Source organism: Trachurus trachurus (assembly GCF_905171665.1).
Source record: "Trachurus trachurus genome assembly, chromosome: 6".
Taxonomy (NCBI): Eukaryota; Metazoa; Chordata; class Actinopteri; order Carangiformes; family Carangidae; genus Trachurus; species Trachurus trachurus.
Genome location: NC_139897.1, coordinates 27,644,967 through 27,757,454, shown reverse-complemented (window position 1 = coordinate 27,757,454; position 112,488 = coordinate 27,644,967). Strand labels below are relative to the sequence as shown.

Genomic DNA, 112,488 nt, shown 5'->3' with positions numbered 1-112,488 from the left:
ATCTCAAGGACACCTGCGTAATTCTAGCTACCTCCCTAATTTTGTATCATGTTGCTCAGGCCTGGTCTGCTCATGAATCTGCTCCTAAAGAATGTCTCTGCTCACTAACAGAATGTCTCTCTTAATTCAAAACAGTTTAACTAATCATAAGTAAACTATAGGCATAACATGTAAACTAATCATAACAAGTAAATTAAGTTAAAAACAAATGTATAACTCTAGTTTGAATAAACTTGTTTTCTACATAACACAACTATAAAAACACTTGATTGAACTTGATCTCTTCATAATGTAAAAAGTATAAAACACTCAAAGTGTCCTGCGCTGTATTAATCCATTGTAACACGGGACCAATGCTCGACTCCATCTCATCATTCAACAGGACACTTCAACTCAGTTATCACATTGTTTAAAGGGTATAGCTTAATCAATGAAAGAGAACTTTATTCAGTAAACATTAGTGTCCAGTACAAATCAGTAATCACCAGTGTAGACATAAGTGTTCAGTGTTAAAGGAAATTCAACCTAACATTCCTCACCTGTGAGTCGTGTGAGCTGACCTGCAAATTCACCTTTTCTGCAGCAGCATTTCCTTGCAGTTACAAAAAAAAAAAGAAAGAAAGAAAAAGTGTGATATAGTCAACATTAGCATTAACTGATTAGCTTAGCTTAGCTCACCAGTCTGGAAGGAACATTATGTTTTTAACATCAAACTTCTTTCCTTAACTCACCAAGAACTGTATCTATGGTTGGAAAGCAACCACCAATCACTTTCCAAAAGTGACCCACAGTAGTCCGCCCTGCAGACGTTGCACTGCTCAGAGCATGTGTTATAAGCCAAACCTCTTGTATTGTGAAGACAGGCTATGCGATTAATGCATGATGTGTATAATGCTCGTGATTCTTGGAGGCCATCAACCATGATGAAGTGAAGCTAAATTAATCAGATAAAAAAAAAAGATGAGCGAAGGCAATAATGGCAGATATTCATGTAAGCTCACAATAGAAATATTAGCTGCATAAGAGGGTTAATAATAAAGTTAATCAGCATACAATAATCCAAACTGTAATTTCTGCACCACCTCCTCCTGGCCTTAACCTGTACTCCACTATGAAAGCTGTCTGGCTGCAACACTGCATGTCAAGATTCCCAAACGTGCCGTGACCATAGGAATGAATTGATTTCTCATTCCCTTGGCAAGAAAATGGGCTCCCATTGGTCATGCGGGACAGTGATATTAAACATAGTATTCACATACTGTATCCAGAACGTGTCAAATTCCTGATTAGGCATGGTCATAAGAGCAGGGAGCTCACATCCATGACTACAGGTCAGATGAGGTTTTGATACTTTGGCAAATTTCAAAGGCTGTAAAAAACTGACACGGAAGTTTTAGAAAGATTTAACAAGCCTTTCAACATGATTGGGTAGTTGTAATGTAGAGTGAGCAGAGGACGTGCTCCAGACCTTGTCGCATTTTACGGACATTAACACTAATAATGAGGCCCAGCAATGTTGCCTGCAAATCTGCTTTTATATTTGTCATGTTGAATTTAGTAAGTTGAATCCCTAAAGGGAGAGAGTACATGATATTTAAGGTTTTTGTTTTTTGTTATTGGTGCAATTTAAAACAGTGGGATTATGTAATCTGTAAAGACAAATTTGATTCACATCTCATATTTTCGGTTTTGTGAAATATTTGAGTTATGTAACATTTTTTCTCAATGAGCAAGTCAAGCATACTTTCATTGATACTAGTATTAAGAAAACCTAATGATAGTCAGACCTGTCTCTTAGAGAGGGACTGATTTAAAGTGAAATAAACCATCTGATGTGTAGTGGTAAGTTTTCTGTCTGAACTTTACACTTACTTTAACCATTTTCCCAGAAAATCTGAAAAATAAAATGTGATGTAATGCATGTTTGGGAGATTATGGGATGTTCAGCCTGGCAGAGGACGGCACTAATAATAATCTCACGAGAAAAATTGTAGTTACTGTTTCCATTTGTGTGTGTGTATGTGCACGCATGTGTGTATTTGTGTGACAAAAGTGCGTGTGAGGACACAGGGAAAGACAGTCACAAGTCATAAAAGGTGGACCATTGACAGAAAGCCAGAGTGGGACGGGTCACTCCAGGTCCAAGAGTTGGATAGATGTAAGAGCACTTCATATTTCATTTTGGATGGATTATAGACTTTATCAGTGACGTAAAAGCGTCAAAAGTGTTGACGTGACCCGACACGTGCATACCACGAAGGCTTAGTCCTGACTGCAGAGGCCATGGGTTTGAATCCAACCTGTGGCCTTTTGCTGTGTGTCATCACCTCCTTGACCCAAAAGATAACTTAAAACCCAATGCAAATAGAAGTAAACAGATAGCTCTGACTCTTTCACTGTTTTTGGACACACGTATCCACTGACGTATCCACTGACCAAGGATACAATGTGATCATTCTTGCCAGCTGGTAGCTGTCATACAACTACTGTAACATGGTAAAAATGGTTGTTTCAGTATTTGAGGTAAGTTGCCTTTATCTTATTTTGTCCAGTCAGACCAAAGACACCCACTCACCATACAGACAGATGTCATTTGTTATGTTTTGATTTAAGAGGTTAAAGCAGAAGTAAGCGATCCAGTCGTTTTGGCTAACTTCCTGTCAGCCGATGGAGTTAGCAGTCCCCGCCCTCGTCCCTACGTCACCACATTCACGCGCATCCCTTGGCTGCACACACAGAGAGGACCGCCCCTTTATGCCGTTCTCTCTCCTCATTGGATAAAGGTTGTAGGATACAAGGAAAGTTTTCTCCTCGGCTTACAGCAGAGCAGAGTGACTGACAGACCCGTGTTTCAGACCAAACACTTGTGATTGCCGTTGGAAGATAGAACTATTTAAGACTTATATTAACACAAACATTCCACTTACTTCTGCTTTAACTGTGCAAAACAAAGAGGACCAGGAGAACGTAAGATGGTGCAAACCCAATTGTGCTTTATTACAAACTAGTTGTGCACGGTCAAAAGTTCACAGAACGAGGAGGCTTTCATCCTTGCCTTTCAACTGGAAAGATCAGAAAGTACAAGAGCGATAATTGTTACCACTGAGGGTCAATGGATGAACTGGACAAACTGCAACAAGTTAAGGTGGTCCAGGATCAGGTGATCCAGATACAAGAGGCAAAGGGATACAGCAGGATTTTGTTGCATAATTGAACTCTGTCCATGACTGAGTGACTGAGAGTCATCAGTTCCTGAAACTCACTGACTGTCATTGATTAACATTTGATTGACTTTAAGCTGCTATGTTGTGTTTTGTTGCAGCATGCATCACTAAAGCGTTCTGAATTTGTTACAGCTGACATAGACTTCTTGTTCCTATTTGGACAGATCAAACCTCATTCACAACACACATGCACACGATACAAAACAACATAAGTGTTTCCAAGTGACACTAAGACTTGTGAACCTGGATGGGCCTTGTTGTTCGGTGGCCAAATGTGACTTTTGTGGTAAAAAGCAATGACAAGTTCCAGCATGTTCATTACTTTTTTCTTCTTTTTCTGCCTCTTTGCTTTAATTCAGACCAAGATAGAGAGAGAGAGGAGAGAATCCCCGCCCCCTTTTGCCCCATGTTTATCTCATGTCGCAGTCAACTGAGCTCTCAGGGCCACAAGACAAAAGCTGTACCATGATGCTACTGATACTTCTACTAGTATTAACACTGTCCAAGGAGCCGGTATTCAATAATTATTAATAAACTTCACTACCCTTTAATTTATCATTTACTTGTTTATAGCAAGTAAATGTAACTTTTTACTTGTGTTAAATGTTATAAATGTTGCAAAGTCATAAATACAAGTTCAGAAGTCTTTATTTCTGGAGTAATGGTAATTGTTAGGGCCTTGTGCAATACTATCTAGCACTTATATTCTTATAGGGCATCGTGCAATACTGCACTTTAGCACTTGTCACTTTAACCCAGAACTTATGCACTTTATCTCCGAGAACAAAACTCTTACTGTATGGTCTCCCTACCTGTGGAATGTGTTTGTCAATATGTTTTTCATTGTCATAGTTGCCTTTTTGTCTTTTTGTTGTCTACATTGTCATTGAATTGTTTTTATGTTTATGGGACCGGATCCGGATGGAAATTAGCACTTTGCTATAATACGGCACATTTGCATGTTTTTATGTCCATTAATGTGCACTGTCCCAAACAAATAAAGTAAAGTAAAGTAAAAAATGTCACAAATAAAGGTCCAATGTTTCTTACCTGTCAATTTAAAAAGAAAAAAAGAAAGAAATGTTACCTGCAATTTATTTTAATAAATCATCAATTAAGGTCTCATAAGGCCACTAAGCCCTCTCCCAGGGGGTCAATGAGGGTCTTCCATAAGATAAGATAAAGAAAGGGAAGAAAAATACCTTATGTAAATATATTTAGGTTTGGGTAAAAGCATAGTCGTATAACTATAAATTCTGGCAGTTAGGAAAGATAAACACATAAAATAAAATAAAGTGGTTAAAGGGACAACGAGGAGTTTTGGAAAAGCGAAGTGTTTTCACACTACATTTATGAGCCTCCGCACACACCGTAAAATTATTTTACCGGCGCAAAACGGACTCATGTTTTCATTCATCAATAATTAAAGTCAGAGGTTCAAAGAGGTTCACTATCTTGAATTTCCCTGCTAGGGATGAATAAAGTATTCTCTACATACCGTCGTAGTTCCGACCATAAACGGCGATTCGCAGCGAAACCTAAAGTAAGGAAACGCTGGTCGGCTCGCCCAGCATTTCCACCACCACTAATAATAACAAAATAACGATAGAGACAAAACGATATATTTATCGAAAATGGGCCCATTAACAAGTGTGGGTAGCGGAGATTCATCCACATTAACGTGAGACTTTTTTATAACCAAATTGAAACTCCTCGTTGTCCCTTTAAAATTCAGGGATGCACATCCTCTGCAGGCTTTAGTCCCCGAGCGAGGAATCGTTAATGTGAGTTCACGTGAGCGGCAGGAACACAGTGGTCTTAAACATAGACTGTTGTTAATGACATTGTCCTCCCCTCTAAATGCCAGCATCATACTGTGACATCTGATAAAAAAGTGTGTGTCGCTGAAACACAGGTGAACTGCAGCATCTTAAAGAAACGGTGAACGAGCGGTAAATCGACTCAGACGTCCCGGACAAAACCGCTGGATCACTTCACTACGTGACCTTTTCCTAAAATATCGCGGCTGTCTTTAAGTCCAGACTTTTGAAGAGAGACACAATCTTAATGTGTGACAAAGTAAAGCCCCATGTGACAAACGTGCTTTTCTACTCACATAGGATCCAATCGTCACACAACAGCAGACACATGACTGTAAGTCAGGGTCGTTAAGGCGACATACAGTTAGCAGCAGACCAGAAACATTTGCAGAACCAGGGAGGAGATTACAAAATAACTTAGCCACTCTCTTTTTGACCGTGATACTCAGTTTCCCCCCTGGTGACGTGAGGCGGGCACTCATATCGTCCTCTTAGGGTCTGTGGTTAGTCAGAGTTTTACTCCCACCGTGTGCACTGTGTGTTTGTGTACAGTCCGCATTTAGAGGTCCTCAGGAGCAGCCACACACAACACCTTGCTTCGAACATCAGCATGCAACTCACTACGGAGGAGAAAATAGAGCTGGGACTGAAGGAACAGGGATCATTGAATCCTTCATTTGAGGTAAGAGATTGTCGTCTTAATTTTTTCAGTTTGGTTCGGTGAAACCAACAAAATCAAAGTTTAAAAGTAAAACACAGGATGAAGTTGTGCTGGAAGTATACAGTTGACATGAAAGTTGATTTTTCTTTCATGCATTTGTGTCTTAATCTTTTACTTTCACTGCGAGACTGCTAGAGAAACATGACGTTCACTACTGTTTTCTGACCCTACAACAGTAAGAGTTAAACGTAAGCCACTGTGGAATGTGAAATTACCATTGTGTGAATGTGCTCCACAAAAACACGGGATATTTCAGTGGGATCCGCTGCACGGTTTCAAAGTCTGTGGCAAAGATCAATCTCAAGTTTTGAATTTGAGATGGATTGAAAGAGTTCCAAAGTAAAACGGGAAACTTTATCTCTGATAAAACGTCAATCAAAAGATGGGAAACTGAATAATGGATATTGAAGTCTGGGGATAGGGACGGTCGGGGGGACCTGTGGATGTGGAAAATAAAGATGGTTTAGGCTGCATGGGGTTTACATGTGTACACAGCTGAGTGTGAGGTTGATGCCCCCTCCCACACACACACATACACTCGAAACAACACAAGAATTTAGAAAATTGGTAACTCATAACAAACAGCACAGCTTCAACTGCAGGTGTGTGAACATGTCAGGATGTCAACACTTGCAAAGGGAAAAGGCTTTGTTTATTTATTCAGTTATTACTGTCATCCCTCGACATCTCAAATCCCATGAGACATCGAACTAAATTCAAAGATGTTGTAGGCCCTATTAAAGTTTACATAGCCTATGTAATAAATAAGTGAAGTCTCCAGACTTTGGAACTGCTATATAATTACTCATTAAATCCTCAATTGTGATTGTTTCATGTCATAAATACTAGTAATATGTTAATGAGATTATTATGAGGTACAAGTGACATTAAAGCAGCTAATATCAGTTTTCTCCTCCTACATAGCCAATGCCAACATTAACAGGTGTATCTCCAAAAGTTTAAACCAAATGTTATTATAACAAAATGCAAAAAGAAAAGAGAATAAAGACTGATATTAATCTCCACAGCTGGAAACAAAGTTTCTACTATGCCGTTGGATACAGTAAACGGCCAACGTCAATGCTAACGTTAGCTATGCAATAGCAAAACTTATATTTAGTTGCATTTAAAAGATATTAAAGTGAAAATGTGTGACTGGCAGATATCTCATCATATGGCAGATTTAACTCCAGCAGCTGAAAACCATGTGTTAAAGATTTTCTGCCGCGTTTAATGCTAAAAAGCGTAGGCTAATTAGCAAGCGAGAAATCTCAACAGTCAGTTCCTCAGGCTAATAAAAAACCAACTGACTCAGGCTGTGATAGCTATAATGGATGTGGAAGCAATGAGATGAAAATGATTGTTTTTTTTGTTTTTTTTCCTAATTTTATTCTATAATGTTATATCTGGAGTGTTTTTATAAATGGTCACAGGAACTTTTCCTATGTGGTACAGCTGATACAGTAGTAGGCTGATGTCTTCGCCATAATTATCATGCTTTGAGCTCAGCAGTGCAAATCAAACAAATGGGGAAAGCAAATATGTGAGTCTGTGGGTGTGTGTGTTTCATTTTTGTTGTATCTTAGACAAGAGAGCCTCTGTTTCTCAGAGGAAGTCCGGTCATTTTGGGCCCTTTTAAGGTTTCAGGTGTCAACAGGACAGAGATTGAAGTCCAAAGCACAGATAGTTTTGGTTACTGGAAGTTTGTCATGGTTCAGTAACTCTGAACCCTGGGCAGTGATGGTGAGGTCTGAAGCTTGTTTTAGTTATTTTATTAATTGTGGGGGTGACTAATAAGTGGTGTATTGTAAAAGACTGAAATTATGCTTTACATTGTTTTATTAGAAACCAAATAAATTATAGAAAGTGCTGTTTTCATGGCTGTGGGAGGATGCAAAATGAAAAAGCGAATGAGAAAGGGAAGCAAGTTGTGCAGAACAGACATTTTGCTAAGACATACAGTTTGATAGTAGATGGTGGTTTTAAATATAGAAAGTATTGTATGTTTGTGTGTGCATGAGTGTGTGAGCTCAAGCTCAGTCGTTTCGAATGACAAGACCACTTTATTAATCCCCAAAGGGAAATTCATTTGGCTAGCAGCTCATCCACCATTTGCAGAATAATTGCAGTAAAAAACCTGATGGCTGAAGGTAAGTTAGTTGCAAAATACTCAAATTTCAAGATTTGAAAGGAAAAACAGTGAATGTCCAGTTTTAAATCAGCTTGATGATTATTTCTTGAATTAAAGTTATGATTTGACAGTATAATGGGTGAACGAGGTATGCTGATAAAAGATATAAGTAAGCTGACATTTTTAAAAATATTTTATTCAAAGATACTGTATTTCTTTGGATCTTGGGACAGTTACAGCAGTGTTAGAAATATCAGCACAGTTGGATGGTCAGAAAATCTTGACCTCTGTGACCTCTGTCTCAGGTGGAGCGTTGAGTGTTCAGGTGTGAACAAAAAGATTTCAAGAGGGAAAACCAAACTTCATACAGTATCTGACAGGCTGCCAGGAACAGGACACAGGATTTAACTGATCAGCTACTTTGCTATTTAAATATTAACTTTGAAAAGTAGATCATAAAGTGAGAAAAACAGTCTTCAACGTAACATAAAGTTCAGCATCCAAAGCATTTTGCCTCATCACAGCATCACTGACCAAGTCGTTCAGTTCACTGCAGTGAGTTTTACAGTCACCAAACACAGGAGGCTCTTGAAGCTCGTCCATGCAGCCAACTCACTCACTCACTCACTCACTGTTCTTCCCACACCCAGCGTATCTGTCCGTATCATCTCAGCTGTGAGCTGCAGGACACATGACGCTGCACGCCCAGCGATCACACTGAATACCTTCAGTCACAATTAACCACACTCTCAGCGCCAGCTGTTCACAGCTACTGTATCTCTGACTGACTCACTTCAGCACAGGAGAAATACTGCAGCCTGATCTTTACTCCACTGGTTTTGCAGGTTAGGAATTAATAATAATAATAAAATAATGTTTATATTCACTTTTGGACATGACTGCAGGAAGATTTTTAACATTTATATTTCCATATTTTCCTGCCAATACCTTCTGCACTATTTACAGTAAACAAGTTCTCTTAAATCACACACATGCAGCGATACTATGACACAGATGTTCTTACCTAATCTAATTTTACGCGTCCATGCAAATAGTTTGAATTGATTTTGGTATATTTTTGGTAGGGTATGGGTATGGGATGTGACAGGACGTGAAGGGAATGAAAGAGAGATTTATTGTGGTTTACATTTTGACTTCCTTCATTGAATTTTTTTCTACTCTTTTAGATCTTTATTTATGTTCAACAGTGAAGAAAGTACAGTAGGAATAGAGTGCCTAAGTGGAAGCAGGAAGTAACGTCGCCATGGGACCTCAATTCGGAAAAAATCTCATATCATGTAAGTGGATGGGAGTCAAAATTTTATTTTGTGATCCGATTGAATTGTGCCATGAGAAAAAAATATGACCTTAACCTACTTAAAACATAACATTTCATGCCAAAAAATCAGCAGTTTATCGTAAAACGGCAACAGAAGAATGTATTTTGTGTGAGGACGCTCTACGGACTACAGATATGGTGTCCCACAATAAATACGTCACCAACTGACACGGGAAAGGGCGGCATTTGGTGTGTGACATCACCTACGCGACCTGTAGTCCTTCTTCTGAATTTTATTTTACAATAGTTTTACAACAAGCTGCTGATTTCTCGGCATGAAACGCAATGTTTTGAACAGGTAGAGGTCATATTTTTTTCTCATGGCACAATTCAATTGGATCACAAAATAAAATTTGCCTCCCGTTCACTTACATGGAGACTTTTTCCGAATTGAGGTCCCATGGCGACTGTTACTTCCTGCTTCCGCTTAGGCACTGACTCTACATACAAACAATGAGACATTTCATGTGCACCACTCACAGGGATGTTAGCTGTTGCCATGGAAAGGAGAGAGTTGGTAAACAGAGATCTGTTGTACAAACTTCTTCCCAAAAATAACGTCTTATAAATGCAACACACAGAGTTGTCTTCCACTGCCACTTCTAGATGTATCCGCTGCTGCTGAGCTCAGTTGAAAGAGGGAAACTGAACTCCCAAGTTGGTGAGTTGTGTTGTTGTTGTTGTTAGCATGCTGCTATCACCTCGGTTCGCTCTGATGAAAGTGTTTAGCCTCCTCTTGTTTCTCAGGTTGCCGCCCTGCTGGTTTGTGTGATATGAGCCCTCATGGTTATATGTGTTGTGAAATGTCAAAGGTTTATCTGACTTTGGCGCTGCAGATAGCTGCTACCTTAGCGGCAAGTTCTTACGGGGAGCATACTGTACATCAGTCCGACTGGCCACAAGTCCGACGGCTCATTTCTCCGACTACCCATTCTACAGTGTTAAGGTTAGGTTTAGGTAGGGCTGGGCGATATGAGAAAAAATCCTATCACGATAATTTTTTTCATATCAGTCGATATCGATATATATCACGATAGGACTCAAGTCACTGTTTTTGTCAAGCCTAAATGTTCCATCATACTCACAAGTGAGATTTGAAGATATCAGAAGGTTATTTCTGATTTAAATATTTATTTTTCGTCAAATATTGAACATTTCAGATGTAATGATTAACATATAAAAGCAATGAGTAGCCTAATAACAGTTTCAGATAAATAAAACTGGTATTATATACAGTTAGTTTCAACCAAATAATTTGATTGGACAAGAGACATACATGAGTGCTGATATACAGTACAACAGCACTGGGTCTTTTTACAGACATTATCACTCCGCTGTTCAGGCGTTCTTTAACATTACATCAGACAGGAGTTAGGTCAGAGCCACACTCTCCATACAGGAGCTACTCCATCTCTCTGCTGCTGCTACAGTTATAAACGGACGTGAAAATTAAAACCCGGACCTGACGTGGCCCGTCTAATTAGCGATAGCCTAAACCCGGCTGGAAAAGAAAAAGGAAGAGAAATCGCCGCGGTTAGCGCTTGCTTCGCAAGTGGCCAGTGTTTAGGTCGGCACATCTGAACAGTGTCGCTCTGGTATGAGGAGCAGCAGCAGCAGCAGCAGCGGCCACGCCGTGACTGCGCTCCCTTTGATGTGTGACGGCGAGCCGCTCCGACTGCCTGCTGTCTCCGTGGTTAAAGTTTAGTGTTGTTTACAGACTAGTATTGTATCTCGGGGTTAATGTAAACATGATGTACCACGTCTTTTCGCGGTCACTCGTCCTAGTTCTCCTCCATTTTCTTTCGAGGCAACACTCATTCTCTCTCTCTCTTTTTACTGGCGATGCCCCGCTGCTGACGCCAGGCTGCAGCAGCCCAAACATTACCACGTGTTGTTGTGCTGTGTACAGTCTTCCTGTGCTGTGTCAATCTAACCTGGTTGGCTCAGCCATTGGTTCAGCGCGGCACAACTCTCGTTTTCATTGGCTGTTTCAAAACATGAATGAATGAAACCTATCGACTTTCTATCGACCACATTTCATATTGCTATTGAGTAAAGTTATATCGCGATATATATCGTTATCGTTTTATCGCCCAGCCCTAGGTTTAGGGTAAGGTTAAGGGTTAGGGCTACTTAAGTCGGAGAAATGGGAGGGCGGACTAATGGACGCAAAAATAAAGAAATGTATGGTCGGAGAAATGGGTAGTCGGACAGACGTCATGCGCCCAGTTCTTACTTGTTAGCTTAGTGGCTAACGCTATCAGAGATGTTCCACAGATTTACTGTACAACAAACAAACACAACACAGGATGGTTACATGTGCTGTACTTACAGTGAGGTGTGTGCGCATAGCAGGATTATTCATAAGAGTCAGTGGCATAGGCCTAATATAGATGATAATAGCCTAATATAGCCTATAGCCTATTGTCAATACGAATTCTGCTGTAAGTATGTTAAACATTCAATGTAGCCTACATAGGCTATAATTCATAGGTACTACATACTCATATTCATACACATATTTATCCAGTAATTATTATTTATATCATGGCACAACCTCATTATCTATTTGCACTACTTGCTATTGTACAGCACACCATTTTATTGAACTATTTTTGTATTATTTAACATATTGTTCAGTTGTTGTTACCCTTGTTTTCTATCTATCTATCTATCTATCTATCTATCTATCTATCTATCTATCTATCTATCTATCTATCTATCTATCTATCTATCTATCTATCTATCTATCTATCTATCTATCTATCTACAGGCCTACAGTATATAGTAAAGTATCAAAGGAACAAATCTGAGAAGCAATATCTAAAAAACAAAAACACCACACAGTGACATTCCAATATGTAATAGTTTGGGTTATTTTAACCAGCCCTTATATTAAAGCAGAAGTGAGTGATATATTTGTGTTAATATAAGTCTTAAATAGTTATATCTTCCGACAGCAATCACTTACATAGAGTGTTTGGACTGAAACACGGGTCTGTCAGTCCCTCTGCTCTGCTCTGAGCCGAAGAGAAAACATTTATCGTATCCTACAGTTTTTATCCAATGAGGAGAGAGAACGGCATGCAGGGCTGTGTGTGCAGCCAAGGGACGCCGTGAATGTGGTGACGTAGCGACGAGGACTGTTATGGTGCGTTCAAGGAAACTCGTATTTTTCCGACCGTGAAGTGGTACCAGTTCGATCTGGTACGAGTTCACCGGTCGGAAGTTACGAGTGGCCGTTATAGTGACTTTCACCGGTAAAACAGGTCGGAAAAACACGAGTGGGTTGCCTGGAACGCTACAAAGTCGTAAGTTGTGACTTGAAGCTGTAATTTACGATTTCAAAAGCCTGCCTGGAACGCAGCATTAGCGAAAATGACCGGATCACTCACTTCTGCTTTAATAATTATGATTATTTAGCCTATACCAGGGACTCATAGTCCTCCCACCACTGCCTCCTTTCCTGTGGTCACTGAAGTGCCGATCAGCCGCCACTAGATGGAGGCAAACAGTCACATAACAGCTAGAAGCAGTCGTCTCTGTGTGTGTGTTTGTGTGTTTGTGTGTGTGTGTTACCTGCTGTGAGCTTAGTAACGTGAGAGTGAGTCAAAGACAGGGGAGGAAATGTGGTTCAGATGGACTCACGTCTACATGGCCTGTCTCTGTCATGTGACTCTCGTGTGAGACGGACGCCACGGTGGGACGGTGGACGAGGTGTTTTCTTTTGTTTGAAGCGCTGACCGAGTGGCCGGCTCGCCCTCTGAGGCTCAGCAGGGTTCAGAGTGAGAGCTTACACCATGTGGCCTTTTCCCCCCGGTCATGGGACCTGGATGTGAAATATTCTAATATTCCCTGCAGTTCCCTGGATGTTCTGTGCGTAATGTGTCAGGCAGAGGCTGAAGGGGACGGTTCAATAGTCCAGACACTGTTACTGATATGGTACAGTACAGTGGTTCTCAACTGGTGGGTCGCGGACCCGTTCTGGATGGGTCGCGGACAGCTGGTCAAAAAAAAATAAAAAATGTAATGCACATCTGATGTTGGACATGTCTTTTATATTGAAAGGCACACGTCACGTGAACACATGCAGTTGTAATGGTCCTCCTCAGTTTCTTATTATTGGCTCTGAATGCAAAAATATCAGTTTCTTATTAATGTGGCCTGAATGCAGTGAATCTTGTTTTGTTTTGTGGGTCTTTATTTTGTGCAGTTTGATATTTATTCACTTTTGTGAACATGCTCTGAATGCAGAGATGCATTAGAAGTCAAATATATTGTTTTGTTGGTCTCCATTTTGTGCAGTTTGATATTTTTTTATTCACTTCCGTACATGCAGTTGTCATGGTCCTCGTCCTCCTCAGTTTCATTCATGTGCTCTGAAATGCACTTTGCTCAATAAAGAGCAAAATGAGTTTTTAAAGGCATTTAAAAAAAAAAAAAATGTTTGAATTCTATAAAAGTGGGTCACGACTTAATGACCATGGGAAAATGTGGGTCCCAGAGTGAGACTAGTTGAGAACCCCTGGTACAGTACACTGAGTTACATTTAAATAGTTGACTAAAGTTTTAAACTCGGTGCTGAACGTCCTTTCACAGTTCTATTTTATGTCCAACTGTCTCTTCACTTACAAACAGGGTCACAGAAGAGGCCTCCAGATGTTTAATGTAATGAAACATAAAGAGCATGTTAAAGTAAAAACTTGATTAGTGGTTTCTGATGTTAGAATCAGTGTAAAGATTATTTGAGGTAAAGCAGCTGAGAGTGGTTTACAGAGGGATTGAAGTATATTAGAAAAACATTATAAAAACAAAATTGAATAGCAGAAATAGAAATATATATTTCTATAACTGACATGTAAATGCACACCAAGATGTTAGTAGTGTGTGTGTTATTGATAAACTGCAGCAGACTTAAAAGCTGCTTCACTGTGATTCCTTTCATTCTTGTTATGCTTTTGATTTCGGAGGCTTTGCTGCAGCAATGAGAGAAAATGCAATTACTTTCATCCATGGGTTTAAAAGAAAATGTGTCAATAACATGTAAATTTGATCAAGAAGTTAATTTGCCCTCCAGCTTGAAACGTATGGAACAAATCTAACCAGTGTCTTTATCTAATTTTACCCAGGGTTCACATCGAGGGTTAGGGTTAGGCTGTGATTATTGGTGTTTGATCCTGATAATTCTAATCCAGTTTTACTACCAAAAACAGTTTTTGTCATCTTAAACACCACTGATGTTAGGCTACATGACACAGGGCTATTTCTGTAAATGAACACAACTGAATGTATTGCAAAACAAGTAAAGTTTATTCATTGTTTTTCAAATTTGGTCAAATTTAACACAAGCTCATCAAGAAGTGAATCAAAATATGAAAAAAAGCTTTAACTGAACAGAAACTGAGGTAATATAGTAATACTAAACTCCACTTTTGAAATAAAAAAATAAAGTTTTGGCTCATATCTAAACCCAAGCACAAATCAAACTGCATAAAAAAAAACTAAATAGTGCCCAGTATTAGCAATAAGTTGCTTCCCTTATGAATTAAAATGAAACATTTAACCCAGGCAACACCTTAAAGTGCACAAAGAGCAAAATGTCACAGTCTGTACCACTGTAGACTCACTAAATGTGTTTGTCCCGAGTTTCTCTGCTTTTCTTGTGGGACCACGGACCGGGCCACCCGGAGGTTGCTTCTGGGCCTGCATGAGAGTCTTATTTAATAAAGGGGTATTTATCTCCATATCCTCTTACTAAGTGCTCTGTAATGTCTGTAGTGTAGCTTAGAGCTCCTACCTCTGAATGAAATGATGTTTCCTTTTTATGACACATCATCATTATCTGAATTCTTACTTAGCTCAAATAATAATTTTTAAATGTGAACACCCTTTTTTTCCATCAGACTCTGCTACACCTTGCAATGTCGTCTCATATGTCACCATCTAACCCCCTCCACCTCTTAGACCCATCAAACACCGCCCCCCACTTGCCTCCTCTTGAATACCTCTGTCACAGTTCAAACACTGGTGTCATCTACTGACTTACACTTCAAACGACACGTCCTCAAGAGAGTTTGTACAAACGCTTTGGAATCTGAGCTGCCCCATGTGGACTGTGTTAGGAGGGAGCTGACCTCTTTGCATTTGAAGACGATCTAATGGGTCACGTGGGACCTGCCATAATGTACTGTACACGCACAAACATGACAGGAAATATGCAATCCAGAAAACTGAAGTCAGACACTTTATGGTTTTGATACATACTGACCAGATGTCTTACTCACATACAAACACACACACACACACACTGCTGGCCACGGATTTTAGAACTTCTTGCCACTTGATACATTTTTTTTTTAAAATAAGTTTCAGCAGTTCAAGTCTAATGAATAATCTTCAGTGGTGCAAAGGTAAGTGTACCTAAGGTTTAGCTCACCAGAAACAGGCCTTCAGGGGTTAACAACCATTTATCCTACCGCTGGAAAGTCGATGCAAGCAATTTCTCTCTGGAAGTTTTTCAGACGTAGTACGAACTCTCGGTCTGTATAAAAGGCAGTGTTACAAACTGAGTTACTACGCCATTAGGACTGTACTCTGCTGCAGGAAGCAGGAGTGCATGTTGCTGTCAGAATGGTGAGAAAAAGACAAGTAACAAAAGAAGGAAGACGGACTGGTCGGCCCGGGGGTCATCCTACAGCGAGATAACGAGCCAAAACCTCAGTAGAGAAGAACCAGATGGAGGCGTCATGTGACGGGACGGAGGAGGAGCAGTAATGGAGCCGGTTTTAGGATGAAGTGAAGTGGACAGAGGGCAAATAGATATTTTACTGTCACCACTGCCAACAGTGAGATTGAGCTGCATCCTCTGCAGCGTAGAAGGATAAAAGCAGTTATACAGACTGTTGAAATAGCTACAATTTTCCAGGCAATGGTGATTACCGTCTGGAGCCCCTGAAAGAAAACCACAGATGAATTCAGCTGTTAGATGAGTTAAAAAAAATCTGATTAAAGCTTGCATAACTCCTTTTTCCAGTTGTATTCTTCAACTCAACCACATGCACAATGTGTATAGATACTGAAAACAAATTTAGCAATTGGATTATTACTAATCATAAGGCCTTGGTTCTCAACACGGGATCCTGGTTCTTGGGGAAGTCGCCATCTGAAAGAAAAATGACTCATTCTGTTCTGATTATGGATGGATTATAGTAGCGATGACAGGATTCAAAACATCTAAAAGCACAAGCCTTATTAGATGAAGGCATGTGTGGTCCGTTTAATCGTCCTTGATGTGAAAAACATTGCAACCCACTGATGTAACTCGCCCTTTGGAGAGGAATGTGGAAAAGTGGATGTATGGAAAGTTTTTTCCTCATAAGACTGAGGGATGGTATTTTTATCTGAGTCGCTGGTAAAATAAAAAGAAATAACAGCAGCTATGAGCCTCTTGACAAGAGTCTAAAGAGCTTCAAGAACTGACTGATTGATGCTGCAAACTTTGAAGAAGGTCCACAGTAAAAAGGTTTTGGTGGTGAAATAGTGAAGCCGAGGGTTAAAGGTCAGGGTTAGGCAAATAACTTTGTAAAGCGTGTGTTACAACAGTCAAATGGAGCAGCTGATGGATGGTCCTACAGATTTACCACATGCAGTCCAACGATATGATGTGGTGCCGTAATCGAATATTTGCCGAGGCTTTTGCACTGGACTCTTAGATCATCCAGATGACGCTGTGCACACTCTGTTTCAATCAGCCACCTGGGAATTTACAGATCGTTCCAATGTGGTCGAATCCTCCGCTCATGTTTTTCCCGGTTTAAAAGAGAGAAGTCTTAAATCTTCCAATGAAACGTGCCACCCTCCATGTTAATGAGTGTTAACAGACTCTAAATTGGTTGTTGCTGACACCTGTCTGGGTTTCACTTGGATGTTTTGTTCCTTTTCAACGGTGCAAAACATTGAGTGTTTGGCAGTGATTACTTTTTAAAAGGTTTTCTAAGCTTCACTCCAAACAGATCAGTATCAGCCTTAAACAATATCCTTTGAACCGCCCGATTAAACGTCTAAATAAAACTATTTACCAGTTTGATATCAAAGAACAAGATGAGAAGTCGGATCTAGAGGATTTGGGGCGATCTTTTTTCGATTCCAGATGAAGTTAATGTGTTTTTCATCCCTGTTTTCCTGCTTGTCGTGATACTGCTATGTGGGAAACGGATGCAGTTTGTTTTCAAGTAAAAACACTGAGGTGACAGGAGGTGCACCAGGTTCAAAAAGAAAAATGGAAAAGCTGGAGGGAGCTGTAAAAGTAATAGGATCCAACTGGGAGAAAAAAGAAAAAGACAACTCCTGTGAGAGGAAACTTCTCTTCTCCCTCCATAAGCATCTTTCTGAACATTTTTTTTCCATACTCAACATCCTTTTATTTCTCCACACAGGTGTAGTATCACACAGCAAGCTCCAAAGCAAATATTGGCCTAAAAACAAAGCAACGGATCCATTAATGAATAACGTAGAAGAAATGTCTTAGATCACAGCAGATAACTTCCCATAAGGGCATATGACTGTGGCTTTAACCTTTTTTTTAATGTCCTCCAAAATATGTGTGCGTCTGAATGTTATAATTATCGCAGCGGTCTTTCGACAGGAAAGGAATAAATTCTACAAATGTTCTCACAAATGGTACTTTACTCAAAAAACATGTGTTCATGAGTCCAATCTCTAAGACAACCCATAAAATACTCAAGACTGGTTTGCGTGACATGCAGGACCCCTGTTTTGGATATTGCACTTGGTCGTATTGTGATTTTGATTATACTTTGCGTTTCCTCTGGGATTCTTTATTTTGCTGCATGATTCAAGTGAAGTCAAACTCATGATCATCTCTTATCTTCCCTTGTCCCCTTTCTTGGACAAGTGTCACCTATCTCCACACTTGAGCTCGTCCAGAGGGTCTGCAGTCTTCTTCTTACCAAGACCCTTCTCCCCTTGATATCTCAGTTTGACCAGGCTGCAGCTCCTCTTTACTTCAAACATCCTCCATTTTTAAATGGATGGTGCTCATGGGAACCTTCAGTGCTTTCCGTCTTCCCAGATCTGTGCCTCATTACACTCCTGTCTCTGAGCTCTGCAGGCAGCTCTGTCCTCCTGTGTGGCTCCATTTTTTTAAGCCCTGATTTGCATTGTCAACTGTGAGACCTTATAACAAACAGGTGTCCAAAAATTGACTAAATTCCCCACAAAACTTCAGGAACACCTCAAAGACATGGAGAAATCAAAGCCATCTGAGCTAAAGTTAATGTAATTTTTCTGTTTTACCCTTATGTTAATATTAATGAGGGAGAAAATTATCTTTTTTTAAATACATAATTTGTCAAAATAGGGTCTGAAATTTATGAATGCACTGTGGATCAGGTTTTACAACTGTTTCTAAGGTGTGGCGATCAATCTGCTGCGGTGAGGGCCAGGAGTCTCTAACAGTGAGGATTTTATCATGTAAGAGGCAAGAATTTGTTACTACAGAGAGCTGCTGAAAGAAAACCATGCTGTGGCTGCTTTTATTTTCATCTGTTAATGATGAGTAATAGGGTGGCTATGGAGTTACGGGGGATGGTGTTGGTGTTGGTGGTGGGGAGGCTTCCTGTACTGTATGTAACCACCAAAGACAAAGATAGGCTACTTACACTTCAAACAGGCACATCCTCAAAAGAGTTTATACAAGCCCACAGGAAACTGATCTGTCCCGCGAGGCCTGTTTAAACAGGGAGTTGACCTCTTTGCAGCCCCCGGGTCTCATATGTCAGGTGGCCCTTAAGGTATCGCCTTAATAGTTATTAAAACAAGTCATACACACTTTCGCCAACATCAGCTATCGCTTTTTCCCAAAGGATCACAAACAAAAACTCCCATGAAAAAAATCAATGTCCTTGTCCAAGTCACCTCACGGACATGAACATATTTGATCTACCACAATTTATTTAAGTCATTATCTGGGACTATTTCAAGTGGGCCCTCTGTATATTTGTAAATTGTTGTTAATTACTCTCCACACCGAACCACCTGATCTATTTTATCTGAAGAGAGAAGAAAGCAGGAGCCTTTTGTGTTGTTACATACCAGACGACCACACTTGATATTTATTTTTCTCTCATTTCTATGACTTACCTTGTTTGATGTCACCGTAATAACTTAAAATGGCAAAGATGGAAGGAAGGAATACAAATAAGATCTCTGGTTTCAAGGTTCTTTTGGTGTTTGTAAATTGTTGAGAGTCTTGCAGGGGTTAATGACTGCCTCTGACAGCTTGAACAGTAACTCCTGTTATTTGGTGGAAACTTTGATGTAAAATGCCCGTGCACAGTTTTGTCACCCCAATGGGAACAGAACCGTTGTCTGGCGCTGTTGGTGTCATGTTCCAGACATTTGAACAGTAGTTGGTGCAAAACATAAGGTGCCTAAAGGTCCAGACCTCAGTAAATTTCCCCTGCTAGTTAAACCTGAATATGGCCGAGTGCGTATACACACACACACATCCTTTTGACAAAGGGCAGAAGTTGGCTCCCTGCACTGACCACCAGGTTAACAAAAACACAAGGGGAGCAGCCAGTCCTTTTCCCAGTAACGTTACAATCCCATTAATCAAACAGAGACAACACCAAATGGACTTGGACAGCAAACACACGTGCACTTGTGGTTTTGACTAAAGGCATGCTTTATAGCAGGGTGTCCGTGATTCTTAAAAACAAGGTTTATATTAAGATAGCGATCGCAGGAGGCACGTGGGCTGATACTCCTTTGCTTATTTCTGTCTGATTTACACGTCAAAAGTTCAAATCCATGACAAATACAAGGTAAATCACTGGTTAGTATAACGAGAACCGTCAAGGAAAGTTGACCTCCAAACATGTTTCACTTCAGTCCTACGTTATTTACATTCTCTGATGGGTTAAGTGCCAGTGCTTCCAGTTTAAAATTCAGTTTTCCTCTCAGTGCTTCAGGGCTGATAACCAGTACCTCTGCTTTGTCCTGGTTGAGCTGTAAAAAACGTTCTGCCATCCATGACTTAATGTTTAAAATACACTTGAAAAGGGCATCAATTGACCCTGTGTCATCAGGAGACACGGCAATGTAAAGATGTGTATCATCCGCATAACTGTGGAAATTTATGCACTGTCTCCACATTGCCAAGTGGCAGCATGTAAAGGTTAAAAAGGAGCAGACCTAAAATTGACCCTTGAGGGACACCGCAATTCAATTTATAGCTCCTAGATGGACATTCATTAAAAGTTACAAAAAATTCTCTGTTGCTAAGATAGAATTTAAGTTAAAAACAGCACCAGATACGTGAATCAAGCTGTAAAGACGATTTGAAAATATTCAATGGTCAACAGTGTTGAAAGCTGCACAGCTTTCTCATGTCCAGGTTACATCCAAGGTCATTTACAACTAGTGCAGTCTCAGTACTATGGTTAGCTCTAAAACCAGACTGGAGTTTCTCATGGATACCTTTAATAAAAAACATTCAACTGATTAAAAACAAGTTTCTCTAAAATCTTACTTAAAAATGGCAGATTGGATACGGGTTGTAATTATTAGGGTCAAAAGCATCTAACCATTCTTCTTCAGAAGGGGCTTAACCAGCGCAGTCTGAGGGAATAATAGTCAATAAATCCTCATCCAAAAAGCCATGCACTGATTTTAAAAAGGAGGTGGGAGTAGGATCTAAAAAGCAGGTTGCAGGTTTTGATTGTGAAACAACTTTACCAAGGATTTCAGCATCAACGAGGACAAAACTTTCTAGTGTTTCCCCACATGCAGACAAGCTCGAAGTCCAAGTTCTTGGCTATGTTTTCTGACTGTTGTTGAACTAGAGCTGATCTAATATTGTCAATTTTGTCTCTGAAATGGACTGCAAATTCCTCACACCTCTTTCTCGATGATACATTATTTATAAGACGGCCAATGGTTGAGAATAGTATCTTGGGGTTGCTTCAGTTGTCGTTCATCATCTGTCATCTGTTGCTGCTTTCTTGGCCAGGCCATGCTCGTAAAAGAGATTTTTTTATCTCAAGCAATTTGCCTGGTAAAATAAAGGTTAAATAAATAAAAAATAAATCATATTTGAAAAGTAGTGATTAGCTGTTCATGGGAAATTTGGTAATGATTGGTTAAGTTACTTTTTGTCCATTTCTGTTCTGCTATACAGCATTTTCTCTTTAGCTGTTTGATAGTTTCATCTTTCCAGGAGGGGTTTGGTTTCTATTTGATTTTTTTTAATTTTAGTGGGGCAACTTTTTCAAGTGTTGACTTAAAGCAGATATCAGCTTCACGGCCGTTTCGGCTAATGCTGCGTTCAAGGCAGGCTTTTGAAACCGTAAGTTACAGCTTCAAGTCACAACTACGACTTGGTAGCGTTCCAGGTAACCCGTAGCTCGTGTTTTTACCATCCTGTTGTCTGTGAAAGTTCCCTATAACGGCCACTCGTAACTTCCGACCCGTGAACTCGTACCAGATCGAACTGGTATGACTTCACAGGAAGGAAAAACACAAAGTACGAGTTTCTTTGAACGCACCATGAGTTAGCAGCCCCCGCCCTTGTCAGGCATCAATTGGTCCTCGTGCTACGTCACCACATTCACGCGCATCCCTTGGCTGCACACACAGCCCTTCATGCCGTTCTCTCTCCTCATTGGATAACACTTGTATCCCACAAGGAAAATTTTCTCCTCGGGTTACAGCAGAGCAGAGTGACGGAGAGCAGGCCAGCTGACAGTCTTGGCTGGGCCCGGGACAAGATAATGTTAGATGGGCCCCCCCCCCCTCTCCATCTCGCCTCCTTTCCTCCGGCTCCTTTCCTTCGTTCGTCAGTTAGGTTACGTTACCAGGTTGGCCGCACTACTTACCTTGCTCTATTTTACTTGTCCCAGCTTCACCGTCACTACATTTTTTTAAATATTTGTTTAGAGCATTTCTCAACCCTTTGTTTTCCTCTTCTCTTTTTCTCTTTTCTTTTCTTTTCTGGGCACCGGACTTGTGCTGACCAGACATTTTGAGTGTAGGCCTTCTGAACTAATAATAACGTCAATAACAAATTCGATCACGGGCCAAACCATTTTTGTGTTTGGGATGGGGGGTGGGGGTTCTTGACCACCACTATTTTAAAGGAAAATTAGGAAGAAAACAAATAAGAAAGACTTAAATGTATTAAACATATCTTTTTCCACATAGGACTAATTTGACAATAATAATAATAAAAAAAAGTCCACAAAAAAAAAGTCCACAATTTAATGAGGGCCCAGTTGTGGGCCCCCCCTCTTTCCTGGGCCCGGGACAGCAGACCCGTTTGTCCCCCCCTATCGGCGGGCCTGACGGAGAGACTCGTGTTTAGGCTGAAATACTTCATGTAAGTGATTGCTGACGGAAAATAGGACTATTTAGGACTTATATTAACAAAAACATTCCACTGATATCTGCTTTAATCTTGCTGTTAAAATGGTCAACATTAAATTGATCTGCATGGTGACCTTTGTGACAAAGAATTTTATTGCAGTAATGCCAGGATCAGATTACATGATATTTTTGTCTGCTTTGAGACGACTTAATGTTGGCCTCCACATCGTAAAGTTTTCGGAAGTGGACTGCCAGTGATTCTGAGCCATGAGGTTGGAAATAACTGTAAACCACTGAGTTAATCAATTGAAAATTCCCAACTTTGGTGCCATCCAGTCACCGTATTAAAAAAACTTGCCAGAATACCTGGCAGCTCCAGATGAATTTGTTGAGAGCCGGCTTTGCCAGATTTTCACTGGCAGAGCAGTTTAATATTGAAAATATTGATTTTACCCCCCTTTTTTTTCTTACAGCAGCTGTCACTTTCAGTTTTAACCACTTGATCTTGATCTTGCCCTGGCACATGGCATTCAACTGGAACATTCAATAGTTCTTCCACTTTTTATTGGACCATTATTATTTCATAATATCTGAATTCCTATGACTGGACTTCACGCCATCAGTCATAAATTCCCACACTCTAAAAATCTCTATCCAATAGTTTTATACTGTATCTGAATTTAAGAAACCAATTCCCTCGGTATTTACCATAATCATACCATAAGTACATACCAATAAGATCAACCAATGCAATGCAATGGAGCTATATTTCATATTTATAAGTGCATATGCTGTCCAAACCTCCTCTCTGCGTTTTTATATACTGTACAGCTTTGGCTACGGATCCAACCTTGGTGAGTTGGATCTCAACCCAGAAAACTCACTCAGTGTCTCCTTCAAGGAGTGTCAATTACAAGGACTGTAATGATATCTGAAAGTCACAGAGCAGACAGAACATTTCATACATCAACTTAAATCACAAACCATGCCTGTGGTTTTTCTTCCTCAAAAAATTTAATGTAAAGGATGTTAAATCAAGGCTAAGTAGACTTTGATGAAGATGAATTATCTCCTGTCTAAGAGTCTTGGCTCAAATTGACTGACGGGAAACTCTGGAAAATTTTTTGGATGACCATGATTTGGATGATTGAGAATCTTTTCAAAATGAGTTGAGTGGGAGAAACAATAGAGCAGTTCAGTTTCTAGCAGCTTGACATGGGAGAGGCATTTTGCCCCTCCATTATCACCCACATACTGTAGTTGTGGCTTACAGTATAATGCCATAACTCACAGCACTTTGCACACATTGAGCGTAGCGTTAGTTCTGGCAGGCCACGACGTCAAGCTCTAACTGCATAGCTGTCATCACCGGCGCAGATCAGCTGATGGCTCAGCTGACTCTGCGTGCCCGCTTCCTATTGGGAAATTGCATTAAGAGCGGGGTATTTAAACTGCTCTCGCCCGACCCTCCTTCCTGCTTCCTCTGCTGCTGGCACTTTCGCAACCCACCTCCACCCCAGCTCCTCCTGTATTCATGTTGGTTGCTCTGCTCTGTCTGGGTTTTCTTTTGCTGCTGCGCTCCCTGCTTATGCCGTTCATGATGGCTCGTGAAGGGCAGGAAGGTGCTCTTCCTGCCTCAGGCTTTCCACGCAAGCGCGTGGAAGAGCAGGGGGCCCCAGAACAGTATCATACCGCCAAATAAAACTGTGCAAGTAAATAAAGATTATTTTGACAAAAGTGGTCCTGACTGAATTAGTATTAATGTCTGTCAGCAGAACTAAACTAACAGCTCTAGATCACAATGGTGATAGGATCTCCTGAACAACCCTCTGTTTCAAAGACCAAGAAAACTGTTAAGAAACCTCTGGTAGGCTATAGGTGTGATAATGCTCAGATAATTTATTCCTGGGAGTCAGTGTCCAAACAGTCTGGGTTGAATAAAAGTGAGAAAAAAATGTTGTTTTGATGTAACTTAGACAAATGACAATGGTGAATGACTTAACGACTTTGTTTGTCTTCGCTGTGCTTTCTTTCCAAGGGATTAGACAGTGATGAACAGCCACAGCTGACAGTAGATATTGGGGAGCCTCACACAGAGGTGCTGGAGGAGCCCGACAAAGGGGGAGATTTGGTTTACTCCCTCAACGACCGGCCACCATGGTACCTCTGCATCCTGCTCGGCTTCCAGGTAATGTGACGTCGTTATTATTGGAAAAAAGTCAACATTTCTATGAAACTGTTTTTTTTGTTTGTTTTTTTTGTTTTTGCCTCTGAATAATGTAAAAGCTGTTAAAGGGATAGTTCAACATTTTGGCAAATTGCCATAATCCCTATAGTCATAGCAGTAGGTTCGTTACCTTTAATTGTCGGTGCAAGCTATTTTTAGAATGGCGGAGCAGAGCGGCGAGCTGCTCAGAGCTACACTATGGAGGCTAATGGGATTTCTTGGTTTCCCTCATCAAACTCAACAAATACACAATCCAACAACTCCAAAACGCTCTCACAGACAAGTTGCGACCAGCACATTCACCACGCTATGAGATAATAACGCATATCAGCTGTTTTGCATGAACTTACCTCGACCTGATGAATGTTATTCCAACAATTACACACCTTTTTTCTCTGTTTTGAACCAAACAGTAAATGTACTGTAAAACCAAAACAAAATTAACTCGCTAAAACAGGCTGAAAAGCTGCACTAATTGTCACCATGTCACAATTACACAGCCACGTGTTTATAGTCACATGGTTTTACACACGCAAGTAACAGTAACCCCTTTCATTTACAGGCTGCTAATTACGTGATAATGTCAAGAAATAGCCTACAAAAAAACTAGTAATTGGGTAATGTCTAGAAATAGCCTAGAAATAACTAGTAATTGGGTAATGTCTAGAAATAGCCTAGAAATAACGGTCAATTTCATAGTAATGTTGAGAAATATAGCCATGAAACAAAGATTGATTGGATTGATTGATTGGAGAAAAATTCTGGCCTTTCCCAAAAAATTCAAAGCATGAAAAGCATTACCATGAAATTGACCGTTACTTGTACGCTATTTCTTGACATTATCACGTAGTTATTACGCAATTAGCGGCCTGTAAATTAAAGGGTTACCCAAGCAACACACAGGAAAGAGATCTTTTGTGTATTCATCCACTATCTGTCAAAAACTGGTTAATCTAATCGCAAACTGTTGTGGCAGACTGGCAGTGCAATATTATTGAATCAACTTCGGCTACTTTGGGGTAAAGGGCTCTTCACTGCGATTTATATTCAATATTGCATTTTAAACAACAGTCTGTTATTGTCAGGTGAGTTAATACCTTTCCTAATCACTAAGAAAACACTAGACTGGGAACCGAGCCAGTGGCATTTCTGAAACATCAAACCTACTTCATCATTTGAGCTGGAGCTGCTGCTCAACATAAACAAAGGTGTTTGTTCTTTTGATGGACAAATATTTTTTGTACTTTTTAAGGAATTTAAAAGTAAAAGTATTTTTTTGTTTTGTTCATTCCAGAAGAAAAGCACCCTCCTCCCTGAATGTAATTTAAGATTACCATCAATATTTAACTCACACTAAAGAGCACATCATGGGCGTGCTGGGGTGCTGTAACTTATTAACAGGTGCAGCACTTTTTCACAATTTTAAAGCACTGTTTTATTGGATCCTATACCAACTTTCATTATCTCAGTGATGGTGCCGCAGACTTACTGTAAATTACACTAGTCCCAGTTAAAAAAAGTAAAGACATAAAAAAGGAGATTAGCTCAATGGTTTCAGACCCACACCCACACATTTAAGACGGCAACAAGAAAACTTTGATCGGTCTTAAAACACAAAACTGCTATTGTGGTAATGGTGCTTCAGAGGGTGTAGTAACAGAGCTTGTGCTGGAGCTGCCCAGAGAGCTGTAAATTTAACATTTTCAATCCCTATTTTCTGTGATATGTACGTGAGTAGATCAACTTTTTTCAAGAGCTCTTTGGCAGAGGGGTAAAAAAACAAGCATGTGGCTTTGGCTGCACAGCTGATCCTTGCTTGAGGAATCAATCCTTTGCAGCCTTTGGGGCTTGTCGTGGTATTTGTTCATTTCCCTTAAAGACCCTCTTTAAAAAAGATCCGTCTTTCACTGTCTGTCATTTTTCTTTTCTGAGTTATTCACTAAACCTGCTGTTGCTTCAATACAAAAGAACAGCAGTAAATCGATTTATTTATTGCAGTTTCGCGGTTGGGCTGGGAAAAAAATTCAGCCATCGACTGAACACCTGGGGGGTGGGGGTTCAGCAGAAATAATTCTGGAAAGTCACTTTCACCTGCATGTTGGATGCAGGCGATGCCTCACATGTGCATCCGGACTAAAGGAGTGGGTTCGCTATATTGGTTGTTATTACTGTTTTAAGTGCCATTTACAGAACCTTTAAAGAGTTAAAAACATCCAGGTGATGTCTGGTCCACAGATAAACAGATCTAGCAGCTTGGAGCAATAAAAGCTCACCAAATGTTTTAGCCCTGCAGCTTACACACTCATAAGGAAGTGGCCACACTGATTTATACACTGTAAGGCTGCAATGATGTTCATACCAGTGCATGGTCATGAGGGCCTTTAAAGACAAATACGTGAATGACTGTTAAATCAATATGGAAACTGACAGGCACAAAATGAAAGGACTTAAAAACAGGTGTCATGTGTTCTCCCCTTCTGGTGCTGGTTATCACTCCCATCACAGACTTTTGAATCAGATGCAGCTGATTTATGAGATTTCCACGTTGACCAGATGGCAGAGCATCAATGGAAACGCGGTACAATTTTAGAGGCGATAAAAAGGCAGATTAAGAGAGGATATAAGAGACCAACCTAAGGTCTCCTCCTCGTTTGCTTCTGTCAATATGAGATGAATATGAATTTCATTTGCACACAAAACCTCATAAGCAGCCTTTTTTTCCTGAAGGAATCTCATAAGTTTCCTCTTGTCATGAAATTGACCTTCAGCATCTCCTCTGACTTATGGGAGCTGTAGGTTTAAAAAAAAAAAAAAAAAAAAAAAATACTCCAGTAAATCATCAGCAATCTGTCTCTGATTTTTTTTTTCCTTCTTTGTCCAAATTCTTTTGGATCAGTGGTTATCCCCATTACCACCACCACCACCACACACTCAACACACATGCATCACAGGGGTAGAGTGTACTGGACAGTTAATCCTCGTAGCTGAACCCTGACTCCTAACAACTCCTGACAACTAAAACACAAAAAGTCCTTCAGCAACCATAAAGAGCCATCAAAGTTGTTACCATATAAGTCAAGTTTTTCTTACATGCAAAATGCACCTGAAGTACACATGAACTGGACTTTACCATAATCCACACCCAGACTGGTGGTTACTATAGTAAGGCCCAGGGTTTAAATAGGTTTAGGCACTAAAACAATTTAATTAAATTTCAGATAATAATTTTTAAAAAAGCTATGGTTATTTTCAAAAAAGACGTTGTTAACCATGTTCAAGGCTCCTAAACAAGCAAGTTTTCTAATTGGGATCGAACTCCATTCTTCTGTGTCAAAGTCCTGAATATTATTAAACTGTCCCTCCATCACAACCTCCTTCAAATGTGGACTTTGTCGCTTCACTTCTGCCTGTGCCCTCTGTCATAATAACTACGGCCACTAGGTGTCACCTAGCAACAAAATGTGACACAATAACCTGCTGCAAAAACAACACTTAAGCTTATTTTTTAGAAGAACAGAAAATGTAATTGCGTTTTCCATTAACATGATGAGGGATATGTGGTTCATTTCCATATTTTTTTCAAATTGCAAAAGAGTTGATTCTGATACAAATCAATAAAGTTAGTTTTATTGATGCTTGTTTCAGTGTTTAAACATTGCAGCATAAAATCCACATGTGGTCACTGCAGCATTATAAAGTTTTATTTTATGTTTAGACTCACAGCACTGCAGGCACAATAAAATCTGATGCTTCATTGAAAGAAAATACGGCGCATAGTCAGAGACGCCAGATACATAATGATATCGTGCATATTCTCAAATGTATGCAGCAGTGACAAAGTGTTGTTCATGCTGTGTTTTGTGCAGCCTGTGCTTGTTAAACGGGGCCATAGAAGTGATGGATACCTGTGACAGAAGGTCACCTCAGCCGGCCAACACGCGGGACTTGTCGTAAAAACTAAGCAAAAGATTTATGCTTTATGCACTTACCGTCACTCGGGGAGTGTACGCCATACGCCATCCAACGTGATGCAATCCAGTCCAAGAATAAATAAACACTACTTTACGAGGCTTACGAATTTAGCTTTGTCCAGACTGTTCCAGGAATTTACACCATGACAGGTAAAGATTAGTTTTTGCTCTTTTAAAACCAAACAAAGGCTTAGCCGTAGAGGTAAAACATCGGTGGAAATATTTCCGTGATGTCACTCTGAACGGTTTACAGGGGCACTGACGATCAATGTTGAATCATGAGGCAATGACGAACGACCTGTTTGCTCATTGGAAAGACGTATTGCTGCGTGGATAAGCCGCTGTGAGCCCAGATTTACATCAACAAAGACTGTATCACTGTTCAGATTGCAGCATTAAATGTCTTAAGTGATGTGATCTGTCATGATCCAGGTGTTATCACAGCTGCCCAGGCCACTGCTGCTGAGCTGTTGTTAGCATTGTTAGCTAATACCAGCTGATAACAATGTGACAGTTTGCATGTGAAAGCAACTATAACTAATTTAATGACACAGAAACAAGACTAAGTGGCTAATAAACAGTGTCATGTGCAGCTTTTATTTTCTGTTGGTGCAGAGCAGCCATATTGGATTGTGAGCTCAGGGGGTTACTGAAGTTCATCCAACTCCGCAAGTTGGTATTTGGACTTCAAAAGGAGTTTCTGATGATTTAAATCGGGGGCAACCGCCATTCCGACATCCCACCAGTTCGAAATAGGCCTCTAATTGTCTGAATGGCAACACTTAATTTTCTTTTTTATATATACACATATATATTTGGGGCTTTTTGACCTTTAATGGACAGGACAGAAGAGAGAGAGACAGGAAATGGGAGGCAGAGAGGGGGGGATGACACGCGGGATAGGGCCGCTCATTCCAACAATTTTTGCCTCCTATGGTCGGAATGACGGTATTGCTTTCTTTTTTTAAATATCCTGCCTTTCCAACAATTCCTTTAATAGCGTATTTTTTCCACAAAAGATTTTGCACTGGTTGGGCTTAGGCAATGAAGAAAGGAGTTGGTTAAGTTTAGTAAAAAGACCAGGTAGAGGCTAGACAGGCAGACTAGTCCCTGTCTGCGCTCTGCTGTGTAATTACACACAACCATGTGGGCAGAGGCGGATTAAGGTAGTCATGGGCCCCTAGGCTATTCTTTCTGTGGGGCCCCCTTATGCAGCAGCAGCGGCATATAAAGCTAATAAAGGCCAATAAAGCTAATAAAGTTGTATAAATCCATACAAATACATCTGCAAATACCTTAACCTAGAAGGCTATGGTACTTGCGCCAAAGTCGCATTATTGCGACAGGCAGCATTCCTGGTTAAAACAGCCCATATCTTTAAATCTACTGCCCTATATTGTTACTGCTTGGTACCATTAGTTGGTGAACACACTCAGTTTCAATCCTGACGTCATTTGTGGGTATGTTTTTAAGCAAAATATCTGAGAAAAAAAGAGTTTGACTGGAGCGCAGCCGCTCCTCTTTCAGGGGCTCCCGCAGCTCGAAGCTGAACAGGAAGGGATCTTCAGGTGTTGAGAAACACTGTGTGTCTGTGTGTGTCCGTGTGGAAGACTGTAAATGTACAGAAAGAAATATTTTTTCTGTGTAAATAGGCTATGTTTCAAATTCAGTTTTACTGAAAGTCACGTAATCCAATGTGGCTGCTACCTGGTGATGTCACAATATGCAAATTAGAATGGCTTTTAACACCTTGCCAGGAGGACTACAGTCGGAAACTAGCCGTTGGCTAACACTGGCACCTTTACATTTTATTATGTTCATTAATGTGCATTGTCCTTGTCCATTGTCCTTAAATAAAATAAATACAAATAAATAAATAAATAAAAAATAGATGAGTAAATGTACTCCTAGCCATCACAAACTTTAGGTCATTATGAATATTTTTCTCATTTACACCATAGATTTATCCCTCACCACTTGCAATCTACAGCCTTGTGAAATCTTGATATCCAAACTTAATATTTTCCTAAATAAACTCTGGGGCCTAGAGGGTTAAAAAGATGAATTTAAGAAAATAAGTAAAAGTCAAGAAATTGGTCTCAGACATTAACATGTCTGTGTGTGTCTGTTCATTCAGTTGTAAGCAGTGTGTGTGATTTGGTGTTTGCACTTGGAGTGTTTTGGGGGCCACAAACAAGATCATGTTTAGGGCCCCCAAAATCCTAGGGCCGGCCCTGTATGAAGGACGCGTGTGTGAATAACTGAACCAATAGCCTAATAGCTGGACTACAGAACAAGAAGGCACTGCAAACGGATTTGATTGGGATAAGTTTCTCTGGAGACTTTATATTCTTGCACATTTCTCTTCTCTATTGTTTAGAGACAGCAGGCCTATACGGTTGTTCATAAAGGGTTACAAAAAAAAACATGTGACGGTGGGATTTAAACATTAGCGCGAGTAAGGACGGCAGCTGGAAAAAAAAAGGACGACAGCGGGAGCAGCGCTACAACAAAGGTAGAACAAGTTCTCTGGGAACATGAGGAGCAAAAACACATCCTTCACATCATAACACTGAGGTGCACCGTGTTTCTGCCCCCCGCCCTGCCGAATGAACGGGCAATTGAAAAAAAAAACCCCAGCTCTTTACAACAACAACAACAACAACAATATCCTTCTACAAATGAACGATCGCCCCGTATAATCGTGTAACTTCGGCTATGATGATGTAACTCACTCTCAGTGGCCATCAGAGAGGTGATTGAGTTGTTTTGGCCCATGGATCTCAGTTTATAGGCTGTTGGTCTCTCTTTTTTCTTTCTCCCACCTTGCGCTCTGCTGTCGGGCCTCCGCTGTTTTTTCTCTAACATTGCGGCTCCGTGACCACATAATCTGACCAATCCCGGGGCCCTTCCACACGCGGGGCCCCTAGGCTGCAGCCTAGGTCAGCCTGTGCATTAATCCGCGCCTGCATGTGGGTATTCCTCTATCAGCATGTCTTAAAGAAGGGAGTCACCTGTTGAGTAACGCACATTTCCTTATATTGAAAGCTTTGTCTGTGGGACGTTTGCATGTCGGAATAGCGGTATGTCAGAATGGTGATATGTCTAAATGGTGGGATGTCGGAGTGGTGGTATGTCGGAATGGTGGGATGTCGGAATGATGGGTCCATTGGGTCCTTTAGTTTCCTTTCTTTCTGCTGTCCTCTTTATTCGTGGCCAAACTTCACTGGTGGCATCATCGTGTAACCTGATGATCGACATCTGTCAATCAGTTATTTCCTTTTCCCTCCTCTTTTCTCTTTCTCAGATTAAAATGCATCCAAAGTAGCAAACGGTCGACTTCGGTTGACTAGAGAAATAAAACTCAGACCCATTACACACAGTTTATTTACAAATTCTGATTGACAGGTGATCGAGGATCAGGATCCAATCAACCTGGTACCGGTCCTGACCCGCGAGGTGCCGGATCTTGTTCCGTCAGGATCCAGCACTAATAAGGCACTAGGTCAGGACCTGGACCACAGTCCAGAACTAATACCAGAACTCTGAATCTAACTCAGAGTTCAGACTTCACAGTGTTGGAGACGCACCAGGACCAGAACCAGAAACATATTGGACCGGGACAAACTCTGCATCCAGCAAAGTGCTTTATGTAGCTGCTTCTGGTTCTGGTTCCGGATTCCGGTTCTGGTTCTGATTCAGATTCTGGTTCTGGTTCTGCTTCTGGTTCTGGTCTGATGTGTGTGTGGTTCCCAGGTGGCCAGGAAGTCCATCTTGGATCAGCTGAACCACATCCTGTTCCTTCAGTCGGGTCCTTTAGCTTCCTTCAGTCGGGTCCTTTAGTTTCCTTCAGTCGGGTCCTTTAGCTTCCTTCAGTCGGGTCCTTTAGTTTCCTTCAGTCGGGTCCTTTAGTTTCCTTCAGTCGGGTCCTTTAGTTTCCTTCAGTCGGGTCCTTTAGTTTCCTTCAGTCGGGTCCTTTAGTTTCCTTCAGTCGGGTCCTTTAGTTTCCTTCAGTCGGTTCCTTTAGTTTCCTTCAGTCGGGTCCTTTAGTTTCCTTCAGTTGGGTCCTTCAGTTTCCTTCAGTTGGTTCCTTTAGTTTCCTTCAGTCGGGTCCTTTAGTTTCCTTCAGTCGGGTCCTTTAGTTTCCTTCAGTCGGGTCCTTTAGTTTCCTTCAGTTGGGTCCTTTAGTTTCCTTCAGTTGGGTCCTTTAGTTTCCCTCAGTTGGGTCCTTTAGTTTCCTTCAGTTGGGTCCTTCAGTTTCCTTCAGTTGGGTCCTTTAGTTTCCTTCAGTTGGTTCCTTTAGTTTCCTTCAGTTGGGTCCTTTAGTTTCCTTCAGTTGGGTCCTTTAGTTTCCCTCAGTTGGGTCCTTTAGTTTCCGCCTATGTTCCCACAGCCGTATGCTGTCCCTGTCACTGCTGCTGCCGCCGCCACCGCTGCTGGTGCTGCTGCTGCTGGGAGCATTGGTGGTTGTAGACGCAGTTCCACTTAGTTTTCTTATTACAAACTTGTCCATTTTTAACCGCCGATACGCAGCCAACCTTCACATTTTTGCTGTGTGTGTGTAGCCTACGTGACGGCCTCTTGTTTAGCCGTAGCTTGTCTCGCTCGCCAGACCCTCCTCCAGAGAAGAAGCTCCACAGCCAAATCCGATCATCCAATTGGTTACGTGACTACGCTAACTGTGCACGCACAGAGCTGTAATGATTTTGATTGGATAATACGATTTAAGTAAATGCAGTTCATTTTAAAGATACAGTTTAAGTTTCATTTATTCACTCTTTTTATTTTATTTTTTTGATCTGCCATCCCGATTGGCCAGTGGGTGCTTAGCGTTGCCAGTGGGTGCTCGAGTACCGGAGCACCCACGGGATCGGCGCCTATGGGCCTATGTCAGACTGGTGCGCCGGAATGGCGGTTGCCCCCCTGTGGGAACATAGGGCTGTGGGAACACAGGGCCTAATTTTCAGTGAAAAAAAAGATGTTAGATATGTGGGAATATAAGGCCTAATTTTCAGTGAAAAAAAATGTTAGAAATGTGGGAACATAGGGTTGTGGGAAGATAGGAATGACCCCGGAATTGACAGCATGTAACCGATTTAAATAAGGAAAATCTGGGATTATTATAATGTTTGATTCTGGGTAACTTGAAGAAGATTTTCTTAGAGTTAAATTCCTTTATTATATATTTTTATTAAAGGTAAAACATGCTTTCACATCCTCAAATGTCTTCCCTCTCTTTTGCAGCATTACATCCTTGCTTTCGGTGGCATCATTGCGATCCCGCTCATCCTGGCCGAGCCGCTCTGCATCAAGGACAACAACGCAGCCAAGAGCCAGCTCATCTCCACCATCTTCTTTGTGTCGGGGTTATGCACGCTGCTGCAGACGGCCATCGGCACCAGGTACATTCCCTCACCGTCTCACATGCTGGCTTCATAGAGATATCTCCTGCACGAGACTCTGCAGAAGAGCTTCTTTGTTATTACCTGGTAAATCCTTCACAGCGTTTCCACTTATCTCCTAAATATCCCACCAGGGTTTCACAACGAACTCAAGATTTACTGACACCTCCCAGCATATATCATCTTATATTTTCAATCATGACATGTGCCATTAATTCATCGGTGATCTGTGTCAAGACGTGCGAGTACCTTAATAGAATCATTACAATACCAATATGTCAAGGTGATCACACCTGACTTGTATGATTGTTTTATTGGATGTTGCACATAAAACACTACCAGGGATAATGACGAAATGTAGTGGAACCTCTTTGAACAGTTTTTCTCCGCCATTAAAATAGCAAAAAAAAAAGACACAAACACACCCTCAATGTACTTGCACCACACATTCGTGACCGTGCACTTTGGATCATTAAAATAGATCACACTGGGTTTCCACACTCTGTTTCTCCCACACACACAAGATTTGACAGCTTTCGCTTCTCTAACTCCGTGGGATGGTATTCATTTGTGTGTGTGTGCTTGTGTGTGCTTGGGTGTGTGTGTGTGTGTGTGTGTGTTCACACTTTAAGTGCTGTCGGCTAGGTTCAAGATTTACAGCAGGTACAAACTGAGGAACTGCCCTGGTGAAGAATGTTCACAAGATAGCAGAAACCACCACATGTTCCCTGACTACATGAGTCCAACAATGCACACACACAGACACGCACACACAGACACGCACACACACACACACACACACACACACACACACACACACACACACACACACACACACACACACACACACACACACACACACACACACACACACACACACACACACACACACACACACACTGCCTCTTTGTAAAAGTCCTTTCATAAAGTTCACACAAAGCAGCACTGAGGCACCTTCACAACCACCTGAAGTCGTGGTTCGGCTCAGAGTGAGTTTCTCCGTCCTTCTCTGTGTGACGCTGACGCTGGAAACGAGACACCATGGGCAGAAGTTGTGAAACACTTAAAGCTTCATGCTCTCCAAAGCTTAGGCAGCTTAATTTGTGGTTTTCCTCTTTTTACAACAATCGTGGGAGCTGTTTGGCCCTTTGATAGGAAAATCCATGTGAAGCTCTTGTATCCGTCTCTGTTCTGCAGCTGCCTCCCACACATACAGTACAGTGCAGTACAATACAGTACAGAGCTCCACACACGTACCTTGTGCCGCCCCCGTAACTTGTAAGCCTGCGCAAATAGCTAAAGCTTATGTTTGAGTTTGCCGCCTACACAGTTTGGCAAAAGCTTAAAGGGACAAAAATGGGATCAACTCTGACACTGAATAATAAGTGAGTTCTTCTTTATTTTTATTGCACCTTTTCAGATCAGAAGTGGTTTGTGAAACAAGACGATATGAGGATGAAAAGGCACAAAGGCACTCAGACAACAGTGCACAGAGAAAAGCAAAGAAAACTATACTGTACAAACATGCACAAGCCAATATGAAAACATGTTTCTGTTAATGCGTCTCAACTTGTCCTCAAGTTCCAGTTGGAAATGTACAGATTTTAAGAAGCCAGAGGTCATGTTGATGCTGCATGATGCTCAAGTGATGATGAGGTTGAGTAATATTTCTTTTAGAAAACTAAATATATCGTACTTTTTACTCCTTAAGGCAACAGAATGCACTTACTTTTATTTAGAATTTTTTTATACACCACCATGTGTTCATCACCAGTCACAGACGACTCTGCCGTCAGCCATGTTGTGTTAACTACATGTTTTAGCAGCTCCGTTTGATACTTGGCAGTGTCCTACAATAACGATGGCGACATTAGATAAAGATGAGGCAGAGGACTATTTACCATGGACTGTGGAAAATAGTTTTTGGAGGTAAAGAAAGGTTCCTTTCAGGTGAAATGCTTATTGTGTCTACTACCAAAACAACGCCATTAAAATGACTTTGTTTGCTGATTCCGTAGTGAGATTTTTATGGCGGTTTCCATGGTATCTATCTGTCTATCTAGCTTTTCCTTCACCATTTTTTTATGGTCACACAGTAGGTTTAAAGGAATATTTTAACATTTTGGCAAATTCGCCCATTGCCATATTCCCTATAGTCTTACAGTAGGGGTAGGTTTGTTATCTTTAATTGTCGGTGCAAGCTGTTTTTCGATTGGCGGATGCTACAGAGGCATATGGTATTTCCTGGTTTCCCCCATCAAACTCATCAAATACACAATCCAACAACTCCAAAACACTCTTGTGGACAAGTTATGACCTGCACATTCACCACACTATGAGATAATAACGTATAATTATGTGACGTTATGACACACAAAGCAAATACTCGGAACTACATGCGATTTTGAAGTAGCCTAACTCTGCCGAGCAGCCGTGTCTGGGATGTAGTTCCGGCTACGAATTTGCCTCGAAAACAACTTTGTCTCATAACGTTCCATATCATCACATAGTGTGATGAATGTGCAGGTCACAACTTGTCCACCAGAGCGTTTTGGAGTTGTTGGATTGTGTATTTTATGAGTTTGATGAGGGAAACCAAGAAATACCTTATGCCTCTGTAGCGTTAGCTGAGCAGCTTGTTTCTCTGCCCCGCCAATCGAAAAACAGCTAGCACTGACAATTAAAGGTAACAAACCTACTGCTATGACTATAGGGAATATTTCCCAAAATGTTGAAATATCCCTTTAAGGAGTACTATTAAACCACTGTGTTGATCTACAGGGCTGCTGCTGAACATAAGTATAGATCAACACACCTCTGATGACCACTTGCATATGCTGAGACAAGTTTTTGTCCTGCGCGCAACACATTCATTAAACACATTAAAATTCTCAGCTCTTCTACCAGGTTTGCTTTGAGCAGATTCAGGTCATCCTGTTTTTCATAGACCTGATACCATTAACCTACTCCGTGACCTCTGACCTTTAAACCCCTCTGGCTTATTGACTTGTAGGTTACCGATCCTCCAGGGTGGGACGTTCAGCTTCATCACGCCGACTCTGGCCATTCTCGCTCTGCCCAAGTGGCAGTGTCCGGCTCCGAAAGCACCCACGGTCCTATCCATGCAGCTGCACAACGGAACCAGCCCGCTGCAGATGGAGGACTCGGATGAAGTCTGGATGTCACGCATGCGTGAGGTATGAAGAGTATTCACGCTTCACAATACCTTATGTAAAAAACTGCATCCATAGAGACTGCACAAAATGTAGGCTACAGTCTTCACTCTGTGCGCTCTTATCAAAAATACAGGTTGAGATCCATGTTTTATTGCAAATGCACACAGTATCTTTTAATATTTTATGTTGAAATAAAAATGAAAAACAGGTAAAACAAAACATGACGGAAAAATGACAGAAAACTAGATTTTGCATACATTAAAGGAAATTCTATGCTGAAGCAGAAACATTTAGGTCAAACAATGTGGCCACTGTCACTGTTAACCTGCTAACCCTAACCAGTAAACTTTCACTTTAATACAGTGGCGTGCAGAGCTGAAGATCTAACCCTGACCCAAAAAGAAGCTGTTAAAGGCTGGGTGTCAAACATGTTCACTACTGTGGCCACAAATTATTGATTTGCTTGTTTACTTGCGTTTGCTTTGTTTTCGATCACCGAACTAACGTACCACCAACTAAGAAAGGGCCGTTGTTGAAGTAGGTTAAGAAAAATGATCAACCAATTCCAATTATTAGTAACCAAGGAACACTGATGACCGATATTTCGAACTGATATTCATTTGCAGTAAAAAATGCAAATGTTGGTGTAAAAAGTTAGAATAACACACCTGGGATTAGAATGAATACAGTAAACTGCTTATTTGCTTTTATGTACACTATAAATATCTGTGGTAAAACCAAGACTTTACATTTTTGTAGAATAACAAAACTCCAACACAAACCTTGGTTCACTGGGTGGGACATGGTTACACAGCCAAGAGTGGTGACTTCAGAGCATCAGAGCCAAAGGAGCGTGTTTTAAAATAAATTTATTTTATTGGTTATCGGTGAAAAAAATTGGCCGATGCCATTCATTGAAAAAAAAAATGCTGAATATCGGCCGATAATCAGTTGACCCCTTATAAATGCGGTTTCCAAGCAAGTCTGTGCATGAAATATCAGCTCCCTAACGAGACAGACAGCAGTTTAAAATCAGATATCCAATCAGATCAGATTTGTGTTTCTTTTTTATTTTATCTTTAAACTTCAACTGGTCAAACACTGATTGCCTTGTTTGTCCTGACTGCACGCAACTGCTGTGATATCATCAACACACCTGTGAGTTTTCACAACACCGCCCTGCAGACACGTGTCAAAAGCGTCTGCCAAAGCGCTCGGTATCACTCAGTACCAATATCACTCCTATCTCCTCCCTGGTAGTCCCTGCTAAATCTATCTCCAGATCACATTTTGCCATCATGCGGAAACACACATAATCAGAAACACGCACACACACACACACAGGCAGAGATACACATTGACAAGGTGAGCACAGACCTATTTGAAGTTTAAATAAATGGTCTTGCCCACGATGATCTTTTCACAGATGTACTGCGTGTTTCAGAAGGGACTGATCATACAGCAACCACACCTTTGCATAGCCTTCAGTGTGGAAGATTTGTGACGTGCTATACAGATTTTTCTGCGATGGGATGTGTTTTACTACTTTCACATGTCCGGCAGTTTAAACAGCACGGTAGCAGGAGAAAGCAGCAGCAGGCTGAGAGTTATAAAAACATCTTTAGCAGTGGATTTATGAAGCTACCTGTTCAGGTCGCACTCAAGTTGGAGTTTCTTTTGCTTTTGTTTGTTCTATTTTTTTCTGTGTTATCACTCAACACGTACACATCTCAGACAGCCATATAAAGTCACACTGGGTGGGGAGGTCAGAAGGTCCGAGGCCGTGGCTGAAAATGTGGATTTATGCCACTTACAGCCGCAACTGTGATATGAGTCTATATTCTGTAAAACCACCAGGAAGGGGAAAACCTACAGTATGTGCTGAAAGGTACTGTACATGTTTTTAAAAAGAGATTTAGGAGGCAACTGCGGTTGGAATATGCTCAAATATGAATCCATGCTGTAATCATTCTCTCTGCCTATGTCATTTTGATTTTCTGACTTTGACTGGACCATTTGGACCTTGTTGGGACTGGGAGTTGTGCTTAGGTTGGTTTTTCGGGTTGGGGAATTATCATTATTATTGTTAGTGTTATTTTCATGTTTATATATTACATATTTTTTCTCCCTTTCTTTCTCCTTTTGTTGTTTGTTGCATGTGATGATGTGCGCTTGGGCCCCACTCAAAAGCTCTATAGCTTCATAGGGTGTCCCATTTCACATGTAAAATGTAATGTTTTATACTTGCTTCTTATTTTATTAGATATGTGAATATTGATTGATTTATTGATACTATATCCCTCCTGTCTTGCTTGTCCACAGATCCAAGGAGCCATCCTGGTGTCCTCTCTGCTTCAGATCGTCCTGGGCTTCTCCGGGCTGGTGGGCCTGGTGCTCAGATTCATCGGCCCTCTGGCCATCGCTCCCACCATCAACCTCATCGGCCTGTCGCTGTTCATCGAGGCCGGGAAGAAGTGCGGAGGCCACTGGGGCATAGCTGCTCTGTAAGTGAAGTGATGTCTGACAGCACAGTGACGTAGCCTATCGTACGGCAAAAAGCAGTATCTAATACAGTGAAGTTGTATGGAGCTAATAGTAATAGTGCGAAAATGACATACAAGAGGCATAATATTGTTGAAATTGCGCGTATCTCACTCAAGAAATTTTGGGTTCTTTATAATGTTTTTGTAAAAGCATAGTTCATTAAGCGTAAACATCTTAATAATGTACTTATACTTATTTACACACTTATTTATAGGTTATTCTGGTTTTATCTTACCGGTACGCCCCACTCGAAATCAAACCGTTTCGCCAAGAGGTCAATGACCACTTGGCAAATGGTTTAGCACGTCTTTTATGGGTGAGTGAGTTTAACTCCAGTACCGCTAACCGCCACACGTCGCCACTTCTCCTCCTAAATAAAGTAATCTCAACTCAACTCAACTCAACTCAACTCAACTCAACTCAACTCAACTCAACTCAACTCAACTCAACTCAACTCAACTCAACTCAACTCAACTCAACTCAACTAACTGGTACCTTGTGACTGTGGCTATACCTGCAGACCTCTGTTACATTGGTACACATTTAAAGTGAAAGTCTGCACATGGTGATTTATAGACTTCAACATCAGTCAGCAGTCGACTGGACTGAATGAGGGACAGGAGGGTGAACCTGGTCACCTTTGGTTTTAGGGCTTGAGTTGACAATCAGTCACGTATCGTGGAGCCAAACCAGGTTATTTTTCAGGATACGTGTGGTCTTTTTTCATTCTTTTTTCTTTTTCTAACCCCTTAAAAGTCTGACTGAACCATTTTGAACCATTTGTAGCTGATAAGAGGTTGAACATGGGCCAGAGCCATATACATACAGGGAATTAGAGTAATCCGGCTGAGAGGTGATAAAAGCCTGGACATCCGTTTTTAGGCCTCTCTGAGAAAAACACACATTCAACCAATTGTTGATGTCAGTGTTGGTGCATCTCATGCTCAATGATATAAATAGTGTGGGAAAAATGTATCCCATGTCTGTGTTCAGTACTGTACATCTGATGGAATTACGAGACTTAATTAATTAGCGACAAAGCAGCTAGGTTTTGAAATGGCAAATATAGTAATGTAAGATAAGACAGTGGAACACATGGGAAATGAATAACATTCCCAGACGAATGAGTCAGTTTGTTCTCTCCAATAAAATCTAATTGTCATGTTTCTATGCTGCATTCATTCACTGTTTATTTGCTGTTTTCCTCTCATTTGGTCTCACTCATGTCCACTATCTAAATCCACCTAATTTCCATGACGACGGCTAATGGACCTCACTGCTCCACTTTAGCCCCCGTCTCATGTACCTTTGCCCACCCCCCCCCTCCCTCCCTTGCCCTGTCCAGACCCTTGAAACCTGTCTTCATTATCCGCTGCCATCTCCAGGATAATGCAGACTAAACCCATTACACAGAGTGATCCTTGTGGGTTTTAAAAGGTTCAGCACATCCATATCCTGGTGCCGTTTTATGGATGGTAATCAGTCAATCCCCCCCCAGACTCTCTCGCCACACAGCAGGGGAGCTCGGACAACCTCGAGCTGAGAAAGTCGCGAAGGGATGATGATGAAGCTCACGGATCGAATCATGTGCTGTTCTCTGTGATATCACATCAACATCTCCTGCATCGCTTCCCATCATATATAATCAATTAACATTTCTTACCGGCAGTTTGTGTGTGTCTTTGTCTTTCAACCCAGAGCATATTTGTCATTCCAAACGTCCAAACTAGGTGTATATAACTGAATTTTCTCCTTTTTGCACTCATTGGTTTAATCTGGAATCAGTGTTTCAGCTTCGATGTAAATGTTTAAATCTGATTTGAGTGACTTTTGGTTATGCACAAACTGAGAGATCATTCTTCCCTCTAAAATAGAATAAACCTTCTTTTAAAAAAAAATATGTCCACTAACTTGGACCTGTGTTCAGCAGGCTGCAGACTTTCCCACTGAAATGACATGCACCACGGGACCTGCATCTTAAACCTTGAGTAGTCTGGAATAGTATTTCATGCACAGTGTGCAGTGTTTTCATGCACAGCATGCAGCATTTCATGTGCAGCACGAAATGTCATTCAAAGGCAGACATCTGCGTATTTTGTATGTAATAATGGCCACATTCACCACGCTTTATAACCCATAATCCTTTCATGATGACAAGCATCTTATAGGCTCCTGTGTAAAATTACATGGTTTCACTTTGTCAGACCCCCCCCCCCCTCCCATCTCTAACTGTGATGTGTGGAGGCATTGCATGTTTAAGCACAGTTATGCTAATAGCTGTGAGTGCCGTGGCTTTTCAGAGGAAACCACTGTGGGTGACTCACTGTGGGTCCTGTCTTGTGTTTTTTTCACAGCACAGTCGGTCTAATCCTCCTGTTCTCCCAGTACCTCAGCAAAGTCGACGTCCCCATGATCGCGTACAAGGACAAGAAGTGGACGGTTTTCCAGTATCCGCTCTTCAAGCTCTTCTCTGTGAGTTTCCAACACCTTCCGGGCCTGATTCGTTCTGCTGCTTGTTTTCTTTCATGAAAAACAACAACAACAACAATGCATACATTTTTCTTCTTGTCCATAAAACCTGTTTAAAACCTCTTTTGGTTCAACACTAGAGCATTAACCAGTATCAAGCCACGCTTTATTGCCACTCCACTGCAAAATTATGATGTAAAATCTATCTGACATTTACAAGGCCTGAATCATAACATTAAAAAAAAGGTGATTATGAAGTGCTACATAATTGGTTTGTATCCAGAGGAAATGCATTTCCATTGCATTTTTACGATCCAGGCAGCTTTTAGACCTGCTCCTGAAGCACCAGCACAGATAATGTTGGTTTCATCTTATTTTCCACTGTGGAAGAAGACGGAGTACCATAAATTCTCAAAAAACCGAGTCTCAAATAGATGCCGGGTCTATTTCTATTTTATGTGCAAGTTCTTGTGAATGTATCAAACCTTTTCAAAGCCCATGATTTCCCATGTTAGCAGTTTCTAAGCTGCTTAATTTGTGGTAGAGTTGTCAACAGGCCTGAAAATTGAGACCAGACCCTGTCCAACCCGCGTGTGTTGAAGCCCGCACCCGATTAATTCTCGGCCCAAGCATTTTTTGCATCTTTTGGGTTATCTTTCATGTACATCTGCTGGTTAACTGTATACTTTGTGTATCATATTTTTCTTAGTACATGAATAAAAAACTTCGAATTCTGAATCTGAACAAAGCAGAAAAAGAAAAAGAAAAAGGAAGCCTGTGGCCCGACCCGGTGTGTCCGGTCGGGTGGGTCGGCAAGACTGGCATTGAGAACTCCTCTCTTTCCTTCTACTTTTAATCTTTAAACAAGATAGAAGAATAGATCAGTTTCTATCTTTGTTGAGCATAAGATTCGTTCAAAATTAAATATTGGTCAGTTCAGCAAATCAAAGCCGACGCTTCTATTTGAGAATTTACAGCATTTGAACTGTAAGAAAAGCAAATGCCGGGGCACCGTGGTGGCTCACTCTACGGGGGCTCAAGCCTTTATGCTGCATGGCATTCCTCCTCTTTTACCCACCCCTCCTCTCTTTCTATACCGTTGCTATGAAAATGAATCAGAATTGCAAAAAAAACTAGAAAAAGCATTTCCAAAAATGGAAATGGTGTGAATGCTGAAAGCAATTGCTGAACCATGCTGAATTAGCAGAATAAATTGACAAAGACATGCAGAATGGCATATAAGAAACATGTCCAAGGAAGGAGTCGAACCCACAACCTTCTGCACATCAGCCCACTGATCTAACCACTTCACCATAGTTACATTCAATGAGAGAAGAATAAAAGAAATCCCTGTATAAGAGGCTGACTGACTTCTGAAGAGAGGTTGAGACTTGAGATTGAGATTTTTCAATGATGCTTAAAAAAAAGAAATTAAAGAGTATAAATGTGCCATTAGTTTGTCTATAGATCAGAAATTGAATGAAGTCTCTAGCAGAAAGTACAACATGAATGAGGCAGGAATCGAACCCATGACCTCATGATCAATAAACCCTTACTCTGCCACTTCGCCACAGATAGCACACACATAAGCATGTTGTCATTGATTCTAATGTGATGATGTGCTGCAAACTGTGGCACTAGGAATGAATGAGTCTCTTAACGAACACCTGTAACCAATTGAGGGCGGGGGAGGGGAGCAGAACTCAACATAACATAACAAGAGTGCTCCCCTTGGATTCGAACCAGTGACCTTGGGATTGGCAAGCAGCCACCTTAACCACTGGACTATAGACAGAGTTGTGGAGAAGAGAGGTTGAGACTTTGATGAATGTGAGATTTTTCAATGATGCTTAAAAAAAGTAGAAAATAGTATAAATGAGCCACAACAAGTAAGTAGAGGACTTTTTGTGACTTGTGACAATTTTTTGATGAAATCAAACAAAGTATAATGCCCATTCCAGCGAATTAAAAAGTTGAGCTCCTGCTACTCTGCTGTGAAAAAAAATGCATTGGGCTGAATGGCAGTGGATGAGCCACTGGAGCGGGTCTAGCTGCACAATTAGGCTCATAGAGACAATTCTGTAAGTCTGTCTGCTGTTTTGAACACATCAAATGAGACACGACAAGTGTGGCTACAAACCAGTGAGGAAATCATGTGTCTAGAGTTTAATTTGTGGCCGTGCTGGCAATTTATCCAGAAAAAATCCTGAATGTTTTTTCGATCCCTCTCACTCTAACGATGATGTCACTCACTCTGACCCAACCCCATACACACTCATTGAAAAGTGTGAAATTTGTCAGAAATCCTCATGTGCTTTTAAAGGATTTATCTCAAAAACGGTACAAGCTATGAAAAAGTTGTACATACAGGATGAATACATTAGAAGTTTGTCTACAGCTCAGAATTTGAATGAAGTCTCTAGCTGAAAGTATGTGGACGCTTTAAAGGCTGAAAGAAGTAAGAAGATTTGAAGAGTTTCAAGACTGTTCCAATGCATTCTCTATGGGGAAAAAAAAATCAGAAATAGTTGAATATTGCAAAAAGTATGAATAGTTGAAAAGAGAAAAGTAATAGCACACCTGTCCCGAAAAGGCTGAACATTTTGATGTGAGAATTGTTGAAATAGCACAAAGTATGAAGGACTAGTTAAGTGCCAAAAGTATAAAGAAAATGGCCGAACAGAAGAACAATGATCCACAAAGTGATTTTGTGGCATAGAAATTGGATTGTTTGACCCACAGTGGGTAACAGCAGGAGAGAAATGTGTGTGTGTGCATATAGTTGAGGACCAAAGATTTTAAAGACGATACAGGGCCCCATTTGTAAACCCTTCAGCTACCACTGTGTTGTGATTACGGTTCCCTCCTGTCAGGTGGAGCGCGCCCGTGGTGATCAGAGTGGAGGAACGTTGTTGTTTTGAAGACCTTTTGTTTAACTAAGGGTTTCGTTCTGGTTTGTAACCGTAGTTACATACCTTGTCAGTATGAGAGCTGACAAGCGGCTCCACCGGTCGCTGTCAATCACACGGACACATGCTGCTTTACATGCGTGGGCTTTTATATTAGTACACTGAGACAAGAGACCTGTATATTTTTGCAATACGGGTGCAAAATATACATCGCAAAGGTACAGGACTGACCTCCTTCCATGAATAAACACCGTTCTCCTGTCTCTTCAATAACAGCCAGAATAAATACGATGGGTCTTTTTGAAGCTTGTGTTTGTGCATTTGCGCAGCTATAACTATGACTGATGGTGAAGAAAGACAGCGCTTTAATGAAATGCTGACTCAATAAATAAAGGTTAAAAAGAATGACAAGAACATCAAACTGAAGGCAGGAGGGGTCTTCAGGGAACTGAAGACCTCTGAGTCACTCTGGCTTCAGGGTTCAGTCTCTTGGAAGTCATACAGTACAACGTATAAAATGCAACACTTTTTTTTTTTTTAAGCATGAAGGTATGAAGCCAAGAAAGCAAAGAGAAAGAGCCCACCTGCTGTGTGAGGTGTAGCCAACACCCAATAGGACACACAACCACTTGGCTGCCAAGTCTTATTCATTCAATCATTGTCAATAGTATTAGTGGATACACAACACATGGCATATACTTTGGCACTTAAAGCATGATCTGTTGTTGAATGTGACTCTTTTTTGAGTTTTATGATTAATCATTCCTATCCAGTAGGGTTAGGGTGTCAAGATGACATCCAAACAAAAAAGACATAAAGAACACGATTTGCTTGGCTGCCCTCGGGCTGCTGTTTGATTCCACTCACAGAGGCATGCGTATGATGAAAGCATTCTTGTGCACAGCTCTGTGCTCCTATGTAACTGTAGGTGCGATCCTCAGGCTTGTTGTGTACGGTATGAAGGCGAAAATTTAACAGTACAGAACTGAAACGTGTCATGAGATCAGACCGTGCTCCTACTCCAGCTCCAAACAAGCCTGCAGAGACATTATCAGCTTCATATGAATTTATTTAAAGGGATAGTTCAACATTTTGGCAAAATAATATATAATATATAATAATATAATCGCTATAAAGTCATAGCTGTAGGTTTGTTAACTTTATTTTTCGGTGCAAGCTATTTTTAGAACGGTGGAGCAGAGCTGCTCAGAGCTACGCTATGGAGGTGCATGGGATATCTTGTTTTCCCTCATCAAACTCATCAAATACACAAATACAATTCATTACCAATCCACCTTAGACACTGCACAAGCATAAATTCATTTAAGAAACAAAACAATCACTTTCTATTGGCCCAATTGAGCAATGCATAATCCACTTTTTTTCCTTTTTTTAATTTTAATTTTTTTTTTAATTTTTTTTTAATTTTAAAATTTTTAATTTTTAATTCACACTTTTCACTTCACTTTTCAAAAATCACCTCACAATATTGATTTTCTCTCTCTCTCTCTCTTTTCTAATTGTTTTATGTTGTTCTTCACATTACTGTAAATTAAATTTATGTTGAATGATTATCTTTATGAATTTATGTTGAATGTTTATCTTTAGGAGGACCACTTGACAAGCCCTAAGGGGTTTTTTTGGTTTCTCCTGCACATTTGCTTTATCTACTGTATACTTTGTATGTTTTTGTTGTTGTTCCACTTTTTAATATGCAGTTTTATATATTGTATGTGAAATAATAAATAATAATAATACTATAAAATACCATACAATACAATACACAATCCAACAACTCCAAAACGCTCTGATGGACAAGTTGTGACCTGCACATTCACCATGCTATGAGATAATAATGAAACGTTATGAGACTGAGTCATTTTAGAGGTAAATACAGAGACTGCTTGCTGAAAAACTGTCCCTGAAGGCAACACGCACCAGCAGTTTTGCATGAATTTACCTCGAAAACGACTCCCTCTTCATAACGTTCTGTTATTATCTCACAGCGTGGTGAATGTGCAGGTCACAACTTGTCCACCAGAGCATTTGGGAGTTGTTGGATTGTGTATTTGATGAGTTTGATCAGGGAAACCAAGAAATCCCATTAGCCTCTGTAGCGTAGCTCTGAGCAGCTCGCCGCTCTGCTCCACGGTTCTAAAAATAGCTTGCACCGACAAATAAAGGTAACGTACCTACTGCTATAACAACAGCGATTATGGCAATGGGCCAATTTGACAAAATGTTGAACTATCCCTTTAATGTGAGTTCCTTCGCAGAAAAAGCTGTGCAACAGAAAACGCTGTGGGCGACATGGAGCCTGGTGTGCAACATTTAACTCACTTAATATTCTTAGGAAAATGCAGTAATCGTTGCCTCACTGGGTTTAAAGTTTCTCAGAAAAAGACACACACACACTAGACTTCAGAGAAGAAAAAAAATGGATTCTCAGTAAATGATTCAGATCTTCCCCAAAATACAGTCCTTCCTTGGCTCGTACCCCAATCCCCCCAACAAGTCAGTTCAGTGCTTTAGCTCGTTGTCCTGCTGATAAATAAACAGACGCAGGTGAAAACATAACCTCCTTGGCAGAAGAAATAAGAGTGGGGTATGTTTTGTGTTGGCTCAACTTCCACTTTTATGCACTCTACTGTGTATCTGTAACAAATCCTAGGCTTTGTTCGGGATGTGTGGAGGCTGGCTGGTCTGCTTCCTACTGACCATCTTTGACGTCCTACCTTCCAAGTCAGACGAGTACGGCTACTCGGCCAGGACGGACATCAGCGTGGACGCCGTGACCAACTCTCCATGGTTTCACGTGCCTTACCCAGGTGAGTGCATTTTACAATAACAGCAGGTATCTGCTGATCAGTATGAATTTTGCCCAACACTGTATTACTAAAGATCGTTCCGTCTTTTTTTTTGCTGCAATAAATTTCCAAGAACTCTATCAAAAGTAATTTGACACCAGTGAAAACCTTCTTATAATCTATCCAACTTGACTGACACCCAGTATTTAGTTTTAGCTTTGACAATCATCCAAATCAAATGCAAACAGAGGATATGTTGAAGTTCCCTTGGGGGTTGTACAACTGCTCTTTAATGATGCACCAAAATATCACTAAATCTTCTGGAGCAAATGGAAATTGCTTCGAGTATGTTGCCTGAAATTCTCTGAAATGAGATGATGACACATGTATTCACTGACATGCTCGTGATCACACCAGAACCCCCAGAGAGAAGTTATGTGGCTTAAAGCTAAACAGGCATTTACATGGCACTGCTGTGATGATAATCGGTGATAATCATTCAAATGTTTTGGCTTTTTTAAATTTGATCTAATAACAGTGATATATCCTAGTGCATTCTCTTTGTTCTGCCAAATATTGAACGCATATGTCTGTCAAAACCTATCTATAGATTTGTGGAGTTCAGGAAACTCATTTGCGTGGTTGGTTTGATGTCAGTTTTCTTATTCATTGCTGTGAATGGCAAAGACACTTTTATGGCTTTTTGATTATTTGCACATTGCACCTGATGTTTGAAGAGAGTACATTCACTCTGACCCTGTAATCCACATTTGAAAAGAATAAACAGAGCTTTTTTATACGGCGATGTTTGTACACAGTGTTTTTGGCAGGACTTTGTATTACTTAATGTGCATAAATGGTTATCAATTAAGGATATTTACAACAACAACAACAGAATAAAACATAAAACAGTGCTGGTTTCAGTTTGTTATCCTAATGTGAACCCAAACCCCTTCCACATGTGACAATTATTTTTATTGCTGGGGGCTGAAATTTTCAGTGAGCAGGCAGACATTTATAATGTGGCTCTTAAATAGGATTATTCAGGAAGTCTACAGCTAATGAACAGCCATTTGGGAATGAGGCAAAACCGATGCATCTCCGTCACAGGTATCAGATTTACAAAGAAATCAAATTATTACTTTCAATCTAGATCTGGTGTTTATTTTCAGGGAGGTTTTATGTTGGAATATGAGTATGGATGGACCCATGGATTTTATGTAAGGCTTGATGCATTTTGTGTGACTACGTCTGACTGGATTTAAGCAGTCACACATATGCCTTAAAGGGAACTGTCATCCTGAATGTAGTCTTGAACGTTTGACATCTTTACCTGTGGGCATCTGCCTTCAAGTCTGAACTAGTCCTGTGATTATTATCTTTAACTGTTAGATTAAAGCAGAACCCAGATATGTAAGCAAGATAATACCAAGAATGTAAGTCCCCAATGATACACACAGCATTCATAGTAAAGCGCCTCGGGATGGATATGCACCTTTCAGCAGGGTAATAACTCTTACCTTCCATTGGAAATTACAGGTTGTCAATGCAAGGATTTAAATGTACATGGGGTTGGATTAAGATCCACAATGGTGCATGTGATACTATAAATGCATTTGGGTCTATAGTAACCCAAAGCAAAATGTGAACCAGTAGAGCGGCAACATGAATGGAGACTCCATTGACGGGGGCCCCCGGTTTTGTAAATGTAACTAAAGCCGTTTTCCCACTAAAATTAGCGGGTCGACGCGGGTTTTTTAAACGCGGGTCGACCCGCTAACAATCGGCATTTGGCCCCTTTCCCATTGACCAAAATGAGCCGAGTCTGACCCCCCGCTGAGGGATCAGACAGAGCATAAACCAGTCGCCCCGCTCTCATCCGCGGTGCAAGAGACACACACAGTCATGCCACAGCCGCCTGCCGCGGAGTGTCCGTCCGCCGAGGCAGACTCTCTGGCTGGCTGACCTGGAGCACCAGGACCGCGGAGGACAGAGAGTCTGCTGCGGCCGGATGACGGACGTCCGCGGCACAACACGTCAGTTAAACAGACTGTCGCTTCTTTTCTTTTCTTTTTTTTCTATCGTTTTTGGTCAGTGTTCTCTGATCTTTTGATCCCAGTCTCGGATGAGAGCAGAGCGGAGCAGAGCTATGTTTTGGTACGTGATATGAGACGCGACCGGCGCGATGACGTAGCGTCACGTAACGTTCAGTGTCATCACCTAAATTAGCGGGTTGACGCGGGTCTGGCGTTCCCACTGCAAGCCGTTCGGAGCCGAGCCGATTAAAGGCGATTTTAACCCGCGTCGCTTGCCGAGTCGTTTGCGGCTCGGTGCGCCTTTCCCACTGCCACCAAAAGCCGATTGTTAGCGGGTTTAAACTGGTTTTTTGGCCAGTGGGAAAGGGGTATAAGCAACATATGTCCAGAAAGACCTTTGCAATTGAGTGGACATTTAACTGCTTACACTTTGCTGAGTCTAGGCTTAAGACCTTCCTTTATGACAGAGCTTTTAGTTAGGGCTGGTTCAGGTAGCTCTGAACCATTTTATAGCTACGCTGCTATAGGCTTAGACTGCTGGGGGACACATCTGGTTACATGTAGCCCTCTCCTCTCCTCTCCTCTCCTCTCCTCTGCTCTCCTCTCCTCTCCGCACATTTTGAACAGTCATTATCATTATCTGTTGCACTTTGTAGTTTGGCCTTGGTGTCTCGCACTCTCTCTGTGTTTCCATACATCCACCGGAGCTCCATCTCTCTGCACCAACCGCTGCCTGCATCACCCCCCCTACCCCCCCTTTCCCCTGCTGTTACAGTAAACCCCCTGCCCTCCCCTTCTATGAACCAGTCTGCCATCCAGTCCTCCCATTACGCTGGCCAGCTCTCCCTTCCTCCCTTGCCTACCAGAAGCTTCCTTCTTCAGCTGTTATTAACATTTCCATGTTTCCCACATTCTGTGTTATAAACTGTTTTCTTGTCAGTAACAACATCTATTGCACGTCTGTCCATCCTGGGTGAGGGATCCCTCCTCTGTTGCTCACCCTGAGGTTTCTCAGATTTTTCCCTGTTAAAAGGGTTTTCTATTGAGTTTTTTCCTCAGTCGATGTGAGTGTCTAAGGGCAGAGGATGTTGTTATGATGCCATGTAAAGCCCTTTGAGACAAACTGTTTGTAAAAACAGGCTATACAAATAAAATTGCCTTGCCTTGCCTTGCCACTCATCGTTACAAGGCTCTGCTCAAAAACAAACATTGGCTGTTGTTTGTATTTAATCCAGAATAATTTCCTACATTTGTACCATGGAGGGTCTAAAATCTTCAACACATGTCCAAAAACACTTGTTTATCTTCTAGAGCCTGATCCATCCCTGGCTTAGCACCCTTGGGTTTTATTGTAGCTGGTTTATTGAAGCTGGAGGCATCACCTGGGTTTTAATGTGCAGTCATGCCACCCCCAACAACCTCTGAGCATTTTGTTAAAGATAAATCATTATGCTGATTCCATTGTTTGTCCCGGGGATCATATGCGAGTCGTGCACACATGTTGTAAAGAATTAAATATCTTAACCTGTGCATAGTTGCTGTGCTGTAAGAACAATAGCCCCAGTTAAAAAGAGCACAACCTTGTGGAGGCCATGTGTTAGAAACAGTGGGATCCAACACCTGTTGAGTTGTTTTTTTTGTTTTTTATTGTATGAGGAAATTTACAATCCAGAAAGTTAGGTTTCTGTTGGGACTGTTGGGAAGATTCACTGTATTAGAAATCTTGCAATATGTTAGAATATAAAATCTTAGCATGATATTTGGATCGGTCCAGATGTTTGTATGAGAGACTGCAGGTCGGCATTGCGTCATGTAAACCTTTGGTCTGGCAGATGTTCTGTACACTCCTCGTCCATAAATCCCTCAACGCTTTAGGAGCAAAGTACATCTCTGTCCTTCAGACCTCCTGGTCACTGTTGTAGCTCTCAGTCAAAACAATGGATCATTAAATCACTTAGGTGGATCAGTCTCAAACTGTTGAAGGATCTTTGTCAGTCTAAAAGTGTGACGTCCTGTGTGGAAACTTAAACTCTGTACTCTGTGCCCACAGGTCAATGGGGTATGCCCACAGTGAGCGTGTCCTCAGTGCTGGGTATGATGGCAGGCGTCTTGGCGTCTACCATGGAATCGATCGGCGACTACTACGCTTGTGCTCGGCTGTCTGGTGCCCCTCCTCCACCAACTCACGCCATTAACCGAGGCATCGCTGTGGAAGGCCTCGGCTGCATCATGGCGGCACTGTGGGGAACTGGAAACGGCACCACCTCCTACAGCCAGAACATCGCTGCACTTGGCATCACCAAGGTACAAGTCATATTACATAATCTTCTTCTTGTGTTTCCTGACTCTTAAAGCTTTGTCGATTGATCTTTTTGGCCACCATCATTATCCTGACAGCAGCAAACAGTTGGCTAGGAAAATATCTGGAACAAAAATGCTTAGATGATTGCATTCTTCATTCTTCGGTTCATTGTTGAGAAGTCCTCAAATCCTCCTCCAAAAAGAATGATCTGAACCTGGGAAGAAAGATGTACCAGATATCCCTGAGGCCTGACATATAGCCATAAGGCCCGAGGAGGTGATGATGATTACTCTGATTGACCAGATTGTCCCATGAAAAGAAAGCCTTGAGGAACAAGGCGGCCTAGTTCCAAGACCTGGTCCAACAATGCAGGGACAAGGGTGGGCCTGTCTATTTCCAGCTGAGGATGACTGCGGGGGTTTGTTTCCTGCTGCAGTCGGTGCAGAGAAGGGAGGGGGAGGGCAGCTGCTCACAGGTGAGAGAAGCAGTGAAGACAGATGGTAGGAACAAGTGTTAGCAGCCATGAAAATGTAAGCAGCGTTCGGCCTTCGGTCAACCGCTTGTAAACTGGAGGACATTGTAATTCTGGATCAATACATCCAAGGAAAGTTGGACGCCACCTGATGACATCCTGTCCTTGGCAAAAGCCTTAGTCACACTAAGTGACTGAAGGTGTTAGCGTCTAAATGTTTCTAATAGTAATGTCACAGCTTTCCAAATCTGTGACTCGTAAAACATAATCATTTGAGCCTTAAAGGAAACATATTATGCCCGTTTTTCACAAATTTAAATAGTTCCCAGGTGTCTTAAAGACATGTCTGTGGCATGCTTCGGTGAAACTACCCTCATGGATCAAACACCACAGCTCTCTTTTCATCCTCTCAAAATAGCCCTGTTCAGAGTGGTGGGTTTCAGTGCCTAGTAGGGGTAGGGGTGGTATTATGCAAATTTGAAAACTAATGACATCATCGTATGACAACTGAGGGAACAGCTTGTAAATCCACATGGATTTCAATTTAGGGAGCCTGCAAATTAAAGATTTTTTTTGTCAACCTCGTTTGACTACACCATATTCAGCACACACAGCTTCAGCAGGCCATAGCTAGCTGTAAAATCGAAGGATATAGAGGTTGTTTGAAAGATTTGTACTGAACAATTTAACCTTTCTTTATTCAGAAAGTGACAGCTGTAAGTAGCCTAACTGCTTCCTCAGTAATTACAGTTATTGGAGTCTTCACTTGTATAATGTTTGATATCATTTCATTTTTAAAAATTGGCTGTTCAGGCATCATCTGGTGGTCATAGATTTCCCCACAAACAAAAATGTATGACATTAGAATTGAATTTCATTCTGAAACTAAATAATCAAACAAGTAAACCTTGAATAGACACTGCTGTTTCTTTTTCTATGATGGTTTCAAGAGTCTTGACAGAGACACTTGATGCTTGGTCCTTCATGACTTGTGTCAGAGGTGCACTTTGACATGTAACAGAGCGCTGTAATGATAAACTGCCCCGTGGTACTTCCCCCTTTGGAGTAACTCACACACACACACACTGCTGTCCTTAGTGCCGGTACATTACAATAACCACTCAAGTGGACTTTTGTGAGCTCAACGGTTCAAAGGCCCAGTGAGGGCAATGTTAGAGTCACGCTGCTCCACCCATATTCTGTTATGACCTTCACTGCACTAAATTATCATTACCTGTTGAAGTGAAGGAGGGCAGACTGCAGGAAGGCACAAATAATGTTGATTTATGAGGAATAACTGTCCGTCTGGTCAGGGGGCACCTTTCTTGTAATGAGAGTGAATTTATGTCGATGGCGTAAAATTTACATATGATGCATCTGTGGGTATGAATCCATCTGCTGATTTACTGTACTCTGTTTACACACAATGTAATTTAATTGAATTTGAATGTCATATTAGGAGCTAAGAGTTCAGTTTAATGATCACATGACTGGGATCGTCTGAAGCATGTGAGGTCGAGTTCTTAGTAACACCCAACATACAGACTGAGTCCTTGGAATCAACAAAATGAAATGTATTATTATTACTTTTTATTCACATATTCTTTCTTCGAAAAATGTGTGTGTTTATTTGTCATTTGGGATTTTGTTGTTTACCCACTCCCTGTCCTTTAGTGAATGATTCTTGATTATGGCCTTCATTCCTCAGAAAAATCCATTCATATCTCATCAGAGCGTCCTGGTTTAATTAGGGTCAATTACATTTAGATGAAAAAAAATATATACACACAAGCACAACCACGAGTATGTCATGAACTAAATCATGTTTAAATCCGAGGATGTTTGCGGACAGAGACCTGAGATGTCACTGAGGTGGGCTGGGTGAGCAAGGTCAGATATAATTTTGGCGTGACCTTTTGATTATGTTCGTGTCGTGATGCAATTAATGAAGGCAGATGATTTGTTGATTGGCTGCAGCAGTTGTTTGTGAGCCTCGCCGTCTCGTTGCCGACATCATGACTGCTGACATAAACGACAGTTGCGCATAATAAATGTTTCAATGGTTTGACTTTCATAGAAAAAAAACAGTCAGGGGGCTTCGTGGAAGATTTCACTGTCGTTTTTACAAGACACCAGAGCTTGTTACTTTGTTCTTTTGGGTGAGACAATAAAATCAAATTGCTCTTGTGAACACAGATGTGCAGAGTTTACTGTGCACCACCAACACCGACAACATGCTGCTAGAAAAAATAAATAAACAAAGATGAACATTGTAAGAATGTTGTTGATGATAAACCAACCTTGTGTGTGTGTGTCTCCTCCAGGTCGGCAGCCGGCTGGTCCTCCAGACGACCGGCATCCTCATGATCGTCCTGGGAATCTTTGGGAAGTTCGGAGCGGTTTTTATCACCATCCCAGACCCGGTCATCGGAGGCATGTTCCTTGTTATGTTCGGAATGATCGCAGCAGTGGGGATATCCAACCTTCAAGTAAACACATTTCAATATCGTAACATAATATTTTCTTTGTATCATGTTTTCATACTATCTATATAATATTGGATTTGGTGGAGGTTTTATCCAAACACCTGCTCTATGGAGCATCGCAACGGGCCCCCCCCCACCCTCCTTGTAAAATCAAGACCCTTGAAACACAAAACATCCATCCTGCTGAAAGGTCCTTGAATGTAATACTAAATCAAGCTGGCTCCAAGGGGTTCTCCTGATTCCTATATGGATCAGTTAATAATAAAAAAACGTATTTATAAGCCTGTCCGATCAGCTGTTCTGTCGAGGACCTCACATATTTACAGCTGCATGTCAGATTTAATACCATGCCATTGCTCTTGCTGCGTGCACGTGGCAGTTATTGGCATTTTAGAGCCGATGACACATCTGTGAATGCCTTTAGGAGTTGAAACAACGGGGAACCAAGTGGGCCAGTATAGGCTGTAACCCTGTTTCCTGGCAGGAGACATTTCTATGTGACTCAAGCAGGATGTACCAGGGCAGGTCGTTAGCGACGGCGCATATTAAAACCACCCACAGATCTACTGGCATTAGAAAAGTGTTTTATACCGTGGTGGGAAAAGAAAACAAAAAAACAAAAAAAAACATCACCAGCGTTTTGTCCTTTTTAGCAAACACAGAAGGTCGCCAAAATCCATCTCCTCCCATATAAGTGTCAAAGCGTCACTCTTCACATCCCGCTGACACACAGAGGAAGTTGTTTCAAGCAGAAATCTCACACAGTAAATTAACTTTCATATCATTTTCTTGGCTTCAAAATCAGTAATCATATTACCGTGGTGGAAATGTTCAAACTGCTCCTTTTTTTCAGACGTTTAATGAGCAGTGAAATCTGAAAATAAGTGAATATGTGGTGGTCTGAGGACTCCAAGCAGCAGGGGGGAGCAGCACTGAGTGTAAAAAGTCAAAGTCCCTCCCAGAGAGTGTACTATTTCATCTGAACTCTCTCTTTCATGTGTGCATGTGTTGGTAAAAGGATCAACAGTACAGTGGGTTTTTTGTCCATTGTTCTGGACGCAGGTGTCAAAACTTACAATGTAATATCGTAGGTTTACAGAATGAGTGCTGCTGCAGATTCAGCTCTGAAACCTCAGGATCACATTTCAGTCTTCCAGAAAAGACCAATGAAAGAACTCCTCATAATACAGTTAGAGGTAAAGCTAATGGAGGTGGAGCCTGTCGGCTTTGTATTGATCAATAACCGGGTCATTTTGTGTAACAGTGCAGGAGGTGGGGGGGGGGGCACTCACACATTGACCTGGTTGACCCCATTCTGACCTGTTTTAACCTGTCGTAACCGGATAAATGTCAGACCTCCACCAAAATAGAATTCAAGTCTTTTTAGGAGTCCCACATTATTTCTAATCACATTTTAGTCCAGCTCCAAAACAGAGATGGCAGACATCTGAGAGGGAGAACAACAAAATAATGGCTTGCACCTGAGAGTCAATAAACCAATTTAAATAAATTTGTATCACATAATCTCTCTCTCTATCTCTCTCTGTCTCTCTCTCTCTCTGTGTCTGTCTCTCTCTCTCTCTCTCTCTCTCTCTCTCTCCAGTATGTGGACCTGAACTCTTCCCGTAACCTCCTCATCCTCGGCTTCTCCACCTTCAGTGGGCTCGTCTTGCCCTCCTGGTTTCACTCCAACCCTGGCGTCATTGACACAGGTGATTCTTACACACACACACACACACACACACACACACACACACACACACACACACACACACACACACACACACGCTCACACTCACACTCACACATGTGCTTGCATAATTAGTCCCTTTGAGCAACCCTTTACATTATTTATCAAACAACCCAGTTGCATAATGACCTTTTCTTCTGGCACACACTCACACACATTGAAAGCTTGAGGACAGCTTGTCCTGTTAATTTATGGAGGATAAAATGTTAAACTGTGAGGAGATGGTGGGTGGAGTGAGAGGGACTGTGAACCGTGGTGGAGCAGGAGGAGAGGAAACCTCAGATGGGCTGTGGCTACGACCTGAAGCTCAACGTGCTGCTTTAGCAACACACACACCAGTAAAAACAATGATGAAAAAAAACAGAGCTGTTTATAGACACTAAACCCTCAAATAAATTCAGCAGCATGTGTATCTCCTGTTTATCAGATCAGTTCATCCTTTACTACCTTGTCATCTGAACCCATCAGGTGTGTGTGTGTGTGTGTGTGACTTCATCCTTCAACACTGTGTGATTTTATCTGGCAGCTGCCCCAGAGACCCAGACTGGAACAACTCTGATCACATCAGTGCTGATGCCTTAATGATATTTGTAATCGTAATGTGATAATATATTTTATTGTCTATGCACACACACAAGGACAAGGACACGTTCTCACGCCCCAGCTTTTATTTCTACAATCCTAACTATTTAAAAAAGGAGTAAACAGGACATTTAAGTTTGGCTGTCGTTGATAAATCAAATAAACAATGAGAAAAAAAATACAAATTATAGCTGCTGCGCAGCGATGAGTCGGGTCCGGGCAATTTGTGGCAAATTTAGGTAATTCTGAGTAAGAGGAGAATAGGAAGACAAGACAGTTGACATTATAATGTTCATTTTGCACCAGTTGAGGGTCGAACCCTTAACTTCTGTCACTCTGAGCTAATTGGCACGTGGCAACTCAACAGTGGCTTCACAAATTGAGAAAGCCATTCACTGTCATGCAGGCAGATTTGAAACCACTGTAAAAAATTCAATTATCAAGACAAAAATCTGAAAATACACATATTGGAGATGTGAGATGTGGAGACAACATGGAGATGTTGGTAATCTGTTTTTAAAAATGATTGATTTGCTCCATAAGTGAATAACTTATGTTTAAATATGCCATTCTTGCATTGACTGCAATGTTCACGAGAGCACAATTCAAAATGCTGTAAAAAAAATTCTGATATGTATTCGGCAAACAGCTCCTAACTCACTGAGCTAATTGTCTGGAGGTGACACCTGGTGTGTGGCTTCTCAAATAGACCCAGGAAGTCACCGACCGGGCAGCAAGTGTCAAGGCAGATTTCAAAAATGGTCAAAATGTCACAAATTCTGTTATCTAAACAAAAATCTGATAATACATAAATTGCATCTAGACAGCATAATGTTGGTGCTTTGTTTTTAATGATAAGTGTTTTGCTTCACAAGAGAAAATATGATGTTTAAAAATGCCACTCTTACATTGACTGCAGTTGTTCCCATGAGAGCAGAATTCAAAAAATTCAGTTTTTGAGATACAATTCTGATATTTGCCAAACTTCATCAACCACGACTCCAAAATATTGTTATTTTTTTCAGGAAGATTGAAAATGTATTTAGCAAGAATTGGATGGTATATATTTACAGTCAAACATCTTCATGCACTGTGGGCTTAATTTTTGATAAATCCAAAATCTGAGAAACAAGTTTTGTGGAGGACAGTCTGAAGATGCTCTCTAGCAAGTTTGGTGACAATTGAGCAACAATTGTGGGAGGAGATTGAAAGCAACAGAGTGATGGACTTCATAATTTGTAATGAGTTTAAGTGGACAAAAGTTTCAGCAATATTGGGGCGACATTTTGCTGAAAGTTGCAACACTGTTGCATGTACCGTTGGTTTGGTAGGAATTTTTTTAAGTTTTTAAATTTAAAAGCTTAGTGCCCCCCCAACCCCCACCCCCAGGAGTGGGGGGGCACATGACCTTGGAGTTGAGTAAATCTGGCATGGGGTCGGACATTTCTGTAAAGTTTGGTGAGTTTTCACCCATGGGAAGTAGGATTTCCTCGGAAGAAGATGAAGAAAGTAGAATTCCTAGGAATACAATAGTGTCCTGGCAGTTTAGCTGCCCGGACCCTAAAAAACATATCCAGGTTGCTAATCCTTATTGGAGTGCCGGCGTGGCTCTCAGGTGGTAAATGGGAGGCTGTGTGTGTGTGTATGTGTGTGTGTTCCCACTGCTCCCTCTCACAGATTACCCTTGAAAACATGGCAGTGGTTCGTCCAGCCTACTGTAAGCTGCTGAGGTCAAGGTGTTCCCAAATCCCAGAGTCCCAGATGGCAAAACCCTCAGTTACCTTCAGTCTTTAGCCCAGATTTTAAAGTGACAAGAACCTTTTTAATTGTCTTACCTGCAGCTGATAGTAATTATGTTTTTTTTCTATGTGTGTGTGTGTGTGGCTGTGGCTTGGTTTGTAGCTCAGTTGGTCAGGTGTTTGGTCACGTGAGTTCAGATGGGTGTAGGGGAGCGGTCCGGCCAGTAGGGGGAACTCGGGTCGGCTTTTTGTACATCACCCTCTCTTCATCTTGATTCTTTTCACTTGTCACAAATGATGAATTATCACAGGAGGTATTCGCTTGAGTGTCATATTTATTTGCGGTCTTAATCGTGTGGGTGTTGTGGGTCCCTGTGAGAGTGTAAGTCTTCACCTGAATATACAAGACAATAGCTGCCTGGGGGGGATCTAATGTTACAGAACCCGCAGTCTGTCAGCGATCAGGGAAAGGGATGTGGGGTCTTTTCAAAACACAGCAGCACCACAGGAACATATCACATATACAACACCTACTCATTTTGCAAATTTCAAAAGTGCCGAAAAGCGAGGAAAGCGTTTTGTCTTTGACTGACGACTTCCCTGCTACTTGCCGAGCAGCTGTAAAACCAATCTGCTGTTGCAATAATTGATTGTGAATCAGTTGTGGCAGCTCATCTGACCGAGGGCAAAATTCACACATTACCACTCAGGTTTAATCCGGGTTTAATCCGGTCTGACTGTGAGTTCCCTTGAATGCAAATGGAAGTGGTTGCGGTTAAAAAGCCGGTGGATTATGTCACATTACTGTCACTTCTGGTTTTGTCCAGTTGAGAAGGAGGAAGCCAGTAATGAACTGTGAAAAAATCCAGACTGGGCAGGAAAAGTGAAGTGAAAATAACTTTTCAACACTTTGGAGATGATCCACTTCCATTACGAAATTATAATAACACACATGTGCTCATCGCACGTACAAGCATACGCGAACCAAATGTTGCCGTGAATCCAGCCATGAAACAGATGAAATGAGACCTTGTGGAGATTTTTACAAAGTCAAATCTAATCAATCCGAGATCTGAGAAACAGCCAGAGACCAATCACAGCCAATCAGCTGATGGCGCCCTGCTTTTGATACACATTGATCTGCCGCCGAAACACGCTCATGGCTACATCCTATGAAGTGCTATCAAAAGAGCAATCCTCAAGATTAAACAGCTCTTCCTTGCAGACATAAGACCTTGATCCCACGAGTCATGTGATGCGAGTGTCTCCCAGGAAAGTGCTAATCCAAGAGTTCAACACTGGGCATGAGGGCTTGTCTGGTTTTCTCAGGTCTAGGCTGCTTAGCTCCCAATCCTCTTGGCTAGCCCCCATGTCAGTGGCTGTAATCTGCCCAGCTCAGATAAAGCACTCTTGCCCACGAGTCTCTCACCAGCCTCAACACTCATCTGATAGCTACGCACAAGAAGATGCCTGTCAGTGCTCTGTGTAAACAAACTGCTGCTCATCCAGACGTCTTTAGATGTACAGGCTTTGACTTAAATGCAACTCAGCGGGTGCCTTGAACTTTTGACTGCTGCCTCTTTGGGCAAGAAATGCATGTGTGTATTTGTATGTGAATGTGTGTGTGTGTGTGTGTGTGTGTGTGTGTGTGTGTGTGTGTGTGTGTGTGTGTGTGTGTGTGTGTGTGTGTCTGCATGTGTGTGGCTTTGTTTTTCCATATTCATGGGGTCAGAAAAATACACAAGTGTAGTCTGACAAATTCTAGGGGTAGGGGTTAGGGTAAGGGGATAGACAATGCAGCATGTCAACGATGTGTCCCCTTGAATGTAGTAAGACGACGATGTGTGTGCATGTGTGTGTGTGTGTGTGAGTGAGTGAGATCCTCGAACAAGAGTGTATTCAGAGTGGAACCACGTCAGCACTGTTTGCAATTCTTGATTCAATTCGATACAATTTCATTAGGCACTTTATTACCTAAGGGGCATTATGAAAACGAGGCATCGGACATGCAGGCATCCACATGTTCAATGGCGCTCTGAACACACCCATGTGCTGGTGGCAACACATGCCACATGAAAGGCCAAACTCTGACTCAGGAGAAAAACCGTGGTGCCATGGTGGTCTGGTGATTATTCATGCTGCCCCCTGGCCACCAAACAACGCTTGGCAAATCTAAGATATCTTGGACTCTCCTGTGGAATTACAGGATTTTTAACTTCCCGTTATCACAATTGCACCTTAAAGGGGAATTGCAGTTTTTTACAATCTGGACCTTATTTCTAGCATAAAATACGATCATTTACTCACCCAGATAACTTTGTTGTCATTACAAGTCATTCCGACGAAATTAGATCCAGCCGAGAGCCGCGTATACAGTATCCGTATAATGCGAGTCTACAGGGCACTGCAACGCAGCCTCTAAATAACACATTATCTGCCACGAAACTTGTTCATTTCACCAATATTTAGTTATGATATGCTAGTGCTATTCCTCTCTGAGTCCAGGGTTAGCTGGGGTCTGTACGTTGACCTAATAACCTCTGACCTGGATGATATCATCTCTGACTAGTTGCGCTAAAAATTGCGGAGTGGAATTATTATTATCAGAATGAGTTGGGCAGCGCTCAGAGATGACATCATCCAGGTCAGAGGTTAGTAGGTCAACCTACAGACCCCGGATGTTGATAACAGCTAACCCCGGACTCAGAGGAGAATAGCACTAGCCTATCATAACAAAATATGAACGAGTTTCGTGGCAGATAATGTGTTATTTAGAGGCTGCATTCCACTGCCCTGTAGACTCTCATTATACAGATAAACGCGGCTCTCGGCTGGATGTAATTTCGTCAGAACAACTTGTAATGACACCAAAGTTACCTGGGTGAGTAAATGATCATATTTTATGCTAGAACTAAGGTCCAGATTGTAAAAAACAGCAATTCCCCTTTAATGGAGGAAAGTTTTCTCATAGTGTGTGCCGCGTAAATAGCTAAGCTAAAGCTGGGTCAGAGCAAGAAGATCTGATGACATGCAAGACACAAAGATAGTGAAAGAGGATGTAGAAGTACAGATAAGGCTTCAAAGTTAAAGGTTGACTCATTAAAAAAATGCCATGTGAAACAATGAATGCCAAATTCTTGTAGCATGTAGTCATGCATACAGTTTTGGTTTTACATGGCTGGAGACACCTATCTATATGATTACTGCGTGAACCAATACAATGAAATGTAAACAGATCTGCAAAAAAATCTAATTCCCACTTGCAGTATATAGATGTTTACTTTCTTTGTTTAAATCTATTTTATGAGAGCTTCCAAAATGACTCACCCTTTTCTCTTTTATCTTATCTTCTGCTTAGCACCTTGCACTGCAGCAACCTGTAAGGAAAGTGTCATGTCAAAGAAGTTTGATGACTGATTACTGAGATGACACTGATGCATCTTGAAGGCCACAAGCCAACGATGATGATAAGGCATTTTTGGCATAGTGCAGGGTATTCTGGAGGTTTATTGGACCAATTAAAATTGGACTGCAAGGTCATTTAGACACTATTTCGGTAAGATACAAGGCTGTTGAATTTTTAGGTTTAAAAAGGAGGTGTCAAGTTAAAAATAATCAAGTAATCACCTGATTTACTGTACCTGCCCAGTTTAGTCTTTATTACAAATGCCAGCTTTTTTTCACTACACTGCTCTAGTAAAACTCTATAGTCTTAAGTCTTTTTAGATCTTTTTAGTGCTAGTTCTTATGGATATAGGGCACCCATTTAATTACTATTTCAATTTATTTTTTATATTTTTTATATTTTTCATTTTTTTCTCTTTTTTTTTGACTGTTGGAGCTGATGATTGTACATTTTGTGCAAACATACACACAAGCAAACACACACGCACATGTTGAATAAGGAGCGTTCAAGATCATGTTTTCGCCATGTCACATTTCAGCCCGGTGTATTTCATTTTACAACCCAGACGTTGGGGTGAGTCGTAACATTTCCCTTCTTGTGTTTGAGACTAAACCTGACATGTTCTGTTTGTGTTACGGTAAAAACACCTTCACCACCCAACACATGTAACCAGATTGCATTAAAGTTTGAACACACCACCTTAAAAGAACTCTGACCTAGATGCAGACAGAAATGTTCAAAAATGTTACAGCCAAACTATTTACATATAATTACATATAAAGAAAAAAAAAAGTCTGTATGACAATTTTTGGACATGTGGAAGGAATTAAAATTTAAGTGTATGGCTCAGAGGGCTCAACACACAGAGATATGGTTTGTCTGGCCAAGAAATCCAGAATGCAGGTATGCGATCCATCGAACAGACGGGTTGGAGCCAGACTGTGTGTGGATTGGCTGTTATCCTGTCGTACAGGATTTACTGTCAGGCCCCAGTCGCTGTTGGTTTTGGTTTGAGGGAGCTTGTATATCTTTCTGGTTTTAGTAGGCTGAACTAAAACCTGACCTCCATCTTTGAGGTGTCACATTGTTATTTCTCAAGCTACTGGAGTTGTTAATTTCTGTTTGTACGTTTTGTCTTTGTTTGTTCATTTTGTAGGAATACAAGAGCTTGACCAAATAATTGTGGTGCTGTTCACCACGCACATGTTCATCGGAGGGTTCTTCGGGTTCATCCTGGACAACACTATCCCAGGTACGATGAAAGTTGTGGGTTTGTGTCTTAAATCAATAAAGGGATCAATAAAGTTCTATTCTATTCTAAATTATCAAACAAGCTCTGGTATCACCATCATTAGCTGATTGTGTCTTTTTGTGTCTCTTGTCTTTTCACGTCTCAGGTACAGACAAAGAGCGGGGCCTCAAGAGCTGGCAAGACAAGGTGCAAGCGGGAAGCAAAAACATCTGTGACCCGTCGTGCTACGATATCCCCTTCTGCAACAATATATTTAAGCGGTATAAATGTTTCCAGTATCTGCCCTTCCTCCCTTCTTACAAGAACGGCAAGTAAAGAAGAGTTAACTTCATCAGAAGATTGTTTATTGGCCTTATAAAGCACAAACAATAGATACTGAACTCTGAAGAACGAAGAAATTGCAATTAAAAAATGTGTTTCATGTTGGCACAAATTGCTTTTACATTCCAGTTTTCTTCCCATAGGTTAAAAACATACAGGTTTAGGCAAGGGAAGGCAATTCTTAGCCCATTTTTACAAACAGATTGCCTCAAAATGCTTTACATAGCATCATAACAACATCATCTGCCCTTAGACCCTCACATCGACTGAGGAAAAACCCCAGAGAAAACACTTTTACAGGTCTACTGTCTGGAATAAGAAGTCATAAAGATACAATTTATCTTTACGACTTCTTATTCCAGAATGTAGACTTCTAACACACATTGCACACCGCCAGACATTGTAAATGTTGACCCACTCCTTAAACACACAGTATATTATCACAAGTTATCACAGTGGTGCTGTACTCAGCTGCGTTTTTAACCTGCATTGACAAGTGCTTGGCCTTGAATATGTACATCTGAAGGAATCAGAGCTCCAATCTAGAGCTAATAACTTCTTTATTCTTTTGTTCTTATAATGTAAGATATTGATTTAGTCGTTTTTGATTTGAATTTATAGAGCAGCGTTGAGTTCCTGTGCCTCTTTACAGCTGGAATTCAACAAAATAAAACATCCCCCTCCCTTCCCCTTCACGTCATTTGTAGGTTGACAAAACATTTGTAGTGCCTGAACAAGCAAAGAGCAGTAATGGAAGACTGCAGAGCAGTCATCAGTCTTCATGAAGCGCTCTTTAAGGTATTAATTAGACACAACTTTGAGCCAAGATAAAAGAGATAAAACAGGAATATACATCTTCAAATCTGCAAGAGTATGTGACACCACTGGCCGGCCAGCTGGGTGTTGGATTTTTCCCATTGGTCATCTTTCAATCAATTGGTCTATACTTTATTTTAAAAAAAGAATACAATATCTTTATATGCCTTTAATCTAAGGTAAAAAAAAAATTAAATAAATAAATAAAAATCGAAAAAAAAATCCAGGCAACACAAACACGAAACATCCTCTAACTCTTTCAACTTAAAAGACCTCTATTGTCTCAGATTTTCTTTAGCCTATAGAAACAACAACAAAATAAAAATAAAAATACGTTTCATTGTCCTGCACTCCTGTGACAGTATCCCTATATTTTTTTTTTTTTAAATGTTGATGGTGACTTAAATAAATAATAGGAGTTTTGGCACACCTGGCCAGGGGATGCTATCCATGGTACTGAAAAGGGGATTTAATTCTGGCAAGTTAAACTTTGCATTTAATCTTATATTTTAATGTGTAAACATGAGGAAATGTTTGTCCGTGGTCTTGTTGAACATCTTTTGGGTGTGCATAGCTCTTTGACACTCACACAACAATGCACCATTATGTTGCATTATTCATGTTATTGATCTGTTTTATTGACTTTTTCATTCATATAAATGTCTGATTCTTCAATGAACTGATGTCATGTTCCAAATAAGATATACAAGATTGCTGATGTGTCATGAAACTTCTCTGGAACAGCAGTCCAGGTGTTTCAAATATATTTTAACACACACATAATTTCAGTACAGTCATTACTACCTCATCAAAACAGTTACTTTCTGAAGCAGATCATTTATTGAAAGCTTTATCATTATTGTTGTTGTTATTATTATTACAAAGTGTATTTTATGATGTCTTCAAAGACCTGTTTTCATTAACGTTATTAAGGTAAATGCTTTATACATTTTAAATTTGTCTTTGTCACTGTATAGAAGTACATTTTTGATTTATAAATATTATGCTTTCATGTTAAACATTATGTAATTTTACTAACTTTTGTACAATAATTTTGAATCATTCCTAAACTGTGACAATAAAGAGTTGTTAATAAAGACTTAATAAATAATTTACCTTTTCACCTACGGTCGTATTGCTTTAAGTGCTTCTTGAAGTTTGAGACAGGGAGAAAATGATGGTTTTAGTCTTTTTTTTAAGGGCAGATATTAGCAAAATGCTAAAAATCAACATGCTAACATCCAACTACTGTACATTTTAAATCTGCAAACATTGATTATTTTCTGCCACTATAGGGCAGCAGAAACAATCTGTGAACACAGAAATGACATTGAAGTTGGTTACATACACATGCAGCAACATAGCATTCATTTAGAGAGTTTCCGGCCAAACCCTGATGTAAATGTCTGGCTCTTTAGCTGCTAAAAAAAAACACCAACTAGTTGCCGAGTTTTCTATGTTGTAACTTTTCAATAAAAATAACATCAGAGCAATTAAAGTAAATGCAAATGCTACTCTGCACTGTTACTGATGTTGTTATGTATAATATATTGTTATCAAGTGTGACTGCTCTATTTCTGGGATAGAACTAAAGAACTCCAGGTGATTCATCACCCTCTATTAGGGCTATTGACAAACTATTGTTGTGACAATGATGAATCCTCACGAACTGAAATACTGGGTGATAAAAGTAAATGGAGGGAGTGTGTGAACAGACATCTATCTATCTATCTATCTATCTATCTATCTATCTATCTATCTATCTATCTATCTATCTATCTATCTATCTATCTATCTATCTATCTATCTATCTATCTATCTATCTATCTATCTATCTATCTATCTATCTATCTATCTATCTATCTATCTTTACCAAGAATTGAGATTGTTGCTTCACTCCATCTCAATCTTTTCTGCAAGGAATCTAGAGATATCAGGTACCAACATTCTCACAGTTCGGTATCATTCAGCACTCTCAGAAGTTTGCACCCTGAAGTTTTCTGGAGGAGGATCAAGAACCGGATACTCAGCCATCTTGGTGTGGTTTCTTGGTGCCTCCCTAGTTTATATTACAATAAAACTGAAAAAAGAGGTTTTCACGCTGCAGAGTTGCTTTTGACCTACATTTAGGAGGAGGAGGAACAGGCTGTTCCAGTGCAGCTTCCTGAGACCAGACGACCTGCACTGCATCAGTTACTGTCAATGGATGTGAATCAGGTAGGTTGATGCTTTCTATTCTTTCTATTGTAATGAAGATTAAGGGTAAATTTATCTGGTGTTGTATCAAAAAGAAAGTTACTTGTCTAGCTTTGTACTTCTTTCTCTATTTTTCACATACCTAGTGAACGTTGTGGATTTGTGATAGCATGATGGCAATAAATGACAGGCATTTTTTGTGAATGAATATTAATCTCTGAATGTTTTTTAAGAAGAAAATATGGAATTTGATGAGAAGTGACCTATTGGTGCCACACATCTTGTTTTGCTGCTCAGATAATGGCTAAAGAGAAGGTTAATTGGGTTACGTAATGTAAATGCTGAGATTAGGCTCCTAGTGGTAAGGGTTAAAGTAAGGTTTATGCATAGCGCTCCAGTGGGAGACTGGATAAGTTATAAATAGGTGTGCAACGATTTGCATGTGGATACAGGATGTTTTTTTTTTTCCCATATCCAAAATCTTGCCTTTAAAAACAAGCTTTCAAGTTTATGTTTCCCTGCTGTTTTGTCTCATCCTCTCCTCACTGATCTTGAAAATCTTGAAAAGCTCTTCCTTTCCTGTATTTAGGGCCTACAGCGGATCTGACGGTAAAGATTAGCCTCTCAGCCTCAAACAAGAAGTTGTGAGTGATCAAAAGGTCTCCACTGATCTCCTGATCTCCATGGCCTGGCATTTTTGCAACAAAGGTCGGAGGTTCAATCCCCTGTGGTATTTACTGTCTACCTGCCAGCACCGTGCAATGCATCGACTTTTTTTTTTTTTTTGAAGGTGGTATGGGTGTCTTGATCTCGAAAATACCACGTATGATGTTTTGCATAGTTGCTCCTTCCAGGTAATGTTGTAGATACAGAAGTGAAGATAATGTTCCTGTGAAGTGACACAGATGGGTGATACTTATCCGATCTACGATTGAGATCTGCTATAATCTGATTTTTTATTCTTAAAGGTTTTAAATTTAAGCCGGAGATCATAAACTGCTTCTCCCACAGAGAGCAGTTTTCATGGATCAAAGCTTCTCAAACTGTTTGTTTCCAATCAAGACCGCAGATGCTTTTTTTAATAAGATTTTATCCCACGGTCCCTCATCTGATAGATTTTTCCTTTTAAATATTTTTCTACGGAAAGTTTTTGATTCAGATGATGAACAACACACTCATGGACTCTGTCATTGGACAATAATGGACTAGATTATAGGGAAAGTTATTCCTTTGTTTTGGTGGAGACCCCCAAGATGTTCCTCAAGGACCTCAAGTTAAGTTATAACAAATGATTTCATTTGTTCAGATAGCCGTTGCCTTTCATGGTGACCTTTTTGGTGGTAGCCTACAAAGTTTACGCTTTCACCAAATATGGTTGATTTGCATCTGTATGTCTCGGGTCCTACGTATTATCTCTCAGAGATCTCAGAACTGCAGCTCAAACATCAGATGAGGAAATAAGATGATGTCTGATTGCAGACCCAAGAGTAATAACTCACCAGAGTGGTGGTGAGCAACCAACACCAGCTGTTCATGCTCACTATGCATTGAAGCATTTAGTGTCAGATAAGCCGCCATAAGATATAGTGACATAGCAGGTGAAAATGGAGTCACACACACACACGCACACACACACGCACACACACGCACACACACACACACACACACACACACACACACACACACACACACACACACACACACACACACACACACACACACACACACACACACACACAGTGAGGACCATATGGGAGTGCCATGTGGCTGGGAGAAGTGCCAAGTCTGACACCAAGACCGTCACCCGGTCAAGGAACAGGCCAGTTGCACAGATATATATTGAAGGCGGTGGTCGAGCCCTGCACTCTGTTGGCGCAAATCTAACGGGATTACTAAATCCTAATCAGGATTGACTTGAATCGACAGATGCAAGTGTTAATTAAGTGAAGAGGCACCTTCGGCCACAATGTCCTGAACGTGAGGTATTTGAGAAAGTCTGTCAGGGCATTACCTGCTGCTGCCGCTGCCTCTGGGAACGTGACTCATCTTGGAGGCACGCCACCTCTGAAGATGAAGGTTTTTGCATTTCATGATGGGATGGAGGAGGTGGCAGATACGAAACTACGCCAGTCAATGCTGAATGAGAAAATCAGCTCCAGCTTTTATTCAATTCTATTAAAATCATGACCATGACAAAACATGTTTTATTGTAGGAGAAATTAAGAGAAAAACCACAATGGCACTCATGTACAAACCTTTTTCAGTGAACCTAGAAGCACACTGTTTTTTGATTCTGCCCCAAATTGAAAAATCTTACCATGTGTAGATGTTTTTGAAAGTTTTCAACAATTAATTGGTGACTTGTGAAAATGTGGTGGGAATTTCAGGATTTTAGATGACTTCACCAAAAGTTGTGAGAATATCAGAGAGAGTAAAATAAAATCACCAAATTCAACCCCAAGACCAACAGATCAGGGATTAGAGCAAAAGATGGTGCAGATTTATTTCCTCTTGCTTAAGCTACTTTATGCAGCTTTACTCTAAGGTACACCATATTGAATTAGCCCACAGGCCCAGAAGGGCCGGGAGCTGCTATTTATCAGTCTAAATTGGATCATGATCATTCTGGAAAATCTCCAACATGGTCAGTATCAAAAAACAGTTACGGACATTTTTTGTATAAAAAAGAAAAAAGAAAAAAAGTTTTCTCCCTGAACCATACAAATGTTAGACCTCATTGTCATGCACTTTGAACCAATGTTTGAACCATTGTAATACATTTAGAGCATGTGTCCTGGCGTTCCACCAAAATAAAAGCACAGTAAAAGTGCAAAGTGCAAAGTCATATTCTACATTGGTGTTTGATTAAATGCTTCTAGCTTATATGGAATGCGATGATTTGCCAGCATACACATATAGGTAGGCTATATTTTATTATACTTAATATATAGCCTATATATGCGATCCTTGGGCAGTAGTCTTCTGTTGCTTAGATGACCCCCAAGGCTCTGGATTGACCTGAGGAAATAAGGTTGTCTGAGTCAGTGTATTTTTTTAAAGTCTTTCCTTAAAACACATTTCCTGATTTTAGCTGGGCTGCAGGTTTTCTTCTGTCATTTACCTGCTTAGTTTAGCTTCTCTGTTATCAGCTCTGTCAGTATTTATTCTCATTCGAATGTTGAATTTGATCCCCTGTGTTTTATCAATCCTTATTGGGATTTTAATTTCTAGCTTTTTACAGTTATCTTCGTTTTCTCTCTTAAGCAATTTGTACTACATTTGTTTGATAAGTGCTCGATGAATAAAGTTTATTATTATTATATTGTTTATACAGCTTAGGCTTCTATACAAACAACATCACTTTTCGGAGTTGTATGAAATTATTGTGTGTGTGTAAACCACAATAAGTTAATGATAAAATGTCTGATAAATATTCAGTTAGTAGTCAGTTTGAGATAAATACGATTTAAATGCATGAATGATTTCTTGTTAAAATGTGTTCCTTTAAAAAGGTACCTATGTCTTGTGTTGTTAAAAGGCAAATAAGTAATAATGATTTTACACAACATCCAGCTCACTCCCTGCTCAAACATAAACACTGCACATACAACTTCAGACACAAACGACCAGACAGCATCATCACACACAGATCACGCTTTTTCAACAGTTTCTACCCGGCTACAGTCAGACTTCTAGCCAACACAAAATAACCTGGGCAGATGGCAATACAACACGCACCTACCTCAGTAGCACTTGGCACTTTTTACACCTATTTATTCTTACATTTGATTTATTTACAGATAGCTACAGATCTCTGGCCTTTTAGAAATTGTATGTCCTTGTCCTTTTCTTAATCCCAGGCTTGAGCATTTTTAAAGTGTTTTTCATCGTGTCTTGTAGGCCTATGTCCTTGTGTGTTTTTTTTTTCCACCTGACCCGGGAACAACCGTACAAAAATTCCTATGTGTGTATGCACAAATGGCAAATAAAAATTTTGACTTTGACTTTTGAAAATGTACTTTTACTTACCTTCAAGAATTGACATTTCCTGATGATTTGAAGCGTCGGTCCCGCTGTCTGCTCCACACAGTCACGCTAAATTCCAAAGTCCACTTTTAAAGCAGTTTCTGTGTCAGTCCCAGTGTTGTTGGTGGCTAACGTTGTAAGTCACTGTGTCCAACACACAGAGTTGATGCTACACCACTCTCCGTCAGAGTAGGCTAGGTAGTGTCCTATGCATGTGGTAATGACATGAAACCACTGAAACCAGTGTTTAACTTAGCCTGTCAGCGGCAGTCATCATCTGTTCAGAAGAATATTCAGTAGCGCAACAGTTTTTTTTTAATAGTGTTTGTCTTCTTTGATAATTACCATCACTAGTAGGCTCTACCGATAAATGTAATGGATGGTAAAATTTCTATTTTTGTAGCATTACAGTGTTTCCCCAGTTTAGAAGAAAAAACACAGCATCTGCATTATGAAACTGCTGTCCACATAGTTACTAAAATTATATCAAAGATTAACTAACTTCAGTGTCCTGCTAACAAGTGAATCCATGATTCTTTAAACTCTGCAGGCTGTCATCATCTGAACGCAATGTTTCCATTGTAAAAATAATAATAAAAAAAACTCTTTACAAAATTGAACAAGCCTGTCAATGACAGCTATGTGAAATCTGCAATGCACTCTGCTGTAATGAACAAGTAAATGTCTGTAGCTTTAAAAAAAAAAAAGAAAAGAAAAGAAAAAAAAAGAAGACATTTCCGGTAAAAATGTGAAAGAGGAAGAGCATGCGCCGCCGCCGCGTGAGGGGGACATCAACAGAGAGTTGAATGGCTGGCACAGCAAGGACTCAGCCCCGTGCGTCGCTGGTGCATCTTGTTTTTGTTTTTTTTCTTTTTACTTTTCTGTTGGACTGTGAGCTGTCATGCCCGTTGACAGGCTCTTATGGGAATGATTTGGGACTTTTTGCTGCAGACAAAGCTTGTTCACTTAGCTGCTACGTGAGCTAACTCCGCTAGCCTAGCCTAGCCTAGCCTAGCCACCGCCGTCATCCTGGCGGGAGAGACGTTTCTCTGCATGAACGTCGGAGGAGGAGGAGGAGGAGGAGACCCAGACCTGAAGGAGCTTCACCAGCGGTCAGGTGGTGCTGAGGATGGATTTTTACCTTTCTGCTGGCCTGGGTGAGTCTGTGGTCTGTGCTGCGTCTTTTTGCACATTTCTAATAACTTACAGATTCAAAACTGAAATAGCCTACTGTATTCAGTGTTATTTAGTAGGCCATTTATATTTGCACTTTATTAAGGTTTACAAAACAAAATGTAGGCTACTGCCATTAGTCTTAAAATAGTTATTCATGAAAGTCATATGCAATAAATATGATAGTTATAAGTTGAAGAAGCAATAAGCGGAAATGCATTATTTCTAGACTGAAGGAATTAAAAAATCGCTACGTGAAGAACTAGAGGTGTAATTTCAACTGGAGTATGGGATGATGTCACACACCTGAGCTCTGTGTTGATCTCCAGCCTCATGTTTACAAGCTGGTCCAACTGCGCGATTATGTGCGTTCATGTGAAATGCTGCCTCCTCCCTTCTTATAAAATGCCACAGCCAGTGAGTAGTGGCAGTGGCAGCATGTTCAAACTGAAATGGCAGACAACGGAACGAAACGTTCAAATGAAGATGAGCAGGACCCGACATTGCCTAAAAAAAAACAACGGTCGTTGGCAACAAAGTTGTCAGATAAAGAAAGGGATAAAACCCAAATCGACATTGGCCTTGCGTTTCTGAGGTGTAGAGCGCTGTGAGAGCTAAAGAGGCTACAGTTTGACTCGGAGCTGGCTCTTCTTCTCCTGGACAGGCAAGTACAACATAAAGTCAAATGTCTGCTTTAATTAGTGTTACAGCAACTTTAGGCACATGTCGCTATATTGCTTTGGGTATGTAGCATGGGTTAATGTGCGGAGATGGAGTTGTTAGCAGCTCGGTCATCAGCAATGGGTCAAGCGTTAACAGTTGTGTTCGGTGAGCTGTCGGGCCTCGTACTGCAAACCACGTCTTTTACCATTCCCTGCTAAGTTAGAAGGTTTTGGCTGACTGTTACAGGTGATATTTGTTTTACTACAAGTAAAACGAAGCTATTTGCCTGTTATGAAATACTGTTGCTTTTAATACTGTTACTGATACCGTAAATTCCGGACTACAAGCCGCTACTTTTTTCACACGCTTTGAACCCTGCGGCCTATACAACAATGTGGCTAATTTATATATTTTTACTGGTTAACTCTAGCAGGAAGTGCAAAAGTGAGACAGACATGTGGGGAAAGATTATGCCCCTAAGAAGACACTAGTTTTGAGTTTTGGTGCAGTGTTTTATTTTCTGACCAGGCATGTTACTGACGTGTTGGTGCTGTGTTGATGCCGTGTTGGTGCCGTACTGCCGATTTTCAGGCACAGTTTGAAAGAAAGCATGTCTTAAAGAGGAACTAAGCAGGATTTCTCCCGTGGCTATGCTACATTTTTACCTTAATTAAAAAGCTGCGGGGTAATTGTGATCGTTAACTACATGACTTGTGACTTACGAGTGAGAACGAAGGCTCTCTGTCTTCCACCTGGCGTCTCGCGGCTGAAAACCAACCTTGCAACATCAGTGTAGTACCTGGTTGCCGCCCCGGTGTCCCAGCTCTCATCTCTGCACACCGCAACACAAACGCGCTCCGTAACCCGTAACCCCGGCGGTTAAGACTACACAAAAACGCACACGCCGTAACATCATATATGTTATGTAATGTCATCCACCGCTCCATGTATTGATTTTCCGGCGGCTTCGTTGTCAACAAATGCACATGGGTGAAAGGAGCTAAACCAAAACAGCGGAAAAGCGAGCGGACGTAGTTCCACAAATCTTTCGTCTTTCTGTGTAAATATCTCATGTTACAACATGAAAGCCTGCGGCTTATATTCAGGTGCGGCCTATATAGTATACAAAATGTAATTTCTTTTAATATTTAGGTGGTGCGGCTTATATTCAGGTGCGCTCAATAGTCTGGAAGTTACGGTCATTTTGTCCTTTTTCAGCCTTGAAAAGGGCCCATTGGCATCAACGCCACTTAAAACAACCCGCTTGGGAGTTGTGCCTCCTGCATTGTCAGATATTGATGAGGGTGAAGCTTCTGATGGGTAAGAGGTTTTGAGAATGCTGTCTCTCTGAAGTTGAACCTGCTGTTTTCATGTAAGCATCTTATTTTTTTCTTTCCTTGAGAACCGGGGGAACTATTGAAGATATGTTTTGTCCTAGGTTATCTAATGTGTGTATATAGGGAGGGCCAATTTCAAGTGGGAGGCATAGAAATGCTTGGCACTGATGTGGGTGAGACTACACTGTCTGGAAGCATCAGAGGTTTGCAAAATTCTAGACAGGTGAGTTTTCTGGTTGTACTTTCTAGATATTCTGAGAATATTCTGGATTTATATTTTGCCATGCTCATATGATCCTGTATTGAACAAAATAAACTCTGTAACTTCAGGTACTGTTCATTATCCTTGCATCACATTATTTTTGTGTTTACAGTTTTGATATGGGACAGATGGACCTTGAGGACCACACAAACACACTGGAAAATTGTGTGTATTTGCTTGTATGTAATTTACAGTAACCGTCTATTTAAAAAAAAAAAAAAAAAATTAAATAATAAAATCTCCATATATTAAAGAATTGCAGTGTCGCCTGAGTCCGAAGACGGCTCAGGAGAACTGTCTGGCCAGACAAAGGACAGTTCTGATGAGCATTATATGCCTGTTTTCTACACAACACTGGTGTTTGTGTTGTTTTTGTTTTACATGCATCTCATCTTTAATGTTATGCTATGTTTTTCTGATCCTGCAGATTAGAAGCAACTATGGAATCAAGGCCCAAAATGGATGAACCGCCTGTCATTTCAACAGATGAGACAGTCCGATCTCCCCCCAGAGGCCTTCCACTGAACAGCTCAGAGTCTTGAGTGAAGGTGATGTTATTGGGTCCCGTGCATCTATCATATATGAGAAGAGTTTATTTCAGCTGGTTAAAATGGTTGACCTTCCAATTTCCTCAGGACATATGCGCCAAAGCCAGCCCCCATTTGAGTGTTTTATACAACAAAGGGGCACTGCATTCATTGTTGAATGGGTAACAATCGCATCCTAATAATCTTGATATAATTGGTGGATGTCTGTCTGTTTCTTTCTTTTTTTTTTTTGCTGTTAGCATTGTCAGTTTTTCAAAGCATTATGACATTTATGTGTATTAAACTAGTATCATCACAGCCAGCCATCAAGTTTGGAATGTTGGCAGATGACTTCATGCTGGGAACAAACATCCTTTTGAGTGGTAACAACTAATCAAAGGTCGCACTTCTGTTCCGCTTCATGAACATGGGAATGCTCAATGCCACCAGCTTCTACAACATTCAGGACACCTACTGTGTTGACACAATTACAGAGTTTTGGGATGATAAAAGGTCAGAGGTCATTCGGCGTCTACAGGGCCAGGATGTTGTTTGTTTGGGTAAGTTATGAATATAACAAAAAAATTACAGATTCCAATGAATGTTGTCACCTTAGTTATATTTTAAAATAAGAATTGTTGTGCCAAAACATCAGTACTAATATTCTCATAATCTCCAGGCTGCACTTGGAAAAGGGAATGGCACACTCCTCACCTGGTTAAAGGACATCGTTAACCATTTTTGGTGGTGCTGCAAGAAGGCTGACACGGCAGAACAATTTTTTGTGAGTTAACATATGTGATTCTTATGGTCATATGCAGCCCTGATTTGTATTTTACTTTTAAATTCGGGGACAATACGAAGGTTAAACGAGTAAAACATGTGATAATAGATCCTGCCATCATGAACATCTGCACAAATTCACCCAAAAGGAAACCATCCAGGAGAACTCTGTGGCACACAAGGCCCTACTGCATATCATTCAGAACAAGAGATGGCTATAGGATGACCACAAATATTTAACTTTCAGGTAAATGTATTATACATGTGTAAAAACCAATAACTAACTAAAAGAACACATTTTTAACAATGTGTGTGCCATATAGATTGATGGCTGACCTAGAGGCTTTCCAGAGTCACATTCTAATGTATGCCAGCAAGCGCTACGCTTTCTCACCACCTGTGTATAAAGCCAGAGTTCTTCTTGCTGCCTTGGACTACAACTTTCACCTCCAAAGAGCATTAATGCAATCAAAAGATGGCAAGAAGATGTGAGTTTCATTTTCGCACGATGACATTTACAGTTCATGTCACAAAATATACATGTTGATTATTATTTGTGTCTTTATGTAGTGTTAGGGATGATAACAATGAAAATGCAGCCATCATGTGGTTTGTAAGTAACTTTACTTCAAATATACGTAGTTTCCAAAGTTGTAGAAATACTGTGTTTCAGATTTAAAAGGCTCTACAAAAGAAACGCCCGGCGGTGGAGTGTATGCCCGAAAGGCTCCTAAGATGTATGCATACATCAAGGAACTGCAGACCAAGATTGTGGCAAAGAGACTGTCCTCAGGTGAGGGGATGCCTGTAAGAAGACCCCAGCGCCCAGATGACCAAAGAAGACTTGGCTTACTCCCACCCATTTCCCCACGACCCACTGTGGAACTTGCAAAGACACAACTCAGAAGAGGTGATGGTAAGCAATTCTCGATTGTTCCGTTCATTCATCTCCGCACAGCGCTGCTCCGTATTGGCATTCTCACACACACACACAGAAGCGTGCATGCATAACAGCAGCAGTGCGTGGTAAAAGCGAAACTTATACGGCGCGATCGCGCAATTTGTTTTTCTTAGCTAATAGCTTAGCTAATATGACTTATCACTGGGGTAAGATGATTGAACAACGTCATTGTGGAGCAGTAAAGTCGACTAATCAACTGGTCTGTGTAGCCCCTAGTGAGCACCAGTGCCTCTTCCTGAGAAGCAGCCCTCGGTGGCTGCACATGCATCTGTACCTAAATCCACCACTGACACACTGAGACCATGAATGCAGCACCATGGACAGGGCCTCAATGGGCTTTGAGAAGCTTTATCTTTATGTATAAATTTTGTGTATAAATTTAGTCAACTAACTAATCTTCCTTAACTGTCTATAATTATTTATGCCTCAAGGAGGAATCTGAATCTGAAAATTTTAATGCCATCCTGCTGCTGAAGGATATCGGAACATATTGTTCACAATATTTCATCATTTTACAGCGCTGCAGCCAAACCCGACGTCCACAAATTACATTCATATGAGATATTTAGAGATACAGCTCGGATTACGCTCGCTAGCAGTGCAGAAAAGTAATTTTCTTATATGGAGAGTTCAGGGTCGATTTCTTGTCCTTACTGATTTTCACTAACCGTTGTCTAACTTTATCCAGCTGTTGTAGTTTCCTGACCTTAATACTCTACTTACCATGACAGCAATTTTTCTATTACCTTAAAGCGGCACAATGTTTTTTTTTTTTTTATCCAGTAAAACAAATGACTGTGTGTAATATGAGACGGTGACAAACTTCTACAGAGTTTTTAACCCTTTTTTTTCAGCTTCTCCCCCCCCCCCCCCCCCCCTGTGTTTTTCAGTCTGTCCACTCTTACCATACCTGATAACAGCAGCCAGAGTTTAGTCACACAAGCTCTGATAAAACAAATTTATATTTCCTGGTCAGTGTGAAGAAAGTGGAACAACTGGAAACTAAAGAAACAAATATTTTTCTCAAGAGTTGGTTTGTATTTAAACCAGAAACTCAGATAACTTTACAAATGAATAAATAATAATATTATACTTTACTATACTTAAGGGATATTTCCACATTTTGGAAAATTCGCCCAGTGCCATAATCCCTATAGTTTGAAATTGGCAGTGGCCTGATGATGCTACGTTGGATAACGATGGGGTTGGCTGGTCTCATCAAAGTAGTCAATGAGCAACTAACTGATGTCAACCCTTCTGTGACTTTTATGTCCATAACTTGTAATTTAACTTATTACATTTTTATAAAGCCTGCCACCATAACCCATGCATGCAGACAGTTTTCTGCTGAGTGTTACTTGGTTAAAAGAAACAGAAAAAAATCTCCACCAAACAAGTTGACATCACTGGCACTATTGGTTTTATTAAACTGGCCGATAACAAAGTACAGGGTGGTGAAATGAGATCAGCCACGCTCGATCAGAAACTCTGAACTGAAGCCAATATGTTGTGCTTACTGGAAATGGGGGTAACCAGTCTATTCTTCAGAACTTTCTTTTAATGACAACAAACAAAATATGTTTGCAAGTCCCTGTGGCATGTCTAATTTGCTCAGGGCGATACTGGGCTTACCAGCCCCATTGTGTGAATAAAAACATAAACATACCTCATGGTTCTTGGCTCTGTTTCAAAGATAGTCAATCCTGATGGCAAGTAATCACCAAAAATGTCACAATAGCTTTTCTCAACATGATAGAACATGTGTTTTGTTTTGATATTTCTCCTTAACAGATTCCAGTGTTTGTATTAAAGGTCACGTAAGCAATACATCACGACAGGCCGTGGTATGAGCATGTATCTCGGATTGAAGGATTGAGGTTACCAATAATGGCAATATGAAAAAGGAATATACTGTACAATCAATTTCATATTGTTTTTTATTTAATCAGAAATACATATTATCTAATAAAATAGCCTGCTGTAAAAAAAAAAATAAAGAAAAAAAATAGTCCCACCTCTCCGGACATGTCGTCTTTTCCTCGACTTCTTTTTCACGAGAAAGTCACTGCTCAATCCACTCATCCATTGTTTGGTAACGTCGCCAAAACACTGGCTACCTATTGTTCTCCCGAACAACCCCACCAGACACGCTGAGTTCGGGTCAAAATTTTATACCAAGGCAAGGCAAGGCAAGGCAATTTTATTTGTATAGCCCGTTTTTACAAACAGTTTGTCTCAAAGGGCTTTACATGGCATCATAACAACATCCTCTGCCCTTAGACCCTCACATTGACTTAGGAAAAACTCCATGGAAAACCCTTTTAACAGGGAAAAAATTGGAGAAACCTCAGGCTGAGCAACAGAGGAGGGATCCCTCACCCAGGACGGACAGACGTGCAATAGATGTTGTTACAGACAAGAAAACAGTTTATAGTTTATAGTACGAACCACCCTGGGTTGGGCCAGGGACCTCCTTCTTCTGTTTTTTGGGCTGCGTTGAGTTCAAGAAGTGGCCTAATGCTCGTGAGTCAGACCACATCAGGCCTGGGCTTCAACAGACCATGAATGAAACGGCTAAGCAACTGCTCAAAAGGGCCATCACAGGCTTTGAGAGGTTTTTATACATCCAAATTGACCGGGCTTTTAATTGAGACTCATCTTTTATTTGCTTAAACCTGTAGTGCGTCTATTTGAGACTCTGCTTTTATTTGAGAATTTATGGAATATTGTAAATGAAATTTAACTATATGTTTATTATGCACCTACTAATGGACTTTAAGTAAATTATAATTTACCATCACACACAGTGGCAGCAGACAGTAATCCAATGACGTGAGGCCCATGTGACTTAAACAATTCATCAGTTGTCAGTGTGTAATCTCATTAACTTTATAAATCATTCAGTTGTGCTACTTTGACAAAACCACATTATGTGAAGACGAACTTAAACCTATTTTAGTTCCTAATCCAGTCCCCAAACATGTCTAGCTGCAGTTTTGTGTCTTACAGCTGTCATGCTGTGTGTTTGTTGTTGTGTTTTGCTCCTCGGGTAAGAATAATAAATTAATAAGTATAAATAAATAAATAAATAAATAATACAAATTAGTAAAATGGTAACACTGCAGTAATTAAAAATTCAGTAAAGATCTATTAACAAGGACAAACAATTAAAATGATGACATAATATAACTTGAATGTCTATGAGAGTAAAATGAAGTGATGACACTCTATAGTTATTAAATGGCCAAAGCTGAAGTTGTGACTATTATTTTCTGCAAAATCATCTCTGGCCAGTAATCAGTGCTATAACCCCAAAAAAATGAGATTTTGCCCATATTTTCTGTGACCTGACAAACAACCACAAGTTGGTAATTCTAGCTTCTTTTGAGCTGAATTGTTAATAAATCCCCAAATGTATAGTTCTCATTGAGGCTTTCTATCCTTCTCCTCTGCAATATAAAGCCATTTTCCATTCACTAGATGATTAAATAAATACAAACACTTCCATAGTTGGAGCATACGTCACATAAAGCTATATAATTAGGTGTTTTGACATGTCAAATTACGTAAGTGTTGAGAGCATTTTGACCATGAGCTCTCTCTGGTTTCTTCGATCATATATCATTGTCCTATTGAGTGATGAAATGTTCTGATGTATTTGGTTGAATCTGAGCCCAATGAATAATCCCATATGTCTTTAAATTTACCCTGCCATCAAATAAATATGACTGTGTGCCAGCTTCAACCAGGCCACAACAGAACCACCACCATGTTTGACAGATGAGGTGGTGCATCACTCCATGTAGCCATGTTTGGTGAATCCTTTTAGATTGTGGTTTTGAGGTCTTCCTGTCCATGTTGCAGTGTCTATAATAATAGGGACTTTAAGCAACGGCGGATTTTGCCACGGCTACGGCAGCCGGAAATAGATCTTCGCTCCGCTGATCGAGACTGAAGCTTTTGTGCCGGCGTTGCCTGCCGTCGCCGGCAAATCAAGCGTTCTCACGTTGTCGCTACAATGCATGTCTCAGGCGAGTGAATTAAATGGTTTTCGTTGTATTTCTGAAATGAAACGTGTTCTACGGTTGATAGTGACACACTAACCCAGGGGTTTTCAAAGTGTGAGAGAGTGAGCCCCCCTTAATGAAAAATAAACAGCCCCCCCCCAAAAAAAATAAAGAGAATTAAACATAGCCTATTTAGTATCAGTTACTATGACCAAAACAATATTTGATTAAACATAAATTGTTCATCCCCGTAGGATTTGTTTGATCTACAATCTTATTTCTCAGCATGTAGGCCTAATTATCATGACAACTAAAGCAATGACAAATAAACCTAAACATTGATACAGAACTCTGTAACACACTCATCACACATTCATGCTCTCCCTGTGTGATCATCTAGGAAGCAGACAGTCTGAGGTCGACGTTTAGGTGAGACTGTGACAGGTCACTGTACGTCTTGACCACATGTCAGCTGTTCAGCTGTAGTAGAGGAGAACTCAGCTGTTTTCAGCTCCGCTGCACGTAGCCTACCTTTTTTTTTAGGAGCTCCGGCTATAGCCTATATATGCGGGAGGACATGCGGTGCTACTGCTGATCCAATGTATTTATCTGAGCTTGGTCACTGTGAGGCACCGAGTCGCTTTGAGCTGCGTTATGAAGTTATACCTGACGCAGGACAGGGCATTTGGACAGGTCTGCCCTAGTAGCTCACATCAGTTGTGTTTATTTACCCTCATCCTGTCACGTGAGCGATCAGCTGTTTGATCTGACAGCTACCGCAGCCGCAGCATCTTGCTTAATGACTACTACTGATTTGACGGCTACGGCACCAGCATCAGGAGAGATTTATTTCCGGCTGCCGTAGCCGTGGCAAAATCCGCCGTTGCTTAAAGTCCCTATTAAAGGCTTAACCCCGCCCCAAAAATTCTTAAAAAAAAAAAAAAAAAAAGATCCACTGGATAGTTTTCTGTGTGAACCTGCTTTTTAAGAATTACCCCAAAGTTTATTTTTGGTAAACCATGCTACCTTGATATCCTTCTAATTGTTTTGCTGTTTTCCTAGCCTCATTATCTTCTTCCTCTTCTCCTTCCTCTGCCACTCAACAGGCCCTACCCTGACCTCCGCATGATACTGGAGATCCATATCAGCCTTGAGAGCCCAACAATGTTAATAAATTCTTCCTAATTTCTTTGAGTTTCTAAGAAAGACCCGTGAAATCCTACATCAGTTACACACATTATAAAACAAGATCAGTTTGATCAGCACTCGTGAAAGGACAAACTGCAACATTTTTAAAACTCATGACTGGGAAAACTAAGACAGAGGTTCGCTTGGTAATGTCAATTCACAAAGCTGGAAACACTATGTTTTCATCACCAAGTAAACAAAACAGCATCTGTGTGTTTATCAGGCTCATCTCGAGGGATGTCGGTGGATTTCTTCTTTTGTGGGACAATTTTTAATCTTTAATATAATTATAATGGAAAAAAATCCTTGCATGGAATATTGTTTCCTGAAGTCACTGACATAAATTTATCCTTCAGTGCCTTGTGTATGAATCCAGAGGACAATGAAAACCACCACTGGAAGAGTTTAATATATTTAATGGCCATAACCAGATTCTGAATGACTACAAAAGAGGTATGACTAACATGTTTCATGTCATAATGAATCTTGTAATAAGGCAAAACACCTCTTAAGTGGATCGTACCATTTCTCAACCTTGACGTTACCTAAACATCTATATGTTATTCCCATCAGTTGCTTGGACCTTGTAGGTAAATGAGTAGCATCAACTAAACATCTAGCTTGATGAGACTTTTTTTTATTATTATTTTATCTAAGTGTATGTATTAGTATGACTATGTTAGCTAGTTTAGTTTCTAACTTTTGTTTTAAGTTACAGTTTAGCTAGCTAGTGTTAGCTGCTCACTGATGCTAACTGCTCACTGATGTTAGCTAGGTGTTTCATCACAATAAACATGAAATGATGTAGGCTATCTTATTTTATAATTTCACACTGGTGCTCAGTTATGGACAGTTGTTTGAAATCATTTTGAGTTTCATTTTATTAATCATTTTTTTTAAATAAAGGACTGTGGCTGTTTTGTTTGGTTAGTCTTTTACCTTTTTGATTTCAGCTTTTACAATAGACATCACTTTTTTCAGTCAGGAATTCAGGAGTTTTACGTGTTGGGAATAAAAAAAAAAAAGGGTAAAGAAAAGAAAGAAGTGTGTTGGTATTTTAATTCAATTTAATTTTGTTAAAAATGTCAGCGGGAAATATACTTTGAACTGCTCTACGTTAGGCGCGTATTCACTGCAGGAACTTTGGGGTAATTTTACGGGGCCAGCCCCGTTGGTGCGTGTCTCCACTGCAGGAGCCGGAAAAAAGAGAAAATAACTCACTAAAAGACGAGCAGTAGGCCTGGTAAAAGTAAAGTGCGGTAAATACGCGATCGCGGGATTACGTGTCGATCAAGGCGGCAGAAAAGACAAAAAACAAAACAGCAGACGGCAGAAAACAACAACAAGAGCAGTAAAAAAAAAGAAAAACGCTGCACAACGACCTTGCGATGATCGAAATTGTCGCACGTCGCCATAAGAGCCCGGTGGGTCCTGTCTGCAGTGGAGACACGGGCCACCGAGAGGGCCGAGTGAGAGGACAGTTCCTGTAGAAGTTCCCACTAGGGGTGTGCAAAGCAGCCGGTATTTTTATCTGTATTTGTATTTGTTGAGGGGGGAAAAGTATTAGTATTTGTATTAGTATTCGAGTAAAATTCGAAATAGGCGTAAAAATCCTTTTTTTTTTGCGTTACACTTCTAATTTACATTATAGTGTAAGTATTCTTTAATTATCAATTATAATAATTATGGATATGCAATATTGGTTGACGTTTTTCCATAAATCCAGCTATGAACATGTAACAAGGAATGTCATTGAAAAGAAAATAACAACAGCCATTACCTCATCCATGGTTAAACCAACAACTAATAAGATATGATTGTGAACATTATGAACCCCACCACCACCCGTCCTTGTTGGAGGACGTTGAATAGACAGAATAAAAACAAATAATACTTAAAAGAACTGTTCTTTCTAATGCACAGAATTCCAAGAACTAAACTGTATCAACCCCTGACTGGGAGATCTGTAGGGAGGGGAGCATACGTCAGTCCGACTGCCCAAAAGTCCGACGGCTCATTTCTCCGACTACCTGTTCTACAGTGTTAAGGTTAGGTTTAGGGTAAGGTTAAGGGTTAGGGCCACTTAAGTCGGAGAAGTGGGAGGTCGGACTAATGGACGCAAAAATAAAGAAATGTATGGTCGGAGAAATGGGTAGTCGGACAGACGTCATGCGCCCCTGTAGGGAATAATATGACATAGTAGCTCATTATGCTTCTGGCCTGTCTAGCCTCTACCTTGTCTTTTTACTAAACTTATCCAACTCCTTTCTTCATTGGCTAAAACCCAACCAAAGCACCGAGCGGTCTGCTGTCAGCAGGAGCGGCTGCAGCTGCCTCGCGCCCATGAAGTGGGTTCAGCCGCGCTTGAACGGAGCGGGGGAGAGAAAAAAGGTGTATTTCTTTTACTCTGTGGAAGATGTCCCTCAACGGAGTGGGGTATAAAGCAAGTGGGACAGATCGGCCCAGTCCCTGAGTAGCCCGCATTTCACAGACAAGCCACAACGCAGAATGTAAACAACGTCAGCTGGTTCAGCACCGGATAGCTGCGGGGGCTGGGGGGGGTCTGAACAGCGGTGTTTCGGAGTGGGGGGATTTCGGAACAGCGGGGTGTCAGAATGGAGAGCTGTCACTAAAGTTATAAACTGCATCCGGAACCCAGTTAAGGTATAAAAATCTATTCAACAAAATAGTGATGCAGTTAAGTCTTTTTTCGCTCAGCCGAGCCTTCTCTGTTGCTGCGGAGCAGCCTGTGTCAATCACACACACACCCCCGACTCCTGACACAGCATATAGCAGCAACTGACAGCTCAATGACAGCAGCCGGAGTGTCGGAACATCTTTGGAGTGTGTAGATGATTTTCTGAAGTGGTGCAAATGTAAATCAACTTGATCAATTGCCTTATTTATTGTATCTTGTGATACAACATAGGCCTAGCCTCTCTGGATTGCACACAGGTGCAACCCTCAATATCCCTGCATCTGTCCAGTTCCAGTATTTAATTTTATACGAGTGCGGCCACCTCCTCCAAGTTTGGGCAGTTTATCCTCCTGAACAAACCAAGTTTCCAATACAGTCTCTTCAGTCTATGGCCACCAACTAGTAGTTTGGTATGTTCTCAATTTATTCATTTTCATGCCTGGCCCTTTTTTCTTTTTTTTTTGGCTGGCCCTAATACTCCCTCGTACACACGTAGCCTACACACCCTGTCACACCCTGTCACACCCTCAAAGTGGAATGAGCTGAAGAATGTTTTTTTTTTTTTAGGAGCTGCTGGATGGATGAATTTACCTTCGGGGAAGAATAAAGTTTTCTATTTCTAGTGAAACAAAAAAGATACTGTAACACTTGAAGTTAGTGAAGTACACATCTGCACTGTAGGCGAACAGGTTCCCTTTTGCCCTAGGAAAAAAGGTAGCTCCATAATTGTTATTGTGTTATTTGCTCTGATGTTTACAGTATTGGCCTAATGAGTAATTGATTGATTTATTGATGCAATTTCAGATTGACGAAGATAGCTTTAAATGCTATACTTTACAGCAGCATCTCTGGGAGTAACACGATGCAATTAAACAAATATAGATTTAATTATTCAATGATCACCGAAACACATGATTCATTTAAACTAATTTCTACCATCATGTTGCAATGATAAGGTTGATGGCGATGGTTGCTGACTGTCATAGACAATTATTCATTTCATTCTAAATGTTTTTAGGTAAATGCGAAGAAACTAAAACCAAACTGTTTTGGAGTTTAAAGAGAAATTATGCAAGATATATATCCTTAACTATGCTACCCTTTTACCTTAATTAAGCACCTTCCAAGTAATTGTGATGGTAAAATAAATGACTAATAACTTATTACGAGGGAGAATGGATGCTCTGTGCGCCTCATGGCTGAAAAACAACCTTGCAAGATCAGAGCCTCTTACCCGGTGTCCCAGCTCTCGTCTCAACGGCACAGCAACACAAATGCGGCCCGTAACCCGTAATATCTTGTTTATGACTGATAAGATAACAGACATAAACATTGTACCGCTCCATAGATTGCTTTCTCGCCGGCTTTGTTGAAAACAAATGCACATGGGCGGGAGGAGGGTTAGCAAAACAGCAGGAAAATGACCAGACTTTTATAGTTCCCCTTTAAGAGGTTAAGTAAATATGTCCTTAGAAAAATGTCACAGCACAGAATTCATATTTAATGTCTTGTGGTCGGTTGTCCAGATATATGAGCATGTGATTCAGAGGAAACAGGTAAAACATTAAACTATTAATGCTGGCATTATTGGTATTGCAGTTCTCTGGAGCCAGGGGTGATTAGAGTGGCCTGCTGGATTTTCTGTGGAAGAACACTTTATTGGGGCTATAATTCAAGAATTTGATTATAATGATTAAGTAATTAGCCCGATTTTTGCTGCAAAGATCATTCCCAAATGTAATTATAATTGTGAGACTGGTCTTTATCTGACAGCAAACCATCAGATATTAAGAGTTAGACCTTAGTCTGTATTTTTCATGAGGACGTATACTGTGAGGACACAATGTGTGGGCATTCAGCATACAATATTAATTCAATACCATGAGCACAGATTTATCTATCTCAGACCCGAGTAATGAGACAACCTACAAGTAGATACGAGACAGACGCTTGCTTTGCATTTGTTGTACTTTCTTTTGTGCACAGTGATAAGCTCTTCAGTACTTCCTATCTTAAACCATACATGACTGAGTTTTGCAATACCCCAATTCTACAGCTGTTAGGATGTAATAAATAGTTGCATTTAATTTCATCAGGGTTTCCAGTGTATTATAAGCTTGGCGGCCCGCCAGGCCTTACTTGACCCCCCGCCAGGCTAAACATTGTTTATTAATTTTTTTAAATCAGTTTTTATACTCAATAAACACGTGATCAGGTGTCTTTTTCATCACCTGACAACGTTACAACTTCGTCGCACATAACGGGACACGTCACGGACATCATGCTCATCAGACAATAGACAGCATCAGACCGCTGCTACACCAGCTGACCGAGAGGAACGCACCGAGTCCACGTTAACGTGAGCGGAGCCGCAGCTCCAGAGGCTCAATCAGCTGCTGTGGTTAGCTGGTAGCACGTCGTCCCCTGCAGCGTCAGAGCTCCAGACTCCTGTGAGCCGCGGGGCTTTCACCTGATGTGAAAATGATCCATTGTTTCATTTTTCAGCTCGTAAAGTTTGCGATCACACACGTTTGTTCTAGTAGATCCGTGAGTGTCACGTTTCCATGACAACTGACCGGAAAAAGAGCGTGGTACGTCATGTGCACGTGACTCCAGATGTAAAAAATCTCGGAGCAAAATAAAAAAAAAAAAAACATGGATGATGGATCTATAATACATCCATGGAAATAAGGCTAGACTTTAACAATGGAGACACCAGGCAGTTGTTTTTTAGTTTTTAATGCAAACAGTTGATGTTATTTATTTAAATATTTTTTTATAATTATAATTATTAGGCCTACTTTTTTTGTGGTTGATTGAACAGCATTTCAAGAGTGCCTTTCTGTAAGACTCTGCTATAGCTGGTGTTTAAATATGTTACATAAAGTCTTATAGTAACAGATGTTTATGATAATAGTTTCAAATTTCTAGTCAACTTTTAACATTGATCTTAAGGCCTTATGGAATCACACCTGCTAAATGCTACTGCTCCATTAATGAATCTGTTCCCTACAGGGCCCTGCCATCGGTCAGGGTCAGGCCCCTGTCACAAAAAAACACGCTTGGGCACCGGTGGCCCGCCGATGGGTCGCCGGTGCCACCCTACCACCGGGCTTAACCAGTTTTCTGGGGGAAACCCTGTTTCATGGTATCATAAAATCTGTTTTTTGAACCAACTGCAGAATTCAATTCAATAGACTTGTGTTGTTTCAACAATAGAAATCAAATATTCAGTTCAATGTCAATAAATTGTTTTTATATAACACAGACATAGTTTAAGTGAAGGACCTCAAAGAGAAAGGTCAAGGGAGACAATGAAGTTGATATTATTGTACAATACCATTTCAATAAAGCCAACAGTTCCCACTATGGTCATTTACGATGACGAGTGTGCAGCTCAGAGAAACCTGCAGAATAAGAACAGAGAGGAGAAGCACAACCTACAGAGAAGAAGAGGAGGTTAATTACTTGCAGTTATGTGATATAAATACATGGGCAGAGACAGAGAGAATAAAAAATACATCCTTACTCTGTGGACTCCCCAGTTTGAGTTTCCATCTTCCTGACTTCCTGCTGCTCCTAATCTGCCAGACCCAGTTCCCTTCCAGCCATAAACTCTTCCCTGTCGTTAAACTATCTGTTAATAAATAATCCTTGGTCCAAACTCGCCTTCCTCTTTCTCTGTGATCTGCTCTTGGGTTTGCAGACAGGCCTTGACGCATTAAGGCCTTGGTATTTACAGGAGACGATTTTAATCTCTATTCTCTATGGACTCCACTGCTGAGAAGCTTTTTCTACCCCCTGTCCATACTTGCACTGCAGGCTTTTACAGATGTACTGGGATAAACTGATAGTAAGCAATTATAGTTCAATCTAGAGTTAATGAGTGCACTAGTTTGTCAACAGTATCCTTCTGTTACTGGATGTTTCTAGGTGTCCTAGAGATTAGTTTTAAAATGGTCACTTTCACCTATTGTCCAGGTTCATACCAAAATAGCATGAGCTGTCACTTTTTTAATCTTAGGTAGATTTGACTTTGCTATTGGTTTATCAGACTTGAACTTAAATTGCAATTAAAGCTGTTAAATTATGTTGTTGACTAAAAAACATGATGACGTCAGTCATCGTCAGGTAATTTTTGCTTCTGTTATTTCCTAATATCCTTCTGCCTTGAGGAGAAAGGAACATTAACTTAATTGTGCAAAAATGTTTCAACCTGGCGCAGGAAAACTGACTGAACATTAATGTTAGCATTGCTATGTATCCCCCAGATGTCTGCTAAGATGCTAGCCATATCAAATTCACATGATATGTATATATTAAAAAAACAACGACCATAACAATTGGAGTGTTGACAAATGATGTAAAATGTATAAATTGATGTCAGCTTACTTGCAGGTTACCACGATACCTGTAAAGGTATGTAAATTTAACTCCTGAAATACACATCTGTTCTGTATCTAATTAAGTGAAAATTCTAAAGGACATTATTACATTTATTGAGACACTGTGTAAACTATTTTCTTGTTAACAGTAATTTAATTTATTATCTGGACAAACTGCTTAGGAGTTATTGCTCTATTTAAAGGGATCTAGGTAGATTACAACATAGATTATGTTCTGTGTGATACAGAGAGGATGGCTACGGAAAACTCACCATTGTGTGTAGATGGTCAGGTTTACTCCTAGTACTACTAAAAGTGATACTGAATTTTCAGAATTTTTCCTACCCAGGTTATTACCCCATGACATTTACTGAGAATTGGATGGATATTGTGGTTTATGGAAGTCACAAATGTCTTAACTCACATTGTTGAAATCTGGCTAAACATGGTCTGGTGATGTTGTGAAACACTTTTAGTGTAAATCTTTTTAGTGTAACCTTAGATAAGATTAACTGTGGATTATTTGGAAGAACAACATGAACATGAGAGCTATGGTATTGCTCTGCTGCTGTATGATCTGTCTGATCAGTACCCGGTCAGGGATCAAAGCCTGGGACAGGCGGCAAGGAACAGATGATCCCTTGCTGGAAACCACCCAACTCTGGGGCAGTGAGTTCGCTTCTTGTAGAAAATAGAAAGTGATCTAATCCCATCATGCACCTTGCCGCTCAGAGTTTGTTTCAGACTCGAACTGTCACTCTTCAATACAATGTTGAGTCACTGTAACAAGTGTGCCAGTGCATCAGACATTGAATGTCCTTTTTTGATGGTTTCTTTGTTTGACAAATGCAAATTGATGTAGACATCTTAAATGTGACAGTAAAGTATGCCATGTCAGGTTGGGAGGTTCAACACATAAATTTAAATGTTCTGCGAGTATCCTATATGCATTGCTAGGATGTGGCATTTCTTTGGACTCATGAACTATTTAATGTATAATAGCCCAAATTCTGCTTGTTACCATGAATCATGATTTTCCATTTTCCATGTTTGGAGTTTAGTTCCAGGCATGAACTGGCCACTGTCCAACAACTGTGCATTACTATTTTGCAGAAAGACTTCATGCATCATCAGCATTTGCCAAAAGGAGAGAGGGAAAAATATACATGCATAAACATCTGAAAATGTTACTGCTAGTATGTGTTTTGACTCGGTGTGGACTTTTTGCCCCAGGTCCCACAGACACAGACTCTGTTCATTCTACCTGCATAAATGACAGTTAAACACTTGTAGTCGGAGGACACAACATCTGGTCGTGCCCTGTTGTCTATAATTTTGCAGTAGCTCCTGTTACCAATGTCCGTAAAAGTGTCAAGTGCTTCTGAAGTCTAATACTCACTGTTGTACTCACAGCCATAATGTGTCACAAGCCTATAGTTTAAGTAAAGGTATCACCACCACTAATCTTTAAACCAGAGTCCTCAGCGTAAATATCGTTGAACAGCATCGGATATGAGGTGGGGTGGGCTCACTTTAGCTTTACTTTTTACTGCATTCTACTTAAATGTGCATATGTGCCTGTGTGGTGGGCACAAGAAAACATCTGCATACTATTATACTTTTGGTATGCATGAAAATAAAAAATTGCGTCACTTTTTCCCTTGGATTAAAGAAAAGTTAAAGAATGTGTACACTAAGTGCTCTGGTGTATGATCGTGCAAAGTCGCCATCTTCAGCTGGAATTAAATCAGCCTGAATTATTATTCCAGACCAACACTGACCCTGAACTGTGTCAAAAGCAGTGCGAGTGAAAATGTAGGAAAAGAAACAGTCTACCTTCAGAGATTAGAGAGAAAACAAAGACTGTCTGCCTAACATTTGTAACCGAATAACTATAGATAAAACAGTTGGCTGTTAGCCTGCATTTGTATATATTTGTATAGGTGTAGGTATGTATACTGTCTCTGTTGGACTCCCACTGTGCGTTTGATTGTCTTTGTTTTTTTTTGTAGAGGCTCTGTTTCGGCTTTGTTTAGACTTGTGGTACGGTCTTTTCTTGTTGAAAACTAATAAAGAGTGAATTACAAAAAAAAAAAAAGTTGGCGGTTGTTTCTCCCTTTTCATCATTTGAATGTTACAATATAATTTTTAAACATGAAAACTTATTTGCGTGTAGTCACCGAGGGTTTGTCTTGGACACAGCAGTGACAGCAGCCTTTGATGTCCATGTATCTGAGGTCAACTCTCTTCTTGTTGGTCTTGCAACATGCTGAAAAGTACTGTAAGTTGTATAACTATTAATTAGCCAATCATTAACCTTTCAACCACTGCATGTGTGCTGACATTATGGGAGAGGCTCTGATTATTGACATGTGTGAGCACACAATTTAAGACGGACTCATCAAATGCAGATTAATGCAAAACAAAACTAAATAAAACAGCTTACTATCAACTTTCAACATACAGACTTTAGGTTGCCATTTAATCTCTATTGCATTTATTTCTCACAAATGAATTTCCAAGTATTTTACGTTTTTAAGTAATGCTAATAATATGCACCATTACAATGTTTTTGGCACTATCAAGGCTTTTAATACATGTAATTAGTTGAATATACTGGTTATTAGGTACACCAGGGATTATTTACTACAATATACACACTTGTAAACATACACATGAAAAGCCCACACACTATGAGGTCGAACTGTAAAATTACATACTGTCACAGGCACAAACAAAACACCCTCACTGGAAGTGGAGTCACTTACCAACAGTTCACAGATAATAAGGATATAATTATTAGTTTTCAACCATGGGCTGCTGCGTAACTGACAGATACACAGCCTCCAAACAATTCACTGCAGTAAGTGAAGGTAAATTTAACATTTTCCCACTGTGATGGTGGCCTCAGACCTCTGCAGCTTCCAGCAGCTCCACACTAAGGAAAACAGTCTCGAGCTACTTTCCATAGCTCAGAGTTGGCAGCACTATCCGACAGCACCAGGATGCACACAGGAGAATTTAGCTACAAAAGCACAGCAAGTTTTTCCAGCACAGTGTGAAGATAATGACCAGCTAGAGACTTCATGGTCAGAAAAAAACAAAAGTTTTTTACTTCAATGAATTATTGTACACACACATCAAATCAATAAAAGTGTTATTTTCTAAAATATAACCAGTGTGACTCCAACACTGGATTCAGTGGGAAAACAGTCAAGCTGAGATCTGCTCATGAGGATTAAATTTTGAATTATAGCTGCTACGTAGCAATGGTTGGGGCCGAGCAATTTTAGGCAAAATTAAGCAATTTGAAAGTGAAAGTTCCACAGCTGTAGCACATATGGCTGATTTGTTATGAATTTTCAAAGATTTGAAATGTAGAGGCGTGCTATAACACCACCATAAGGACTATTGCCCTGTGTTTCCAATTGAGGACATCTGGCATTTTGATGTGTCATCATCATCACCCTTGTTGGGGCTTGAACTCACAACCTCTAACACCGAGAACTAGCTCCTAACTCATTGAGCTAATTGATTGGAAGTAAGAGATGGTGTGTGGCTTCTCCAATGGACTCAGAGAGTCACTAGCCAGGCAGCAGTTGTCAGCAGTTGTTTCAAAAATGGTAAAAATGTCAGAAATACTAAACAAAAATCTGATAATACATTAATTACATATTGACAGCACAGGGATGTTGGTGATTTGTTTTTAACGATAAGTATAATCATGAGTTATAAGAGAAAATCTGATGTTTAAAAATGCCACTCATCGCCCATGAGAGCAGAATTCAAAATGTTTTCAAAAATTCTGTTTTAAAGATAAAGATATATATTTGCCAAACTTCATCAACCATGACACTTTTTGTTTCCAGGAAGATTGAAAATGTATTTAGTAAGAATTGGATGGTATATGTTTACAGTACTGTTTACAGTCAAACATTTTCATGCACTGTAGGCTCAATTTTTGATTTGATTTTGTTTGTGGGAGGGGCTCAGTGAAGGGTCAATTCACCACAGAAAGTAAATAATGTTCTGAATGTGAACTTGATGACTGAGGAATGCTTTGTGGAAATCTCCTCAGATTTTTCACATTCACTTGGACTCAAAGATGAGCTTTTGGTGGTCAAAGGTCAAGGTGGTTGTGACATCATGAAGCACAAGTTTGATCATGACTCAAAATTAGATTAGATTAGAAAAAATTAGAAATACTTTATTTAATCCCCGAGGGGAAATTTAAAATGTCACAGAGCAGCAGCAAGACAATACAGACAACAACACAGATCACAAATACTGAGTAAAAATACATGAAGACATAAAAACACAGTGTATTAAAACACAGAATAAAAAAAAGAAATAAATATATGAATAAGAGATGCGTGTAGAAGGTTCAAAGTTAAGAAGTTAAAAGAAGTGCTGGGTCCAGGATGCTTATGGTGACTGAATTAATTAATCAGATTGAGAGGTTGTACAGCTGTATTGCAGTGGGTATAAATGAATGTTTATATCGCTCTCTTGAGCAGCGGGGGAGTCTGTATATGTGACTGAAAGTACTTTTAAGACTGTCCAGTGTTTTATGGAGGGGATGGGTGTTGTTGTCAGTGATCCTGACTCAAGAATTAGTTCATGCTAATTATGACTCAATTTAAAACAAATGTCTTGTATAAAATGATGATTATTTTAAAGATTAACATTTATTTAGTACCCACTTATTTCCCAAAGCTTCACTTGGTGGTTGGTGGAGGTTAAATGTTGACATGATGAGAAAGAATTGAGAAAAGTGGGGATGGGGACGTTTTGCTGGTAACTTCATCAAATAGCCATCTAAAATTGTAGAAATAGAAATCTGTTTTTTTAGATAAATAACTCGAAAATATCATATTTTTTCTCGTTACAATTCTATCTAAAAACAGAACAAACACACCACTTTTTTGGGGGGAAAAATATATCATAATTATATCTAACTTACATATTTTACAGAAAGAGGAAACTAAGGGAATTCAATTCAGTGAGAGCAGAACTGATTGAGAAATGATTTACTAAACCGTGGCTTTAAAAATTACATGCTGCATCTTGCAGTTCCCTGTTTCCTTGGTCAGTGAGTACGTGTATGAACCGTGGGACGGTGGTGGTGGCGCCAGTGGAGCAGAAAGTAGAGAAGAATCAGAAGGTCATGAGGGCTCTAAGCATTGACATGTTCTTGGGCAAGATCCCAAAAAACCCTGATGAACCGTCATTGTACGAGTGTGTAATAGATAGATTAGATCATTGTGTGTAAGGTGGTAAAGAGTGACTCAAAGTGTAAAGCACTTTGAGTGGTTGTTTCAGCCCATTTAACATCAATGTTTCCTCTTTCCTTCTGTGTCCCTATGCAAAACTCAGGTAAACAGAAGAAGCTGAAGACTCATGTGGTTTGGCAGTGAAATTATGGGAACAGTGATGAATACAAAAAGTTAATATAATTTGGGAGCAGAAAAATAATGAATGAAAACGTGTCCTGAGAGATAATACTCCTTATACAGTATGTGGTCCAACCCTCCACTTAGTGGCCCCGTTTTATTTTGTATATTTTGTCATAAGATATGACTTTAAAGTGACTAATATATACCATCAGCTTTACTTTCTACTAAATTTCCCCAAAGAGGAAGTGTTAAATAGAGACAGACAAAGGCCCTGTTGAAGGAAGACACATGTGGTATGTTGATTCAGTCATTTGAGTTTTTTTTCTTCTTTTTTTAATGGGGTGGATAATGGCATCTGATATCCAGATGTTCCTTATACATGGAAATCCAAACATGAACCTGAAACTGATGTTTGGACAGTCGCCCGGATTCAGCTGTTTGCTTCGTATGATTTCTCAACTGACATGAACATTAGATCAATTACAGCAGTGGGAGCGCACACGAGGAGTCAGGCATTGGTGGATCCGCCTAAAGACGCCTGGGTTCGTTTATTAGCTCCAAAGTTTTGTTTTTTCTAATATATCAGGCAAAGATATGTCACATATGAAAGGTGGAAATAAATGGAGTTACTTTGTCCCTCAGCAGCAGGTGGACTGATGAGGCTCCTCTCTATGAATGTGTGGTTACAGGGGGCAGCAGAAAGACAAGAGTGAAGGTGAGGTGAAAGACATATATTGCAGGCTGTAGAGTGTTTAGGGGGAAGGCTGGAGCTGGGAGTTGGAGGAGAAACAGTAGAGTCAGGGGAACAGGTAGTAAGAGTTTGTATTGTCCATCAAATAAAGTCCATAAAGCGCTCATAGGGCCTGATCTACTAAGATCCCAGATAAGGGACGCTAAATTGCGTGCTCCTGGTAAAAAATTGCGTGTTTGCTTAGCGCACGAAAAACAGGTGATCTACTAAGAGTAACCCGCTAAATGACAGCACACGCAAACCGCAGTATTTAAATGGGGGGTTTGTGCGTGGTAATCGTTTCTGCCATGTGGAGAGTGGACAGATGGCTGCATAGAATTTGATCTGATGGATTAATAGAGAGCTCAGGTGGGACACTCAGGCCACACTGACTAGAGGGATCAAAGACGAGGTGAAGACAATCTGTTTCAGGTTTGATAAATCATGCTGCGTGTGCTAAATAAATCTATTTGCATCTACTCCTCCCAATATTTTGCACGTTCTGGTCAAAATTTGCCATTGCCCATATTTGCATATTCATCAAGGCAAACCCGCTGAATGCATCACGCATGCTTTTTTGCCCGTTTGAGAGACGCAATCCTCAGTGCACCCGGTTCGTAGATCAGCTTGCACATTTTTTTGTGGGTAACATCAAGTTTGCACACCTTTTTATACAAGCAAACCTTTAGTAGATCAGGCCCATATTGTTATTGCACATAAGAGTAAGTTATTGCACATTCATGTAGTGTAGTTGTGCTTTCAGGTGTTGGCTTTCATGGGATCCAAGGGTCTCAATGTAAAACAGGGATCTAGGGTAGAACAACAGAGATGGAGGAAGAACAGCAGGTTTTACCCTATGAGATGGGGACTCAAAGTCAAAACAGGCAGGACTGTGAGGGTGATGGAGTGGTTGAGTCTCAGAGAGAGGACAACAAGAACTAGATGCAAAGTTTAGATGAGTTTATGATCTTGCCAATATTAGGACAATCGAACCAGACCATGCTTGAGACATGTGGCAAGTTACCAGCCATTACATCTACCATGTCTGGTATTTTCATGGAGGGGTGGCTGAGCTACATTTGTGGACATTTGTGCATTTGCAGCGTGGATAAACCCTCTGATCTTTGATTTAAAGGAATAGTTCACCAAAAAATGAAATGCATGAATGATGAATACTCCGGCGTAGTTTTTTAATCCTCAAAGTGCATCTGGAGACCCGGGAGGCCGGTTCGTAGTCCAACAAAATCCTTATATGAGAGTCAATAGCGCCCCACACAAAAAGGTCCATAAAACTACACAAAAACCTTGTAATCTTCCTCCTTACTGCTTGTCCGCTACAATCCAAGTGTCCTGAAGGGATATAGTCCAGAGTTTACTCGAAACAACGTCATTTAGGACATTTTTATAGCCTAAACAATCCTGTGTTGCGCTCTGACGCTCACGCATGAACGTGAGAGCGTGGCCCAGGCAAATTTAATACAGGACTGTTTAGGCTGTGAAAATGTCCTAAATGACATTATTTTGAGTAAACTCTGGACTATATCCCTTCAGGACACGTGGATTGTAGCGGATGAGCAGTGTGGAGGAATATTACAAGGTTTTTGTGTAGTTTTATGGACCTTTTTATGTTGCGCACTGTTGACTCTCATATAAGGATTTCGTTGGACTACGAACTCCCCTCCCATGTCTCCAGATGCACTTTGAAGAATAAAAAACACACAGAGTATTCATCAACATGAGGGTGAGTCAATAATGACTGAATTTCCTTTTTTTTTTTTGGTGAACTATTCCTTTAACTCTTGCTACTTACAGACAACTGTGCTTGCAGGTCTAACTGAGCCTGACTGCATTCAGTTTCAGTCCAAACCAACCAATGGCCAAAAGGGACATTGTGTAACATATCCTGTTATCTATTCACGGAAATGTATTATTTCATTCAAAAGTATGTTTTTCATTAATCAGTAATCACCCCCATCAACAAACTGAAGTGTTCCGGTAAGCTCTGAATTTGCTGTTCATATCATTCATATATACATTAAGCGAGCCCACTCGGTGCTGGCTGCCATGTCGTGTCGCCATGTTTTTACGTTCAGTGTCAGTGTGACAGTAGGAAATCATAGGAGCTCTCGGCTCAGGTAGAGGTGGCGTCTGTGAAAAGTCACCGCGGTGCAGTGAGGAGGAATGGAGCGTTACACTGATGCTGCATTCACATGCAGTCGGGCAGACGGCCGTCGGTAACACACCAGACGCATTTTAGTCAGTCGAGAGAAAGCCGGTAAAACGTGGGTCAGGTAAACAATACAACATAGCCATGACAACATATTGTCACGTGTATTGTTTTGCCTCATGCTGACGGACCACTTGTTTGGGGCGGCAGTGGCTCAGGCGGTAGAGCGGGTCGTCCAATAACCAGAGGGTTGACGGTTCGAATCCCGCTTTGTCCCAGTCGCTGTTGTAGTGTCCTTGGGCAAGACACCTTACTAGGGTTGCACGGTATACCGGTACTAGAGTGGTACCGGGGTACTAACGCATTTAAAACGGTACCATACTGCGCTTAGATGGGATTTCATTCTGCGCCGCCGGCAGCGGTGACGTTGCCGCGTGAAGTCGCCGCATTGTAATTTGAGCCGCGAGAGAGCGAGTCACAAACGAAGCAAGGTGCTTTTTATCATTACCGTTACAGCGCCACCTGTCCATGTGCCTGTGTTTGTGTCTATGTGTGTGCGCCGCGCGCGCGAGAGAGACGGCCGCCACAGCCTCGTTAATAAGTTTTGTTTTTACCGCGGATCACCACTGGCTGCATGCTCTCTCTGTCTCTCTCTCTCTCTCTCTCTCTGTCTCTCTCTCTCTCTCTGTGAGTGAGTGAGCACGGCGAAGCAGCGCTACGCAGAGATGAATTAACGGAACGATATTGCGTTGATGGGGGTGGGGGGAACAGAATCAATTTGGTCTACATATGGGAAACAATAGGTGTATGTTTGAGTAACATGAACATTTGTGTTTCATTCTATAAACTACTGATAACAATTTCTCCCAAAAATTACAACTGGTCAAAATAACAAAAAAAGATGCAGTGTTTTCAGACCTCAAATAATGCAAAGAAAACAAGTTGATGTTCATTTTTAAACAGACATTTTTTTAATTTAGGAAGAGTTCAGATTAATATAGATGGAATGTTAATCCTGCAGCAGCAGTAACTGTTTACTGATTTCCTGTTTTCCTGTTTTATGGTCCAAAATTTTTCTATTAAAATAAAGCCAATAATGACATTTTTTGTGTTCTCTTTTTATGTGGAAAAGTACCGAAAAGTATCGAAAAGTATCGAAAAACATGTTGGTACCGATACCGGTACCAAAATGTTGGTATCGTGACAACACTACACCTTACCCAACTTGCCTCGAGTGAATGTGTATGAATGATCATGGTGGTGGTTGGAGGGGCTGTTTGGCGCACATTGGCAGCCACGCTTCCATGATTGAGTTGCTTGCGATATACAACCGCAACGCTAGATGGGAGTAATTCCCTTTAAAGTAGTAGAGTAATACCTTTAAACTGAGGCATATAGTTAGCTTCTGTCACCATGGTCACAGTTTGCCTGTTTACTCTGACCACACACATGAGCGGCTTGTTCATGACTGTGACGTAACAAACCTTTTATCCATTTTTTTGTACTGGCCTCGCATCGCTCTCCAAGACACGCTTTCATCCAAAGTGACAAATGATCCACTCTCTAAGTATCACACGTGTGCAGATGTTTGTGAGAACGGAACTTGCACATTAGCAAATTACATTTACGGTCTATTTTCTTCCTATCAGGGGGTATTAGCTGGCCCTGCTCGCTGATGTGTGAACGTCACTGCACACCATTTGTTTGAGGAGTTTTACTTACTGTGCGTTCACACCAAAAGCTTCCAAAGCGTCAAAAACGCTCGAGGGTGGGCGTCAGACAAGACAGCTCCCAAAACGGCAAATATTTTCAGCCGCTTTGGCCGCTCGTCACGTGACTGACGTCAAAGTTCGATCGCGCTGGTCATTGGGGAGCCGAAATACAAAAAAAAGAAAAAAAAAAGGCAGCCGACGGACATCTCTATTCTGACAGGCTGCCGCCGGTTGCCGCTTAAACGCGTCATAGCTAATTACCCTAAAGTTAAACCTGGCTCAGCTTCTCATCTGGTGACGCTTTGGACGCTTTGGAAGCGCGGCGACGCCTGTTGACGCTTTGGACGCTCAGTGTCGCCGGCTCTCATTGAGAAAATGAATTGACTTCCGGCGTTTTTGACGCTTTGGAAGCTTTTGGTGTGAACGCACAGTTAGGGTGATGAGTTGCAGGCGCTGGGTTTCCTCCGACTCTAGCACACCTGCAGGCAATCACACACACACACATGCAAAGGCATCAGGTTTGGGGGGCAGAGGGGTTTGCAGATAAAACATGTGTTTCCATTAGAGTAACAAAACCATTTTGCTTATACAGTAGAGGCAAGTACTGGAGTGCATTGAAATTATTATACCACCCCACTTTTCAAGCCGTTTTCAAGTCCAATCCAGTAAAGGATTAAGAACTCGGACTGAACAAGAAATGAAAAGAAAAGTATCAGAGTAGCTATTAAATCTGACATTACCTCCCATGCTGCAGTCAGACCTCAGACCAAGAATCACAAATCGACGTCACATGCCTTTATATTCTTGATGCAACATGTGTGAAGCTCAAAATGTGCCAAGTGAAAACTGTCTTGGCAGTCTCACATGAGATATTCTTGTTTGTATGTGTTTATCTGTTCTTTTCTGGCTGGAGCGTAGTGGGCGGTGTGGCATTTGGATAAAACAAAACAAAAAATGAAAAAAGATAGGAAGGTCTCATACACATCTGCATGTTCAGAGGAGGGTGTTGGAGCTGCTCAAGCACTTGCCTATTTACCCTGTCATGTCCAATGTGCCCTCTGGTCTGCTCAGAGCCTATTATTTAATTTAAGTTGTGCAACCTCACATCTTTCTCTCTTGTCAGCTCATTCAACTGGTGCCATTTGAACAGCTAGAAGCACCTCTGCCTTTAGACTTGGTTGTTTGTTTGCACAAACCCGTTTGCCGTGAGCAGAGTGAGACTTTTAGAACTTTGACTCTGAGGGAATTTTAGCAAAAAACAAAACCAAAAAAACGTGTCCACTCCCTGATTCACACTGGAAATGTGTTAAAGCTCACCGTCTTACATCTCCCATGCACTTTGACCCAGTGATTCTCAGGAGTACATTTTAGAGCTGGCTGGTTTCTCTCCCACCACTGTGAAAGTATTTTTCTTATTTCTTTACTTATTAGCAGTACACAAAGTACTGTACAAGGTGTATTTTGTCTACATACTGATAACATCAGTGCAGCACCATGGACAGTGCCTCATCAGGGCTGAATCAGGACTATCCTCAGAGTTATGTTTATTTTGCATATGTTCAATTAGTTACACTTTAATATTCTTTATTTTAATTATCTATATTATAAAGATGAATCAGAAATGTTTGCAAATCATGTGTCGGTATGATATGTCCATAGCTTTGTGGTTATCTTTTCAACATATATGTGTTGTCTAAATTTCCTCCTGCTGTTTAAAATAAATACACAGTTTACAATATGTTATCATCTTACAGCCTATTTGCCAACACACTGACTTCTACAAATTACATTCAGATGAAATATGTAGGGAGGAAATGGAGTACAGCTTGGATTACGACGGCTGGCAGCGTTTTTCCTCTAGTGTGGGAAAAGAAGTGCGATTTTCTTAAAGCTTGGTTCAGGGAGAGGTCAGGGACAACAGTGCTGTGCCATCATGGCAAACTGTGCTCTGACTGTAGCAGGAATGAATACAGAAGTATGTTTTAGTGCTTTTCTGGTTGTCTCTGTGTTTGTCCTGATGTGGACAGATTATTTTTTAAATCTCAACAGCATCACAGCTGTTTGAACGTCGACCATGACAGCGTGTCTTGGTTTGTGTAATCTCTAGACAATGCTGAATCTGTAAGTTCATTAAGGTGTTTGGGTTACTGGGCTGAACCACACTGTGCTTATCATCACAGCAAATCTACTGCACTATTTAAGACACAATATGCAATTTTCCTCAAGAAACGCAAGAGCACAAACAGGCAGGACGTTTGGCAATGTCACAAAGGTTACACACATCACTGTCATTGTTGCGTTCAGCAACACCCTGTATTGATTGCCCAATACTCTGAAGGTTCCCTCTCCTGCAAAACAAATAGACCTGTTTATCAAAATGTTTAAAAACGGTGTGAATTTGACACGATGAAGCCCCAGATTGTTTTGTAATCCCATATTACAGTTGTCCTAAGATTTAATATTAATTAAGGCACATAAAAGGTGCAGTGCAGTAATTTTTCATTCTTCATTCTTGACCCAGATAGCGAAATGTATCTCATGCCCGGGTCCTCGGCCCAAATCCGCTTTACTGCCACATCTGGGCTAATTCCTGCTTCTGTACTCCACTGTCTGCAGTATGGAAGATTTTCTGTCTGTGCACCAGTTTTGGTCCAGATACAAAAGTAGTATTGTCAGCCACACTGAGGCCAAAGAACCGGACGAACGCTGAAACTCAAACTGTTTGTTTGGTTGCCAAGATACTCTTACAATCTGGTGGGACCTTGTTGCATGAAACAACAATGAAACTGATTTTCAACAGTTAATCAACATGAGCATGGCACCACCACACCGAACATCACTGCCATCACTGGTATCTTCAGTATTGTACAGTGGATCTGCAGTTTGGCCTGTGGGTAAACACAGATAAGGCTGAAAGGGCTGGAAGACGATGCCAATATGTTTATAAGATTACAGGAATGGTTCTCAAGAACGCTGTCTTTTCTTGATGAAAAAAAAAACAATGTGTTGTACCTTGTTGTGACATGTCAAGAGGTGTTCTTACCTTTAATGGCGTCGCTGGGGACATGATAACAGGAATGTTGTTCTTGGCTGTGCTTTGAATGAAATTCAAATGTAGCCTGATGATGAGATGATTTCCCAAAAATTTCACAATAGAGTTGCCAGTCACGATAGGAGTGTGTGCTCAGGTGTTTGTTTTTTTGCAGCCTCCCAACACATCATCCTGTGTCTCACATGGCTTTGACCATATTGAGCCAAATGATTAAAAGTAATTGAAGGTTTTAATAATACTGTATATCCTCAACAATAAAAGACAGTATGGCCACAACAGAGCCACCACCATGTCTGACAAATGAGGTGGTGACTTAGATGTTCCTTTTTTTTTTCTTTTTTTTTTAAATCTCAACTCATGCAACTTGTTTTTTTTGTATTTTGTCTCTATGAACTGTAACCTGACTACTTACTAGAGGTTTCTTGTGCTAAATCCTGTGAGATTGTTAAATATTCTCTTGATCATTGACAAAGAAACATGTCACACGCCAACATACTTGCTGCGTAGTCATAGAGGTTATTTTTTCTTCATCAGATGATTTAGGTTTAACCGTAAATCTTGATTTTTTTGATCCACCGGTTTGTTTCCTGTCCAAACCAACCTTGATATCCCTTCAGTCTTCTTCTTCTTCTTCTGCCAGTCCACAGGCTCTGCTCTGACCTCCACATGATACCGGAGATGTGAATCGCCCATGAGAGCTCCACAGCATTAATAAATTCTTCCTAATTCCTTTTGAGTTTCTAAGAAAGAGCCATGAAATCATACATCAGTTACACACATTATAAAACAAGATCAGTTTGATCAGTACTCATGGAAAGGACAAAATTTTGAACTCATGACTTGAAAAACTGAGACAGAGGTTCATTTAAAAAAAAGAAATATTCATTCATGAATCTGAAACACAATGTTTTAATCCCCAAACAAATAAAACAGCCTCTGTGCAACAGTGGAGTTTGTCAGCCAGACGCATATCTACTTTTTATCTTCTGATGCAATTACAGAAAAGTCAACTGACAATGCAAATTACAGATGGGGATAACTTATACATTTAACATTTAGATTGTAGTGTTTGAGCAATACCTGAATAAGGACCATGCACTTGGTCCTTTAACTTGCTCTAATCAGCCATCTGCTAAAAGTCTTGGTGTGATACTAGATTCCTTGTTTAAATTTGACAAACAGATCAGTTCTGTTGTCAAAACAAGCTTCTTTCAGCTATAAGTCCTTGCCAAAATCAAACCATATCTGGTTTCCAAGGACTTTGAGAGTGTTATCCATGCTTTTATTACATTGAGACTAGACTACTGTAACTCTATATGTTGACCTGGGACAATCTACAACTTATCCAAAATTTAGCTGCCCATCTTTTAACTGGAAAGAAAAAGGGACCATATCACACCAGTGCTGGCCTCTCTACACTGGCTTCCTGTCAAATTTAGGATTGATTTTAAGATTTTATTGTTTGTCTTTAAGATCTTAAATGGCCTAGCCCCATCCTATTTATGCGACCTTTTAAGCTTTCAAACTGCAGCCAGAGTAATGAAATCATCAAATCAGCTTCTCCTGGAGTTTCTTAGATCGAGATGCAAAAGTAAAGGTGACAGAGCTTTTGCGGTGGCAGCACCCAGGCTCTGGAATAATCTTCCTACCCACGTAAAAACTGCTGAAGATGTCTATCAATTTAAAGCAGAAGTGAGTGATATATTTGTGTTAATATAAGTCTTAAATAGTTATATCTTCCGACAGCAATCACTTACATAGAGTGTTTGGACTGAAACACGGGTCTCTCAGTCCCTCTGCTCTGCTCTGAGCCGAAGAGAAAACATTTATCGTATCCTACAGTTTTTATCCAATGAGGAGAGAGAACGGCATGCAGGGCTGTGTGTGCAGCCAAGGAACGCCGTGAATGTGGTGACGTAGCGACGAGGACTGTTATGGTGCGTTCAAGGAAACTCGTATTTTTCCGACCGTGAAGTGGTACCAGTTCGATCTGGTATGAGTTCACCGGTCGGAAGTTACGAGTGGACGTTATAGTGACTTTCACCGGTAAAACAGGTCGGAAAAACACGAGTGGGTTGCCTGGAACGCTACAAAGTCGTAAGTTGTGACTTGAAGCTGTAATTTACGATTTCAAAAGCCTGCCTGGAACGCAGCATTAGCGAAAACGACCGGATCACTCACTTCTGCTTTAAGTATTTACTCAAGACCTACCTATTCTCTTTGGCCTTCAACGCGGGTTAAATCTGAGAAACTCAGTTATGTGTACTCGTGGAACTGTTTATTTGTGCATGTACGTATGTGGAATTTGAGTCTGAATGTGAACTGATATTGTCTGATTGGCTTGTACAGCACTTTGGTCAACAATGGTTGCATGTATTTATTTGTTTATGTATAAACTTGAACTTAACAACCATTACTGCTCATTTAGCTCACTGAAACATATAATTACCCTCTTAGCTGTAGTATGACTATATAGCCACAGATTATTATTTGCTGTCTTTGACTGTATAGCTTTACTTTCCAAACTTTAACTGATGCTAATGTGTCATGAATATTTAAGGCTTTGAAGAAATACAACGTCAAACCACATTTTAAAGACTTTGAAGCTTCAGTATGCTGCAAACAAAGTGCTGGTGGTTTGTGGTTCTGTGAAAGGAATGAGAGTCGGCATGATAATTACAAATGTCACGTCAAAAAGGTACCGCAGATTTTATCTACAATATACAAACACTCCAGAGAGCAGCACAGTGAAATCAGTAAGGCCGATGACTTTGGAAACCTTAATGTAAGGAACATAAACTTAATATTTAAGTATGAAAGTTTACTTTTGAACTTTTGCAAAAAATAGTTGCTTAACTAAAACAATCACTTTATGTGTTGATGTGTTGCATTTAGGTAGTCTGCTACCTTTATTTGCTTTCCTTCTTTGCAATCCTATCCCTTTGCTACATAATTGGATACCTCTAAATCAGTGGTTCTCAATCTTTTTGGGGTCCGGGACCCCCTGCATATTTTTGATTGACCCTGAGGACCCCCCCCCCCCTGCAATTTGAATTTAAATTGCATTATGGCATTTATTTACTCGTTGAAGCAAACAACAAAAGAACAAAAAATCATACTTATGCGGTGGCTGCAGACACCTTGAGGGCCGGACATTCAAATAGGCCTGATTTATATTTTTATTTTATTTGTGCACATCATTTTCAATTATACACATCTTTGGTGTTTTGTATGATATAAAATGAAAAATCTTGACATATCATCATTTACATATCATGCTGGAGCTTTACACTGCTGACAAGACATGCCCTGTGATTTTCATCTTAACTCATTGAGTGCTGCGCTCCTTTCCAAAGTTTTAGTCAAGTGTACCGGCAATTTAGACCATTTTTGACTTTTTATGTAGAGCCATAGTGTATTCTATATTATTGCCACCAACACATACTGTAGCTCATTTGAAAGGTGTAATTTTATGCTTCAAATGGCCACAAACCGTTTGTTTCTACGTGCCTCTGTTCCTGAGAAAAGTCAAGCTAAACATGGCTGGGGTTCACCAAAATCCCTCCTTTTTTTCTAGTAAAGGAGATAGAGCGTCTTTTATGAAAGGTGCTCTGTTTGTGCCTGTCACTCTTCTGACACTCGCATTTCTGGATCAAAGGGCTCGTGTAAGATAAATATATACAACAATTGTTGTTCTATTCACAAAACCACCATCGGGGGCGGGGGGGCGCCACTAAACAACAATAACACAGAAGCACCGTGCCGTGTCACAGCCTCTCGCCGAGGAACATGAGGGTCTGTCGGCCACAGCGGCTCGGGAACACCGGTCCCACCGGTGGTCGCGGTCCTTCTGTGGTACGGGTCAGTGGTGCCGGCCTGCTTTGACCCAGAGACCATCACATTTTACCGCGGGAGGACCTTGGGGAGGACACGGTGTTGCTCGAGATGAAGACCGGGCAGGACAGTTGGTTGAGAGCTTCCTGTTTCAGCTCCGAGCTGCTGGAGCCTCGCGGGTGAGAGCAGAGCAGCTGCTGCATCCACATGCAGAACTCCGTTTGTAAAAGCTGAGTTATGATAAAAACTTCCAGATCATGAGCTGTTATGAGACTTTGATCGTCATCTATTTCAGTTCTGCTCGTCGTAGAGCCCCCAAATTTACATAAAATGTGTATTAAAGTGTCTATTTTCATAATTTAAAAAAAAGCAAAAAACGTAAAATCTCGTTTTTGGTACTCAACGCATGGGAACGAAAAACGAGAAATTACGTGGTTGGCACTCAATGAGTTAAATATGCAAGGAGGCTGACCATCAGGTCTGTTGTGACGATACAAGTCATTGGTCCTGACATGTGTTTCTCTTCTATAACACACATTCTACATCTCCAAAGCGACGTCTTTCCTTTCTATTTTTTCAACTTCATTGAAAGTTGCAACAGCAACAAACAATTCAGTAATCCCAGCTCACGTTTCCGCACAATAGTAACAGGCGGAAACAGTAGGAGAGAAACAGGCCGAAGGCAGCGGACACAACACCGGGGGAGAAGCAGGTCCATGCAGCTGTGCGCCGCGGACGTGCATGGAAAAACAACCGCGTGCCGCTACGAGTTGGGAGCGCCCATGAAGTGCATGCGTGCACACACGGTTGAACCAAGGCGGCGGCCAAAATCACCCACGATTTAACCACCAAATCATTTGGGTACCTGGGCATTTCCTTATCCCAGTGCTGGGTCTCACAGGCACACACAAACACTTTGAACGTGTTTCCGTGTCCCAGCACATTGACTTACAGGCACACACAGAGACGGAGAAATACAGTACGTAAACTATTAGAACTCGTGGGTCGGATTGGAAGGTTCAGCGGACATTTTCACAGACCCCTTGCAATTACACCACGGACCCCTAGGGGTCCGCGGACCCCTGGTTGTGAACCACTGCTCTAAATCACCAGGAGCTTAATTTATGAAAGAAACTGAAAACTGCCACTATTATTAAAACTGTTTTACATTGTGAGTGGGGCCTATCAGCAGCAAAATCCTGTATTACAGTGACTAGGAATGAGGAGCTCAGCTAACTAAAGCTTATTAGCTACAGGATGCCTCTCTTTTCCATGGATGATTACCACAATCTTCTTCAGAAGACAGCAGTCCTGGAAATAAGGACATGGACAATATTTTAATGAAACCACTCAAAACAATGACCAGGAGAAGGCTAAGCCTAACCCTAATTAGCACCAAGAAGGAGGAGGTCCATTCCAGGTGAGGGAAAGCAATGGTACGGATGAGCGTCATTCATTTTTAGACTTAGCTACTGCATCTTGTTGCTGTTAATCAACCTGGCCTGAGAGAATAGCTTACTGCAGCCACAAGGGGTCAGTAAATCAGGAGCGAATGCAAACAGTCAAATATAATTTTCTGCTGGCTTACATTGAGATGCTGCTCTGAGAAGTAAGAGGAGATATTGTATCGTTTGTTAGCTTTAGCTTGTCCAGTTGCTGCCATATCAACTGACTCACCAAGGGCAACTATAGTTGGCACGACCGACATAAGTCACACTCACACTGAACACAGGGAACCAAGGATAATGCAAATACTTAAGTATCACAAGATTGGAATCACTGCATGTTCTTTTTTTATCAAAAAAGGAGAAATATCATAATTGAATCACATAAGTGGATGACAACCCAATTTGTCTTTTAAACATTTATCTCAAAATATCTGTAGAACCTTTGACAACAACCATGAAACCTGCCAAAAATAAGAGTATAACTTGCTTTCTAAAACATCCAGACTACTATTCAACACCTTTCTGGTGCTGTTGCTCTTGCAAGATTTATTACTGTACCAGTCAATTGCATTTTACTTTGCACAGTCAAATCCTGTGGCTGTATCCACTCCCTGTAGTCCAGTCTGTCTTGTTTTGCAACTGATACTTACTGGCAGTGGCTGTAGCAGATCCAAACTATTCCAGGTATTTAAATATACAAATGCTCCCTCCATACCTCCCTCGAGGTATGGAGGTGATTGCAGCACTGAGCCATCTTTAACAGCCTCTGCCGCTTCACAATAGTAATTCCCATGTAATCTTTGAAATATTCATGGCTATTCTAATTCAAGTCACAGTGATTCAAGGTAATCCAATCACACCAACAGTAGTGTATTGCTTCAAGCATATTAGCGCCAAACTGGTTCATTTGGCCACTTAATAATCCAATTGCAGTTTCAGAGAGTAGGTCATGCAGATAAATGCCCAACCGAACCCTCTGGGGGCCAATTATAGGTTTGCACACTAACGCTGAGTTGGAGTTTCAGGCTTTACTTCTGCCCTGGAGGTAGTGTGATTTATTTTTGTGCACTTAATCCTGCTGCTTGTCTAGTATTGTCCACACTAGCAGTTCCACTTCCTGTTGACAGGAGAAAGTAGGTTATAATCTGGCATCATCAATTGCATGGCTTCAGTCCATCTGATCTCTTATTTTTTCTAGAATTTGTTTTGCAAAATACACTGTTGGAATGAAAGTGAGACACAAATTACCAACTCAAAATGTTTGACTTGGAGAAAATGACTGAATGAACTGTAGAGGGGTAGCTTGCTCGAAGGCACAGGCACAGCAAGACTCGAAGGACTGTTGGTGGCTGCATCTTGAGTAACAGCCTTAATTTACTTATGCCAACAACTTGTCACAGTGCTTTCAGAGCTAAGCATCAGTGTAATCAGTTAAAATTAGACATTGAGTGTATACAAACCTTAGGCAAACCAGAAACACAACACACAAATCTACTAAAGTAAATCTATTTGGCAATGTAAAAATGTAGGTTGAGTCTCATCGAACTCATCACAGAGATTGAAGGTCAGAAAAATCAGTTTGCTGCTTAATTCCTACTTGGCGATCCCTTCCACCTGGGTCTGTGGCTCCTTACGGTAGAGCTCTGTCTGGCCTGTTTATCTCCTCTTGGCACGCAGATTAAGTCTCAGAAAAAAACAGTAGGGCTTTGGGTGAACTTAAACAGCAACCTCTGAAGCCTAAGAAAACATAACTGGTCCAAATGTAGGATGCCATAGTTGTTTCAGTGTGTCATGGGAGGAACCAATGTCCTTATCCAATCTTACCCCCACCTACAGGAGTGCCTCAAGGCTAATCACTGGGACCCCTTTCCTTTTTCCTTCAAATAGATCCAGTCAGCAACAAAGGGAATGCCCACAAAACGTCACATCCAGTAAGAGCTGTGGGCGGAAACAAACCATTCCCCCAGCCCGCTATACTGTGAAAGCGCAGCATTTAAACTCATTTAAACGATTGTGTAACGCTTGTCCGCTGTCACTTGTATCTGCTGACAAAGAGTTATATATTAAAAAACTCAGTACAATCAGGGTAGATTATTGTCCGGGCAGCCAGGTCAGTAGGCTACCATCCCGCCGTATAGCGACCCATGTCCGATGACCGTATGACACACTGAGCATATTTACAGAGCAGCCTTAAATACAGCAGACCTGTAGTTTTTAATGCTGCTCTGTGTGTAAATCCCTACGTTACATCCAGCACATCATCAGTGATGATGATGATGATACGGTGCTGGCATTCATTCGTCCATTAGGTGTCAGGTACGTACGTATGTCAAGTTTAATTCATCATATCGATAGCAAAAGTACTATTGTTTCGTACCAAGTGAGTCAGTTAGATAGCGACAAATGTCAGGGAATGACACTTTGGGCCACTGAGTCAGATCATTGACCCAGTCTTTTAAAATGTACGGACAACAATCTACCCTGATTGTACTGAGTTTTTTAATTTATAGCTCTTTGTCAGCAGATACAAGTGATTCAAAGTAAAACATGACATCGGACAAGCTTTATACAAAAGTTTAAATGCTGCGCTTTCACAGTATAACCGGCTGGGGGAATGGTTTGTTTTTCCCCACGGCTCTTACCGTATGTGACGTTTTGTGGGCGTCCCCTTTGTTGCTGACTGGATCTATACATCCCACTTCCCTGGGTGCAGTTTTTCGTTTGCATTGATTCTCATAACACTGCTATGCAGATGACACCCAAATATATGTGTCATGTAACGGACAGCAAGTCCTATTACCTGAACAACCACAACCATTTTATAATTTTTTTATGATCCACAGCACTTTCCCCTGAAATGACGCCGCTACAGCTGCAGCGGCCTCATGTCAATCAAGGATAGATATCACCTACCGAAATATATACCTATATTCTCATAACTCATAGTAGCTGCACAAAAGACCTATAGGCTTTTGTTTTATGGGACAGTCTCAGAACAAGCTAGTGACTGCTTTCAGGGCAGGGAGCCATCTGTCCTGATAGCACCTTCTCTGCGAACACCCTATCTAGCCCTTACTATCCACTGTTGCTCTCCTTTACCTGATCTCCTTGCACTTAATGAACAGATGTAGTAGTTGGTACTTACACCAAGACTTCCTGCTGCACTGAAGCTTTACTGACTTTCCACTGTAAGCCACTATGGCTGTACTGTATGGCTCAATGCAAATGTATTTAACATAACATACATATAAAGGGTTATGTCACCATGTCCTTTATTATATCAACATTAAGTAGTGTTGTCAGTGCAGCCTGTTTAATGTTGATGTGAAATTGTTCTGTCACTGTAGCCTGGTGGTCTATGATTCATACAGTGCCAAATACCTTGGTTTAAATCTCACTGGAGGTCTGTGTTAATTACCATTACCCTCTCTTTCCTAACATTTTCTGTCATCTCCTGATTATCACCAAACAAAAACTAAAACGGCAAAAACAGCTATACTGTACTATGCAGAGAACATAACCAATGCTTCAGATTCAAAATGTTTATTGTCATATACGTAGTAAAACCATGCAATGAAATTCTTGCTTGCATTGCCTCCCTTTACATTACAAAACATAAAAATATTTAGGCTCAATCACTTCAACAATCACACAATCACAACCTGAAATGTTCATAAAGTGTCTGAGTGCATGGTGGAACAGTCAGTGTGTGTCTGTGAATGTGTTAGGCCACATGGACAATGTGGTCCAGTATATGTTCAGTATTTATCATAGACTGTAAAGGTATTTATACAGTCTCTTAGGTTTGATAGCACATTTATTGACAGCACGTTACCTGTCACACAGACAGTGTTATCAACCAGCTGATGAGAAAAGTGGAACAGCAGGCAGCTTAAAAGCCATGTGCAAACAATGTGCAAGTTAACCAGCTACAGATGATAATGTGTCAGCGCTATACCAACAGTTGCTTGTATAGCATTTTCTGGGTAGAAATCAATTAATACAGCTTTGATGTGGAAGTAGTTGTAGCCAGACTCTCCAGACATTCCACGTGGGACTCATATTGTAAGTACTGGAAATCCAGTTTTTATTTTTTATTTTTTGCAAGTCTGGATTACAATATTTGATGGATATCTGCAGAGGCATAGTATTTCACAGACAGGTTTGCAAAATAAGCACATTATGTAATTATAGCTTTCAGACCGCCCGCTCTACGTGAGAGGTGCATTGGGCTTTGTTTCTCAATTTAGGTAGTGGTCAGTCAGAAAACAACTGCGTCTCTTGATTGTTAAGCCTATTACTTTTCTGTAAAGAGTCCAAGGTGTTGTGCAAATTCTGCACCCACACCACAAAAGCTTTGGAAAGTCGAGCACGAAATAGTGCAGATGGTCTGCACTCAATCACCACACACATGCACACACACACCATTCTACTCTGATGAGCTCCCGAAATGCAAGTGATGACAGAAGTATGCTTGAAGCTCTTTACATGTTACAGATTCACAAGTGCCAGCAGCCACGAAACCAGTTTGTTCCTCCCTAAAGGCAATTGGTGTTGCCCCGCCAAATGCTTGTGTTAGCAGTCCTATCATTAGAGGGTTTTTACCCCTCAGGCACAGTAAATATAAATCCTCAAAGGGAAAAACGTAAGAGACA

The 112,488-nt window shown here is 40.7% G+C and overlaps 1 protein-coding gene across 1 annotated transcript; it reads left to right on the top strand.

The window, feature by feature from the left end:
- Window positions 1-5,654: 5,654 nt before the first annotated feature.
- On the top strand, window positions 5,655-64,466 carry LOC310987905 (solute carrier family 23 member 2; the record flags this gene model as incomplete). The annotated part of the gene is made up of 12 exons (XM_083974374.1): window positions 5,655-5,726; window positions 24,660-24,809; window positions 34,064-34,221; window positions 37,235-37,418; window positions 39,720-39,901; window positions 42,296-42,413; window positions 47,991-48,147; window positions 52,213-52,466; window positions 55,261-55,425; window positions 57,026-57,134; window positions 64,056-64,151; window positions 64,297-64,466. The coding sequence occupies 12 exons, from the start codon at window positions 5,655-5,657 to the stop codon at window positions 64,464-64,466; spliced, it is 1,815 nt and encodes a 604-aa protein (XP_083830500.1).
- Between the last annotated feature and the right edge of the window lie 48,022 nt (window positions 64,467-112,488).